This window comes from Esox lucius, chromosome 20 (genome assembly GCF_011004845.1).
Source record: "Esox lucius isolate fEsoLuc1 chromosome 20, fEsoLuc1.pri, whole genome shotgun sequence".
NCBI lineage: Eukaryota > Metazoa > Chordata > Actinopteri > Esociformes > Esocidae > Esox > Esox lucius.
Window position 1 is genome coordinate 227,862 of NC_047588.1, and position 140,810 is coordinate 368,671.

Consider the following 140,810-nt stretch of genomic DNA (forward strand, 5'->3'; position numbering starts at 1 on the left):
GGTAGTGAGGTATTGTTTGTTGTGAACGTGCCATGCCTTTGACTAGTGATTGAGCTAACCTATTTGTCCCTACCTGTTGTGGTTCTCTCCCTTGCCCTTTTCCCATCTGTCTCTGTGTTTAGTAGCTTCCCTTCTGACCTGCCTGCCTGCCCTGTGGAATATTCTGCCAGCCTTCCCGTACCTGTACCGTCGCCTTCTCGTGTTATCCACCGGTTATTGAACTTGCCTGCTTGCCTCTCTCGTAGTGATTCTTGCCTCTGCCCTTTTGTGCCGGGATATTAAACTGACGGTTGCGTTACGCAATTGTAACCTCTGTCCCTTGGTCCGAGTGTTCATGTTTTCCATCTTTTCAATTCAGGAATTTGATCTAAGAACATTTGATTACAGGTTCTAATACTCTAAACATCAAGCTACATGCCACCACTTACTTGTTTTTAAATTAAAAAACATTGGTATTGTAAACAGGTTATTAAGTAAGAAATTTAACCTGCAAGGTGATATTTCTGGTATGGTCCTTGCCTATATTTGGAGGCCCCTGTTAAAGTTGTGATCCCTAATTTTTCTAAATAATAAGTTCTTATTTAAAATGATAGATTTTCCATGTTTTGAAGCTATGGTGTTGCTGTAAACTATTTTAGCTACTAATCTAATGGATCACACTAATAATGCACTTATACTTTCTATTTGTTATAGTTGTTTGCATACTCTTGGAGGAATTGGTAATATATGCACCATTTGTAAAGAAACAATGAGTGAGCAGGCAAAACATGTCTTTTATTTCTTATGGGATTCACATTCTACTGTAGGTCATAACAGAATGGGACAATAATAAAACAAAACATGGCAACAAAGAAAATAATGAACTGACCAATGTTCAAATGTCTGCATACCCTTAGTTCTTAATACTGTGTATTGCCCCCTTTAGCATCGATGACAGCATGCAGTCTTTTGTAATAGGCCCCAAATTCTTGCAGGTGGTAAAGCTGCCTGTTCATCATTATCATGCTGGAAAGTCCAAGAGCATCCAATGCGCAGCTTTTGTGCAGAAGAATGCAAATTGTCTGCCAGTATTTTCTGATAACATGCTGCATTCATCTTGCCATCAATTTCCACAAGATTCTCTGTGTTTTTAGAGCTCACACACCCCCAAAACATCAGTAAGCCACCCCAATGCTTCACAGTGGAGATGGTATTCTGTTCACTATAGGCCTTGTCGATCACTTTCCAAACATAGCGCTTATATTAGAGACCATAAAGCTCCATTTTGGTGTCGTCACTCCAAATTACAGTGTGCCAGAAGCTGTAAGGCGTGTCAAGGTGTTGTCAGGGATATTATAACCGGGCTTTTTTGTGGCACAGTATCTAGCCTGCTCAGTGCATCCACGTGAGAGCTAACAAAATAATTAACTATTTATACACAGACACTGATTGCAATTAAAACATCAGTGTGGGAAATTCTCCTTTAATTGCCATTTTCTCTTGTGTGTGTCACCTTGTGTGTCTGTAACAAGGCCAAACATTCAAGGGTATGTAAACTTTTGATCAGGGCCATTTGGGTGATTTCTGTTATCATTATGATTTACAAAGAAGCCAAACAACTATGTGATAATAAATGGCTTCATATGATCACTATCCTTAAATAAAAAACAGTTTTTTGAAAATATCAGTCATATTTTCCAAATCAATGCCAAATCTTCCCAATTTCTGCCAGGCTATGTAAACTAATGAGCACAACTTTATGTTTCAATGTACATCATTGGTAAAAAGTACACATTTTGATGGAAAAATGTATGATCACAGCTTTAAATCTGAGAAAAATTTCCAGACTATGTATGTCTATCCTGCTGTTAATGACTATAATAGAAGAATGTTATGTACCGCATAGCATAATACCACCTACATAGTGAGTTCATAGCAAGCAAGTTCACAGCTGAGACACCCCTGGGGATTGTTCTGGAAGTCTTGATTGAATCAAACGGATTACAATGCAAGCCTTTTACAGACACATCCAGAGTTTAATACAATGACACATTGTCAATGCTATCCCTAGTATGGGAGGAGGAAGATTGTGGGTCTTTAGACTGTGACAGGATTATGAGCTTGATACACAAAAACTTTCTTGATACACAAATTTGGGGTTGGTCATAAAATATGCATTAGCCAACCAAGAGCCAAACATTTTAGTAATTTAATGTGGACTGTCATCTGAGCTGGAAGATATTGTTCTTTTGCAAAGCTAAAATCATATACTACTGTGTTCAGTAAAAGACAACAACATAAAAATGGCCATGGTACTACTGAATGTTTATTTATTTATTTTTTATTAGACCAAGCAGTGGATCATGTAGTCCTTAGCTATAGGGATATTTATACGTATATAAATATTTGTCATGTACACACCCAAACACACTCGTAAGCACACAATTTTAAATCAGTAAAACTAGTAAACTGTTTAGATTGTCCTACTCTTTGTGGGACATTAATTAGTATGAGAGACGAATACATTGTTGTGGGTGATTCTTTTTCAGAAAAAAACACGCATTTTATTCCCTGACAGCCAAATAATACCTACGCCATTGGTGAGAATCTAGCAAAAAGACAGGATCGGAACACAACTTCTGACTGCTGATTGGTTAACACGTCTGCGTGTCAAACGCGTATGGGTCTGCCTACCAACAGCGTTCTGGAAAAAAAAGAATAACGACATGCGCTCTATCTTCACGAGTATAACCACCCTTTAGTATTTTTATTGATATTTTTTTAAATACTTATTTTTTATTCAGTGTATAAATGTATTATCTAAAGGACTCACTACTCAAGGTTCTGTACTGATACTGCATTTGCCTTCTTCAGGTAGGTTTATTTCTGAAACAGTCTGGTGTTCAGCGCTGCTGCTCACAGTATGGTCGCATAAAAGGTACATACATGCCGATAGACCACTTGAAATGTGCAGTTCAATAGAAGTCTTTGTTTTCGTATACCTGCATCCATAGGGTTGACAAACATTGTTTTCTCGTATTCAATAAAATTGAAGATCTGCCAGAATGCGTTGTGAAAGATTATTCGGCATGCTGCCCAGGCCTACCCATCCCTGATCATGTGGCTAAATTCGAATACATATTTTTACAGAAATACATGATTTTTGTTCATAGGTGGTTATTTCGGATATCCTATTCATTCGCACTTTCCATGCATTTGATTCGTATACTTCCATTACTTTGGCAGAATAAAACGATCAGTCTTGCCGTGGCTAAATAATTGAGGGTACATTAGAACACAGTTCCACAGACTAAAAGCTTCTGATTGGTTTATACTATAATATTTCTTCACATATTACTATTTTAAAGACAGCATGCAACCAATCTAGAAATTGCATGCAACCTATGTAGAAATTGGAGGGAGCGATGGGCTTAATAAGGATGGTATGCAATTCCGGAATCTCGCACGAATCATCCCTCCACAAATTTCTCAGATATCAAAAGTGGCCTCTTCTTGTTTCTTTGTTGGCCTACCTTTGTTCATGCAATTAAGTATAGGAGTTTACAAACTGTTTTGATCCATAAAATAAATACGAATTCTGGATTGATCTAGGGTGGTCTAGCTGTCTAAGCTGCCGCCTCCGCGCACATACCGCTGCATGCTGTGGCATAGGATGTAATTTGCTCTTTTTGAAAAAACTTCCCCCTCTTTCCAGTTATATAAAGTATCAACATGTCTGAATGCAATGTTTTCAACAACAAATATTTACTTTAATAATTGGAGCTAAGATAGACATTAAGTTTACATTTATGATATAATTTTTAACGTTTTTTTTGGTAGTTTATGAAAGTCTGTGTATTAAAGAAATTTATTATTGAGGAATTTCTCAGAAATCATACTATCTTGTAGCTTCAGCCATTAAAAGTTAGAGTTAAATTTGTTTAATGAAAACAGTTTAATACAATATTCCACGGCTACTGATTATTACTCTTAACACTACCAGAGTGGAAGAGAAATTGAGAGGCACCTCCAGATTACTGTGCTTATCTCCCAAACAAATGTCAGCTTTATAGGGAAAATAGTAATTTAGAGTAATTATTTTTAGCTTGAGTTATTATTAGGTTTTCATGATTCACATTTCCATCCTTTGTATGTTTGCTGAACTGAGCTGCAGCATTATGGGAGTCAGTTAAAAAGTGTAATTGACCAGTGGTGGTGGTATCAAATATGTACAAAGTGCACCAGAGGTGAATGCAATGTAGGAACACCACACCTTCCACCAAAACATTTTAAAAGGAATGCAGCAGAAGTCTTCCTGACAGATTTATTTTATATGAATTTCACATTGAAGTTGATCTGTAACACTAGCTCACCAGGTGCCATTTCTTTCCAGTTTCTCTCTAATTACAATTTTCATACCAGGCACAGGGGACTGTTTTTCCTAGTTTTAGAAACCCGCAAGTAGATGCAGATGAGAAGCTTTTTATTTTATATTATTAAGATGTGCATTTACATCATTACACCACTGTTAAATACAACCTAAATTAGACTACACTGCTTTAATTCAAATGCAGAAATGACAATGGTTAAATAAAAACAAAAACAGCAAAAATGTCAAAGTATTGTAATATCATGCAGCAAACATCAACCTAATTCATATGGATTAGGTTCTAAATAAACTCACTGCCAGTCAGAAATTACAGCTCAAGGCCAGATTGATATTATTGACTGACTCTGAGCTCATTCTCTGCCCCCTTCTCCTGCTTCCAGTTCGCCATGGCGACCGTGGTCATGGAGCAGATCGGTCGCCTGTTCATCAATGCTCAACAGTTGCGTCAGATCCCTCAGCTGCTTGAATCAGCTTTCCCCACTTTGCCCTGCACCGTGAAGGCCCACAACGTGCCCTGGGTGTTCCGTGAGCCTCACATCATTGGAGGCTACAGGCAGCCCGACCAAAGCTGGCGCTACTACTTCCTCACTCTATTCCAGAGGCACAATGAGGCCCTCAACGTGTGGACCCACCTGCTGGCCGCCCTCATCATCCTGGTCAAGTGTCAGGAGCTGTCCGAGACAGTGGATTTCCTCCGTGACCCCCATGCCCAGCCCCTGTTCATTGTCCTCCTATCTGCCTTCACCTACCTTTCTTGCAGCGCCCTGGCCCACCTGCTCAATGCCAAATCTGAGCTGTCCCACTACACTTTCTACTTCCTGGACTACGTGGGCGTGGCCATCTACCAATATGGCAGTGCCCTGGCCCACTTCTACTACGCCATTGAGGAAAGCTGGCATGCCCGGGTGCGAGGGATCTTCCTGCCGGCTGCTGCCTTCCTGGCCTGGTTCTCATGCTTTGGCTGCTGCTACGGCAAGTATGCCAGCCCGAGGCTGCCCAAGTTTGCGCACAAGCTGTTCCAGGTTGTGCCTTCAGGTCTGGCCTATTGTTTAGACATCAGTCCTGTGCTCCATCGAATCTACAGCTGCCACCAGCAGGAGGAGGGATGTACTAACCAGGCTGTGGCCTACCACCGCTACCAAGTGCTGTTCTTCCTGGTGAGTGCCTACTTCTTTGCCTGCCCCCACCCAGAGCGCTGGCTTCCGGGGAGATGTGACTTCATTGGCCAAGGCCATCAGATATTTCACGTGTTCCTGGTGCTGTGCACCCTGGTGCAGATAGAAGCAACGCGCATTGACTACATCGAGCGGAGGCCTCTTTACGAGCGTCTCCATGGCGACCTGGCCCACGACGCAGTGGCACTGTTCGTTTTCACTGCGTGCTGCAGCGCACTCACTGCCTTCTATGTGCGTAAATGTGTGCAGGCGCAAATGCGTGTGAAAGACGAGTAGGAGCCGACATGAAGGATATAAGAGGATGAGCGTGGAAGAATTTGATTCTGATTTACACTGGGAAACTATAAGGACCATAGGCTGAAGGATTTTGTAAAAAGATTCCAGTATGCGAGCACAGTGACAAGCGTTTTATTTAAAACATTTTGTTGTTCTTTTATGCCCTGCCAAATTACATTATGAACAGGGAAAATGTACATGGTCTTACAAAGTTGACCTCTTAGTTATAGTCCTGTTATTTCATATATGTCACAGTACAGGTAGTATACATGACTCTCCAAATGTTGTCTTTGCACTTCACAGATGAGATCAGGAAAATGTACCTTTACTGATTTTCCTCTCAATATTCCTTTCTCCACAGTGAGAACACACGTTATGGCCATCTACTGAAGTCTGAATGACTATTTGACTACTTTACTGCGTTATCAACACAAAGCATGAAATCTCAATAGAGGTATGCAGGAAAGAAAGAAAACTACAATAACCAAGCTTTTATTTTTTAAGTACATGTTAGGTTTTAGTGCAACATGACTACCCAAACTGTATTTAGTGCCTGGACACGCCCAGTATTTTAGAATTCTGTGGTTGTTCCATGATGGCAGTGAGCTGCAATCAAATATTTTTTTTGCGTCTGGCGAATAATGTGTGCCCTCCTCTGTTTTATTTATTTATCAATAACTTATTGAATCAATTGAATTTAACTTATTTCATTTATTTATCTTTAACTTATTTCTCTCCATAATTTTCTAAGTGATTTTGGTAGTACATACTGGCAAGTAAGACTAGACAAAAGAAACACAGAGAACACGTATGCAAACCAAACTGATCTTCTATAACCTACTGTATTGAGATAGGTAAATTGGCCATTTTAGTAATATGCGGTTTGATCATGCCAAAGAATGACATTGGCACTCCTATAATATTTGGCGAAAGATAACAATGACATTACGTGTCCTAAGATGTCGCTGTCATTGTGGGGTGATCTTTAACCTAGCTGTTTCAGCATCTGACCAGTTACTGAAATGTTGCCAGATCAAATCCCTGTAAGGTGAAAAATCTGTGGTAGGTATAAGAAATTATGTTACTTATATTCAGTGGAACTTCAGCTTCTGCCTTTTCATACTCCATGATGTTAATACCTTTTTGTGTATTGTTCAGTCTTTTTCATGGACTAAACTTTATTCACAAGTGGGCTGTCTGAGTACTGAAAATATGGTATTTGTATATTTGTAAATGTATGGTTGTGTATGAACAGTACGTGCCTTGAAGCATGTCTCTTTGACTGTGTGTGATTCATATGTGAATGTGTTTTATAGCCTGGCTTTGCACTGCTTAGTTATATTCATTACCTCCCACAAGAACAATGTTCTTCTTAAAAAAGTAAAAAAAAAATATTACAATAATAATCTGAGCCTAAAGTACAGTTGGAAATTTTCCCTAAAGATGCAGTCCATGACTTTTGTGAATAACACTTTTTAACCTCCAATTTTGGCCTGAATGTGTTATATGTTGTTTTTATGTGCATAATATATTGTAGAATCACTACCATATCTCAGTTAGCCATGTTATTGTAAGTTTAATGACAGTGGTTTTGATGACATTTTGGCATACACAATTTTTGTGGTCCCATTTGTGGCTCACTTTTGCAACTAGTGACCAAAAATGTCAATAGTGACATTTATAGTGTGATTTTAAGTCAGCTTTTAAAATCGTCAGCATAGTGTCCTGCATCCGACTGCAGGGTAGTCATACTCATTCCGCTGATGGTGTGGTGTTGAAAAGCCAGTTGCTGACACTCTTCTTTCTTGTCTAAAGATCAAATACCAATAGCCCATGGCAATGAAATTGCCTTGTGAAGGGTGCTGTCTTTCAGATGGGATGTTAAGCTGTGTCCTGACTTTTTGTGGTCACTAATTATTTGTATGTTGACCCTAAATTTCAAATCACGCTGTCTTACCATATCTATTCTCCCTTCTCTCCCTTTGACTAAAAAATTGTTATGTTCTATACTGAATAATATGATAAGTACATCACTGTGAATAAGAGAGTCATTAAATGGCATATTAATTAGAAATCTCACTATTATGGGAAATTTCCACCTGAAATTTTGGCCAAAGATTTTCTCTGAGAAAATTTACTAAATTACTCACAATACAGCAGGGTTTATGTTGAATGCACATTTTTATGATACCCATGAAATTGGTGATAATTTATGCAACAACTAAGAGGTACACTACCGTTCTAAGGTTTGGGGTCACTTAGAAATGTCCATATTTTCTAAAGAAAAGCAATTTTTTGTCCAATGAAATAACATCAAATTGATCTGAAAGGCAGTGTAGACATTGTTAATGGCAAACAATGTTATGCTGATTAAAGAAGCAATAAAACTGGCCTTCTTTAGACTGACTTGCTGAGTATCTGAAACATCAGCAATTGTGGGTTCGATTACAGGCTCAAAATGTCCAGAAATAAAGAACCTTCTTCTAAAACTTGTCTTGTCTGACATTTTCAGCTATAATAGTAATTTACAACATTAACAATGGTTACACTGTATTTCTGATCAATTTCATGTCACTTAAATGGACAAAAAATTATAATTATTTCAAAGTGACCCTAAACATTTGAATCATATTGTATGTTATACAGTATTCAATCCGGACCTGAAGACAATATTCCAAAACGTATTTGAGATGAAATGTTAAATATTGATTTTGTATTTCAACAAATACAGCTCCGGAACAAATTAAGATACCACTGCACATTGCTCTTTCCTTTCCAAAATAGTTGAAAAGGAAAGTTTTGAGTGAGGAACAAAAGTGTTCAATTTGCTGTGGTCTCTAATTCTAACCCTTCTGTTCCTCTCTCAAAACCTTCCTTTTCAACTTTTTTGTAAAGGAAAGAAAAAGGTGCAGTGGTATCTTATTTTTTTCTGGAGCTGTATATCAACCTAGACTGGTTTGTTTCATTATGCCAACTATCTGTCTTGAGTTTTAATTACTTCTGTTTTACAATAGAATTTTATTGATGATGTCACCTCAAATGCATAGCCTATATTTAACAGATGGCAGAATGTGAGTCATGATTTTTTTGTGATATTGTTAATGATACACAAAATATTAAGGCTGTCTTCACTCTGTATTGCGACAGTACAGCTTTACAGTGTGATTGAACTATAAAATCAATGTCCCCGGTATTGGGGTCTGCTTTCATGATAAACAATTCAGCAGTACTGATTGAATAGAATCGTAATGTACTAATCTGTTACCGATTGAACCCTTGTAATAATGACCTACATAGCAGGGATCAAGTGGACAGAGAGATTGTTCATGCCCCTCCTGAGTACTTGGTAAAAACATTTTTGTTTAAAAAAAAAAAGTTTCAAATGACCAGCAATGCCTTTTTCCATCTGGTCTGACACAAATCACCCTGTGGCTGAATCTATTTGCTTAACTCTGCCAGACTGCCATGATATATTGCCAGTGTTAATATTATTAAAAAGTGCAATCGACACTCACCTCCAAAATTATTGACCTGGTCAATAAAGATGAAAATAGGCTGTAAAAAAAAACAAAAACAGGAATTAACATCATGTTGTATAGTGGGGAGAACATGTATTTGATAACCTGCAAAATCAGCAGTGTTTCCCACTTACAAAGCATGTAGAAGCTATAACATCTGCAAGATTTCAGGGCCTCATAGAGAACTATTACAAAAGACTGCCCCCTGTCATTGTTGCTAAAAGGGGCAATACGCAGTATTAAGAACTAAGGGTATGCAGACTTTTGAAAAGAGGTCAGTTGATTTTTTTCTTTGTTGCCATGCTTTGTTTTATGATTGTGCCATTTTGTTATGAACTACAGTTGAATGTGAATCCCATAAGAAATAAGACGTGTTTTGTCTGCTCACTCATGTTTTCAGTATTTGATAAACTGCCGATTTTGCATGTTTTCCCACTTACCAAGCCTGTAGAAGTCTAGGGAGTGTAGGGATCTAAAAAAAAAAATACAGAAAATCACATTGTATGATTTTAAGTAATTCATTTTACTGCATGACATAAGTATTTGATACATTAGAAAAGCAGAACTGAATATTTGGTACATAAACCTTTGTTTGCAATTACAGAGATCTTACGTTTCCTGTAGTTCTTGACCAGGTTTGCACACACTGCAGCAGGGATTTTGGCCCACTTCTCCATACAGACCTTCTCCAGGTCCTTGAGGTTTTGGGGCTGTCGCTGGGCAATACGGACTTTCAGCTCCCTCCAAAGATTTTCTATTGGGTTCAGTTCTGGAGACTGGCTAGGCCACTCCAGGACCTTGAGATGCTTCTTATGGAGCCACTCCTTAGTTGCCCTGGCTGTGTGTTTCGGGTCGTTGTAATGCTGGAAAACCCAGTCACGACCCATCATCAATGCTATTACTGAGGGAAGGAGGATGTTGGCCCAGATAACCCAATATATTGCCCCATCCATCCTCCCCTCAATAAAGTGCAGTCATCCTGTCCCCTTTGCAGAAAAGCATCCCTAAAGAATGATGTTTCCACCTCCATGCTTCACGGTTGGGATGGTGTTCTTGGGGTTGTACTCATCCTTCTTCTTCCTCCAAACACGGCAAGTGGAGTTTAGACCAAAAAGGTCTATTTTTGTCTCATCAGACCTCGTGACCTTCTTCCATTCCTCCTCCAGATGGTCATTGGCAAACTTCAGATTGGCCTGGACATGCGCTGGCTTGAGCAGGGGGACCTTGAGTGCACCGCAGGATTTTAATTAGGTGTTACTAATGATTTTCTTTGAGACTGTGGTCCCAGCTCACTTCAGGTCATTGACCAGGTCCTGGTAGTTCTGGGCTGATCCCTCACCTTCCTCATGAACATTGATGCCCCACGAGGTGAGATCTTGCATGGAGCCCCAGACTGAGGGAGACCGCCATCTTGAACTTCTTCCATTTTCTAATAATTGCACCAACAGTTGTTGCCTCCTCACCAAGCTGCTTGCCTATTGCCCTGTAGCCCATCCCACCCTTGTGCAGGTCGACAATTTTATCCCTGATGTCCTTACACAGCTCATTGGTCTTGGCCATTGTGGAGAGGTTGGAGTCTGTTTGATTGAGTGTGTGGACAGGTGTCTTTTATACAGTTAACGAGTTCAAACAGGTGCAGTTAATCTGGATTTTTGTTTTAGATTCCGTCTCTTACAGTTGAAGTGTACCTTTGATAAAAATTACAGACCTCTACATGCTTTGTAAGTAGGAAAACCTGCAAAATTGCCAGTGTATCAAATACTTGTTCTCCCCACTGTATGTCTTCAGCCTTCTGTGAATTCTAAATACCCTTAGTCCTTAATACTGGGTATTGCCCCCTTTAGCATCAATGACAGCATGCAGTCTTTTGTAATAGTTTTCTATGAGGCCCCAAATTCTTGCAGGTGGTATAGCTGCCCATTCGTCTTGACAAAATGCCTCCAGGTCATGCAAAGTCTTTGGTCATCCATACATTTGAGATCTCCCCAGAGTGGCTCGATGATATTAAGGTCAGGAGACTGTGATGGCCACTCCAGAACCTTCACTTTTTTCTGCTGTATCCACAAGAGGGTCAACTTGGCCTTGTGCTTCGGGTCATTGTCGTGCTGGAAAGTCCCAGAGCATCCTTTGCACAGCTTTTGTGAAGAAGAATACAAATTGCCTGGCAGTATTTTCGGATAACATACTGCATTCATCTTGCCATACATTTTCACAAGATTCCCTGTGCGTTTAGAGCTAACACACCCTCAAAACCTCAGTGAGCCACCACCATGCTTCACAGTGGAGATGGTATTCTGTTCACTATAGGCCTTGTTGACCCCTGTCCAAACTTAGCGCTTATGGTTGTGAGCATAAAGCTCTATTTTGGTCTTGTCACTCCAAATTACAGTGTGCTAGAAGATGTGAGGCGTGTCAAGGTGTCGTCTGGCATATTGTAACCGGGCATTTTTCTGGCACTGGGACAGTAAAGGCTTCTTTCTAGCAACTTAACCATGCAGCTCATTTTTGTTCATGTATCATTGTATTGTGCTCATTGAAACAACCACACTGTCTTTTTCCAGAGCAGCCTGCATGTCTCCTGAGATTACCTGTGGGTTTTTCTTTGTTTCCCGAACAATTCTTCTAGCAGTTTTGGCTGACATCCTTCTTGGTCTACCTGACCTTGGCTTGGTATCAACAGATCCCCGAATTCCACTTCTTAATAAGTGATTGAACATTACTGGCAAGGCTTTGGATATGTTTTTATATCCTTTTCCACTTTTATAAATTTCCATTACGTTGTTACGCAGGTCTTTTGGCAGTACTTTTTATGCTCCCCATGGCTCAATATCTAGCCTGCTCAGTGCATCCACATGAGAGCAAACAAAATCAATGTCTACTGTATATACACACAGACACTAATTGCAATATAAAAAGCCACAGATGTGGGAAATTCAACTTTAATTGCCATTTTCATGTAAACTTTTGATCAGGGCCATCTGGGTGATTTCTGTTATCATTATAATTTAAAAAGGAGCCAAACAACTATGTGATTATAAATGGCTTCATATGATCACTATCCTTAAATAAAATGTTTTGCATGATCAGCCTTATTTAAAAAATCAATGCCAAAATTTCACAATTTCTGCCAGGGTATGCAAACTTATGAGCACAACCGTAACTGTTAACCTTGATACTACTGACACTCAATACCTATTGCCAGGGTGACAGCTTGCCTCACGGTTTGAGCAGATAGCTAGATTGAATCCTAGTACCCTTAAGGTGAAACATTCTGTTCTGTCAGTGAGCAAGACAGTTAACCTAATTGTTGCAATTTGATTGAACCTTGTGTGCAATTGACAACTAAAATAATTTAACCACTGTATTCAGTTCTTCGACGCAGTGTGTAGCTTAATCAAGGCAATTGAGAAGGACCAGAATGTCTTACAGTATGCCTACAAAATAAACACAATGTGTAATAATGACTGTATTCATATTTTGTGGTACTTTAATAAATAGTGTTCACTTAATCTTAGTCTTTGCTGTTTTATCACTGGGTTATTTTCATTGGAAATCATTCTAATAGATTAGTAAATATAATATATTTGGAAATATTAGTCATTTTCACCAAGAATACACAAATAAAACAATTAAGATTTGCAGATTTACTTAATTATACAGATGCAAAGGCAAATCATTGATTTTGCAGCTGCCAGAGGTGTGACTTTAGAATGGAACATATTCAAACATTGTTATAACTAGAAGGACATACAAGCAGAGATCATTTAATGTTCCGTTAAGCATGAAACATTGTAGGTTTAAACATCCAAATGCATTATTTTACCCAGTATAGTGGCAATCCATTTGCAGTAGGCCTATTACGTACAGTAACAGCATTTTTGGGCATAATTTCATGGTTATCATAGAACCCCAAAACATCTTGTCTGAACTGCCTGGAGTTGTTATACAGCCACCACAGTGTTGAAGTAAAACAGTCCACAAGAGTTTGTTTTTGTTCATGCTTGTATTATAAGGAAAGGTGTCCTATGACAACCACTAGAGGACAGCCTTGTCAAGCACATTGTTGTCTTAAACTTGTAACAAAAACACTACAGCTCCGGGAAAAATTAAGAGACAACTGCACCTTTTTCTTTCGAAAAGGAAGGTTTTGAGTGAGGAACAGAAGAGTTAAAATTAAGAGACCACTGCAAATTGAACGCTACTGTTCCTCACTCAAAACTTTCCTTTTCCACTTTTTTAGAAAGGAAAGAAAAAGGTGCAGTGGTCTCTTAAAATTTCTGGAGCTGTAGTTTGTAACAATTCACATATTAGACTACGGTGTTTACAGGGATAATCCATTTACTACCAAGCAAAGGTTGCATTGTGTGCATTGTGAATTCTATTACCTGTCATTGATCACAGGGATATTCAAGTAGAGCTTTTAGTGAATAACATTTTGGTTTCCTCACAGAGTAATTTTGTAGGGTAATTTAAAATAAAAGATAAAACAGTATGCCCATATCACAATACTACAGGGGGCAGGCAAGTTATATATTCATAATTTTATGGCAAAGAGAACAACTTAAATCTTTGATCTCAGCTTTTTCATGATCAGTAACAGTTTCTTATGTTAAGAGGCCTTTGTTGGATCAGAATCCTGTCCTCCATTATTTGGAATTTGTACAGTAAATTGTGTTATGCATTTATAACCATCTGTTAGGAAACTTCACTTTGGGCCTAGGTTTAGCATTGATGGATAGGAGGACGTGCCATGACCTTCAAATACCCCAAGCATTTAAATGCTTTACTTAAACAGGTTGCACCTCATTAAGATTAAATATCTATTTACCAAGCGAGACCTGGCGAAAAATAGTAGCACACAGAAGATTCATATTAATCACAACATAAAAACAAAGAAACCAAATTCCTAATTACACATTATACAATTTTTTAATTTTTTATATATAAGTTATTTTTATATAAGTTATTATACAAGTTATTATTATTAACTTAATTATTATTAAGTTAAAGATAAAAACATTTACAGCCCCCCCATATCATTGTCCACCATAGATTCATAATAGATTTAAAATCATTTAATGTAACTAAATTTTACAGGCAATATTTATAATTAGTCCCCAGGACAATGTAAGAACATGTGTAAAATGGAACCCGGCTAAGCATGGCTTTGTAAATGAAAGTGTACCAATATGTTAGAAGTTATGGAGGTCAGCCCAGTCTTGTTTAAATTGCAAAGTGATGGGCGAGAGCTTTGGAGTTTAGGGGTGGGGGCATCGATCCCAAAATATCAATACTACATGACAATACATCTTGTTTTTGAAGATTGATTCTAATGTCAATAGGATCGATACCAGTTTCTGTTTCTCTTCTATGCTGTACCCATTTCATTAAAGAGTAGAACTGTGAAAGGATATGGGCATGAAAAACTTAACACAACACATAAGTGCTCACTAACTCTGGACAAAGGACAATAGATAGGACGTGATGCCCGTTACAGATGAGCCCCATACATCCTATCCATGTCACTGTCATAAGCCTTATTGAATAGGCCCAAGGAACATAGGTTGAAGCATACCATACAAGGGTATTTTGTAGAATAAACCTTTCTTATTGGAGGATAATGGACTGTGTAATGACCACTGACCACCTCCTATGTGTATTGGCATAAAAGACTGTGTTAACTTTGTAATTATTGGAGAACATGTAAGAACTATAGAAGATCAACATCTTTGAACCAGAATACCTAGTTTTTTAGGCTGTAGAAACCTGTGGTGAGGACACAAGACTTATATTGACACTGAAATATGTGTTCTGAGTCTTAGTCCATAAAAAACCACAGGAGAAGCTAAGTCCTTTTAGGCCACGTTTACAGTGATGAAACTTCCTCATGTTATCTGGAAGTCATTGATAAAAGAGTATCAAGGGACATATGTAAAATATTTGTACAATTGAAGTAAAATAAAATAACAATGTGGTACAAACGGGGACTGCAGCCCTGATGTTGTAATGAAAAGGCTAAATCATTGGCTGATGACATCAAAAAGAGCTTGAAAATAGATGACTGTCGCCAAGAGATAATTTAAAAATATGCCATTGTTCCAGAAGAAGATTTTTTGAGTTTTGTAGATATACAGAAAACATGGGAAGAATTTCTAAGAATGCCTGATGAATTACAAAAAACACAATGGTTGTTGATTGTGTCTTCAGAAATTAAAAAATGGAATGATAAATTCCTCAAAGATGGTCTTGAAATATATTTGATGGAGAAAGAATGCATTCGGGCATCGGCTGAACAAATGTCTGAACTGGAAAAGTTGAAAAAAGGACTTGAAAAGTTGAGAAAGGAACTTTGATGGTAAATTACATGTTTTAACAGCCATTCAAGAAATACCCTGTTTTGTTTTGTGATGTGTGATGTCAGTAGGACCCATAGGCCTTTACGAAGGGTGGTCTTTCCACCAAGTTGGAATGCATGTATGTTGTCTCTATATGCCTCGTCACAGGAAGACTGGTTAGAGGGAAAAATACACAGAGGGTAATAATTTTTTAGAAGTTAAGTAAAACACATGGCTTTCCATATGCACTAAATTTGATTCTAATATATGTTATAATTTGGATTTAGACAAAAGATTGAGATTATAGTCATCATCATCATCTTCCGCTTATCCGTGGCCGGGTCGCGGGGGCAGCAGTCTAAGCAGGGATGCCCAGACTTCCCTCTCCCCAGACACTTCCTCCAGCTCTTCCGGGGGGACACAGAGGCGTTCCCAGGCCAGCCGGGAGACATAGTCCCTCCAGCGTGTCCTAGGTCTTCCCTGGGGTCTCCTCCCAGTGGGACAGGACCGGAACACCTTCCCAGGAAGGCGTTCCGGAGGCATCCGAAACAGATGCCCAAGCCACCCCTCTCGATGTGGAGGAGCAGCGGCTCTACTCTGAGCTCCTCCCGGGTGATTGAGCCTCTCACCCTATCTCTAAGGGATCGCCCAGCCACCCTGCGGAGAAAGCTCATTTCAGCCGCCTGTATCCGGGATCTTGTCCTTTCGGTCATGACCCAAAGCTCATGACCATAGGTGAGAGTAGGAACGTAGATTGACTGGTAAATCGAGAACTTTGCCTTGCGGCTCAGCTCTTTCTTCACCACGACAGACCCATACATCGACCGAATTACTGCAGAAGCTGCACCGATCCGTCTGTCAATCTCCCGTTCCATCCTTCCCGCACTTGTGAACAAGACCCCTAAATACTTAAACTCCTCCACTTGAGGCAGGCACTCTCCACCAACCTGAAGTGGGCAAGCCACCCTTTTCCGACTGAGGACCATGGCCTCGGATTTGGAGGTACTGATTTTCATCCCCACCGCTTCACACTCGGCTGGAAACCATCCCAGTGCATGCTGAAGGTCCTGGTTTGAAGGGGCCAACACGACAACATCATCCGCAAAGAGCAGAGACGAAATTGTGTGGTCCCCAAACCTGACACCCTCCGGCCCCTGGCTGCGCCTAGAAATTCTGTCCATAAAAATTACGAACAGAACCGGCGACAAAGGGCGGCCCTGCCGGAGTCCAACATGCACTGGGAACAAGTCTGACTTACTGCCGGCAATGCGGACCAAGCTCCTGCTTCGGTCATACAGGGACCTGACAGCCCTTAGCAAAGGACCCAGGACCCCATATTCCCGAAGCACTCTCCACAGGATGGACACAGTCGAATGCCTTCACCAAATCCACAAAACACATGTGGATTGGTTGGGCAAACTCCCATGAACCCTCCAACACCCCGTAGAGGGTATAGAGCTGGTCCAGTGTTCCACGGCCCGGACGAAAACCACACTGTTCCTCCTGAATCCGAGGTTCTACTATCGGCCGTATTCTGCTCTCCAGAACCCTGGCATAGACTTTCCCGGGGAGGCTGAGAAGTGTGATCCCCCTATAGTTGGAACACACCCTCCGGTCCCCCTTCTTAAAAAGAGGGACCACCACCCTGGTCTGCCATCCCAGAGGCACTGTCCCCGACCGCCACGCGATGTTGCACAGGCGTGTCAGCCAAGACAGCCCCACAACATCCAGAGACTTGAGGTACTCAGGGCGGATCTCATCCACCCCCGGTGCCTTGCCACCGAGGAGTTTCTTGACCACCTCAGTGACTTCAGCCCGGGTGATGGACGAGTCCACCTCTGACCCATCATCCTCTGCTTCCTCAATGGAAGACGTGACTGCGGGATTGAGGAGATCCTCGAAGTACTCCTTCCACTGCCCGATGACATCCCCAGTTGAGGTCAACAGCTGCCCACCTCTACTGTAAACAGCGTTGGTAGGGCACTGTTTCCCTCTCCTGAGGCGCCGGACGGTTTGCCAGAATCTCTTCGAGGCCAGCCGATAGTCCTTCTCCATGGCCTCACCGAACTCCTCCCAGGCCCGAGTTTTTGCCTCCACAACCACCAGGGCTGCAGTCCGCTTGGCCTGTCGGTACCCGTCAGCTGCCTCAGGAGTCCCACAAGCCAACCAGGCCTGATAGGACTCCTTCTTCAGCTTGACAGCATCCCTTACTTCCGGTGTCCACCACCGGGTTCGGGGATTGTCCTGGTGACCTGCGGCCTAGGGTGTCCTGGTGCCACGTGCACTGATGGACACCCTTATGCTTGAACATGGTGTTCGTTATGGACAAACTGTGACTAGCACAGAAGTCCAATAACTGAACACCACTCGGGTTCAGATCAGGGGGGCCGTTCCTCCCAATCACGCCCCTCCAGGTGTCACTGTCTTTGCCCACGTGGGCGTTGAAGTCCCCCAGTAGAAAGATAGAGTTCCCAGTCAGAGCACTTTCCAGCACCCCTCCCAGAGACTCCAAGAAGGTCGGGTACACTGCACTGCCGTTCGGCCCGTAGGCACAAACAACAGTGAGAGACCTATCCCCGACCCGTAGGCGCAGGGAAACGACCCTCTCGTTCACCGGGGTAAACTCCAACACATGGCGGCAGAGCTGGGGAGCTATAAGCAAACCCACACCAACCCGCCACCTCTCACCATGGGCAACTCCAGAGTGGTCAAGAGTCCATCCTCTCTCATTGAGTGTGGTTCCAGAGCCCAAGCCGTGCGTAGAGGTGATCCCGACTACCTCTAGTCGGAACCTTTCAACCTCACGCACGATCTCAGGCTCCTTCCCCACCAGCGAGGTGACATTCCACATCCCTAGAGCTAGTTTCCGTGTCCAGGGATCGGGTTGTCTAGGCCCCCACCTTCGACTGCCTGTTTCGGAGTGTGTCCATACAAGTAAACATCTTTGTAATGGTGACAGGTAAAAGGCCAGTACAGAAAAGTCACGATATAAAACTATTTTAACCAGTCGTAAGAAGTCAGCTCTTGACATTTCTGGAAACTCTTTAAACTTTGCACATGCAAATTGTATTTTAACACTTGTCTTTTGTCCTCATTCTAATTTCAACAGTTTACACTCAGCAGGCAACCTAAAGTTAAAAAGCATCCATCCATCCATCCATCTTCTTCCGCTTATCCGTGGCCGGGTCGCGGGGGCAGCAGTCTAAGCAGAGATGCCCAGACTTCCCTCTCCCTAGACACTTCCTCTAGCTCCTCCGGGGGGACACCGAGGCGTTCCCAGGCCAGCCGGGAGACATAGTCCCTCCAGTGTGTCCTAGGTCTTCCCCGGGGTCTCCTCCCGGTGGGACAGGCCCGGAAGTTAAAAAGCAGTTTACTAAAAGTGTTATGCTTTTGGACATAAAGTAGTATAGAAATAGTTAATTGAGTGAAATAACCAAGTTATTTTTAAATGTTGTATACTTGGATATAATTTAAATCAAATAATGTGTATCAATTTTAACACACTGAAATATATTTAGTACATTATATGGTTTTAAAATAATTTTTAAAATGCAACAAAAGTTGTTCCATAATAATATGTTTATTGTTTACAAGTGTGTGGCTGTTTATCATGACCATGTGGCTGTTTACCATGAGAAATAAAATAACAAACAAGTAATTGAATAAAAGCCTTTATAAATAGGCTGGTTGAGGATTCAGATTCACAAGAAGTTTGATGTTATATATTGCAAAGTTCAAGAAACAACAATGGCAAGATCCTTGTTTAGATATAATAATGTAAACAAAATCACTCCTGCACCCAGTCTGCGTAACATGCATGCAATAAGAATTTAATTAAATTTCAGTACCAAGATTTCAACAGTTTACACTCAGCAGGCAGCCTAAAGTCGGTACCTAAAAGTTGTTATTACATTCTTATTGCTAGTAATGCAGACTGGGTGCGGGAGTACTTTTGTTTACAGGTGTGCAAAAGTTTGGTTTCTCAGTGGATATAATAATGTGAAAACCCTATGCAGATCCTCTCTATCTTCATTTGACATGACAAACAGCTTTTTACGGGGAAGGCAAATAATATCAGTATTGCAAAGTAATTGCAAATTACTGATATGGTCAGTTGGTTATTCTCACTCTTTTCAGTCTCTATTGATTTCCTCTCTGCTTTTGTCTTAGCTTAGGCCCCCAAAATGTTTTTGCACTTTGTGCACACAGCTGCATTGGCCAGTTTCTCTGTTGGCGATCATCTGCCTTGCAGAGTCCGTCATTTCACTGGACTCAAGTCCGTTGGAGAAAATTACGTTTAAGGTGTTAAATAAATAAAAGAGCGGGAGATGACACGGTTTTCTGATTATGGCTCAAAACTGGAAGGTGACGGACTTGGCACAGACTTTATGTTTCGATGGCCAATCAAATTAATTGAAGTGTGAGGGCGTAGTGATGGAAAACTAAATAACCCAATCTGGCGAAGAAAACCAGGAGTGTGATTTTCAATGACCAGGGAAATTAAGAGGATTGGAGTTCACTACAACCCCGCTTCTTTTTTAAACTCACAAGAACGTTTTACTTCGCAATTTTGTTTTACTGGCAGTTGTAATCAAAGTCTAACATTTCAGTAAAGCGTCGAGAATGCATTCCAGCTATTTTCTATTCAACTCACCAAGCCATGGAAATGGCTACTGAAAACACGACAACAGTTCCAGGTAGTCCAAGTAATTTTGTTACTCCTAGCAAATTAACCAGACTATTGGCTGTATTTCTAACAGCCATGGGCCTGGTCTTCTCGAGCAAGACGAAATCTGTAATTTGAACGTTTAACTACAGTACCTACTATGTTAGATTTATGCGGTTTGTAATTTTATTAGAATTATTAGAACCTTATTTTCATAGCGTGCAGTCGGGACCTATGCAATACTGCTGGCGAGGATGAAAAGTATAGGCCGCATGAAAGGTGAATGTGAATTTTTATTACCAACAAGTGGGTGGTGGCTGCGTGAAAGGGAACATTAATCATGCAAATGTTTTAAACAAGATTAGTCTTGGGTTGTCTGGATTGTGGGCTTTGGGGAGGAAAAATTTGGTGGGAATAACACTACAATAAACACTGTACCTTGTTATATGAATTGGTTAACATTGAGTTTAACTTGATTAATAACTTGTTAATTACCCTTTATCTATAGACATCTATTTGTTAAGCGTAGAAGGGGCATAACAAAAATATTTTCACATTTATTGCTTTACTGCATTGGTTGAATATGTACATCTTCTGCGTTAGATGGCTCCAATACTGTGCTGAAAAATTAATGTTTTGTCTTTCATATCTCAAGTAGAACAGTCGACACAACAGTGGTGTGCTGGGATTAGTGGTTAATCAGATTAGTCTAAAATGTATTGATGAAGAATGTAGCTGGACTGACTTTGAAGGTCAGAAATAGTCTGACTGCAAACTCTAACATTGAATTAAGCATAAAGCATATTACAATTGCTAAAACAACACACATGACTTCTCAGATGCAGCTGCAAGCTGATACTGGACACAAAGAAGCGTTGTTCGTTGGACAACCTGGACAAAGCAGTAAAGAGGCACATCCATCTCCTATCATTACCGGTGTTCCCCAGGGCTCTGTCCTGGGGCCCCTTCTGTTTATCATCTATCTACTTCCTCTTGGTCATATCTTTCATAAATTCAATATCCATTTCCACTGCTATGCAGATGACACCCAGCTATACATGTAAACTAAACCTAACCTAACTCAACCCTCCCACCCACCTCCCTCACTGATTGCTTAACGGAAATCAAATCCTGGTTTTCCTGCAACTTCCTCAAACTTAACAATGACAAAACAGAGGTTGTCCTCTGGCACAAAATCCACTCTGACAAAACATGACAGTTTCTCACTTTCCAATGATAACTCCTCAGTTTCTCCCTCCCCTCAGGTTAAGAGTCTGGGTGTCATCCTCGACAGCACACTTTCATTTCAAGCTCACATTAATAATGTGACTTGGTCTGCATACTTCCATTTACGTAAAACATCAATCATCTTCGTCCGTCTCTCACACCCACTAGTACAGCCATTCTCATACCCTGGTTACATCCTGTATCGAGTACTGTAACTCTCTTCTCTCCGGTCTTCCTCTCTAACTTCAACTGGTTCAGAACTCTGCCGCTCGTATCATCAACAGAACATCTTCTATTAATCACATCACTCCTGTTCTTCAGCAATTGGATCCCTGTAAAGTACCGCATTGATTTTAAGATTCTGCTCCTCACCTTTAAGACCATTCACAACCTTGCTCCTCTGTACCTCACTGACCTCCTTCATATCAACATACCAACCTGTACTTTCAGGTCTTCTATTCACCTCACTGTATCTCCTGCCCGTTTGACCACTATGGGGTTTAGAGCCTTCAGCCACTCTGCCCCTCGCCTCTGGAATTCTCATTCAGCAGACATCCGTTTTCAAAACCCGTCTGAAAACTCGTCTTTTCATACTGGCATATCCAACATGATCATTTCATCTGCTTATAGCATTGTTCTGTTTGTTTTTATCTTTATTATGATTTGTGTCTTGTATGGTGACCTTGAGTGCTTAGAAAGATGCCTAAAAATAAAATGTATTATTATTATCAAACACGGCGCTGCAAGCGACGGGTTTGTTTATAAATGTGTATTAAGAAAAAACATGTTTTGAGAATGTTTGTTTTATATTTAATTGGAAATGATGACAAATGTATCTTCAAAATCAATAAAATAAGGCCACATCTAAAATGGGTGTATATCCCTTTTTATATTAAGGTAAAACAGCAACAAACGTTTTTTATTTGTAAAATAATTGTGCTAACTTGGAATTACTTTTGTAGTTGTATAAAAAATGTGCATAGTATAACTAACTTGATATTTGGAATCTCATTAATAACACTTGCCAACATAAAATATGCACACTAAGTTTTGTTACTAAAATGTCGCTATAACTGTGACAAAATGATTTGTATTTGCAAATCATAGTCTGCAGTCTGAAGCGGTGGGGATGAGAATCAGTACCTCCAAATCCGAGGCCATGGTCCTCAATCGGAAAAGGATGGCTTGCCCACTTCAGGTTGGTGGAGAGTGCCGGCCTCAAGTGGAGGGGTTTAAGTATCTAGGGGTCTTGTTCACGAGTGAGGGAAGGATGGAACGGTGCAGCTTCTGCAGTAATGCAGTCAATGTATCGGTCTGTCGTGGTGAAGAAAGAGCTGAGCCGCAAGGCGAAGCTCTCGATTTACCGGTCAATCTACGTTCTACTCTCACCTATGGTCATGAGCTTTGGGTCACCCTGCTTTCTCCGCAGGGTGGCTGGGCGATCCCTTAGAGATAAGGTGAGAAGCTCGGTCACCCGGGAGGAGCTCAGAGTAGAGCTGCTGCTCCTCCACATCGAGAGGGGTCAGCTGAGGTGGCTTGGGCATCTGTTTCGGATGCCTCCGGAACGCCTTCCTGGGAAGGTGTTCTGGTCCCGTCCCACCGGGAGGAGACCCCAGGGAAGACCTATGACACGCTGGAGGGACTATGTCTCCCGGCTGGCCTGGGAACGCCTCGGTGTCCCCCCGGAAGAGCTGGAGGAAGTGTCTAGGGAGAGGGATGTCTGGGCATCTGTGCTTAGACTGCTGCCCCCGCGACCCGGGCCTGGATAAGCGAAAGATGATGTTTTTTTATGTTTTTAGTCTGCAGTATTATGTTTCACAGAGTTTACAAGCGGATATACCCATGAGGACTCTAATAGTCACGGCATAGCTTTTTCTGACCAATGAACTGAGTGCATGGTGAGTCCGTCATGTTTTTCATGTTTTAACCAAGTTAAAACCAAGTTAAAACATGAGTAGATTCTGGAACACAAGTGTTTTAACTCATAGTGATGTATTGCAGAGGAGGGAAAACAGGTTTCAGCATGGTCAGCTTTTCCTACCCGCTCGTACCTCAAAACAATTGCATTATTGACCCACCATGATCAAATGTACAGATAGCTGTCTGTACTTTTGGACACTTTCATTTTGGTAGCAGTGTAAGGGGATGAATTCTCCACAAGGTATAACTATTGTGGCAAGCCCAGGGGTGTGGGCTTCCACGTCACCAGTTCAATGACACAAGCCGGCACTAGGAGTACAGTTGAACACAGTTGGAAAGTTTATTAAGGATAATTCAGAGCGTAGGCGGGGATTTTGCCTCTACTTCACCGTCCATTGCTTCACGGTCCACAATCCATTCTCATCGTCTTCTATCCCCAGGTAGTCCACAGGTAATCCACAAACAGGTCCTCATCCAAAACAGTTCGGTAGACAGGGGGTTAGTCAGCCAGTCCAGGTCACACCACTTAGTCACAGTTTAGTTCAATATTCTCTTCACTCTACTCTCCACACGCTGTCCCACTCCGTCTTATCTCCACCTCTCCTGTTCTCTGTCCTCTCTCTCCCTTCAAAACCACCTGCTTCCCTTTTTCCCTCCAAAAACGAATCACCCAATTAATCCCAGCCTCTCCGTGTTGGAAGAGGAAGTCCATATAGGGCTCGGGGGTGGAGCCAATGAGCCGCAAGATCCCTTCCTTCAATTACCACTCCCCTCACCTCTCCCTGCAATCTACCACACTATGTACACATCCTCAAAGTTCAGCTCAGGCAAGGATTTCGCAGTTTGTAACGATGTAATAACACAGCAGGTGCTGTATAGGGGTCACAAGTGCCTACTGTAAGTCTTACAGTGTGTTTTCATACCTTTGTTTTTCATGTTTTGTGAGGTTATCTAAACCCGGTCTGTATAAGTAGAAAATTTGACCAGCTTGTGCACCAGCTCCATAAAATGTCCAGTGTTAGCCGCAATGATTGAACAATGTTTTGCCCGCCAGGCTGTCAGAGCAACCACGTGACTGTAAACTATGAATAGACCATAACATTTTTATTTTCAGACCTAGAAATTGGGTTGAGATCTCAGAGATTGCACTAGATTGGTTCAAGTCGAATCTGTCAAATAGAGCATTTGTAGTGTCCATTAACAATGGTCTTCCTCTGTGCCTGTCATATGTCGTATTCCACCAGGTTCCATCTTGGGGGCAATTCTGTTTTCTATGTATATGCTTCCATTAGGTAATATAATTTGTTTCTATGACATTTGTAGTGGTGGGAACGTCATGCAATGGGGTTGCTTCTCAGCAGCACAGACTGGAAGACTGGACAGGATTGTTAAGATGAATTAAGCAAAATACAGAGGTCCTTGAAAAAAAACTAATACATAGCGCACATGACCTCAGCCTACTGCCCAATGCACACATCCTTGAGTGGACTTGAACCCTATTGAAAATGTATCGGGAAACCTGAATATCGCAATTCACTGATGCTCCAATCTGACAGATCTTGAGAGGATCTGCATGAAAGAATTGGAAAACCTGGCCAAATCTAGGTGTACAAAGCTGGTAAAGGCATACCTTATAAGACTCGAAGCTGTGATTGTTGCTAATGCACTTCTACAAAGGACTGAAGAAAAGGGTCCAAATACATGAGATATATATATTTTTTTTTTATCAATGAACTGGCACTAATGTATAGAAAACGGGTTTCACATTGTCGTTATGGGGTATTGTGTATTTTGATGGCACTTTTTTTTTTAATCAATTACAAGTTGTCAATAACATAACAATATCTGGAGAAACCGAAGGTGTCTGAAAACTTTCCGTAGCCACTATTTGAAAATTACTGTTTGCACAAAGTTGTTCCCAATGAGTGCCTGCTAAATTAATTAAATAAAAATGTAAATGATGAAATAAGCATCACCAACATGATTCCATTCAAGTGTGGAGTGTAGGTGTGCACCAATAGTGAATGAAAGAATACGAATGGGGAATCTGAAACCCAAAATAGGTACTGGCCATTAAAGAACTGCAACTTTATTAAGTTTGGATAACAACAGTTTTATCTCACAGAGGTACAAGGATTTACTTGTATTATGCAATTCACAATGTTATGGACCTACTATGGCATGCTTCCGTTCAGGTAAAAACACTGCTTATCTCAAAGGTAATAAGCTGCAATACACAAATCTACTGGAGGTGAGGGAAGAACTCTTTAGACATCCACGACAAATGCAACAATGGATAGCCTAAATAATACTAACGGTAAACAAACTAGAACGAAAACATATTACTGACAATGAACAGAAAATGATATACACTATCTTTGAACAAGTAAAAAAAAAAAATATTACAAAAGAAAATCAGTTTTCCCCCTCAGGTTTTGTTTCCTTGGCCTTTCGTACTTCCTCGAGCTTCTTATCCTACAATGAAAGAAAAAAAATCACATTAAGCAAGCAAGCAAGATAATTTATTTAGCGCAATTCATACATCGAAGCAATTCAATGTGCTTTACAAAGAAACATATATGAAAACAATAACATAAAAACAAATACTCAAATAAAAACATCAAAGCAAATGAATACACCATAATAAGAAAAGAATACAATAAGAAAACATAAAGATTAAAAGTGGGAAGCTATAAGGCTAGACAGTGTTGTTAAGTTTAAGTGCTCAGTCATAGGCACGTGAGAAGAGAAGTGTTTTTAAACAGGATTAAAAAATGATACGTTTGGGGCACGTCTAAGATCTTCTGGTAGTTTATTCCAGTTTTGTACAGCATAAGTGTTAAACGCAGCTTCTCCATGTTTAGTTTGGACTCTGGGCTATACTAGCTGACCTGTGTTCATGGATCTAAGAGCCCTGCTCGGTTTACATTCTGCAAACATATAAGAAACGTATTCGGGTCCTAAACAATTCAGAGATTTATAAACTAAAAGCACCACATTGAAATTCTGTAACTGACTGGAAGCCAAAGCAAAGATTTAAGAACCAGAGTGATGTGCTATGTTCTCTTGGTCCTGGTTAACATTCTAGCAGCAGCATTCTGAATGAGCTGCAGTTGTTTTTACAGTCTTTTTCGGGAGTCCAGTTAAGAGGCCATTACAGTAGTCAACCCTACTAGAGATAAAAGCATGGATGAGCTTCTCTTGGTCTTTTTGGGACACCAAGCCTTTGATTCTGGCTATATTTTTTAGATGATAGAATGCTGTTTTGGTGACCGCTTTTAATATGAGTGTTAAATGTAAGGTCTGAGTCAATCAAAACACCAAGATTACGCAATTGGTCCCTGGTTTTAAGGGCCAGAGAATCCAGCTCTTTACTAATACTTGTTCTTTTATTTTTGTTGCCAAACACAATAATCTCAGTTTTATCTTGGTTTAATTGTAGGCAATTTTGGTTCATCCAGGTATTTACAGTGGGGCAAAAAAGTATTTAGTCAGCCACCAATTGTGCAAGTTCTCCCACTTAAAAAGATGAGAGAGGCCCGAGCCATAGGTACACTTCCAGTTTGAGAGACAAAATGAGAAAAAAAAATCTCATTTTTATGAATTTATTGGTAAATTCCTCTGTAAAATAAGTATTTGGTCACCTACAAACAAGCAAGATTTCTGGCTCTCACAGACCTGTAACTTCTTATTAAAGAGGCTCCTCTGTCCTCCACTCGTTACCTGTATTAATGGCACCTGTTTGAACTTGTTATCAGTATAAAAGACACCTGTCCACAACCTCAACTCTCATCTTTTTAAGTGGGAGAACTAGCACAATTGGTGGCTGACTAAATACTTTTTTGCCCCACTGTATGAGGACATTGTTTTAGGCTTCCTGCACCATGTACTTCATTCTGCTTAACTTAAACCTATTGTCCTTATTAGAGGACAGTTGTCTGCACCACACTTAGATATTATACTTAAAAATGTAAATGCAAACCATATCAAACTCTCATTCCATTGCCCTCCATTGACAACTCCACAACTTTTACTAGTTATACTTCAAAATGACAGATAGTTGCGGTTTCATTGGATAGGCTAACCGCATATATATTTTATCATTGTAAGGAATGACATGGTATTTCAATACTTATTTATATACCCTTTGTTGGCAATGACAGAGGTCAAACGTTTTCTGTAAGTCTTCACAAGGTTTTCACACACTGTTGCTGGTATTTTGGCCCATTCCTCCATGCAGATCTCCTCTAGAGCAGTGATGTTTCGGGGCTGTCGCTGGACAACACAGACTTTCAACTCCCTCCAAAGATTTTCTATGGGGTTGAGATCTGGTGACTGGCTAGGCCACTCCAGGACCTTGAAATGCTTCTTACGAAGCCACTCCTTGTTTGCCCAGGCGGTGTGTTTGGGATCATTGTCATGCTGAAAGACCCAGCCACGTTTCATCTTCAATGCCTTTGCTGATGGAAGGAGGTTTTCACTCAAAATCAAACGATACATGGCCCCATTCATTCTTTCCTTTACACGGATCAGTTGTCCTGGTCCCTTTGCAGAAAAACAGCCCCAAAGCATGATGTTTCCACCCTCATGCTTCACAGTAGGTATGGTGTTCTTTGGATGCAACTCAGCATTCTTTCTCCTCCAATCAGACGAGTTGAGTTTTTGCCAAAAAGTTATATTTTGGTTTCATCTGACCATATGACATTCTTCCAATCCTCTTCTGGACCATCCAAATGCTCTCTAGCAAACCTCAGACGGGCCTGGACATGTACTGGCTAAAGCAGGGGGACACGTCTGGCACTGCAAGATTTGAGTCCCTGGTGGCGTTGTGTGTTACTGATGGTAGCCTTTGTTACTTTGGTCCCAGCTCCCTGGTGCAGGTTCCCAGCCTGGTGCAGGTCTACAATTGTGTTGCTGGTGTTCTTTGACAGCTCTTTGGTCTTGGCCATAGTGGAGTTTGGAGTGTGACTGTTTGAGGTTGTGGACAGGTGTCTTTTATACTGATAACAAGTTCAAACAGGTGCCATTAATACAGGTAATGAGTGAAGTTACAGGTCTGTGAAAGCCAGAAATCTTGCTTGTTCATAGGTGACCAAATACTTATTTTACAGAGGAATAACCAATTAATTCATAAAAAATCCTACAATGTGATTTTCTATATTTCTTTCTCTCATTTTGTCTCTCATAGTTGAAGTGTACCTATGATGAAAATTACAGGCCTCTCTCATCTTTTTAAGTGGGAGAACTTGCACAAGTGGTAGCTGACTAAATACTTTTTTGCCCCACTGTATGTGCTCTATAGAGTGACACAGAGAGTCTATTGAGCTGTTGTCATATGGTTCGAGAGCCATATATTTTATTATCATCGGCATAGCTGTGGTAGTTAATGTTGTTGTTCTGTAGAATTTGGCCCAGAGATAGCATATAGAGATTGAACAGAAGCGGTCCGAGAACTGATCCCTGTGGAACTCTGCATGTAATAGCCAACTTATCAGATTCATGATTACCAATGTTGACAAAGTAACTCCGGCCATCTACATAAGATCTGAACCAATCAAGGACTGTCCCGGGGAGTCCTACCCAATTTTCCAGCCTATCTATAAGAGATCTAATAGAACCAGAACTGTTATTTTATCAGAATCAGCATTAAGCTGATTTCTCAGCAGGCAAGTTGAACAAGGTGCATAACATTTTGATGCAACACATTCTTCCCATTTACAGAAATGTATTACTGAAATGTTTAATTCTCTCTAATTGAAGATTTGAAAAAAATCCTTCAAGACGAAAACGAAAAAGGACAAACCTTCTCCTTAAATTTTTCATTAAGCGCTGCCATTCGTGCCGTGCGGTTCTCTTTGTTGGCTTCCATCTTCTGATTGAGCTTCTCTTCTGCTGTCTTGCTGAAGTTGTTGTTCTCCTCCATAGCTTTCTTTTGAACTTCTTTCTCGTGCTCTCTCTTCTCAGCTAAATGCTTCAGCACCTCTGCCTCATGACTCTAAAAAAATTGGAATATTAAAGTTACATAGTATGTTGGTGGTAACCATAAATTAGAAATAAAAAAAGACATCTAGATTGTAACTTTACAACTGTTTGCTTAACTTAGAGAAAGTGTTCAGAACAGATGTTTATTCTATAAACGACACTGAAATACAAAATGTAATTTACTTCATGATAGGTCAAGTCAACTCCTACTCTGATTTCAGATTTGAAAATCAGAGAATTAGAAGAAGATTCCAAAGGCACTAAGTTTTCATCTAGCTTGTTGGGAAATTGGTCAAAACGGCAGCAGTTTTAAAAGTTTGAAAGATAAGCAATTTTGCAGTTACACAGCAGTTTATTTTTTATTTGTGAATTCATCTTATGACAGCTAGATGGGGGGTTCATAATATGTTTAAAGTCTGGGAGTTATTTATCAACTGGATCATTAAAATGATCCAGAAATCATTACAAATAAATCTCTTAAAAGTGAATGGACGACAAAATGGACAAATAGTTCAAAGCTTCATACTTTTTAATGTATAGAAAAACAGTGAGAAAATAAGTAAGTAAAGCAGATGTGGCTCAATTCTCTTATATATATGTGAACATCTAACTGTACCTTGCGTCTCTCCTCTGCGGCTTCCAGTTTCTTCTGGATCTCTTCAAGAGACATCTCCTTCTTCTCTTTTGGTGGAGGTAGAGGGATTTCCCCCTTGGTGTCAGGGGCCAGGATCACCTCAAATGCTTGACCTGAAGCACGCTTGTCCAACTCCTTGACAAGGATGTCTGAAAATAGAGAGTAGATACATTTTGAAAGAGGGAGGTATTAAACCGATAATATCATTTGGAAAACATTCAACAGCCACTGAAATTCAACCCTACTGTTGTTTGCTCCTTGGGGTTTAAGGCCGGGTGTCTCTGTAAAGCACATTGTGCTGTTGTAAAAAGGGCTTTATAAAATACATTTGATTGATTGATTGAGTTCTGGTTATTATTAAGCTGCTGGATAACCAAAATCCTTACGCACCAGAATGAACGCACTCTCTGGATTTCTACCTCAATTAAGTACCCCAGGAAACCCAAGCCGCGACATGGAAAGGCAACCATATTCGATTACTAACCCCTTAAACCTGGCTGGTGCTGGCCAATTGCCCTGCCGTCCCTGGGACCCCTGGGCTAGTCATTGAACAGGATTCAAGTCACATAATTATGCAGCTAAATGCTTAACGTTTCCTTCTTTCGAATTATGGAAGGGGAGAGGACATTAGGTCTGTAGCTGGATGTGACGAATGGATCTTTACGTAAAGATTTTAACTCAATTTCATATATTGTTTTTCAGTAATAACTATTAGAAACAAATATAAAATTCTAAATTTACAATGCAGCCAATACATCTCTGTTGACATACAGCAGTACAAGCTATCACACAGTCTCAGTGATTGCTAACTTTGGGGATCCCTTCGATCTCCAAAGTTAAATAAGCTTTTAGTTGTTCTCCACCCCATATTTGGAATTTACCAAGATACTTCAAAATGTAAATTAATTGGTGGCTTCTAGGCAGGGGTGCCCAGCAGGCTGATTGTGATCTACAAGTCAGCAGTACACAACGGAGTTGTTTACCGAAAGTATAAGCACATTTGTGTTCCAAAGCTGTAATAATAACAATAAGTATCACAAGTTCCATGCTACTATCTAATGAATGCAATACAGACATTATCGTCTTGTTTAGCCATTATTGACATACAAAGCCAAACCTAACACTGTTTGAGAATTAGGTTAGCAAGTTAAATGATAATGGATTTGTGTGTTGACAGTAACAATTAAAACTTCGAACCCCAGACCTTCTAAAAACAGCAAACAAGGCTTACCTAGCAGGAGTATTATGACTAAGTATTGAATGTCTATGTATAACTTTTTTTTATTTCAGCAGACTTTTCCATGAAATGAGCACAAGTAAAGTATAAAGAATCATAATAGACATTCCTGTCTCACTGGATGCAATAAAAATGCCAGAAGCACAACTATATTTAATAATTACAAACAAAACATATAACTATGTTAGTGTTCTCTTTTTATGATAGTTTATTCGCTATTTGTGATTGTGTTTTGCACATTATGTATTGTGTACTAGATTTGTATATACAGTTTGGTCCGGAAATAATTGGAAACTGAGTTTTGTTATTTTGTCGGTTTACCAACATATATTGAAGATACAGATGAATAATGGGCTTAAAGTGCAGTCTCTCAGCTTTAGTTTGAGGGTATTTAGATCCAAATTGGAGGAAGGGTTTAGGAATTACATCTCTTTTCATATGTAGCCCCCTCTTTTTAAAGGGACCAAAAGTAATTGGACATTTGACTCAAAAGCTGTTTCATGGACAAGTGTGGGCTATTTCACGGAGAGCTCTTCTCTGAGGACAGCTGCAAAGTCTTTGCCAGTCTGTTTCGCAATGTCCTTTAACTCTGAAAGGTAAGTCTGTAAGCTGTTTTGCTAGCTACAGGGGTGTAGACACTGGCTAAGGCGCTAATGTGGTAAACTACGATAGAGAAGATGAATTGGAGGTCTGGGTCTGGCTCGCCAACTTGAGTCCCGTCTACGCATGTGCACTCCCGCATACTGCAGACCAATCCTTGCTCTGACCGAGCTTCAACCAGAGCCAAAAAACTGACAAAAACCGGTGTGGCTTAGTTCTCATTAAGTGCCCGTCAGTTTCCGACCAGGTAAGTTATGTTCATCAGCTGCAAAATCAACTTTTCTACTCTTTTCTCTGCTTATTAGCCACGGCTCACTCTCTTTCTCCGATTTTCCTCTGCTCTCTCGCTCAGGTCTCTGCTGCAGCGTCACTCACGTGCTGCGTCTAGCGTCACTAGTCCCTTAAAGGGGTAGCAACATGAATTTTCTGGCATACTTTTAATCTTAAACATTAAATGATTGTTGTAAAAAAAAAATATTAACTCTGATGAATTAACTTACATTAAATGAATCACTTTTACCTTCCAAATTATTTATGCAGCTTTTAAACTATTTATTCTTACTTATGTCATATTTTAACATGGGTTACATTAATGTACAGCCATAGCATAGTTTTCATTGTCGGTTCTAATGGCATGTTCTATATATTTGCTGATATATGTTTTTTGATCAACTTGTTTGTCATGATATACATTGCCTAAAGAAGATAACCTTTTACACCCACAATCATTTTACTGTCCATTGAATTCAAGATCCTTACTCAGGGGCTATGTATGTTTAATCCATCTGAGACCTATATGTACTAATATATTAAATAATTTTTTTTTTTTTTACATAGTTATTTATTGGTGTCAGTACGCTCCATTATTTGTGTTTCTAGCAGTAACTCTTGCTTCTGAACTGTTGATAGGGTTATGTGGTCCACCCCCCCCCTTTTCTGTTTTGATTTAAGTCACATGTACACAATGTCTGTTTTGTGCACCCTGAAGAAAGCATGTGAGCCACAACGCGTTGGTGCTTTTTATTGCCCTGATATTCTAATATCTTTTTATTTTAATCATAATCAGAGAATGTATTGAAATTACACTGATAAAATATCCTGATAAAATGATTATGCTCTTATTCATAAGACTTGAAAACAAATATTGCATTTTCTACAACTGGATACGTTGTGTACTGCCTCACCTTTATCATTTGGCCTGAAACTGAAGAACTGCCAAACAAGCGAGGAATACAGCTGTGGAAAAAAATTAAGAAACCACTGCACCTTTTTCTTTCCTATCCAAAAAAGTTGAAAAGGAATGTTTTGAGTTCAATTTGCAGTGGTCTCTTAATTTTAACCCTTCTGTTCCTCACTCAAATCCTTCCTTTTCGACTTTTTTGGAAAGAAAAAGGTGCAGTGGCCTATACATTTTTTCCAGAGCAAATCAGTCATTAATGTCAACCCAGTCAATGGTGAATATTGTCACCATGTAGCATCATTTCTGCACCACCTCTTCTTCGCCCTTTTTTCTTTTTCTAATGCATAATTTAACACTCATTCACATCAAAAAAGACACAAAATACAGACAGACAAATACAATACTATGTAAGTGGTGCGTCGTCCCTTGCTTTTATATCTGGGAGATGTGAGGGTAATTCCATATAATCAAACCATTTATTTGGTGACCAGAATTCTGTACAACTATTTGTACTGTAAGGCTCACAGAGACAAATGAATAGTTGTTTTATATACTAGTCCATACACTTGGCGCTATGGAATTGGAATATCAAAAAGATTTTCCCAAATGTTTTGAATACGGTAGGGTGCCACAGTCAGACTTTTTGTAGCAAGATGGAAGAGATACATTTTACAGTTTATGTTAGTCCAGTTTAACCATGCATGATCTTTAATTGATGGGCGACCAGGAGATTCATTGATTTGTAGAGTTTAAAATTTTCTTTCTCCATTTATCTGGTATGGCTGCAATGAGTTGATTATATCTCAGAAGTGAGCATGTTTCACCACATGCTTCTTTGAGTAGCTCATCAGTGATAAGTTTCCCGTCTTTGTTTGTGATGTCTTTAAGAAACAAGATACCCTTCTTGTACCTTTTTTCAATGTTTTTATTTTCAATTAATATATTTGAGTTTAGCCATATAATTGAGTGTAAGATTTGTTCAAGCTGTTCAGGAGGATGGAATTGGAATTGTAACCAGCTTTGTATAGATTTTTCACAAAGGTCGAAGTTTCAAATAATGTACCATTAGTTTAAAATGGCACACTTTAATCTGTAGCATGGCAAAGAGCCCGTCTTTAAACATGGGATGGGTCTGTCTTATTAGTGTACTTGAGAACCAGTTTGAATTCAGATATAGTTTTGTTATAATTGAAGCTTTAAGTGACTGATTAAAAACTCTGATATTTATTAGTTTGACCTCACCAATTTCATATTCATTATATACATATTTTGATCTTATTTAATCTGGCTAACCATTTAAGATAAAATCAAATATTTGAAAACAGACTCCAGGCGTAAGGAGTGTCATGAATAAATGTGTGAACTGGGATAATACGAATTAGTTGACTGAAGTAACCTTGCCATAGATAGTTAGAAGCATTCCTGTCCAAGGTTTTGATATGCGATCGACCTTGGTCATTTTCCTGTCAAAGTTACTAGAAACCAGATTTTCAATATTTTTGGGAATATGTATACCAAGGCGATCCATGTCCCCTTCGGTCCATTTGATTGGAAGTTCACATGGAAGTGTAAAAGGAGCATCCTTTAATGATCCAACGCGTAATATGGTGCACTTTTCATAGTTGGGTTTTAATCCAGATAGATTTGAAAAATGGTCTAGATCTTTAAAGAGCCAGGAAGCGAGGAATATTTAGCATAAAGCAGTATATTAACCCTTATGCACCCCTCTGGCATTTTTGTAAATTTTTCTAATTTTTTGTATTTTATTTGGGGATCATTTTGTCTGTGTTGCAGCTAGGGGCATGATTTGTTGGCAGAACTCTTATTTTTTGTTAATTTTTTTTTTATCCAATGTCTTTAACTCTTTCATGTCTTTCATACTCAGTTTATGAATTTTGCACCCTCTTGACACCTTCATGGACAAAAATGTCCCATTGACTTCCATTAAAAACATTTGTTTTAATCTCACTGCCATTAGAGTATAAAACCAATCTGAATCTGGTTGAATCTGGTAGAAGAGTTTTTGTGTGCACGTGTGTGTCTGCGCACCCGTGTGTCTGCGCACCCGTGTGTCTGCGCGCCCACATGTCCACATGTGAGTGTGTGATGGAATACAGTCAAAATTTCAAATATCACTACTTTTCTTCAAAATGAAATGCTTACATTACAGAATGCATGGTTTTATACTCTAATGGCAGTGAGATAAAAAGTTTTGTTTTTAATGGAAGTCAATGGGACATTTTTGTCCACGGAGGTGTCCAGAGGAATATCTGGCACTACATAAAATATACTAATGCAATCAAATACATTTTGTTGCTAATCTTTGACATATCCAAGACTCTAATCTCCACCAAAGCCCCATGCCTCTATTTATTATATGGAAAATATTATTTTTGTAAAGATTTTTTGTAATAAATAGCTGGCATTTAAAGGGTTAAAATTCTGAAAATGATTGAATGTTTGGTTGTTTTGAGCAGGTTTTAAGTTGTTTAAGAGATTTATGAAAAAAAAAGATGAAATAAATATTAATGTATAAATATTTTATGTCAGTTTTTGTACATTTTTGTCCACGAAGGTGTCCAAAGGGTAGTAAATTTGATTAATGAGGCTACTTAACACCTTTTGAAAGCTATTCTACTTAATAGCTTTTAAAAGTTAATGTATGATTTATTATTTCATTTATAGGAATAAGCAAATCCAAAGTCCAAGATAGCAAAATCATTGTATAATGCAAGAATAGACAAATAAATCCTACACCTGCTTATTTATTAGTTTCAGATATGTGTTACATAAAGAGTATGCTAAATAATATCAGAGTTTAAGATATTTTTACTGTTTGCTGCTTTTTAAGAAGTGAGTTAATGTGAGGTAATAATACATTTCGTTATTCCCACAAATGTACCTCACCATGCGAGCAGCAAATTCGACCCGTCGATGGATTTAAAAACAAATCGATCATGTTTGGAAAGGTTGTTTGCGATGATGTGTAAATCCAGACATTGTCCAGCCCTAGTTCACAATCCCAATTAATTTTTATACATTCACATTCTTAAAAGGTCCTGCTCCTCATTCCAGTTCTGCTCCTTGTTCTACCATTTTTTTTAATCCTAACACTTATCCCAACCTATAGACCAAAAACGTAATGGAGCAGCAGACAAGTTAATTTAGACTTTCATTCTGGGTTAATAAGCAGCCTGCAAATGTGAAATATATTATGACAATAGTGTTATAAAGGCCGGACAACACGCTTACCTCCAGAGGTAGCCATTTTAGCAGAGTACTGAGGGTCGTTATACCTGGGAAAGAAAATACAGACAAAGCCACTGGGTTAAAGATAATGCATGTATTTCAAAACTTCACCCCATGCACTAATCAGTGAAAGCACAAAAACACAAAAATGCTGATTGATACAGGCAAAGACAAATACCAAGTCTGACAGTGGAGACATATGTGCCTACTGAAATGTAATTGAGTGTGAAGTCTGGTGTCTGTAGGATGACTCAGAGACAGATCACTGGTTTTGATGGTAAACTTTAGACATGAAAACTAGTTATGCAGATTTTGCACAAAGGATGAGACATAGATTTTACCCAAATCTAAATGCATCTTTTCAAAATGAAAGCTAGCAAAATGTGAACGTGTATAATTTCAATGGAGATGAAAAGGGCGTGGACATTAAGTCATTCCCATCTTTGTTTATAATAGACAAATACCGGAGCATAAATTAAGTTTAAAGAAAAATATCTACTTCGCCATTGTTACAGTTATATCATGTGTGCAGCGCATTACCCCCAGGACAAATTATTCCACAAAAAAACGAATTATGGGGAGCGCCATAGTGAATACAGATCAAAGAACAACATGTAGGCTACTCAGACAGGTTCGGTCTGAGTTAACGGTCACGAAAATAATGTAATATACAGTCGTTGCAATCAATCAATTCCAAGTTTCATTTGGATGTCAACGCCAAGATTAGCTCCAAAACAAGACAATAACAAAGACAAAGACAAAAAACAAAATACCGATAGCCATCGCCCCATTTTGACTTGGAAAAATTTATTTAATAGAAAACGACAAACACAGATAACAGCTATAGTAGCTTTATAAACAATTAAGACATTGCGAGAGTCACACATAACATTGTTGGAATACCATCGATATTGACATCCAGCTCTACCAACCTGCCGATGAACGAATTACAAAGCTGGTGCTGCGACAACAATGGACTTGGCTGTACTGTCAGGTCCATATGGCAGACAATCACACAATGTCATATAATAATGAAAATAATATTACTTGGCGAAACAAAATCTCTCTTTACATGTAAAGCAGACCTTTTATCCTTATAGTAGTGTAGAAATTCAATGTTAAATCGTCGATAGACGACAAAGAATTTGTGCAACAGCGCACTGCGAGGTAGAGTGCTCACACCCAACCAAGTCTTCTCCATCACCAACACAGACAGAAATATTCGCTGGGCGGAAAAATCTGAGCCAATTTTTTTTTGATGAATATTGAATTGTGTAATAACGATAAACGTTACAGAAAACCTGGAATGTTAATGTATGTACATTTAGTGGTATTTTTATAAATCAGTGAGCTGCACCACTATTAACCTAGCAAATTAGCTAAGGTACCAACGCAACGATTTCCAGCTAGGCTAACGTAAAGAAAACGTTTAATACCAACACCCGGACAGCTAGCTATATTTTACTACTGTAGCTAATTAACGTAATGTAACGTTAACTTCAGCAATAACGTCCCAATAATGTTACTTACCATCATCTTTTAAATGTCGTATCTAAATGAGACTCAGGGTTTAATGGCTGCAATCAATACATTTACTGTAAAATGCATTACATTATTTTTACAAATCTTACGTTACCTTCAAATGCTTACAATGTAACGTTACCCTCCGAGCATCAGATTGCTACCTCTTCTTCACATGGACTGCCAACCACTGCACTGTTCCCCCAACAAACAAAAAAACACAAAGCAGCTGTCAGCTCGTCACATCTTTTTCCCTACTCTTATTGGTCCTAATAGTCCAATGAAAAAATGTCGACGTTCCCAGCTGGAATCAAAACAACAGCACCAGACCGCGGCTTCCATACCATAGAGATGGTTAGATCACTTTAATGAGAGAAAAACCAGCACTAAAGCGGACATCGTTATTCGCCATTTTAAAGTAGTCATCTGTATAGTTCTTACTTCATGTTATCATGTTATCAAATAGTATCAATAAATTAAATCTACAGAAATTTCATTATGGCACGTTTTCACACAATATATCCTCTTTCCATCTATAAGAAGGGATAGGGTAGCTGAATGGTATCACATTAAACAAAAATCACTGTTTATAACCCTGAATCAGTTTGTTTTAACAAAATCCTGAATCTGGGTCATAGCCCTCATTCATTTGCTATTTTGGAACCAGTAAAAGCTGTCATTTCCACTTGGTAACTGGTTCTAACAAATCATGTGGCTTAAACAACCAATAAGGAAGTTGGACATTACAGTGTCATAGTTTCAACTTTCTACTGGCACTTTAAATCAGAACCAAAATATACCTAGGCTGAGTATAAGACTATAACTCATTATAACATTCCTCAAATTGTGATACAGATGAAAATAAATAAATAATAATGACGACCATCAATAACAATCAGATAATTACATGGTTTTGTGGCAAGTTGATGCCACTCAGAGCAACATACCAGAAGCCACACACACAAGGCACAGACAACACAGGACAAGCTTAATCTCCCTGCCTGTCACAAACATTATGATCAGAACTGACCGTTACATTTTGATGCTATATCCAAACAAATAAGGCACAAGGAGTTTGTTATAGTTTGAGGGATAGTTAAATTACTTAGTTCGATGTCAAAAGTATTAATGCAATTAGTGTCAACTAGCTGGAATATTTCTCTCAAGATAAATCCAGTCTACATCTCATACAATTGTAAACAACAATAGCCAAGGACCTGTGATTATTGTAATTATTTACATGAACAACTGCTAGAGTATGGCAAAGTTGCCAGCATGCAGGGAGAATGTTGGTTGTACCTTCTCAGAATAGGAACAAGAGAATCCAAAGTCCAGTATAGCAAAATCATTGTATAATGCCTCACCATGCGAGCAGCACATTTGACCTGTCGATAGATTTAAAAACAAATCGATCGTGTTTGGAAAGGTTGTTTGCAATGATGTGTAAATCCAGACATTGTCCAGCCCTAGTTCACAATCCCAATTAAGTTTTCAGTTTTATACATTCACATTCTTAAAAGGTTCTGTTCCTCATTCCAGTTATGCTCCTTGTTCTACCTTTTTCTTTTTTATCTTAACACTATAGACCAACAACTTAATGGAGCAGCAGACAAGTTAATTTGGGCATTCATTCTGGGTTAATAAGCATCCTGCAAATGTGAAATATATTATGACAATAGTGTTATAAAGGCCAGACAACACACTTACCTCCAGAGGTAGCCATTTTAGCAGAGTGCTGAGGGTTGTTATACCTGGGAAAGAAAATACAGACAGAGCCACTGGGTTAAAGATAATGCACCTATTTCAAAACTTCACCCCATGCACTAATCAGTGAAAGGACAAAAACACAAAAATGCTGATTGATACAGGCAAAGACAAATACCAAGTCTGACAGTGGAGACATATGTGCCTAGTGAAATGTAACTGAGTGTGAAGTCTGGTGTTTGTAGGATGGGCGGTGGAAGGAGTACTTCGAGGATCTCCTCAATCCCGCTGTCACGTCTTCCATTGAGGAAGCAAAGAATGAGGGCTCAGAGGTGGACTCGTCCATCACCCGGGCTGAAGTCACAGAGGTGGTCAAGAAACTCCTCGGTGGCAAGGCACCGGGGGTGGATGAGATCCGCCCTGAGTACCTCAAGTCTCTGGATGTTGTGGGGCTGTCTTGGTTGACACGCCTGTGCAACATCGCGTGGCGGTCGGGGACAGTGCCTCTGGGATGGCAGACCGGGGTGGTGGTCCCTCTTTTTAAGAAGGGGGACCGGAGGGTGTGTTCCAACTATAGGGGGATCACACTTCTCAGCCTCCCCGGGAAAGTCTATGCCAGGGTTCTGGAGAGGAGAATATGGCCGATAGTGGAACCTCGAATTCAGGAGGAACAGTGTGGTTTTCGTCTGGGCCGTGGAACACTGGACCAGCTCTATACCCTCTACGGGGTGTTGGAGGGTTCATGGGAGTTTGCCCAACCAATCCACATGTGTTTTGTGGATTTGGAGAAGGCATTTGACTGTGTCCCTCGCGGCATCTTGTGGAGGGTGCTTCGGGAATATGTGGTCCTGGGTCCTTTGCTAAGGGCTGTCAGGTCCCTGTACAACCGAAGCAGGAGCTTGGTCCGCATTGCCAGCAGTAAGTTAGACTTGTTCCCAGTGCATGTTGGACTCCGGCAGGGCTGCCCTTTGTCGCCGGTTCTGTTCGTAATTTTTATGGACAGAATTTCTAGGCGCAGCCAGGGGCCAGAGGGTGTCAGGTTTGGGGACCACACGATTTCGTCTCTGCTCTTTGCAGATGATGTTGTCGTGTTGGCCCCTTCAAGCCAGGACCTTCAGCATGCACTGGGACGGTTTGCAGCCGAGTGTGAAGCGATGGGGATGAAAATCAGTACCTCCAAATCCGAGGCCATGGTCCTCAGTCGGAAAAGGGTGGCTTGCCCACTTCAGGTTGGTGGAGAGTGCCTGCCTCAAGTGGAGGAGTTTAAGTATCTAGGGGTCTTGTTCACGAGTGAGGGAAGGATGGAACGGGAGATTGACAGACGGATCGGTGCAGCTTCTGCAGTAATGTAGTCGATGTATCGGTCTGTCGTGGTGAAGAAAGAGCTGAGCCGCAAGGCGAAGCTCTCGATTTACCAGTCAATCTACGTTCCTACTCTCACCTATGGTCATGAGCTTTGGATCATGACCGAAAGGACAAGATCCCAGATACAGGCGGCCGAAATTAGCTTTCTCTGCAGGGTGGCTGGGCGATCCCTTAGAGATCGGTCACCCGGGAGGAGCTCAGAGTAGAGCTGCTGCTCCTCCACATCGAGATTAGCATACAAATCATCCCTATTAGCATGGACATTCTCCACATCATCACTATCCAGCCAGATGATCAGTTCATCTACTGGGTCGTCATCAAACTATATAGAAGTTTAAAAAATTAGGAATTACAGAATTTGTTTGTTTTAAATGCAAGAAAAATACAAGAATGTATTTGTACTGAAGGTCTAATACAAAAAAAAAGAATACATAGAAAAAGACGAGGTGCGAAATAAATAGGCTGTCTCTCCCGTGGGTTATAATGGGGCTATCGAGTATATTTCAATGCCAATGCATAGCTCTAGTCTCCTAGATTACTGACATATAATATTTCTAGTAACACTTTCCAAAAAGGGTACATGAATTACCATTAACAAATGCAGTAGTTAACATGATGAACAAAGATATAAACAAACGGTTAATAATGATAACCCCTACTTTATTAATGATTTACTGTCATGGTTGTGGTAGGAGTAGGACACAGGCGCAGAGTCGAGGAAAAGGGTATAATCCATGATTTAATTAAACAAAAGACTCAAACAAAACAACCAGCGGCAGCAACCAATGAGGTGGGGTATTCCATACAAAGGAGAAACAAAAATGAACTACACCAGCATGGCAAAATCAAAGGACTTAAATAGGGTCCCCAATTGGAGGCAATGACCAAAACCTGCCACCAATTGGGGAGACCAAAAGGATTGGAGGTGGCTAGATGAGCCACCTCCTGTCCTGGCTATGCCCCGAGCCCAGCGCAGAGATGGCTAGGGGCATAGCCAGGACGTGACATTTACAAATGCATTAACTGAGTGTAGTGTCATTTGTTCATTTTGAAACAGAACATGAACTCATGTTATTAGTTAATGATTATCGATGTATGATAATTCATCACTTTACAATAGGGGACACCAAATAATTAACTAATGTTGAAGTATCAGTTATTAAGGATGTACAGCTACCAATGGGTCATTAGTTAATAATTGTAAAGGTGGGATATTTCATCACTTCATTTAAAACGACACAAAATAATTAACTAATTGTGAGGTATCCTTTATTAATGCTTTATTCCAGCTCAATGGTTCCTCAGTGGGCTAAAATAGTATGAACTAATGGTTTGGTGTTAGAATACTAGTGACAGCACATCACCCTGCCTTCAAGAATGACAGTGTTAGATTCTGTCCAAGTTTCATCCATAAACAAAATGAAGGCAACCAGAAGTCAGGGGAGAGACATCTTTATTCAGCATGAGTCTATGATGTTGACCTTCCATTTCTCATTTCTATCTCTTCCATATTTACAGAGGCAACACAGTCTTTTATGCCAGGATACATAGGAGGTGACCAGTGGTCATAACCAACCATTACACATTCCAATACCCTCCAATAAGAAAGGTTTATCCTACAACAGACCCTTGTATGGTATGTTCCAACCTATGGTCAATGGACCTATATGGGTTGCCCATATGAGCAACCCATATGACTATTTGAGTCATATGGGCAACTCCTAGCAGGAGGTATGGACAGAATGTATGGACAGGATGTTTGGGGCCCATCTGTAACAGGCAACATTGGTTCTGAGTTAGTCAGCACATCTGTGTTGTGTTAAGTTTCTCATGCCCATTTCCTATCACTCCCCCCTTCAATCATGTATTAATCATTAATCATTACATGTTGATAAAACTAGAAAAATAAAAGTACAATCCAATTCCTAATGTACTGGAAGGGTCCAAACCAATAAAGGGTCCAAAACAATAAAGAAAAATAATAAAAAGGATTATCTGGCCTATGAGGCTTTATTATTCCTTAAATGAAATGAACAGAAGATGCAATGGACACAGCTTGCCCTGACACATAGCGCTGTATGACACTGCAGTCATAGTGACCATCATGATCGATCTTTACCATACACATCACGTCTCAGGCTACTATCAGTCTAACCCATGTCCAACAGAAACAGACCTAACATGACATAATTAATTCCCAATAAACCCTCTAAACAATCAAAGTCCCCCCTTGTCCATATCATGAGTCATGCATCAACATCATACTAACAACCCAACATATCCTGAACGTAACACAACACTCAACTCAAATGAATGTACTAGTGACAGTTACTACCTTTGAAAAGGAATATGGCACTGTTAAACATATCAAGATAGTTGTTGTAATATGACTGTTAAGCAACTTCACGGTGATGCAACCATGTAACCTGTCCAGTCAACTGCCCGTGGTACTCTGACCTGAAGTATGTGGAGTCCTTCAGGACTTGCTGTCGAAGATTCATCTGGAAATGGAATGTGATGCCAAGTGATCTGACCATGGCATCGTTCTGCCATGTGAGTGGTCAGGAGGATTTGGAACAGATTTCACCCGTGTGGTTGTAGAAATCCTTCTTGAACATGTTGCTGGTACTCACACACTCAGTTGTCTGTGTCCAGTCAGTGATGTGATTTATCACCAGAAACGGGGTTGTGATGTCCTGATCTGTTGAAATTATAACTACAAAACAACAATTAGTGTGGTTCAACAGTCCCTCTGACTTTCATCCACTGGGTATTGTTCCATCAACTCCCAACAATGAATACAATAGATCAGACCTGAAAACTTGTGGATCTCAGAAGTTCCATCATCAGAGTGAAGCATACACCCTATTCAGACAAGTTTCCATAAAAGTCTATGTCAAATTTCCTTTTCCATCCAGAACTGGCTTGGTTGATGTTTCATTCAATGTGCCATATGGATAGTACCTTGCAGTGGAATGAGATTCATTTGTCTGATCAGACTTGACATTGCTTAACCAAATCAAAAATGGTAAGATCAAAGCTTACTTCAAACAAACAGTTTCCAAATAAACAATTAAAACAAATCTTAAGAATAGAATATGCAGATTCCAATGCACCATTATAACTATGCAAACAGATTTCATTTCATTTTATGTAGCTCCTTTTAAGTACCAATTTGATTTCCTTTGAGCCCTAAGCTCAACTCTTCTAATCATAATCAGTTATCATATCAAACATCCCCCCTGCTTTCACTTCATTAAGTCAATGGAAAGTGACACCATGAGTGAAAGCAGAATCACGGCGAATACGGCCACATGAGGCGCCATCCTGAACCCGCACTGGCCATCATTTTGGGACGGACATGTAAAATAGAGAACTGGTAATAGGGATGGATCTAGAATCCATTCGATGTGGAGTTGCATACTGTATGTTCATCAAAAACAACACAGTGGACATGTTAAAAACACAAACATTCACTAACACAATCAAAGAAATCAATGTGTGAAGGAATTATAAACCATATAACCCATTGACAGATTTGTCTTACAGAGCTAAACAGCTCTGAAATTCTTTAATTGGCTATCATGCATTTATAATATTCTGAAGGGGATAAGCTGCGCAACTAAATTATAGGAGTGAAAAAACTCCAGCCCATGTTCCAGTGGTGTACCTACTGCAATCACCAGGGCGATTGTACTAGCATATCTACAGGCAATGACCAAACTATGTTGTGACAAACAATGTTTGGATTAACCTTCTATATTTAAGTAAAATTCTCCAAATAGTCATAGTCAGCCAAACACTAAATCACAATTTAGATTTTGACCACGTCTGTGGTTCTATTGACATCAAAATTACTCTATCATCAACAATAGAGGATAACATTTGGTCTCTACCCTCACTGCAGTTGGTTTCAAAATCATACATTTCAGTATTAAAACATAATTAATGTTTGATTATCCCAAAACTGAACATGCTTATGTTGAAGAAATTACCACAGTAGAGACCAGTCTGAACACTCAACTTTAACCCTTAGTAATAGGCCACCCTGATTTAATGGGAGAGGTTGTTTGGGGGTCATCCTAGGGGTCTGCCCCCCTTCCTGGAGCCCTTGGCTTTTCCGACTTATGGTTAGCCATAAATAAAGGCCAAATTGATTATTTAAAATGTACAGTGGGGAGAACAAGTATTTGATACACTGCCAATTTTGCAGGTTTTCCTACTTACAAAGCATGTAGAGGTCTGTAATTTTTATCATAGGTATCATGAGAGTCGTAATCTGAAACAAAAATCCAGAAAATCACATTGGATGATTTTTAAATAATTAATTTGCAATATATTGCATAACATAAGTATTTGATCACCTACCAACCAGTAAGAATTCCGGCTCTCACAGACATGTTAGTTTTTCTTTAAGAAGCCCTCCTGTTCTCCACTCATTACTTGTATTAACGGCACCTGTTTGAACTCGTTACCTGTATAAAAAACACCTGTCCACACACTCAATCAAACAGACTCCAACCTCTCCACAATGGCCAAGACCAGAGAGCTGTGTAAGGACATATGGGATACAATTGTAAACCTGCACAAGGCAGGGATGGGCTACAGGACAATAGGCAAGGAGCTTGGTGAGAAGGCAACAACTGTTGGCACAATTACTAGAAAAGTTCAAGATGACAGTCAATCTCCCTCAGTCTGGGGCTCCGTGCAAGATCTCACCTCATGGGGCATCAATGATCATGAGGAAGGTGAGGGATCAGCCCAGAACAACACAGCAGGACCTGGTCAATGACCTGAAGAGAGCTGGGACCACAGTTTCAAAGAAAACCATTAGTAACACACTACGCCGTCATGGATTAAAATCCTGCAGCGCACGCAAGTTCCCCCTGCTCAAGCCAGCGCATGTCCAGGCCCATCTAAAGTTTGCTAGTGACCATTTGAATGATCCAGAGGAGGAATGGGAGAAGGTCATGTGGTCTGATGAGACAAAAATTTAGCTTTTTGGTCTAAACTCCACTCACCATGTTTGGAGGAAGAAGAAGGATGAGTACAACCCCAAGAACACCATCCCAACCGTGAAGCATAAAGGTGGAAACATCATTCTTTGAGGATGCTTTTCTGCAAAGGGGACAGGACGACTGCACCGTATTGATGGATGGGGCCATGTACAGTGCCTTGTGAAAGTATTCGGCCCCCCTGAACTTTTCGCCCTTTTGCCACATTTCAGGCCTCAAACATAAAGATATAAAACTGTAATTTTTGGTGAAGAATCAACAACAAGTGGAAATCTATGAAGACCCGGCCGTCTTTCTAAACTTTCAGCTCATACAAGGAGAAGACTGATCAGAGATGCAGCCAAGAGGCCCATGATCACTCTGGATGAACTGCAGAGATCTACAGCTGAGGTGGGAGACTCTGTCCATAGGACAACAATCAGTCGTATACTGCACAAATCTGGCCTTTATGGAAGAGTGGCAAGAAGAAAGCCATTTCTTAAAGATATTCATAAAAAGTGTTGTTTAAAGTTTGCCACAAGCCACCTGGGAGACACACCAAACAAGTGGAAGAAGGTGCTCTGGTCAGATGAAACCAAAATCGAACTTTTTGGCAACAATGCAAAACGTTATGTTTGGCGTAGAAGCAACACAGCTCATCACCCTGATAACACCATCCCCACTGTCAAACATGGTGGTGGCAGCATCATGGTTTGGGCCTGCTTTTCTTCAGCAGGGACAGGGAAGATGGTTAAACTTGATGGGAAGATGGATGGAGCCAAATACAGGACCATTCTGGAAGAAAACCTGATGGAGTCTGCAAAAGACCTGAGACTGGGACGGAGATTTGTCTTCCAACAAGACAATGATCCAAAACATAAAGCAAAATCTACAATGGAATGGTTCACAAATAAACATATCCAGGTGTTAGAATGGTCAAGTCAAAGTCCAGACCTGAATCCAATCGAGAATCTGTGGAAAGAACTGAAAACTGCTGTTCACAAACGCTCTCCATCCAACCTCACTGAGCTCGAGCTGTTTTGCAAGTGGGCAGTCTTTTGTAATAGTTCTCTATGAGGCCCTGAAATCTTGCAGATGTTATAGCTGCCCATTCATCTTGGCAAAATCTTGGTCATGCAAAGTCTTTGGTTGTCTTGCAGGAACCGCATGTTTGAGATCTTCCCAGAGTGGCTTGATGATACTAAGGTTAGGAGACTGTGATGGCCACTCCAGAACCTTCTCCTTTTTCTGCTGTAACCACTGTCGTGCTGGAAAGTCCAAGCGCATCCCATGTGCAGCTTTCGTGCAGAAGAATGCAAATTGTCTGATAACATGCTGCATTCATCTTGACATACTTTTTCACAAGATTCCCTTTGCCTTTAGAGCTCACAAACGCCCAAAACATGAGTGACCCACCACTATGCTTCACATTGGGGATGGTATTCTGTTCACTATAGGGCTTTTTGACCCCTCTCCAAACATAGCACTAATGTTTGAGACCATAAAGCTAAATTTTGGTCTCGTCACTCCAAATTACAGTGTGCCAGAGGCTGTGAGGCATGTCAAGGTATTGTCAGGCATATTTTAACCGGGCTTTTTTGTGGCATTGGTGCAGTGAAGGCTTCTTTCTGGCAATTCGACCTGGCAGCAAATTTTTCATCTTTATAAAGTTCTATTACCTTGTTACACGGGTCTTTTGACAGTCCTTTTTCTGCTCCCCATGGCTCAGTATCTAGCCTGCTCAGTGCATCCACGTGAGAGCTAACAAACACATGGACTATTTATACAAAGACACTAATTGCTATTTAAAATGCCACAGGTTTGGAAAATCCACCTTTAATTGGCCAAACATTCAAGGGTATGTAAACTTTTGATCAAGGCAATTTTTTATTTTTTTGCATGATCAGTCGTATTTTCAAAATCACTGCCAAAAGTTCACAATTTCTGCCAGGGTATGCAAACTTAGGAGCACAAATTTAATTCATACTTCCATTCTGCCCAATTGCTTAGAATCTCAGAAAATCACATTAACTGTACATCATCTTTCAATACATTATCAATATATATTTTGGTTATTATCTGTTGTTATTAGTTAGCCTAACAAAAATAACAGTTAGTAATGTCTTTAAATTGCTCCCTAAACTCTGATGATAGATGCTGTTCATATAGAATTTTACAGGCTATGTAAATGTATCCCCTCCTCCACCATCCATCTCCTCATTTGCTCCTCACGTTCTAGAGCATGTGCCATGCATTTGATACCTTCCCCTTCCCCAGCTGCCCCTTTCCACTCTCATTATAATGTGATTGGCTATAATCAATGTGATGACTGTGAATAACGTAATGTAGCAAAATCCCTACTTTTCACTGAAATGTCACTGTTATTTTAAGATGTACCCCAGCATCGTAAGCACAAGAAATTTTTAACATATTGTACACATTGGGTTCATAACATATTGTATGAACTGTAAACCATGTCATCATTATTTTCCCAGGTCGTACCATATTATACAGAATGGATTACATAACTACACAAATTGATGACATGGTACACTTTGCTGTACTGCATTCTTTAGTATGGAATAATGAAAATATTGACCTGTATCTACATTCTAGATTATTTTGGAATTAACAGGCTAAGATCAAAGAAATCATTCATAATAATTAATATATTATTTAATGGAAAGTAATAATCTCTTAGTGGAGATTACTTTAAGAGCTTGTTGTCTTGCACACAACCAAAAAATAGCTACCCAGATCCATCCTTATTGGATTGATTTACATCTAATATACCATCTTCTCAACCAGCATATGGTATATATTACGCCAACACTCCATTTCAGCGTATGTGGCTGTCTTGTAGCCATAGTAATTATGCTTTTTATTTTTAGCTCACCATGTCAGTGTGGAGACTGAGAGAATACAAAATGTACCCTCCCCACCAACAGAGCCTTGACTACAGAGAACATGAGTTGTGTGTATTCGTTTCACTGACAGCATATCAGAATTTGTGTTTCTTGTCATAAATGGATTACCCCTCCCTAGAAACACATTCCTAAGTAACTGTTTCAGTCACATTTATACAGTCTGTGCAGGTGAACAAGAATGAGTTGGTGGTATAGCTAACTGCATTGATGTCATCAATGCTGAGGAACTGTGAGCCGCTTCTAAACTATACACCATATGGCAACGAGACAGACAAAAAAATGACACGTCGAAAAACACACTGTTTTTGCAGCCTCAGAGAAACCTTGTCAATGATTGGTTGGTAAAGGAGATCTTGGAGTTTGGATGTAGTGTGTTTTTCAACTGCTAGGGATGGATTGCACGTTTGAATGTACATTTAAAAGTTCCTAACAGCACAATACATTTTCACATTTGGTTTAGTTGATCCCTATTACACACAAACACCGATCAGCCATAACATTATGCCAGTTATCTTTACACCTCTTACGAAAGTTGCTAATTCCAGGCCAGTTGCGAGAACTACAGTCTTTTGTTACACAATATTTCCAAATCTGGATTTAAAAAGGCAAACAGTTCAAGGTGAAAACTTTTACTTGCAGGTTCGTTCATGGCAGTGCTACCATAGAAAATAAATAGTAGGCCTACTTGTGAATCAATCAATTTCACAGGATAACAAGAAAACCTATAGTAATAACAGCCATAAAATATTGACACAATAGAAATGCAGCAATAGAAATACTTAAAATAAATAAACAATATTAAGTAATGACAAAAAAAAACTTAACACTAATAAAGATAATACATTTTTTAAATCTGTGCAAATATGTACACAAAAGGTCTATTTCTCTCAGATATTGTTCACAAATCCGTCTAAAATGTGCAGTTTCACTGTATTGAGGGGGTCAATTGCAGGCTCCCTCAAAACGTGCGACATCTGTTGCATTGTGCAGTGTGATGGAACTGCACATTTTAGAGTGGCCTTTTATTGGCCTTTCATCAGAATATTGATATGCCACACTTGTGAGTTGGATGGATTATCTCGGCAAAGGAGAAGTGCTCACTATAGGCCTTTTGTGTACATAGAGAAAGTCTTAGATCTTTGAGTTCAGCTCATGATAAATAGGGGCAAAAACAAAAGTGCTGCGTTTATAATTTTGTTCAGTGTATGTAAGTAGTTTGTAGGACATACAGCTCCGGAAAAAATTAAGAGACCACTGCACTTTTTTCTTTCCTTTCCAAAAAAGTTTAAAAGGAAACTTTTGAGTGAGGAATAGAAGCTTTCAATTTGCAGTGGTCCCTTAATTTTTTACCCTTCTGTTCCTTATTCAAAACCTTCCTTTTTGACTTTTTGAAAAGGAAAGAAAAAGGTGAGATACCATACCATACCATACCATCTTCTTCCGCTTATCCGGGGCCGGGTCGCGGGGGCAGCAGTCTAAGCAGGGATGCCCAGACTTCCCTCTCCCCAGACACTTCCTCTAGCTCTTCCGGGGGGACACCGAGGCGTTCCCAGGCCAGCCGGGAGACATAGTCCCTCCAGCGAGTCCTAGGTCTTCCCCGGGGTCTCCTCCCGGTGGGACGGGACCGGAACACCTTCCCAGGAAGGCGTTCCGGAGGCATCCGAAAAAGATGCCCAAGCCACCTCAGCTGACCCCTCTCGATGTGGAGGAGCAGGGGCTCTACTCTGAGCTCCTCCCGGGTGACCGAGCTTCTCACCCTATCTCTAAGGGATCGCCCGGCCACCCTGCGGAGAAAGCTCATTTCGGCCGCCTGTATCCGGGATCTTGTCCTTTCGGTCATGACCCAAAGCTCATGACCATAGGTGAGAGTAGGAACGTAGATTGACTGGTAAATCGAGAGCTTCGCCTTGCGGCTCAGCTCTTTCTTCACCACGACAGACCGATACATCGACTGCATTACTGCAGAAGCTGCACCGATCCGTCTGTCAATCTCCCGTTCCATCCTTCCCTCACTCGTGAACAAGACCCCTAGATACTTAAACTCCTCCACTTGAGGCAGGCACTCTCCACCAACCTGAAGCGGGCAAGCCACCCTTTTCCGACTGAGGACCATGGCCTCGGATTTGGAGGTACTGATTTTCATCCCCACCGCTTCACACTCGGCTGCAAACCGTCCCAGCGCATGCTGAAGGTCCTGGTTAGAAGGGGCCAACACGACAACATCATCTGCAAAAAGCAGAGACGAAATTGTGTGGTCCCCAAACCTGACACCCTCCGGCCCCTGGCTGCGCCTAGAAATTCTGTCCATAAAAATTACGAACAGAACCGGTGACAAAGGGCAGCCCTGCCGGAGTCCAACATGCACTGGGAACAAGTCTGACTTACTGCCGGCAATGCGGACCAAGCTCCTGCTTCGGTTGTACAGGGACCTGACAGCCCTTAGCAAAGGACCCAGGACCCCATATTCCCCAAGCACCCTCCACAAGATGCCGCGAGGGACACAGTCGAATGCCTTCTCCAAATCCACAAAACACATGTGGATTGGTTGGGCAAACTCCCATGAACCCTCCAACACCCCGTAGAGGGTATAGAGCTGGTCCAGTGTTCCACGGAACCTTCCTTTTTGACTTTTTGAAAAGGAAAGAAAAAGGTGAGATGGTCTCTTAAATGTTTCCAGAGCTGTATTCTGTCACTTTGGATGACAGGTAGGTGGGACTTCCAGTTTGGGTGGCTGGAATTCCGATTTGGTAGGTGGGACTTCCTGTGTGCCGTATGCCAGGGTGGGACTTCTGGTGTGACATATGTTCCGGGTTGGTACTTCTGGTATGACGTATGTTCCGCGGTGGGACTTCCTGTGTGACGTATGTTAGAGGTTGTAACTTCTTATATGATGTATGTTCCAGGGTGGTACTTCCTGTGTGACGTATGTCCCAGGGTGGTACTTCCTTTGTGATGTATGTTACGGGTTGTAACTACCTGTATGACACATGCATATCTGGGGGATGAAATATGGTATGGGAGTGTGTGGTATGTAATTTAAGGTGGCTTTGAAGTTTAACAATAGGGCTCCAGGGATCTGGGAATGTTAAATTCACCAGACATTCGGTGTTACGATAAGTCTGATGTTTAACAATTGGGTGCCAGGGTTCAGGAATGTTAAATTCCCAAGGCAAAAGATGTTACGATAAGTAGTTTGTTGTTGAACAATTAGGCTCCAGGGTTCAGGAATATTTAATCCTACAGGCAATCGATGTTATGGCAAGTTCTAAGTGTGTACAACAGATGATCTATAAACATTGGGTGGTACCTTTCTTGTTTTTACGACGCCTTAGGTGGCTGGCATGGTCGATGTGTTTAAACCACACAGACCCCAGGTGTTGGTCATTCAGACTAGCCTGAGTAAACCTGTGTGTACATTATAAAACATGACAGATTCTACACCAATCAACATTGGGTTTGAAACACAGGTGAAGGTTAACAGCTTAACAGCTGCACAGCAATTCGGCAAGATAATTAATTTGGGTGGTGATGACACGATGAAGATGCCACCCCCAAAGAAACCGATTCAGTTTAGCATGGATTCATCAACTACACCATGATATGTTGACACAGGAGTGGAAGTTGGAAGACAGGTGAACTGGTGGATACATTTTCAACCCAGAGATACCAGAAGTCACATTTTATGAATAGTCCGAAGGCAAGGTGTTTCAACAGGGTTTGACTGATCAAATTACCTTTAGTGCTAGTTTATGGAGCACCTTTCAAAAAGTTTTATTTGGAGCCAAAACAGGGCACACAAAATACGGTAGATGTGTTGTTTAAAGTCATCGAAGGACTGCAGAAATATGATTCTGTTAGATTGGAGCTATTTGTGGAAAATGTCAGCAATTAGAGTGTGACTACGACTGCGTACTGTTTGCCAGTAAAAAATTTCTCAGGAATACAACCCACTGGAGTTAGAAGAACCCAAGGCTGAGGACCTGACTATGCTGTCCCGGACCCTGACTCCTCGATACAACCATCTTTCCCACCAAGAAACAACCATTGGCTTGATCGGCTCAAATAGGACCTCTTAATCTATCATACCTGTCAAATGTTGACAAGAGTTACCACAAAATGGACAAACACCTTGCACCACAGGTTTTAAATATCATCAAAGCAACATTGGGTATGATCCTGGAAAACGTTGTTGGGGCTATTCTCTACAAAGCATGCATCGGATGTGAAATGGACCATCCGAGTCAGAGAAGACATTCTTGTCTCAACTCGCTTGATTGACTGCAATCAGCATGGGTGACGGCGAGAGTGCCTGCCTCAAGTGGAGGAGTTTAAGTATCTATGTTAGAGTACGTCTGACCCAGAACGCAGAGAAATCACACAGACCACGTAAGGTAGATTCAAAAATAAAGGTTTTAATGGAGAGCCAGGGTTGTATGAGAAAACAGTGTAGGCAGGTCCGAAGCTGGGGGAGAGCTGACGGTGAAGGCTGGGTGGTGAGGCCAGGAGCTAGTAGGCGCAGCAGAGGAAGCAGCAGGTCTGAGCAGGTAACAGGAGAAAAACACAGGGTAAGTACAAACACAGGGAACAAAGGCAAAAAATGGAGCACACGGATGATAATAGCAAGTAACTAGAACTGAGAGCCAAGTATCACATGGGTAGTAGATAACGAACTGGCGCCGAAGAGGTGATCAGCCCGGGTTTAAATATTGCTGGAGTGAATCATGTGGATGAGGTGCAGCTGCGAAGAATGGCTCTGCAGTGAAGACTGCCACGCCCCTTGCCCTACTGAACACACCCCCAGCACTCCAGGTGGAAAAACAAAACAGGGACCGAACCACCTGACTCAGGGCGGAGGGGAAGCAACCCGTAACAGGACCCCCCCCTCAACGGACACCTCCTGGCGTCCTTCCAGGCCCCGGCTTGCCAGGGTGAGCACGATGGAAGTCCCTCACCAGCTGCAGATCCAAGATAAGACTCCTGGAGATCCAGGAGCGCTCCTCCGGCCCATAGCCCTCCCAGTCGACCAGATACTGGAGCCCCCTACCACGCCGCCAAACGTCCAGAAGGCGGGCACAAGGGACTGGAAGAGACCGGTTTTAGGTGCGAGACATGGAAGGTGGGATGACACCTCATAGCCCGCGGCAACTTCAGCCGCACAGCGGAGGGATTAATAATCGAGTCAATGACGAATGGGCCCAGATACCGGGGTGCAAGCTTGCGTGAGTCAGTCTGCAGGGGAATGTTCCTGGAGGACAGCCACACCTCCTGCCCAGGCTGGTACTGGGGAGCCGGGGTCCTGCGACGGTCCGCCGACCTCTTGTTCTGCTCCGTAGTCCAGAGCAACGCATCCCGGGCGTCGCTCCACACTTGACGACACCGACGTAAGTTCTCCTGGACCGAGGGGACAGCCAATTCCTTTTCTTGCTCAGGGAACAGAGGAGGTTGATACCCCAAAGAAGCCTCGAAAGGGGACAGACCGGTAGCAGAGGTGGTCAGGGAATTGTGGGCGTACTCGATCCAGGGAAGATGTTTAGCCCAGGAGGATGGATGCTGAGCCACCACGCAGCGAAGAGACGCTTCCAGGTCCTGATTTGCTCTTTCGGTCTGGCCGTTAGTTTGCGGGTGGAATCCTGAGGAGAGACTCACAGTAGCCCCAAGAGCAGAACAAAAATCCTTCCAGACTTGAGAAACGAATTGTGGGCCCCTGTCCGAAACAATGTCCACAGGTATTCCATGGGGACGGAATACATGTAAGACTAAGAGGTCCGCTGCCTCACTGGCAGTCGGTAGTTTTGGTAATGCAACATAGTGAGCAGATTTAGAGAACCTGTCCACAATCGTGAGTATTGTATCATTACCTTCGGACACGGGGAGACCAGTGACAAAGTCCAGGGCTATGTGGGACCAAGGACGACTTGGAACCGTCAGAGGTTGTAGCAGACCCGAGGGAGACTGGTGGGATGCTTTCCCTCGGGCACAGGTGGTACAGGCTGCCACGAAAGCTCGGACATCAGCTGCTGCTGATGGCCACCAGAAATGCCTTTTTAACAACGTAAGGGTACGCTGCCTCCCTGGATGGCAGGCGAAACGGGATGAATGGACCCACTGCAACACTTCAGACCGCACGGATACAGGGACATAGAGCTGGCCAGGCGGCCCGTCGGCTGGTCCGGGGTCTGAGTCTTGGGCAGCCTTGACCAGAGACTCAATCTCCCAGCGAACTCTGGCCACTACGCAGGTAGGGGGCAGGATGGACTCCGGTACGCTGGACTCCTCAGAGATGGAGAACTGGCGGGACAAGGCATCAGGTTTAACATTGCGAGAACCAGGACGGTAAGTAAGAGTAAAGTTGAACCTGCTGAAGAAGAGAGACCATCTGGCTTGGCGGGAGTTGAGACTCTTTGCAGACTGAGCAAAGGCCAGGTTCTTGTGGTCGGTCCATACTATAAAAGGCTGCTCCGCCCCCTCCAGCCAATGCCGCCATTCCTCTAGCGCCAGTTTGACGGCCAACAATTCACGGTTACCGACATCATAATGCCTCTCGGCTGGAGACAACTTCCTAGAAAAAAAAGCACAAGGGTGGAGTTTTTGGTCCGTGGGGGAGCGTTGCGACAGCACCGCTCCAACACCTGAGTCCGAGGCATCCACTTCCACAACAAAAGGTAAAGAAGAATCAGGGTGGATGAGCACCGGGGAGGTGGAAAACAGTCCTTTTAGGGTACACATGGCTTGGTCAGCTTCAGGAGACCACACAAACGGAACTTTAGGTGAGTTGAGTTTTGTGAGGGGAGCTACTACCTGACTAAAGCCCTGGACGAATCGCCTGTAGAAATTTGCAAAACCAAGGAAACGTTGTAGATGTTTGCGAGACTGGGGAACGGGCCATTCAGTTACTGCCTTAATCTTGTTGGGGTCTGCCGAAACCTGTCCCTTCTCAATGATGAACCCAAGAAAGGGAACAGACTCACGGTGGAACTCACACTTCTCAGCTTTAACAAAAAGCTTGTTTTCCAACAGACGTTGCAGGACTAGACGGACGTGTGTGACATGTTCAGTGAGTGACTTAGAGAAAACCAGTATATCGTCCAGGTAGACGAAAACAAAACGATTTAACATGTCTCGTAAAACATCATTTACCATAGCTTGGAATACTGCTGGTGCATTCATGAGACCAAAGGGCATTACCAAATACTCAAAGTGTCCAAGTGGTGTGTTGAAAGCTGTTTTCCACTCATCTCCTTGCTGAATCCTGACGAGATGATAGGCATTGCGCAGATCCAGTTTGGAGAAGACCGTGGCACCCTGCAGTGGTTCAAAAGCAGAATTGATCAGTGGCAAAGGGTATTTATTCTTTACAGTGATGTTGTTCAATCCACGGAAATCAATACAGGGGCGTAGCGTCTTGTCCTTTTTCTCCACGAAAAAGAACCCCGCCCCTACAGGTGATGTTGAGGGGCGAACGATGCCTGCAGCCAGGGACTCCCCGATGTATTTCTCCATAGCCTCTCTCTCTGGTCTGGACAGGTTGTAGAGTCGGCTGGCAGGCAAGGGGGCTCCTGGAAATAGTTCAATCGCACAGTCATAGGGTCTATGGGGTGGCAGAGATGTGGCTTTCACCTTGCTAAACACTTCCGCTAGATCCAGATAATCCTTGGGGACAGAGGACAAATCGGGCAGGTTCTCTGATGCAGTCGGGGTTTTCACGTTGGGAGGGATAGCCGAACCGAGACAAGTGGAATGACAAAAACTGCTCCAACTACTGATGGTTTTGTGTTGCCAGTCTATGTGAGGATTGTGTAACTTTAGCCAAGGAAAACCGAGAATGAGAGGAGATGCGGAGGCAGACACAACTTTGAGGGTGATTTCTTCTCTGTGATTGCCGGAGAGAATGAGAGTAACTGGAATGGTTTGGTGGGTAACCGTAGTCAAACACTGATCGTCAATGGTTGTGACTTTGATAGGGGATGGGAGTGATTCGAGGGGAATGTCAGCCTGTTTAGCCAAATTCAAGTCAATGAAATTATCTTCCGCCCCCGAATCGATGAGGGCCGTCAACGGCAGTGATAACATACCTAATTGGAGTGTGGCAGGGAGTGACATACGAGGGGATGTGGGTTCGGTTACAGGGATGGGGCTCACTAGTGTACCCACTCTCACTAACGAGCCTCCTCTTTTGGGCGTACAGGACAGGCAGCAAGGAAATGGGAGGAGTTGCCACAGTACAGGCACTCACCTGCCTGTCGGCGTTGTACGCGTTCGGCTGGGGATAGCCGAGCCCGGCCCAATTGCATGGGTTCCTCTTCGTCCCCTGCAGCGGAGACGGGTGCGGCCGAGGGAACACTGTGTGGGGGTGATGAACCGGGCCTTGGTGCCCTGGAAACCCTAGTAGGAACGGGTGCGTGTCCGCTCTTCTCCCGTCTCCTTTCTCGGATCCTGTTGTCAATCTTAATGGCCAAGGAAACAAGACCGTGCAGGTTGCTAGGTTCATCGCGAAGAGCTAGCTCATCTTGAACTGAGTGATTAAGTCCATGCGTAAACACTCCCCGTAGTGCCTCGTCGTTCCAGTTTGAATCAGCCGCTAATGTCCAAAAGTCAATAGAGTACTCAGCCACGCTCCGTGTACCCTGTCTAAGGTCCAACAATCTCTTGGACGCGTTTCCGACATGGTCTGGGTGGTCGAAAACGGTACGTAAACGTGTGGAAAACTCAGAAAAGGTTAACCCGGAGAGGTGTTGATTGGTACACATAGCTTCTGCCCACACTAGTGCCTTTCCCCTGAGTAACCCCAGTGTGTAGTGTACCTTAGATGCTTCTGAGGCAAAAGACAGCGGCCTTTGTTGGAAGACGAGACCGCATTGAAGCAAAAATCCTCGGCACTTGTTCAATTCCCCAGAGAACGGCTCGGGAGACGTCACCGGGGGTTCCCGGGCATGTGGTGTAGCATCCACGGCTACGGAAGCTGATTGAGAGGGGGGAGAACTAGGAGCACTGGGAAGAAACAGAGTGGCAATTTGAGAAGAAAGCTGAGCAACTTGCTGGCATAATTGTTGGTTGGTCTCCAGTAATTTGTGGATCAACTGGTCGTGTTGTCCTAACAGAGCTCCCTGATTTTTGATGGCTCGAAACATGCCTTCATCGTCTGATAAACGTGAATCCTCTGCAGGGTCCATGGCCAGTTCGTTCTGTTAGAGTACGTCTGACCCAGAACGCAGAGAAATCACACAGACCACGTAAGGTAGATTCAAAAATAAAGGTTTTAATGGAGAGCCAGGGTTGTATGAGAAAACAGTGTAGGCAGGTCCGAAGCTGGGGGAGAGCTGACGGTGAAGGCTGGGTGGTGAGGCCAGGAGCTAGTAGGCGCAGCAGAGGAAGCAGCAGGTCTGAGCAGGTAACAGGAGAAAAACACAGGGTAAGTACAAACACAGGGAACAAAGGCAAAAAATGGAGCACACGGATGATAATAGCAAGTAACTAGAACTGAGAGCCAAGTACCACATGGGTAGTAGATAACGAACTGGCGCCGAAGAGGTGATCAGCCCGGGTTTAAATATTGCTGGAGTGAATCATGTGGATGAGGTGCAGCTGCGAAGAATGGCTCTGCAGTGAAGACTGCCACGCCCCTTGCCCTACTGAACACACCCCCAGCACTCCAGGTGGAAAAACAAAACAGGGACCGAACCACCTGACTCAGGGCGGAGGGGAAGCAACCGGTAACAATCTAGGGGTCTTGTTCACGAGTGAGGGAAGGATGGAACGGTAGATTGACAGACGGATCGGTGCAGCTTCTGCAGTAATGCAGTCGATGTATGGGTCTGTCGTGGTGAAGAAAGAGCTGAGCCGCAAGGCAAAGTTCTCGATTTACCGGTCAATCTACGTTCCTACTCTCACCTATGGTCATGAGCTTTGGGTCATGACCGAAAGGACAAGATCCCGGATACAGGCGGCAGAAATGAGCTTTCTCCGCAGGGTGGCTGGGCGATCCCTTAGAGATAGGGCGAGAAGCTCGGTCACCCGGGAGGAGCTCAGAGTAGAGCCGCTGCTCCTCCACATCGAGAAGGGTCAGCTGAGGTGGCTTGGGCATCTGTTTCGGATGCCTCCGGAACGCCTTCCTGGGAAGGTGTTCCGGTCCTGTCCCACCGGGAGTAGACCCCGGGGAAGAACTAGGACACGCTGGAGGGACTATGTCTCCCGGCTGGCCTGGGAACGCCTCGGTGTCCCCCCGGAAGAGCTGGAGGAAGTGTCTGGGGAGAGGGAAGTCTGGGCATCCCTGCTTAGACTGCTGCCCCCGCGACCCGGCCCCGGATAAGCGGAAGATGATGGTGATTGGGAAGTGTCTTTGATAGAATTCCAATATCTGCATGCGGGGAAGACTTTTACATGTGGTGAAAATACCTTTGAACTACATAATTCAAAACACAACAAAACTTGGAAATATGAACTCACCACCGGTTATTACCCTGACATAGGAAAACTAGTGGCAGAGATAATTTTTTTTATAAAACCACATGGGTGGGGTATAAGGAATTTAAAAAAAGAATGTTTCTAAAAGGCAAGCCCCATTTTAGTTAAAAATGTAGTGCAAAGTTGGAACAGTGAATGGTGGTATGCCCCATTCCCTGCAGATATTCTGGCAGGGTTTAACACCCTACACATCTACACAGATATAATTGATTATCAAAGAGTTGGGGACAGTCATGTCCTGCTGTTAAGAACTGTAGATATTGTAGGGGGAAAAAACTAAGTTGTCACAGTGAAGTACATCAAGCCACACTACGTACCTCTTAGCAAGAGTCAGTTGGATGAGATCTGTATTGAAGTAAAATCTGATCAAAATCAGTTGGTTTCGTTCATTGTGGGGAAGGTACGGGTCTCCTGTCAGAGAGATCTTTAACTCCCACCTCCGGCAGAGCTTCGACTGGATCCCGAGGGAGGCTGGAGAGAGAGACAGAGAGAGAGACTAGGTTTCTAGTATATGTGTAATTGATCAAACATACAGAGTACAAAACCATGCAACTATGAGAAACGGAATATAAAACAAAAATCCAGAAAATCATTGCATGACATAAGTATTTACATATACATTTTTGTTTTTCTTTAAGAAGCCCTCCTGTTTTCCACTCATTACCTGTATTAACTGCACCGGTTTGAACTCGTTACCTGTATAAAAGACACCTGTCCACACACTCAATAAACAGACTCCAACCTCTCCACAATGGCCAAGACCAGAGAGCTGTATAAAGACATCAGGGATAAAATTGTAAACCTGCACAAGGCTGGGATGGGCTATATGATAATAGGCAAGCAGCTTGTTGAGAAGGCAACAACTGTTGGCGCAATTATTCAAAAATGGGAGACGTTCAAGATGACGGTCAATCTCCCTCAGTCTGGGGCTCCATGCAAGATCTCACCTCATGGGGCATCAATGATCATGAGGAAGATGAGGGATCAGCCCAGAACTACATGGCAGGACCTGGTCAATGACCTGAAGAGAGCTGGGACCACAGTCTCAAAGAAAACCATTAGTAACACACTACGCCGTCATGGATTAAAATCCTGTAGCGCACGCAAGGTCCCCCTGCTCATGTCCAGGCCCGTCTGAAGTTTGCCAGTGACCATCTGGATGATCTAGAGGAGGAATGGGAGAAGGTCATGTGGTCTGATGAGACAAAAATTTAGCTTTTTGGTCTAAACTCCACTCACCGTGTTTGGAGGAAGAAGAAGGATGAGTACAACCCCAAGAACACCATCCCAACCGTGAAGCATGGAGGTGGAAACATCATTCTTTGGGGATGCTTTTCTGCAAAGGGGACAGGACGACTGCACCATATTGAGGGGAGGATTGATGGGGCCATGTATCGCAAGATTTTGGCCAACAACCTCCTTCCCTCAGTAAGAGCATTGAAGATGGGTCGTGGCTGTGTCTTCCAGCACAACAACGACCCGAAACACACTGCCGGGACAACTAAGGAGTGGCTCCGTAAGAAGCATCTCAAGGTCCTGGAGTGGTCTAGCCAGTCTCCAGTCCCTGAACCTAATAGAAAATCTTTGGAGGGAGCTCAAAGTCTGTATTGCGCAGCGACAGCCCCGAAACCTGAACGATCTGGAGAAGGTCTGTATGGAGGAATGGGCCAAAATCCCTGCTGCAGTGTGTGCAAACCTGGTCAAGAACTACAGGAAACGTATGATCTCTGTAATTGCAAACAAAGGTTTTTGTACCAAATATTAAGTTCTGCTTTTCTGATGTATCAAATATTTATGTCATGCAATAAAATGCAAATGAATTACTTAAAAATCATACAAGGTGATTTTCTGGATTTTATTTTTAGATTCCGTTTCTCACAGTTGAAGTGTACCTATGATAAAAATTACAGACTTCTACATGCTTTTTAAGTGGGAAAACCTGCAAAATCGGCAGTGTATCAAATACTTGTTCTCCCCACTGTAGTATCAGCATCGCTCTTTGTCAAGAAGATGAGTGTATCACCAGCCCTGAAACTCTGACCCACCCAAGCACTACTCTCAACCAATGCAAAGTACCTGATTGAAAGGGTGTGTAGTTTACCTGCGGGGAGTAGTGTTTGTAACCAGGAAAACCTATTTATAGGACCCCTACCAAAATGTATTGTCGTTGGATTGGTGGACAATGACAGTTGACAAGATATACAAAAATCAATCAATTTAATTTCAAACATTATAATTTGGAGTTTATGGCTATGTATATGGACGGTCAAAAATTTCCTAGAAAAGCATTCCAACCAGATTATACATCGGGGTCAGCAGTGCCTGAATTATACCAGCTGGCCCTAGCTTCAGGAAAACACCTAAAGGACCAGGCCATGGTTATTGACCAGTCTGACTTTTTACACGGCTATGCCCTTTATGCATTCAACTGTGCACCGGATGAGGAATGCGGTCAGCACCTATCCCTGATTAAGTCTGGAAATGCCTGACTTGAGATGAGGTTCAGTCAACCACTACCCCACACAATTAATTTGGTCGTTTATAACATTTCTAATTCCATTAGTGTCCAACCGGAGGCAACTCATTGTTGACTACTATTAGGAAACATTACCCGAACACATGAGAAATGAATACCAGAGAGTTGACTGGCGTGGTGAGCCAATTTTATTCTAGGACTCAGTGGACCTGTCCGGGTAGTTGGTCGAATGGACCCGGTAGATCAATGATGATTGTTAATACGCACCCAACTAATCACCCCGGAGAACATTGGCTGGCTATTTACATCACAGACGACGGTATTGGAAGGTTTTATGACAGTTTTGGAAACTGCCCATATTTGATGTGTTTTCCCAAGTCAATCAAGGCTTTTCTGCAAAACTGTAAGAGTGTGGAATACAGCTCAAAACAAGTCCAGGATGTGATTTCGACCACTTGTGGATTGTGTGTTATTTCTCTATCAAATGAGGTCTGAGTTACAAAGATGTCATGTCTTCCCAAAACTGTTTTTCCCAAACTGTTTTTCCTGCGCACCCCCTTCTATGTCCTACGCCCAATCCCCACTTCAACAAAAAAAAAATGCAACAAAGCTTTGTTTTATCGCCATATAAAGACTCATGTTTATTCATTCATTCATTCATCTTCTTCCGCTTCATCCGGGGCCGGGTCGCGGGGGCAGCAGTCTAAGCACAGATGCCCAGACTTCCCTCTCCCCAGACACTTCCCTCCAGCTCTTCCGGGGAGACACCGAGGCGTTCCCAGGCCAGCCGGGAGACATAGTCCCTCCAGCATGTCCTAGGTCTTCCCCGGGGTCTCCTCCCGGTGGGACGGGACCGGAACACCTTCCCAGGAAGGCGTTCCGGAGGCATCCGAAACAGATGCCCAAGCCACCTCAGCTGACCCCTCTCGATGTGGAGGAGCAGCGGCTCTACTCCAAGCTCCTCCCGGGTGACCGAGCTTCTCACCCTATCTCTAAGGGATCGCCCAGCCACCCTGCGGAGAAAGGCCGCCTGTATCCGGGATCTTGTCCTTTCGGTCATGACCCAAAGCTCATGACCATAGGTGAGAGTAGGAACGTAGATTGACCGGTAAATCCAGAGCTTCTCCTTGAGGCTCAGCTCTTTCTTCACCACGACAGACCGATACATCGACCGCATTACTGCAGAAGCTGCACCGATCCGTCTGTCAATCTCCCGTTCCATCCTTCCCTCACTCGTGAACAAGATCCCTAAATACTTAAACTCCTCCACTTGAGGCAAGCACTCTCCACCAACCTGAAGTGGGCAAGCCACTCTTTTCCGACTGAGGACCATGGCCTCGGATTTGGAGGTACTGATTCTCATCCCCACCGCTTCACACTCGGCTGCAAACCGTCCCAGCGCATGCTGAAGGTCCTGGTTTGAAGGGGCCAACACGACAACATCATCCGCAAAGAGCAGAGACGAAATCTTGTGGTCCCCAAACCTGACACCCTCCGGCCCCTGGCTGCGCCTAGAAATTCTGTCCATAAAAATTATGAACAGAACCGGTGACAAAGGGCAGCCCTCCCGGAGTCCAACATGCACTGGGAACAAATCTGACTCACTGCCGGCAATGCGGACCAAGCTCCTGCTTCGGTCGTATAGGGACCTGACAGCCCTTAGCAAAGGACCCAGGACCCCATATTCCCGAAGCACCCTCCACAGGACGCCACGAGGGACACAGTCGAATGCCTTCTCCAAATCCACAAAACACATGTGGACTGGTTGGGCAAACTCCCATGAACCCTCCAACACCCCGTAGAGGGTATAGAGCTGGTCCAGTGTTCCATGGCCCGGACGAAAACCACACTGTTCCTCCTGAATCCGAGGTTCTACTATCGGCCGTATTCTCCTCTCCAGAACCCTGGCATAGACTTTCCCGGGGAGGCTGAGAAGTGTGATCCCCCTATAGTTGGAACACACCCTCCGGTCCCCCTTCTTAAAAAGAGGGACCACCACCCCGGTCTGCCATCCCAGAGGCACTGTCCCCGACCGCCACGCGATGTTGCACAGGCGTGTCAACCAAGACAGCCCCACAACATCCAGAGACTTGAGGTACTCAGGGCGGATCTCATCCACCCCCGGTGCCTTGCCACCGAGGAGTTTCTTGACCACCTCAGTGACTTCAGCCCGGGTGATGGACGAGTCCACCTTTGACCCATCATCCTCTGCTTCCTCAATGGAAGACATGACTGCGGGATTGAGGAGATCCTCGAAGTACTCCTTCCACTGCCCGACGACATCCCCAGTTGAGGTCAACAGCTGCCCACCTCTACTATAAACAGCGTTGGTAGGGCACTGTTTCCCTCTCCTGAGGCGCCGGACGGTTTGCCAGAATCTCTTCGAGGCCAGCCGATAGTCCTTCTCCATGGCCTCACCGAACTCCTCCCAGGCCCGAGTTTTTGCCTCCACAACCACCCGGGCTGCAGTCCGCTTGGCCTGTCGGTACCATTCAGCCGCCTCAGGAGTCCCACAAGCCAACCAGGCCTGATAGGACTCATTCTTCAGCTTGACGGCATCCCTTACTTCCGGTGTCCACCACCGGGTTCGGGGATTGCCGCCTCGACAGGCACCGGAGACCTTGCGGCCACAGCTCAGAGCGGCCGCTTCGACAATGGCGGTGGAGAACATGGTCCACTCGGACCCATTATCTCCAGCCTCCCTCGGCATCCAGTTGAAGCTCTGCCGGAGGTGGGAGTTAAAGATCTCTCTGACAGGAGACTCGGCCAGACGTTCCCAGCAGACCCTTACAGTACGCTTGGGCCTGCCGAGTCTGTCCAGCTTCCTCCCCCGCCATCGGATCCAACTCACCACCAGGTGGTGATCAGTTGACAGCTCCGCCCCTCTCTTCACCCGAGTGTCCAAGACATACGGCCGCAGGTCAGATGAAACGACAACAAAGTCGATCATCGACCTGCGGCCTAGGGTGTCCTGGTGCCATGTGCACTGATGGACACCCTTATGCTTGAACATGGTGTTCGTTATGGACAAACTGTGACTAGCACAGAAGTCCAATAACTGAACACCGCTCGGGTTCAGATCAGGGGGGCCGTTCCTCCCAATCACACCCCTCCAGGTATGACTGTCGTTGCCCACGTGGGCGTTGAAGTCCCCCAGTAGAGAGATAGAGTTCCCAGTCAGAGCATTTTCCAGCACCCCTCCCAGAGACTCCAAGAAGGTCAGGTACTCTGTACTGCGGTTCGGCCCGTAGGCACAAACAACAGTGAGAGTCCTATCCCCGACCCGTAGGCGCAGGGAAACGACCCTCTCATTCACCGGGGTAAACTCCAACACATGACGGCAGAGCTGGGGAGCTATAAGCAAACCCACACCAGCCCGCCACCTCTCACCATGGGCAACTCCAGAGTGGTGAAGAGTCCATCCTCTCTCAAGGAGTGTGGTTCCAGAGCCCAAGCCGTGCGTAGAGGTGATCCCGACTACCTCTAGTCGGAACCTCTCAACCTCACGCACGATCTCAGGCTCCTTCCCCGCCAGCGAGGTGACGTTCCACGTCCCTAGAGCTAGTTTCCGTGTCCAGGGATCGGGTTGTCTAGGCCCCCGCCTTCGACTGCCGCCCGATCCTCTTTGCACCGACCCCTTATGGTCTCTCCTGTGGGTGGTGAGCCCACGGGAAGGCGGCCCCACGTCGCTCGTTAGGGCTGAGCCTGGCCGGGCCCCATGGGGAAAGGCCCGGCCAGCAGGCACTCGCATACGAGCCCGCATCCAAACCCCTCCACCACGTTAAGGTGGCAGTTCAAGGAGGGGACTCATGTTTAATCATGCTCAAATAACTAGAACACGCATGACAATAACTACATCAACAAAGATTCAATGTAATGCAACAAAGCTACGCACAAGCTTACACTTTTAAGAGGACAAGTGACAGACACAGGCTGGAGAATGTGTTAGTATTCCTAGTAGGCCTATATGTGTACCAATAATATCAAATACTTACCCATATTAATACGACGGGTGGGCTTGCATCTTGGCACAAAGCTCTCCGAAGTTTGGCGCAATGGAAGACAGTTTAAGCCTATTTTCCTTCTCAACAGCATCCAGTCTTTGCCGATGTTTAGTTTTAACTGCTGCCATAGAACTTCACTGCACAACACGCACTGAGGCTTCTGGCAATCTGTATCGCCATTCCAAGTGAAGCCCAGACCCAGATAATTGTCATCATATTTCCTTCTTTTTTTCCCCGTCTGGTGTTCACCCTCATCCCCTCTTTTTTGCCATCTCCTTCCCTCCTCTTCGGTTTCCTACGGCGCAACTTCTGACTCCCGCTAATTTTCTTTCTCTATTTTCTCCGTCCCTGTTGCCTCCAAATCCTCACTCTATCTTGGACCCTCTCCCCTTTCGTGACTAACAACTTTGTCATTAGATGCCCCACTTGACAGTTTCCCTGATTTCTGCCAGTTAACAATATTTATTATACCATTTATACATTTATACATACCAAATTTACAAAAAATTGTTTACTGGTTTCAATCTCCTGGAGCAGACTGGTGTAGTGCAGAGGCCAAGTTTTGTAAACTGTCACTTGCTGCACTGATTACGTCGAACCTCCCCATCTCCCCATCGCGCTTCTCCTCCAGCCCAGTAGTAAGTTCAACACTTAGGATTTGGATACAATTTAGGCAAACGTTCCGTTTCTCTGATCTTTCCATACTCAGTCCTGTCTGTAATAATCATCTTTTCCCGGCTGCTAAAATGGACGATCCTTTCAAACAGTGGGACAGTATGGGCATTTCTACATGTAAAGTTTTTCATAAACAACATTTTTCTCAGCTTCACTGACTTGGTCAATAAATTCAACATCACTAAGTCCAGTTTTTTCAGATATCTTCAGGTTCGTCATTTCATTCGAAACACACATCTCATCATTTCCTCAATTGCCTGAGCACTCTGACCTGGAGGATATACTGCAGACCCCTCTAACCTCTAGAGGCCAAATCTCTAACATATACAATTCAATTATGTCACTCTATAATATATCCATGGATCCTATCAAAGCAAAATGGGAAGAAGAATTATGGACAAATATTAGATGCTGTATGGGACAGGGCTCTAAGCTGGGTGAATGGGACCTTTTCTTGTGCATGTTTGAATCTGATTCAGTTTAAAGTTCTTCACCGTATGCCATATAGTAAGGTTAAGCTGGCCAAAATATACTCTGACATGGATGCCATCTGTGACAGATGTAGAATGGACAGAGCAGATTTACTTCACATGTTTTGGTCATGTTCCATGTTGAGAGAGTTCTGGCCATCAATATTTAAAGTCTTAAATGAAGCCTTTGATTTAGATCTACAACCTAGCCCTACAATTGTCGTGTTTGGGACACAAGGGGGTGATTTTGCAATGTCCAATTTTCCCAATTTTCATTGTGTTGTCACTTTTGCAACCTTAATAGCATGGCAGAGAATACTTATGGAATGGAAGTCATCTACACCACCAAAAGCCACCACATGGCTTTCTGGTATTATGACGTTTCTAAAAATAGAAAAAATCAAATACTTTCTTAGAGGATCAACCAGAACATTTTACAAAATTTGGGGCCATTTACTGGCTTACTTTGAAATACTTACTACATTTCCCTCTTAATAACTGTTGAGAATTGTAAAGCACAATGTTTACACTATTTGCTATCATGAGTAATAGAATAAAGGTGTTTCTTTAATTATTTTTCTTTTTTCCTCCTGTTTTCTTTGTGTTTTTTTTGTTTCTTTCTGTCCTTTTTCCCAAAAGGGTTTATTGTGCGTGGGATGGGGTTAATAGAAAGATGTCCTGTTATAATTGACATTACAATGATTCATTGTACATTGTATCTTCTCTAAAACAATAAAAATATTTACAAAAGAAAAAGAACTTGCGTTCAGCTACCAGTGACGTTAACTAAAGAATTTGAATTCTTACACAGTAACCTAACAACACTTAAAGCATATTATATGTCCAAAAAATCCTTGATCTTCGTTTGTTTCAGGAGTTCATCAAATTGTAGTAAAACAATCTGATAATCCACATGTTGTATTGTCCAATTCAGAGCATACAGCTTATATCTTACACACTTTGAACAAGAGTTGACGAGAGAACCAAGTTGCTAAAATGAATGTTCCTTATAGTTTTCACAGTACTACAGCGTGGGATCCAAATGGTGATTGTCTTGCCTTACACATGTGCAATTCTCTATAGTGCCAGCTACGGACACGGCAGTGTTTAAACACAGTAAAGAACTGTCCCCCATGAAGCATTAAAGTCGAGGCTATAGATGGGTAGTCGAGCCGGTACCATGCAGTGGAAAATGGCCATTAGTTCAGGAAAATATTATGGTAAGCAATGACAAGATGTGTTTACTGTACATGTCTACATAAAGGTCCTTTACATAAGCAATAGTGAAATAGTCAGTCTATTTTATTTATAAACTACCAATGTTGACCAAAATTCTGTACACTAAGATTTAACAATATTAAAATAAATCAAATAATCAGTACAAGAATAAAAGGGGTAAAAAAGCATCTCTGCTGGAAGAAAATGGCAACACAAGGAGATACATTGGACTAAAGCGCACGCCCTCTTTTTGGCGGCTAGCCACCAGCGTAACGCAGTCAGGCCGCTGGTGGAAAGCCGCCTGAGATGCAAATTAGCTTATGCAAATTGAGATCAGGAGAAAAGCAGCAAAAGCTGGTGGCCCGCTGGCTGTACGACATTATAGCCACCGGAGGACTGCCAGCAGCCAAACTCCGGCGGCCCGCCAGCGATTGCTCACTGGGTAGTTGTTTACAATTGATACTTACGGGCAGGTAGAAATGCCGTTCTCCTTAGTTATCGCGTCTTCACCACACCACGTCATTTCATTATATCTATTAAGGGCCAACTCATCCGCTTACATACACATGCAAACATTTATCTTAATATTGCCATTAATCGTTTTAAAACGACAGACAGGTATTTACTAACTCACAAACACAACAGTTCGTTAGCATCATTGCCTGTTAAACAATTCTACCAATTTGTAGACAACATTCCAGAGTTTATGCCTTTATACAATTTGATGAGATGCATTTACAAATGTTTTGTTTACCAGAAAGAACATATCTTATGCTGTCAACGAAACAGCATTGTTCATGCAAATTTATACTCAACCTTCTGGGACATTTGTAACTTTTGCCGTATAATGTTAATGTTGACTTAAAATACCCATTTTGATTCCACGATTTCACAATTTCATCATTGCTCATACATACATGTAACAAAGTCGTCAGTTTATTTTTAACAGTATTATTAACCCAACCGAGATATATTCAACCTAGCCATAATGTCTGCTCGACCAAGGTTTAGGTTGTTGCTGCCCACACAATGTATGTATTAAGTAGTACTATGGTGGATTACAAACCTTGTGTAAAATGAGGGCTGTTTGTCAACCTAAATGTACTACAACCTGAATGTACTTCTTTCCTATTTTTGTTTGACCATTACAATCGGTGGATCTGATCTTAAGACCCATTTGATGCTAAAATAATAAACGGGCAGAAACTCTCCAAATCGTAAGTCCTGACCCCCTCTTAATATCTTACATAAGAAATGTTATACTTGTTAAAAGTAAGACATTGCACAAACCCATGTCACACAAGCATTGTAAAACATGGAATGTCGACAACGGATGGTTAAAACTATCTTTACATACCCATCTGTTTTAGCACGTAACATAATTTGCCTGTGGATTAAACATTCACATACTCTGGCGCCCTATTGTTAAACAACAAACTACTTGTCATAACATCTTTTGCCAGGGGAATCTAACATTCCCAAACACTGGTGCCCTATTGATAAACATTTACCTTGTTGTAACGCTGAATGTCCGTTGAATTTAACATCCACAGAACCCTGGAGCCCTATATTACATCAAAGCCTTCAAGACACTTCAAGACACTCTCTATAGTTGTGATTGCAAGATAGATTTGTGGTGTGAATGAGAGAATTATATTGTTTGGATGACATAAATTGTAGTGTATGTAAGAGAGTATAGTGCTGTGTGTGAGAAAGAATGAGACACAATTTTGTATGTGTGAATGAGCATAATAAACTGTGTGAGACAGTATGATTATGTATGTAAGACTAAATGAGTATGACTGAGTAGGAATGGCAATGTATGGGAAAAGAAAATAGAGGTGTTTTAGACAGAAAATGATAAACTTAATAAGGGACATATGTTCATATTAGAGGGAATTGTACCGTGTGTAAAAGGGTATAATTAAACAGGAAGTTAGTTTGATCAAACAGGAAGACAGTTCAAATCCTCATTCCTTGATTGGTTTACAGTCCTAAAAATAAAGCCTGTACCTTCTCAGAGCACTGCTAGCTAAACTGAAGCTACGTGGTAGCATTCAAATCAAGCAGCAGCACTTTTAAGCACAACGTTATAGTTTTGTGAAAACCGTAGCAAAGTAGACATGATTTTTCCACTTTTTTGTTTTTGGTAATGATGAGAATATCACTATTATTTTCACTAATACAATGAGGTGTGGTCAGAAGGGAAACTGACAGTGTGGAACATGAAAACATAATTTTGGAAAGATTATTCTGTGAGCTTAATGGTAATACAAAGACAATTTCTTTCTTTCTCTCACTTAACCAGCACTAAGAAGGGGGTGACAGTCAAGGAAACTTAGGTGCACTGGAGGCACTCTATGCATGTTTTTATTCCATCATAAATTCACATGAAAACTCAAGATCACTGGAAATGAGACAAAGGCATATGTTTACATCAAGAGTACCACCAACAATCAGAACTGGTCATCCTGGTCGCCTTCAGTACAATATACACTCACCTAAAGGATTATTAGGAACACCTGTTCAATTTCTCATTAATGCAATTATCTAATTACCCAATCACATAGCAGTTGCTTCAATACATTTAGGGGTGTGGTCCTGGTCAAACTCCTGAACTCCAAACTGAATGTCAGAATGGAAAAGAAAGGTGATTTAAGCAATTTTGAGCGTGGCATGGTTGTTGGTGCACAACCATTTCTAGGGTTTACAAAGAATGGAGTAAAAAGGGAAAAACATCCAGTATGTGGCAGTCCTGAGGGCGAAAATGCCTTGTTGATGCTAGAGGTCAGAGGAGAATGGGCTGACTGATTCAAGCTGATAGAAGAGCCACTTTGACTGAAATTACCACTCGTTACAACCGAGGTATGCAGCAAAGCATTTGTGAAGCCACAACACGCACAACCTTGAGGCGGATGGGCTACAACAGCAGAAGACCCCACCGGGTACCACTCATCTCCACTACAAATAGGAAAAAGAGGCTACAATTTGCACTAACTCACCGAAATTGGACAGTTGAAGTCTGGAAGAATGTTACCTGGTCTGATGAGTCTCGATTTCTGTTGAGACATTCAGATGGTAGAGTGGTAGAATTTGGCGTATACAGAATGAGAACATGGATCCATCATGCCTTGTTACCACTGTGCAGGCTGCTGGTGGTGGTGTAATGGTGTGGGGGATGTTTTCTTGGCACACTTTAGGCCCCTTAGTGCCAATTGGGCTTTGTTTAAATGCCACGGCCTACCTGAGCATTGTTTCTGACCATGTCCATCCCTTTATGACCACCATGTACCCATCCTCTGATGGCTACTTCCAGCAGGATAATGCACCATGTCACAAAGCTCGAATCATTTCAAATTGGTTTCTTGAACATGACAATGAGTTCACTGTACTGAAATGGCCCCCACAGTCACCAGATCTCAACCCAATACAGCATCTTTGGGATGTGGTGGAACGGGAGCTTCGTGCCCTGGATGTGCATCCCAAAAATCTCCATCAACTGCAAGATGCTATCCTATCAATATGGGCCAACATTTCTAAAGAATACTTTCAGCTCCTTGTTGAATCAATGCCACGTAGAATTAAGGCAGTTCTGAAGGCGAAAGGGGGTGAAACACAGTATTATTATGGTGTTCCTAATAATCCTTTAGGTGAGTGTATATATCAGCTTGTAACCAACATTACAGTGAGAAGAGATTGAGTGAGATGAGATTGAGTAAGGAAGACCAGGTCCGTAACCTCATGAACAAGATTTTCTAATAATATAATTTTTTCTCCCTTGACAAATGGGTATGCGATAATTATTACAACCACTGTTAAAATCGTGTTAAAAATCAGTGGTTTCGTATAGTGCAGGGGTGTCCAAACTATTCCACGAAGGGCTGTGTGTCTGCAGGTTTTCGCTCTCTCCTTGTACTTGATTGACTAATTAGGTTACTAATTGGTTAGTTTCTACCCTCACCTGGTTGTGTAGGTGTGAACTGGGAACCAATTTATAGGAAAAACCAAAAACTTGCAGACACACGGCCCTCCGTGGAATGGTTTGGACACCCCTGCACTATACGAAACCACAGATTTTTAACACGATGCTGCTGCGACCCGATGGATATGTTTTAACGATTCTGCTGAACTTCGGCTGGAGAGCTTAGGGGCTCGATTTGCAATTGTGAGGAAGAAGTTATTTTTCCCGGTTATTGGTTGCTAAAAACAACTGAACGGTGAGTCGTAAAACTACGCCATAGAAAGAACTGTCAAGATTGCAAAAAGCGTTTGTCAAACAAGTCCTATGACGACCTGACTAGGCCGTGATTTTTATCGCGTGGAATCTATCTGCGGGTGTGGACAGTCCATCTCAATTTGGTGGGGTGTTGACCGGTGTGTTTCAGTGCTGAACTGTATTTCGTGTTGCCATAGTATGATGACACTGCATTTTCCTTTTGAGGATTAGAGTGTGATATTTCGGCGATTATACAGTGACTTGTACAAGTAAAAATATAATGCCGTCCAGTTGTACAAATACAACAAGAGGACTGCAGCCTCTGACGCGCATGATGCGTTCATGTTTATAAAGCAAGGCGCGAATAGGATACCATCAAGAACGAAAAAGGTTCATTAACAACTATGCATGGAGTCGAAAAAGAAAAAGAACGTTTTCCGGCTAAACAAGATGGATTCCGAGGAATTTGTTTATGGACAGATGGAGAGTGTGGTACAGACGAAGAGAGAAGACAAAGGAAAGTTAAGATGGTCGAGAAAGGATATCAGTCGAAAGGCGGGAAAGTATGGGCTGAAATATGTGCCACCAGAAACTGAATTTGAATTATTTATATTTGAATTTGAATTGCTAAACTTGAATAATTGCATTGAAAAACTGAATTTGAATCACATAATTTGAAATTGTATTGTTTAATTTGAATAATTGCATTGAAAAACTGAATCTGAATTTTATAATTTGAAATTGAATTATTCGTTTGGATCCGAAGTCCAATAAAATGTGATCCTCACTGAAAATTAAACTCTCTATATATCTTCACATTCACTTCTCACAATTCAGATTCAGTTCTCAAATTCAATTTCAAGTTACTGAGACAGACATCCGGGTAGTTGGAGGATGAAGGAAGAGCAATCGAGCGCAGATCGATAGATAGCGTTCATTGGCGCATAGGACTCCTCTTGGGCAAATCAGCACATACGTTTTGGAGCATAGTACATGAAACAAGGAAGAAGCTCTTGCTTTGCCAGTGGCCGGCCTTGACCCAGAACGCCCAGACTGGTGTGACCACCATGGATTCGGCTGGGACAAATACGGTAATTACAATTTAACATATCTACGATCTTTTGTTTAACTGTCGTTAATTATATATCTGTTTTGTAGAAACAGGGGAAATTAAATTTCTCTCGACGTTGCAAACACAGTAGCTAATATCCCGGGTTTTTATGGTGGCCTACTAGCTCTGGTAACAACATATTTGCCTGGTGTTTATTATTTCTAAACGTTTGCCTCTTCTTTCGGTGAAAATGTTGTTGCAAACGTAACTAGTGCTAGCCGCCGCCAAGTAGACTGGTCATGTCTTCAGCGTGATTGTTTAACTACTCCTTGTGATTGTCATTGACACCGTCAGGGTATTGCTTACTGAGAGGGAGGGAGAGTAGTAAGCGTGTCTGGTCGCTGTGTTTGGCAGGTGCTAGCATAATGTAAGGCCATAAACTTCAGGGCAATTACACCATAGCACTAGCCCTATTCTTTTTACTTGAATGCATAGCTAATTCCGGTTGACTTGAACACTAAAATAGCACATTTACTCTTCGAAAGAAAGCTGGCTGTTCTCCGTATTTGCAGGGAAAGTAAAAAGGGATGTTTTTTAAAACTAGCAATCCAGTAGTGCTTTCATTATTTTGTTGTGAGCATTATCTAGCTAGCGCTACAGTAAATATGGGCTAGTAGCTAGAAAACCGTGCTTGCCACTATATAATAACATCATATTTTGTCAACTTAGTGTAAAAACAGTCATGTTTATATTAAATGTAATAGTGCATATGGTATTGTGGTCTATATAGTGCCTGTTGTATTAATATTTTGTTTTATATTGATATAGCTAGCCATTTACTTGAATAACTTTTTGCAATACATTTTCATTGGAATATGGAAAACATCCCACTTTGTAATTTTTTATTTGGTAATATTTCAGTTTCCATGTAGATTTCATTATCATTGTGAGTACTTCTGTACCTCTGTGCTGGTAAAGGTAAACCAAATATTCAACATGATTGTTTGCTTTCTGTCTCTGAAAAGGTGAACATCCAGAGGCGGGTGACACAGTAGGCTATCCAGGTCACCTGTCCCCCAGGACGTTTCTCCAGTGGCTCACAGGACAGGGCCACATTCCTGTCTTACCAGAAGAGAAACTTCAGTCTTTGTGCAGTTCAACCACACCTGTGACATCCTGTATGGTTCACATACAGTTTGCTACCCAACAGTCGCTGCATGTTGTAATACAATCCACCTACCTGTTAAGCATATGCAAACTTCTACTGAGTTCAAACAAGTGATGACAGAGGCCTTCCATCTAGGGCAGGCATTTCATCAGGTTTAAGTGAAATGTTTCAGTTTCAAATATGCATATACAGGGCTGGTCATAAAATTAGAATATCATCAAAAAGTTGATTTATTTCAGTAATTCCATTCAAAATGTGGAACTTGTATAATGTATACATTCATTCCACACAGACTTATATTTCAAGTGTTTATTCATTCAAAAAGTGAACCTTGTATAATGTATACATTCCACACAGACTGATATATTTCATATATTTCTTTTAATTTTGATGATTATAACCGACAACTAATGAAAATCACAAATTCAGTATCTCAGAAAATTAGAATATTGTGAAAAGGTTCAATATTGAAGACACCTGGTGCCACACTCTAATCAGCTAATTAACTCAAAACACCTGCAAAGACCTTTAAATGGTCTCTCTGTGTAGTCTACAGAACTAGACTATCATGGGGAAGACTGCTGACTTGACAGCGGTCCAAAAGATGACCATTGACACCTTGCACAAGGAGGGCAAGACACAAAAGTTCATTGCTAAAGAGGCTGGCTGTTCACAGAGCTGTGTCCAAGCACATTAATAGAGGCAAAGGGAAGGAAAAGATGTGGTAGAAAAGTGTATAAGCAATAGGGATAATCGCACCCTGGAGAGGATTGTGAAACAAAACCCATTCAAAAATGTGGGGGAGATGCACAAAGAGTTGACTGCAGCTGGAGTCAGTGCTTCAAGAACCACCACGCAAACATATGCAAGACATGGGTTTCTGCTGTCGCATTCCCTGCGTCAAGCCACTCTTGAACAAGACACAGCGTCAGAAGCGTCTCGCCTGGGAGAGGACTGGACTGCTGCTGAGTAGTCCAAAGTTATGTTCTCTGATTAAAGTAAATTTTGCATTTCCTTTGGAAATCAAGGTCCCAGAGTCTGGTAGAAGAGAGGAAAGGCACAGAATCCACGTTGCTTGAAGTCCAGTGTAAAATGTCCACAGTCAGTGATGGTTTGGGGTGCTATGTCATCTGCTGGTGTTGGTCCACTGTGTTTTCTGAGGTCCAAGGTCAACGCAGCCTTCTACCAGGAGGTTTTAGAGCACTTCATGCTTCCTGCTGCTGACCAACTTTATGGAGATGCAGATTTCATTTTCCAACAGGACTTGGCACCTACACACAGTGCCAAAGCTACCAGTACCTGGTTTAAGGACTATGGTATCCCTGTTCTTAATTGGCCAGCAAACTCGCCTGACCTTAACCCTATAGAAAATCTATTGGGTATTGTGAAGAGGAAGATGTGATACGCCAGACCCAACAATGCAGAAGAGCTGAAGGCCACTATCAGAGCAACCTGGGCTCTCATAACACCTGAGCAGTGCCACAGACGGATCGACTCCAAGCCATGCCGCATTGCTGCAGTAATTCAGGCAAAAGGAGCCCCAACTAAGTATTGAGTGCTGTACATGCTCATACTTTTCATGTTCATACTCTTATGTCTTAATTAATATTCTAATTTTCTGAGATACTGAATTTGTGATTTTCATTAGTTGTCGGTTATAATCATCAAAATTAAAAGAAATACATGAAATATATCAGTCTGTGTGGAATGAATGTATACATTATACAAGGTTCACTTTTTGAATGGAATTACTGGGAAAAAAAACTTTTTGATGATATTCTAATTTTATGACCAGCACCTGTACATTCAGACTCAAATAGTAATAGATAAGATATTTGTGCAGTCTTTTATTTCATTTTTTGTCAAATCCAGTTCGTATATGTTAACCCAATTCACTGTTCATGGGTGTATTAAATGACCCAGTGTGCATGGCTAATTGATTTGATATTTTAGATCATAAATCATTGTTAGCCACATTGAATGTTACACCACAAAAAGCATTTCCATATGTGCATCGCACCATTACAATGTTTGTCAGAGAAGATGTCCTTCAATATGTTCTTTCCCACTTCCCTGTGGTTGTGTCAGCGAGACAGAAGTCCGATTTAAAACATTTGGTGGACTAAAAGGTGCCTGGATACATGGGGTCCTAGACTGGACTTAAGCAATCATGAATTATTAAAAGCCTTTAGTCCTCTGATTGGCACAGGCATGACTGTCAATGATGGTGAAGTAGGTACAAGGCATGTGCGATTGTGGTCAAATAAATATATTTTCCAAAACTATTTGAATGAGAAAGGGGATCAATGGCAAGGCGTAGAGTTCTCGGTCTTCAATGGACATTCCATTTCTGGCACGGTAACACCTGTGTTGGAAGAGTTATGAGAGAGCCCTGAGCTCTCCCAATCAAAATCCTCAATTTGGATTCCCTAAAACCAACAGAAGATAGTATTAATGAATTGTTAACATACATCATCTAGTAATGCAACCCATTTCATCAGCTGTAGCTATTCTTTTCGGATATCACTGACATACTATGTATTAGATGACATCATTTCATACATTAATAGTAGGATATTATTATTAATATTTATTGTGGGACTAATAATATTCCAAATAGGAGATGTGAGCTACAGAGAGGTAGCTGGTAACATAATCTAGAAGTGGTAAAGGTTGAAAGTAGTAGGTTTTCATTGCAAAGAAATGTAATTGCTTTATCATAAACAGATTCAATCATCACTGATTGCTATGGATTTCATGTCAAGTTGATATGAAATGTGATGGAGGCGATGGATGAGGAACCACCAAAATTAAGGAATAGTAGCAAACCAATTATATTTGTTATGTGACTACAAGCCAACTAGTTATGAATGTTACAATATTGCCAGATAGGTTTCCTATACCATGTTAACAGTAAAAAATAATTTGTAACTGGTTGGATCATGCCCATAATCACTATAACGTTAAGTTTCACCTTGCTCAACTTTGTGCAGATCACAGCATAAGTTGGTCAAAAATGTATCTCCAAAAGAACAGCTGGGTTGTTTTAAGTCACAGGTGGGACTGGCAAGTTAGCTAGCACGATGCCTTCTATTTCTAGATCTTCTTACTAAGTTAACCGGTACTTATCTGAGCTAACGACATGATCACTGTCACTAGATATAAAGAAATCATTGACTTTCACTCGGTGCTATTCACTGACAGTAAAACTTTTTTTTGAAAAAAATGTTATTGTACGCACTGCTGTTTGTAGACTAGCTCCAGCGCTCCTTGCTGCGTTGCTAAAATAATAGCTGAAACAATGCTATCGTGCTAGTCATAAATATAGAACAATGGTGCTAGCTAGTCGTCTAATGTAATTGTAAACATGATTTGTGTATGCTCGCGGACTAAACGAAACGTTTCTACAAAACAGCTATAACATTAACGACAGTTAAACAAAAGATCGTAGATATGTTAAATTGTAATTACCGTATTTGTCCCAGCCGAATCCATGGTGGTCACACCAGTCTGGGCGTTCTGGGTCAAGGCCGGCCACTGGCAAAGCAAGAGCTTCTTCCTTGTTTCATGTACTATGCTCCAAAACGTATGTGCTGATTTGCCCAAGAGGAGTCCTATGCGCCAATGAACGCTATCTATCGATCTGCGCTCGATTGCTCTTCCTTCATCCTCCAACTACCCGGATGTCTGTCTCAGTAACTTGAAATTGAATTTGAGAACTGAATCTGAATTGTGAGAAGTGAATGTGAAGATATATAGAGAGTTTAATTTTCAGTGAGGATCACATTTTATTGGACTTCGGATCCAAACGAATAATTCAATTTCAAATTATAAAATTCAGATTCAGTTTTTCAATGCAATTATTCAAATTAAACAATACAATTTCAAATTATGTGATTCAAATTCAGTTTTTCAATGCAATTATTCAAGTTTAGCAATTCAAATTCAAATATAAATAATTCAAATTCAGTTTCTGGTGGCACATATTTCAGCCCATAGGAAAGGAGACAATCGAAACAGATGAAGATTCATTCTGTTTGACCACCTGGCTGACCGACAGTAGTCTCAAGATGGAGTCTGTCTTATGGGATCCTGGAATCATGGACTATACTAGGAACTGACGTGAGCTTAAATGTTTATTTCCTAAAATGTATCGTACCTAACCATTAGATGAAGCTGGAACTTATGAAGGAAACCTGATCACCTTCCTCTGTAATAGCCAAGCTTATTTAATTGAATATTACATGTAGTTTGAGAAGCACTTGAATGTTATATAGCATGTTTTAATAGGCATTCGAAATAGCCTGTTTTGTTCTTTCATGCTTGAACATTCAAGAAATAATCTGTTTTGTTGTGCTTTGTCATGTGTACTTATGTAATTTTGAGTCAAACGTATTTATTGCATTGATGATAATGTTTAAAACCGTAAGGCCTCAAGGGGGGTCTCACGACAATGTAGGTAGGCCTTAACCAAGGCCCACCACATGGTACCTGAATGTTTCGTGCTGAGCTGTTCGCTAGCACAAGTGGGTACATCTGAAACCTAGTGATGAATTAGGATTTGGTACAACGATTTTCTAATCTGGTAAAATAGTCTCATGGTTGTCTTACAAAAGGTTAAAATAGTGTTTTCTTTCTCCTTATATATTGTATAAGTGGTAGAATGAAGAATCCACATGGTGATAGACTTGAACGTTAAGGAGACACGCTGTGTCCCATGAGGACTGCATTTTAATCCAATATAGTCTTAAAAAATGGGTTATACAGCTAAAGCGAGTTTACTCCCCACAATAAAAATTAGATGTATTTTAAATGCTGAATTGAGTTTGGTTACATAATATAGTTTCTCTTATTTATAGTTACCAATGATAACTGGGATAATACTTGTGTTTTAAAACCAACGCCTGATACTCATTAATGGAGTTTAAATTAAAAAATTGTAAATTGACTAATGAACAAATAGGGTATTGATGTAACAGTGTTTAAAGCCTACATTGAGTTTCCTTTGGATTACTTATTGTACCTTGATTTTAGTTATCCTATAAATATGATAGGATATGTAATATATCTGTTTTCTGTCTTCATTGCCATTCTTAAGAGTTTTCTTAATTTCCACCCTAATGTTGAGATGTTGTGTAGATAATGATAAGCACCTTTTTACAAACTGCAAAAATATTAGATGGGTTGGACACTAAATCAAAATCTTCAGTTAATGAAGGATGTCAGCTAAATTGATAGGATAGTCTGAGAACCATAAACAAACATTTGTCTTTTTTAATGGCTCACCATAAATGGGTGGAGCTCAGAGCTCCAGGAAGGGGGGCAGATCCACTGGGATGGCCTCTACCAACCTTTCCCATTAAATCAAAGTAGCCTATTACAAAAGGTTAAATATGAGTTTTCAGTCTGGTCTCATCTGTGGTCATTTTATCAACACAAGCATTTTCAATTTTGGGATGTTCAAACATTAAGTGAAAGCTAAATATATTTTCCTCTCAGTAGCTTTAATGTTGAAATTTATGATTTTGAAACAAACTGAAGTGAGAGTGGAGACCTAAAGACATCCTCCATTTTTGCTGATAGAACAATCATTAGAACCACAGACCAGGTCAAAGAAAAAGCATAAAGTTGTGATTTAGGGTTTGGCTGACCGCCACTATTTGGAATAAAATTAATCTAAGTTTGTGAATTCCCTAAAATTTAGGAGGTTGATCAAGACACTTTGTGTTTTTCATGAAGTAGTTTGCCATTGCCTGTAAAAATGCAAAATGTATGCTGTAGCTATGCTAAATGCAATTGCCCTGCTGGTTGCAACAGGTAAACCACTCCACATGGGCTGGGGTTTTTCACTCCTACAATTTAGTTGTGCAGTTTATACACAGGGGTGCCAAGAAACTACAGGATATTCTAAATGCATGATAGCCAATTTCACAGACCTGTGTGAAGGTACTGTGGTAAAGTCAAATTTGAGAATAGGTTATATGGTTTATAATTCCTTCGCACAAGCGACCGTGTTGCACATTGATGTTTTTGATGGTGTTAGTGAATGTTCATGTTTTTTTTTTACTTGTTCACTTTGTTTTGATGAATATACAGGATGCAACTCCTTATTGAATGGATTATAGATCCATCCCTACTACCAATTCTCTATTTTTCATGTCCGTCCTGAAAAGGTGGCCAGTGCGGATTCAGGATGGCGCAACCTGTGGCCGTATTTGTCATTTTTCTGCATTCACTCATGGTGTCATTTTCCATTGACTTAATGAAGTGAAGGCAGGGGGGTTGTATGATATGATAATTGATTATGATTGGAAAGAGTTGAGTTTGGGGCTTGAGGCAAATCAAATTGGTATTTATAAGGAGCTACGTATAACATTTTAGTTGTTCCTGTTTGCATAGTTATAACAGAGCATTGGCATCTGTTATGTTTTACACTTTCCATTTACAGGATGTTTTTAATTGGTTTATTTGGAGATTATTTTGTTCGGTGTAAGGTCTAAAATTTTAATGGTTGAATAGAATAGATCTAACCATTTCTGACAATCTTTTTCCACTGCTAGCTGCAGTGGAAATTAATATAGCACAAAGGGTCAAACAACAACCAAGCCAGTTCTGGATGGATAAGGAACTTTGACATAGACTTTTATGGAAACTTGTCTGAATAGGGTGACACTTCACTCTGAAGATGGAACTTCTGAGATCCATAGGTTTTCAGGACTGATCTATTGTCGTCATTGTTGGGAGTTGATGGAACAATACCCAGTGGATGAATGTCCAATGGACGGTTGAACCACACTAATTGTTGTTTTGCAGTTATACTTTCAACAGATCAGGAAAACACAACCCCATTTTTTGATGATACATCACATCACTGACTGGATACAGAAAACTGAGTGTGTGAGTACCAGCAACCTGTTCCAGAAGGATTTCTACAGGTTGAATCTGTTCCAAATTTTCCTGACCACTCACATAGCAGAACGATGCCAGGGTCAGATCACTCCATAGATGAATCGTCGACAGCGAGATGAGAGTACTACACATACTACAGGTCCATTATACACCTACACTGACTTGTTAGGACAACCAGGCAATTTGCTGTGTCCACATCACACTGACTGCAATAACTGATATTGGAACTTTCATCACTGATGCAAGACAAAGAATACTGAAGACAAGAACTGAAGGACACTTGATTGAAAACAAACTTCTTTCCTTACAATCTAAGATTTTCCTAAATGAACTGATATGGTGATTTCATATGTATGAAGGTTTGTCTCTCGTAAGACAGGTGGGAAACTCTGTACGATGACAATCCCAATATTGGACTTCGTTTTTTGTGATGATGCTTAATGATCTACATTATGATGGCTATCATGGTATGTTTGGACAGTGAATTGTTCCCTATTATAGGTGGTCCCTGTCAAACGTACATCTTTTCCCTATTTTAAAGGTAGAATCTTTCACAGGTACAACAGGATATGCATAAGTCTTTTGTATGATATTGTCCCATGGATCATGATACAGACAAAGGGGTGTTTGATTGTTTAATGGAGTTTGGGGGAATGTTTCATCATGATGTCATGTTGAGTCAGATTTTCTGCTGAACACCATTAACACTGATCATAACCTGTTGATGTCAATATGTTTCTTGACATTTATGATCTGAGGTGGAGACGGGATTGATGACTGTCATACATTGAGTTATGTGTCGGAGTGTGGTGTGTCCATTGTCTTGTTTACATTCATTTTCATTTGAGGAAAAATAAGACCTGATTGGTCAGATACTCCTTTTGTTGTTTCGTCTTAGTCATTTGTAACATAAGTGTATGGGCCTTTTCTTTTAATTAGGAATTGAATTGTACTTGTAATGTTTTATCAAACATGTAATGTTTTTCTTTAAATGTTTGATAGGGGGGAGTGTGGAATCTGAGCATTAACAATTACAATGTGAATGCACGTTTCATTTTAGCTAATGAGAACAACAGAAACCTCTCTGTTTAGATTATCTCTCTGTAGGTTGCGCTCTACTAACCCCAGGAATGTTACATTGACCATTTGGCATGGGGGTTACTGTCTTGGAAACCTGATCTTTGCTAGGTAGACACACCATTCAATGTATATATCAGCTTGTAACCAACATTACAGTGAGAAGACATTGAGTGATATGAGATTGAGGTTGTGTAAGGAAGACCAGGTCCGTAACCTCATGAACAAGACTTTCTAATGCTGCAATAAATAATATAATTTCTCTCTCCCTTGACAAACGGTTATGCAATAATTATTACAACCACTATACGAAACGGCTGATTTCTAACACCTACCTCCTCAAAAATAATCTATATGAGCCTCTTCAGTCTGAATTCCGGCCAATCCATAGCACAGAAACTGCACTCCTCAAAGTTGTCAATGACCTTCTCCTTTCTGCTGATGCCAGTTCCCTCAACATCCTGATTCTCCTCGACCTGAGTGCTGCCTTTGACACCGTTAACCACCAGATTCTGCTCACCAGGTTCGAGGGTCTGGGTGTTGAGGGAACTGCACTCTCCTGGCTGAATTCCTATCTCACTAACCAAACCCATTTCATCTCTCTCAAAGGTCTAAACTCCGACTCAGCCACAGTCACTCAAGGTGTCCCCCAGGGCTCAGTACTTGGTCTCCTACTCTTTATCATCTACATCCTACCCCTTGGTCAAATCCTCCGTCACTTCAACCTTAATTTCTCCTCCTATGTTGATGATACACTGAACAAAATTATAAACGCAACACTTTTGTTTTTGCCCCCATTTATAATGAGCTGAACCCAAAGATCTAAGACTTTCTCTATGTACACAAAATGCCTATTTCTCTCAAATATTGTTCACAAATCTGTCTAAATCTGTCTTAGTGAGCACTTCTCCTTTGCCGAGATAATCCATCCACCTCACAGGTGTGGCATATCAAGATGCTGATTAGACAGCATGATTATTTCACAGGTGTGCCTTAGGCTGGCCACAATAAAAGACCACTCTAAAATGTGACAAAACATAACTCATACTCACTGGAACCAAACCCACCCTGACAAAAACTGTCACTTTCAATCTCAGCAACAATGACACTGTTGTTTCCCCATGCATGTAACCTTGGCGTCATTCGGGACTCTACACTCTCCTTTGATCAGCACGTCATACAGACTGTAAAATCTTCATTATTCCATCTTCGCAACATCGCCTAACTCAGACCTTCACTCTCCTGTCCTGCTGCTGAAATCCTAATACATGCATTCATAACCTCCCATCTTGACTACTGCAACTCCCTACTCACTGGCATAAAATCTACATCCCTCCATATGTTTCAAATGGTTCAAAGTTCTGCGGCCAGACTACTCACCTACACCAAGTCCCGGCAGCATATCACCCCTATCCTCTATGAGTTACACTGGCTTCCTATCTCCCAACGCATCAACCACAACAGGGGTCTTCAACCGGTGGTCCGCGGCCCACCAGCATTGCATGTGGTCCGTGACATGCATTCCAGCCTACGTAATTTCACTATTAAAATCACTTTCTTTCCATAATTTCTTTTTCCAAACATTTGCTGAATATTTGCGCATTGGTGTGAATACTAAATGTAATGAAAATATCTAAAATAATATAGAGGAGTTGAAATTCAAACTGACACAGGATAGGCTAGCTTTGCACCTATCAGGTCTATCCTATGGTTTGCTAACGCTGTGTTTTGCATCCCCAATGTCATATACGTACACATTAATCTCGCGTGCGAAATAGACCAGCATCTCGGAGTTAAGGAAAAACATTATTGAGGTTTGATTGAAAAGACGCTTAATATTGGTGAATTTAAATTTGGAATGGAGTGGAGCTGTCCAGCATGGATCGCTTTTTAGTGAGGAAAGTGATAGATGTCAGGACAGATGGACAGGCTTCTGCTGCATGCTCTTCCCAGATAGCAAAAAATATCTGCACAGCTTCTTTTTGCCGCCGGCCCTAAGCTGTCGGCTATAGGTGCCTCCTGCTGGCGGGGATGAAACATTTGCCGCAGAATACGTCACTCCCATTTCTTGCGAGATGCCGACTGCTTCATTTTCTCTGGCGGTTGCCTCGGTCTAATTGACCGCTGTCGTCCGGCGGCAAGACGCTTTTAAATACAAGGCTACTCTCAAAATCGACCGGCCATGTTGGTTTGGACACACATTCGCATCAGTTCGTCGCTCAATCGCGAGTTACAGCCTGCAGCTTGCTAGCTAGCAAAGTCATCGACTACAATCGTTTAAGTAAGTACTTATATTATGTTTACATTGTTTTTAGTTTATATATTTAAAATGTGTAGTCATCTTTGTTCTTGCCTAACTAGCTAAAGTAGCCTTGTTTACGCAATGTTGCTAGTACATGTAGAATTTTTACGAACTATAATAGGTAGCAAAAGCTTTACATCTAGAAAGACTAAGTTTAACTTTTAGTGTTTTCTTACCAAAATAACGATGTATATATGTTGTTTAAATTATTTTTTTTGCCTAAACAAGTATGCTGCTAGTCCAGTAGCTAGAGCAGCTAGTAAGTGTTAGCTAGCACATGCGGTTTTGCCTTTGTTACAGTACACACTGTGGCTAGCAAGTTTTGTGCTATGTTGCTACTGTACTGGATTTAAGGCGATTATGATTTCTAATTCTCTGAACTGCTGTACTTTTTATGTTTGAGGAAAATTCTGTGTTCACTTGAATCACAACACTCAGTGAATACATTTTATTTTTAACAATTTCACTGTGCCACATTTGGCTGATGATGTTTCCCCCCCACAGCATAGCTACTGTATATTCCTAACGTTAACAATCCGGTTTTGTTTACGTTTAATGGGCAGATACCTTGGCCAGAGCATTACTGGTTATCTTCACCCAAGAGACCTACTATTGATCAATTGTTTTGGCTTTAAAGGTAAATGCATTGTTAGTCACAATGTCTAGTTACTGGGCCAAAAGGAAAATAATATTAAAAAGAGTTGAGAGGGACAAACAGGACATTCACTTGAATCACTACATGCTACAGAAGTTGCATCGATTCCAGTAAACCAGGAAAATGTTGAGCCATCTGTAGACTTCAGAGCTGGTATGTAAAATGGATTGCTGTGATGCTTAATTTATGATCCTGTAACTAAACTATGCACTTTGTTAGATTTTCTAATTTCTGCTCTTTCTTTCTCAGAACCAGGTTTCTCCCCAGTAATCCAGACTCCACTTCACAGAGCCAAGAGTTTGAGTACAAGTAAGTGATGTTATTTGTGATGTTTTTTGTCTTGGAAACTATTGCTTCTATTTAAGATTAGGAACCCTTTTATCCATAATCTGTTTTTCATTAGGGCACTTGACTTTCTGGATAAAAGGTGTCGATGTGTGTTGTACATATCATTAGCTTTGCATAGTTCAATTATTGTTTCATTACTGAATATGCAATATCTGCAGTGAAATTAAAGCTGTTCTGTTTGTTCCCCCAGCTCGTCAAGTACTAAGCTTTACACCACCAGCAGCAAATTTACCCTGGCAGCATATGGGTGAAAACGCTGGAGGTATGTAGTACGTTGCGCTAAACTAAGTTTTACATTTAAGTCCAATTCATTAATTGTATGCAATTACTTCAAACATATTTTTACGTCAATGATTATCAATAGGAGAAAGTCATCGTTTTGTTATTGGCCCTTGGACGCCCCTGGCATCTCGTGTACAGCACAAAGTTTTCAGCTATGAAGGTATATTCTAGGCCTATGTCTTATTGTCCAGTGTTTTAACAGTATTGAAAATATTGCCTTTAGTAGTTGTTTTTTAATTTTTTTTATGTAGATTTCCAGAGACTCCAGAATGAAAATCAAGCCCTGAGGGAATGCAATGCACAAGCAGGTGAGAATGTGCGCTCTCTCTTAAATGTAACTTTTTTGTGTGTAATGTAGGTTCAGAATTACCATATGCCTTTGATTTTGTAGCTTCGGATGACAGTGGCTCACTTCAGGAGCAGGTGAAGCAAGTAGGGACAATGTTGAAGACGTTTGCTCTCACTGGGCAATCAGGTACAACTTGCAAACAACACCTGTGGTTGTTAGTTTAATACCTGTACATGTAGTAGACCTAGATATACATTTCGTAGTTTAGTATTTGAGGGACCAGGACTGACTACTTTATTCTTTTATCCTGGGTGCGTTACCTGTTAGTTTTTCTGTAGGTGCGTTACCTGAAAGGAGCATCTGGCCGTGAAGGCAGAAAAAGGCGCCGCACAGCTGAGAAGGACCCACAGCCGACCCCTTAAACCTAGGCTGACTACTGACACCCCAGCATCACTGAACTGGAACACTTTCTTTATCCTGCAGTCAGTAACATCAAGAAGCCAGAAGTGCCAGAGTACACTCACCAAATCCACCCTGTTTTTTTTTTGTATTTTAACTTTAGTGTTGGGTTATTTCATTCCGTCTTAACGATTCTATTATCGTTTGTAAATCCTATTTCATACCTGTTACTTGATATGGCACATTAACTAGTACCAAAATTCTACTTTCATTTCATCAGTGTGCTTAACTGTTATTCTATTAATAATAGCTTGGAAATACTATTTCAAACCTCTGATACTTGATATTGCACATTACCTGGTACCAAATATTCTACTTACTCTGTTTTTAACATCAGCATTTTTCATTCCATCACAGTGCTTAACTGTTATTCTATTGTTAAATATAGCTTGTAAATCCTCGTGCCACAGGTCAGCATTGTAGTTATAATGGTTTGTTCTACTACTGTTTTTACCTCCGTATTTTTATATAAATATGTCAAGTTTTATTTATCACAGATACAAGAGACACAGATCTTATTGCAGCACGGTGTAAATCTTGTGCTCCAGGTCAGCAATGCCATTATAATGGTCTATTCTAGAGCTTTACTCTAAATTATTACCACTTTTCCTATTGTTAGAAATGGCTTGAAAATTTGATGTTATACCTCGATTTATTTGGTATCCTGCACATTCTTTGGTACCAAATATCCTCATTACTTGTTATGTTTACTGGTAATTTCATCCCAGAGCTGACCTCTTTATATTATTAACAATTATTGTGTTTGTGTTATAATTTGCTTGTATGGCTGTTTTTTTTTAACCAAAATTTAATTGGAAACCTGCATGTTCTGTAGTGTGTATTTATATGTATATTTTTTTCTGCCTGTTATTTATTTCAGTGATCTGACACATCTTGTTTGAATGACAGTTACTGTACTTTGAAATGTGGAATTAAAACACCAAATGGAAATTTGTCTGGTTTGATCAATCATTATTCTCGATAAACTGCATGCTATTAATATTAAATATATATATAAAAGCGGCAGATCGCTCGAAAATAGCGTTTGCCGCGGAATGTCCGCCTTTTGTATAACGGCGGTGGAACGGCGGTTGGCCCACGGGCCGGCCGCAGAACACAGGAGGTAGGAAGGTGGCTGCCGCTTTTAAAAAGCGGCTGCTGCTGGCGGTGTGCCGGCAAACGTGTTTGCAATTAAGACATTCTGACGCTTCTACTGTCTCTGGAGGACCACCTCCGGTCCGCCGACTCATTACTATCTGGGTTCAGACAAAGCTACAACTTCGGACGAAACAGGGAAATGTAGTGGGAAACGAAAAAGAAAATACAGTGAAGATTATGTTGAATATGGATTTACAGTAACGACTGACAAAACAGGAGAGGAGGTACCACTGTGTTTCGTATGTTCAACGTTGCTTTCAAATGAAACCATGAAACCGTCAAACTTTCTCGTCATATGGAGACACATGACAGCTTCTTGAAGGCCAAGCCTATTGAGTATATGCAACAGATGTGTGATTTCAAAGGACAGCAGACGCTCATAAGAAAGAGTGCAAAAGTCAGTGAAAATGCACTGAAAGCCTCATATCTGGTGGCTCTCAGAGTTGCACAATGCAGAAAGCCTCATACAATTGCAGAGCAGCTGATTTTGCCAGCAGCTATAGATGTGTAAAACCATGATGAAAGAAGAATGTGCTAATAAATTAAAAACTATTCCTTTGTCAGATAGCACAGTCGGACTGAGGAAACAGCAAATGATGTGAAAGAGCAGCTGATAGAGAAACTTTGATCAGTTCAAGGATTTTCCATTCAGTTATACGAGACGACAGATATAACAAATGACACGCAACTTTTGGCATTTGTGCGATACGAGGATAATAGTTCAATGTGCAAGGAATTTCTCTTTTGGAAACCACTGCCAGGGTGAACTACAGGTGCCGAGATCTTTTCAGCCCTTGATTACCTTTTCAAAGAACACAATATTTCGTGGCAGAAGTGTGAGGCGCTATGTAGCGTGTAGCGATGGAGCCAGAGCAATGAGTGGCAGCCAGACTGGATTGATTGGGCACGTAAAGAAAGTAGCACCGGCGATAATTTGGACACACTGCATGACTCATAGAGAAGCTCTGGCCGCCAAAGATCTCAGTGTTGAGTTCAGCGATTTGTTTGATGCTGTTGTTAAAAGCATTAAATACACGCCTGTTTGCATCCCTATGTCAAGGCTTACCGATGTTTTGCAGAGCTTAACAAGTTGAACACTTCAATGCAAGGGAGAGATTCAAACGTCCTGCTGCTCTACGAAAAACTAGAGGCATTTGTTAAATTTTTTTCAAGATGGATAGAAAGAGTGGAGATTGGTAACTTGGCTATGTTCCCTTCAGTTGAGGAAAATTCTGACAGCACTGACATTAAAGACATTGTGTGTGAGCATTTGAGGAAGCTTGTGCTTCAATTCCGAAAGTACTTCAATGATTCTAATGAGTGGCGCTGTGACAGCAAATGGATCCTGCTCCCATTTAGTGATGATGCAGCAGCAATCAATCAATCAATCAATCAAATTTTATTTGTAAAGCGCCTTACAACAGCCAAAAGGTGCACAAGGCGCTTTCCATTAAAAGCTTCAGTAGACAACAGAATATAAAAAATATTAAAACATATAAAAATATAAGATAAATGAAGAAAAATGTATATGTACATATATATACACATACACCCGCATACGCATATACACACACATACACATACATACACATAAAATATATAAAATGAGCAGACGAGTCAGAGATTACGTGTTAAAAGCCTGTCTGAACAGATGTGTTTTCAACTGCGCTTTAAAAACACTGAACACGGTAATGTTACGCAGGGATAGTGGTAAAGCGTTCCACAGAGTTGGGCCCTGAACTGCAAATGATCGGCCTCCAAACTTTTTGTATTTGAATTTGGGAATGACCAGAGAGGTGTGTTCAGAGGAGCGGAGAGCTCTAGCAGGTTGGTAGACCGTTACTAATTCGGTGAGGTAGGCCGGGGCCAGTCCATTGATGGCCTTGAATACAAACAGCAGGACCTTGTACTCCACCCTAAACCGCACCGGAAGCCAATGGAGCGAGCAGAGGACTGGGGTGATGTGTGAGCGTTTGGAGATGTTTGAGAGGAGACGTGCAGCTGCATTTTGTACCAGTTGAAGTCGATTTAGGAATGATTTATTAAGTCCAGTGTAGAGGGCATTACAGTAGTCAATCCTCGAGCTGATGAAGGCATGAATGGCTTTTTCAAGGTCAGCTTGGGACAAGAATGTTTTGACCTTACTAAGAAGCCTTAGCTGGTAAAAGCTCGCCTTAACAGCAGGGTCAAGCTTAACTACTGTAGAAGAGGATCAGCTCATAGAGATGTCCACAGACTCTGTCAGGAGGCATATGTATGATACACAACCCCTTGTGGATAAGTTGCCAGACAGAATTTCCAGAGCTTACAGTAAAAGCAGTGATGTGTCTTTTACCCTTTCCAACTACATACCTCTGTGAGAGCAGTTTTTCCACACTGGCATATCTAAAGAACAAGTACAGGGCAAGGCTGGTACCAGAGAATGATATGAGGTTGTCGCTATGTACCACTATATCACCACGAATAGACAGACTGTGTGGAAGTAACCACGCCTAGAAATCCCACTAGTAAGGAGTACCCCCCCACCCACACACACACACAAACACACTCACACACAATAGTGGGCCGCCGATTACTTGTTAGTCAGAATGGTGGTCCCTGGCACAGAACCAGTTGAAAACCCCTGAACTACAAGATCCTCCTATTGACATGTAAAGCCCTAAAAATATCACCCCTGCCTACCTCTCCGAACTTCTTCCATATCAACCAACACACACACGCCGTTCCAATACTGCAGGCCACCTCATAATCCCCAAGTCAAATCTCAAAGGCTTTGGTGACAGGGCATTTTCAAGGGTTGCTCCTAGGTTCTGGAATTCTCTCCCCTAAATCATCCGTGACTCAGTCTATTCCCATCTTCCAACAAAGCCTCAAGACTCATCTGTTCAAAATCGCCTACCCATAGCCATGCCAAATCCCATTCTCTCAATCTTCTTTGTTTTCTCATAGTATTTTAATTTGTTTCTGTTTGTTTTCTGTTCCATGTCACTTTTGTGCAGTGTCTTTGGGTCCCTGAAAACGCCATATAAATTTAATCTATTATTATTATTTTTAAATCACCTGAAAAGTATTCAATCCAAAGAGCATTCAAGTTCATATGGTTTGGAGTTGGAAAATAGAAATAAAAATATGAGCAGAATATTCACTGGCCTAATGATTGTGCATGTAGTGTACGTTTCGGTCTACATTTAAAATCAATACATATTGATAATTTAATTACTGATGACAAAGTGCTGAAATGTTTGTTTTCAACTTACAAATAGGTGTCCAATGATTGATAAATAAATAATTGATTGCTAAATGATTGTACCCTAATTGAAGTAGCTGTTTAATAGGATCATGATTTTGCATATCATTGCATGAATGACTGCCTGGCACATTTATTTATTATTATATTTATGATTAACAATCAAATGATTAAATACTTAGAAACTAGTTGATATGAATAAACATGCCATCAGTTGTATTCTTATGAATTACTTGTTATCATTGAGTCAGTGCTGCTGCTGCAAAGTAGGCCCTTCATTACCAAATACCAAGTAACTAAATTAGGATACAATTATGAGTCATTAGCAAAATCCCAGGATTTTCACTCTTATTCAGGAGGGTCACATTGACCTGTCTGTAATCTTGGGAGGGTCATGACCCATCCCCCCTAATTCTAGGCCCCTGACTACAGTATACCCACTTCTCCGGGCACCATTACACCACTGGCAGCGCCATGTTACAGCTACAGTGGGAAGAAAATGTATTTGATACACTGACGATTTTGCAGGTTTACCTATATACAAAGCATGTAGAGGTCTGTAATTTTTATCATAGGTACACTTCAAATGTGAGAGACGGAATCTAAAACAAAAATCCAGAAATGTTAATAATATATTTGCATTTTATTGCATGACGTAATTATATTTGATCACCTACCAACCAGTATGAATTCCGGCTCTCACAGACCTGTTAGTTTTTCTTTAGGAAGCCCTCCTGTTCTGCACTCATTACCTGTATTAACTGCACCTGTTTGAACTCGTTACCTGTATAAAAGACACCTGTCCACACACTCAAACAGACTCCAACCTCTCCACAATGGCCAAGACCAGAGAGCTGTATAAGGACATCAGGGATAAAGTTGTAGACCAGCACAAGGCTGGGATGGGCTACAGGACAATAGGCAAGCAGCTTGGTGAGAAGGCAACAACTGTTGGCGCAATTATTCGAAAATGGAAGAAGTTCAAGATGACGGTCAATCTCCCTCAGTCTGGGGCTCCATGCAAGATCTCACCTTGTGGGGCATCAATGATCATGAGGAAGGTGAGGGATCAGCCCATAACTACAAGGCCGGCCTGGTCAATGACCTGAAGAGAGCTGGGACCACAGAAAACAATTAGTAACACACTACGCTGTCATGGATTAAAATCCTGCAGCGCACGCAAGGTCCCCCTGCTCAAGCCAGCGCATGTCCAGGCCCGTCTGAAGTTTGCCAATGACCATCTGGATGATCCAGAGGAGGAATGGGAGAAGATCATGTGGTCTAATGAGACAAAAATTGAGCTTTTTGGTCTAAACTCCACTCGCCGTGTTTGGAGGAAGAAGAAGGATGAGCACAACCCCAAGAACACCATCCCAACCATCATTCTTTGGGGATGTTTTTCTGCAAAGGGGACAGGACGACTGCACCGTATTGAGGGGAGGATGGATGGGGCCATGTATTGCAAGATCTTGGCCAACAACATCCTGGCCTAGCCAGTCTCCAGACCTGAACCCAATAGAAAATCTTTGGAGGGAGCTGAAAGTCCGTATTGCCCAGCAACAGCCCCGAAACCTGAAGGATCTGGAGAAGGTCTGTATGGAGGAGTGGGCCAAAATCCCTGCTGCAGTGTGTGCAAACCTGGTCAAGAACTACAGGAAACGTATGATCTCTGTAATTGCAAACAAAGGTTTCTGTACCAAATATAAAGTTCTGCTTTTCTGATGTATCAAATACTTATGTCATGCAATAAAATGCTAATTAATTACTTAAAAATCAAAATAACATTTTATTTTCGGGATTTTGGTTTTAGATTCCGTCACTCACAGTTGAAGAGTACCTATGATAAAAATTACAGACTTGTAATTACAGACTCCATGCTTTGTAAGTGGGAAAACCTGCAAAATTGGCAGTGAATCAAATATATGTTCTCCCCACTATATCTAAAATATAGTTGCCTAATCTTCTAAACAATTTCTGTCTGAGTTGTTTGGTGCAACTCTTCCTGGCTATGTTCTTTGGTGCATTTGACAAATAAACCTTGAAACTTAAAAAATATTTAACAACAGGTAGACCTATCGCCTATCATTGTTTTAAGGAAAATGCTTTTGATAGTAGATAACAAAATCACATTTTATATGGGTTGGCCATTATTCTCGTAGATAGACCTATATTATCGTAGAAAATTAAACTAGCGCTTCATCTGTCACTAATCTGGTTATGCACACCCACTTTTGTGCATGATGATCACACACACAACAAATGTGGTGTGGAATTGTTGTATTGGTTCAAATAATGTTTAATGTTTTTAAAACATCAAATAAAAAAATCAAACATGCAACATGTCTTTTATTTCGCGCAGCTATTTTTTTTCAAATAAAGCAATCCAAGAAATAATCATAATTTTTTCTAAAGTATCTCTAAGCTGATTACAATATTTTAATTGGTAACGTAACGGATTACAGTTAAAATTGTTTTGTAACTCCACAGAAAAAGTGGAACTGGTAGCTGTCCAGCTAGAGAGAATGGAACAAATTGCCCATGTGCCACAAGTCCCCGGGGTTTGTGGCATGGTGTTTGAGGGGCTGCAAAATAGGTCTGCTGCTTCACTTCTCTCACAAGGGTCTCTGCTAACACTCTCAGCTGCTCCTTGCTCTCCAATTAGGTCTGCAGCCATCAAAGCAGTCACAACTGTGTGGGTTGTGATGGCAATTTCTAAAATCCAAATAATTCTATGAAAATGGTAGGTAAGACAGGAGAAATCAATTGCGCAATAAACGGTTTTAATGAAACTTGCAAGGAGAAAGTATACAGGTTACAAAGTAACGGTGGATAGTTTCTAAATAAAAACATCATTTCGACAGTATTTATTACATAGGAAGGAGGGGTGTGGTAAGATGCTGCCATCTGTTTCATGTCAATCAAACACCTTTCCCTTTGTTCTATCACACACGTCAAATGCTATCTTCCCCCACCTTATCCTTCCTGCCATAATGTCTACTGTAGTGTTTACCCAAAGGGGCCAACTGACCTTACTGCCCCCTGTTGTATCTTCTCCTATCTTGTCCTAAAACCCATTGATCTGCATCTGGACAGACAATAGATGCCCCCTATGCAAATACCAGGTCCCACACATTCCTGTACCTATCTTAACAGTGGGACTCACTCCTTTATACAGTCAGAATACATTGTATAAGAAATTTCCACAACAGGGTATTACCTGTTGGAGAAACAGGAGTACAGAAAACCTGTCAGGCCTTACATTTGATTTCCCTGGCCAGTGATCCCTTGCTGACTTCAGCAAGTCATACCTGACGGTTGCTGTGCATACTTCGGGAACTCCTCTTTCAGTGAGCTCTTCAACTGCCATTTAAGAAATTTGTCACAAAGTGTTGACTTTGCTGATTTGTCAAGCACTGATTGAAGAAGTCCGCTAAACAGCTCGTATGCATATTCCTGTAGGCTCATTACCCCTCAGCTTACAGTCAAAATACTTAGGGGGAGGGTACCAAATCACTCCTGTAATGCAGCCCAAAACAAAGTGAATTTATCGGTCTTTATGTAGCAAGGCTTCTCTTTTTTTCTCTTGTTGATGAAATCCCATGATAAAGTCAATATGCTGCAGTTTTGTTAGTCTTTTGTTGCCTTCAGAATGGCTTCTCTTTATGCCTGCCTCTCCCCAAACCTAACTCCATAACTGTTAAATCATTACTAATGTGAAACATCACTGAACCACAGATACAGTGTTTCTTTATTCAATAGGCCAGACAACAAAATGTAATAACTGCATTAAACTGGGTTAGAAATACATTACTTCTTTGGCATTTTGTCATCATTCATGTCATCAGATTGAAGTAATTTGTCATAATATGAGTGTGCTGTTAAACTGTTGCTTTCACAGCATTGCACAGAATGACCAGGACTAGTACAGTATACACTACATATAAAACAATTATTTAACAAGATCCACTGTTGGTTTTAAAACCAAATGCCTGTGGAGGATTTTGCCTTTCTTTAAAACCCACTTAAATATTTGTGAGGTCTTCCCGTCACTCCCGGTCCGACTCCTCCCCGCCACGCTCCGCACCTGCCACCGGTTCACTTCCCACTCCAGATCCCAATCACCTGAATATTGAACACCTGTGCCCTGTTAACCCCTCTATTTAGCCCGTGCTCTACCTCCCCTCCAGTGTGAGGTATTGTTACCAGTGGACCTGCCAAGCAATCTATCGCGCGCTCTCATTACGTTGTTGATTCCCAGCCTGTTGTGTTCTCTACCCTCTTGTCCCGTCCTCTCTCCTCGTTTACAGTATCCTGCGTCTTGACCCGTTTGTCGGCCCCGTCGTGTCTCTCCCTGCCTACCCTACCTGTGTAGTTACCTGTTCGGACTGCCTTCCCGGAATACCGACCTCCCTGCCTGTCCTTGGATATCCTTACCGTCTCTCCCAGCCTGTACTGTAGCCTCCGCTGATTGATCACCCGGCTTCCTGACCTGCTGGCCTGCTTCTCGGTTTCACGTCTCTGCTCCTCCCTGCCTGTGCCTTCGCCCTCAAGGACTGATCTTCTGGTTTCCGACTCTCTGCCTGGCTTTATCGTTTGTGTGCTAGCCTACTCCCTTGTGCGACGAAAAATAAATCTACCATTGCACTCTTGCAATTGGACCCACACAACTCTGGTCCTGGTGTTCATTACAATATTCAAATCATACAAACAAATTCCCATAGACTGAAATACAAAAAAAATGAAATACAAATATGTATATATATAATCCTACAATGTTTTTATAAGTAAAGCTTTATTTAGTGGGACTTCCCAAATAGAAAAAAAGAAAAAGATCATTTCACCTGTAATAATAATATCTAATCAAAATGTGCCTCTCTTTATTATTCTCTTTTTATGCTCCATGTTATGCATTTGGTACTGATTGATTCCACAGTGTTTTGACCTTTGTAGCATTCACATAAATTCTCAATAATCATCAGATAAATCCGTACTCTCTCATAGAGTATGATAAATTGGCTGCCTGCACCTTAACAAGAGACAGTTTGAATGTGGAGTCCTTCCTCTGCCTGTGTCTATGTTCTAAGCCACTTCCCAGAAACCAGGGATTCTTTCCAGCCTTTTCCATCCCACTACGAAGTCTCACCCCCCTCTGTGTTCTCTGTTGGGGTGGACAGGGGGTCCTCTGTGTTGTGGGACTGTAGCCCAGCTGGTCCATCTATGGGGAGGTAGAGAAAAGAAGTATGGGGGGTATTAAGTTTATACTCCATTGTGTGCACGTATGCATACATGCATCTAGAAGTGCGGCTGTACTGTATTTGTTACACAATTATATGTGAATTGCTAAACCCTAATTTGTCGCTTTGACCACAAATACAATTTTGATTTGTACAGTGAGATTTTTTTTTATCCCCTGCTGATTTTGTATGTTTGACCACTGACAAAGAAATTATCAGTCTATAATTTTAATGGTAGATTTATTTGAACAGTGAGAGACAGAATAACAACAACAAAATCCAGAACAATGCATGTCAAAAATGTAAACGTTAAATGCATTTTAATGAGTGAAATAAGTATTTGATCCTCTCTCAATCAGAAAGATTATTGGCTCCCAGGTGTCTTTTATACAGGTAATGAGCTGAGATTAGGAGCACACTCTTAAAGGGAGTAAAAGACACCTGTCCACAGAACAATCAATCAATCAGATTCCAAACTTTCCACCATGGCCAAGACCAAAGAGCTGTCCAAGGAAGTCAGGGACAAGATTGTAGACCTACACAAGGCTGGAATGGGATACCAGACCATCACCAAGCAGCTTGGTAAGAAGGTGACAACAGTTTGTGCGATTATTCGCAAATGGAAGAAATACAAAAGAACTGTCAATCTCTCTCGGTCTGGGGCTCTCACCTCGTGGAGTTGCAGTGATCATTAGAACGGTGAGGAACCAGCCCATAACTACACGGGAGGATCTTGTCAATGATCTTAAAGCAGCTGGGACCATAGTCACCAAGAAAAAAATTGGTAACACACACCAACGTGAAGTACTGGATATGACCCCAAGAACACCATCCCCACTATCAAACATGGTGGTGGAAACATTATGCTTCTGGGGTGTTTTTCTGCTAAGGGGACAGGACAACTTCACCGCATCAAAGGGAAGATGGACGGGGCCATGTACCGTCAAATCTTGGGAAGACACTCCTTTCCTCAACCAGGGCATTGAAAATGGGTCGTGGATGGGTATTCCAGCATGACAATGACCCGAAACACACCGCCAAGGCAACAAAGGAGTGGCTCAAAAAGAATCACATTAAGGTCTTGGAGTGGCCTAGCCAGTCTCCAGACTTTAATCCCATAGAAAATCTGTGGAGGGAGCTGAAGGTTTGAGTTGCCAAACGTCAGCCTCGAAACCTTGATGACTTGGAGAAGATCTGCAAAGAGGAGTGGGACAAAATCTCTCCTGAGATGTGTGCAAACCTGGTGGCCAACTACAAGAAACGTCTGAACTCTGTGATTGCCAACAAGGGTTTTGCCACCAAGTACTAAGTCATGTTTTGCAGAGGGCTCGAATACATTTCACTCATTAAAATGCCAATAAATATAAAATTTTTACATGCGTTTTTCTGGATTTAATTGTTGTTGTTCTGTCTCTCACTGTTCCAATAAACCTACCATTAAAATTATAGACTGATAATTTTTTTGTCAGCAAGGGATAAAATATTTTTTCCCTCACTGTATGTATTTACCACTGGAAAGATTATAGTTTTACCTTTCAACTGATACCCTTTTTATTTATGTACTGCAAATAGTGACTGAGTTACATCCAGTTAATACAATGGTATAACCAAACTGGGTTTTTAAGAAAAAAGTATTCAGAATTTGCAGTGCATTTTCAGTATTTATTCAAAAGAGGAAAAACTGTCTTTAGAGATTAACAAACACAATACCATGAAATAAATGGTAAAAACATGTTGGAAATGCTGGTGAACACACCCATATAAACAGCATATATTATGTGTCATTATCTGAAGGGTCATTATCTGAAGTGATTTCCTGGTAGTTAAGGTGGGATCAGGAAAGCCACCATTTTCATAAAACAACCAATGTACACATATACAGAAGCAAGTCACCTGTCAAGTTCAGTTCAGCTAGTTTAAGAGAGAGATCTGCTGGATCTCCGACAGGTGAGCCCAGGATATCAGGCAAGGCATTCCTGCGACCAGAGCGCTCCGAAGACGCAAAATCTAGTACTGGCACCTCTGTCATATTAATGTCCCTCACTAACCTAGGGGAAAAGGGACAAAGAGGAGAAAACCTATGTAGATAACCTTCACAGACTTTAAACTAGTTATGTTTGCAGGTAAAACAAACTATCTTCCAAGCTAGCAAGCATGTTTATTCATATAGCACAATTCATACATAGAAGCAATTCAATGTGCTTTACAAACTAAAAAACTATATAAAATATACAACAACATAATCAAACATAAAATAAGAAAATTGAAATAGAGTAAAAACGAAGCTATAAAAGCTGTAAGGATAAACAGTGTGGTTACGTTTAAGCGCTCAGTCATTTACAGGTTTTATTAAAAGGTCTAAAAACCTCCCATCAATAGGTCTGAAAATCTCCCATATTGCCATTTTGTACAATAATAACTACAAATAATTTTTAAAGCAATTATACTTTGGATGACAAGTACTCATTAAAAAAACACAGATAAATCAAAGATGTAGAAAAACGATTGGATCCTGTATTTCCCTCTTTTTGTTGATAAAATGCAACAGTCACTGTACATAACATCACTAATGACCCTGTCCAAGCTTCTATATACAGTCTTAGTGCTGGGCGATATGGCCCCAAAAATATTTTTTGTCGATAGGATATTAATGATGATATATACCCTAAGCCTAAGGTGTACTCACTTGTTGCCAGAGGTTTAGACAGTGTGTTGGCTGTGTGTTGAGTTATTTTGAGGGGACAGCAAATTTACACTGTTATACAAGCTGTACACTCACTACTTTACACTGTAGCAAAGTGGAATTTCTTCAGTGTTGTACTCAAATATTTACAAAAATGTGAGCGGTGTACTCACTTTTGTGAGATGCTGTATATGTTTTCATTATAATCATAAAATATACTTTTCATACTGTTTAAGCTTCAGGTTAAAGGGATAATTCCTCATATTTTCTCAAAGTTCATTTACCAAGAGATATTCCAGAAGGCACATAGCAATTTTTTCAAACAATCCATTATTCAGCTCTGTCCCACTCTGTAATTAGCGTTATTATCATTGTCCAAATTCAAGAATGGAAACGGTTCATACCGCTAGTGGAGAGGTGCATTGCAAGCGGAAAACCCGGCAGGATTGGCTTCTGTTCTTCAGCAGTGATGTCAGAGGTGAGCGTGGCCTTTAACCTCAACAAGCTATGTGTAGATCGTTTGCTTCGTCTAGCTGGCCCATTTTTGTTGGTGGACATCAGAATAATATTTGTAATTATGGAAAATGCCATGGTCATAAGAAAGGTACAAGGGACATTGAAGAGGAGACTTGAGGTTTCATATCTGTAAGGTCTGTTAGTAGTAAATGTAAGGTATATTGTGTCAGATGGTGATTTATGATGTGCGGGGCTTCCAGATTGATTTGACAGGTGGGCGGGACATCCGTTTTGCAGGGTGGGACTTCCGCTGTGACATATGGACTTCCTGTATCGCGTGTGTTAGGGCGGAACTTCTGGAATAACGTATGCAAGTAGGGTGACTTTGTAATTTATGATTACATTGATGTTTCCATGTTTGATGTTTAACAACAACTGGTGAGCACCCCGGATGATTAACAAATGGGTCTTAGGATTCCCAAATATTAAATTCCCAAGCACTAAATAAGTGTTATATCAACAGCAAAATGTTTGGTGTTTAATAGGGATGAGTATCTCCATAACTGAGGCCGATGAGATAGGCATCTCGATGCATAGCCAACGATGCGATACATTAAAGATACATATAAGCAGCTACCGATGCGATGCAATTCACTATTATTACGATGCGGTGCGATTCGATTTCGATTCAACATGATGCAATTCAGTGTAATAGGATGCAATGGAGAAAAATGATGCTATGCAATTCAATATGTAGATATTTAACTTTTATTTATTTTGTTCAGACATAGCCTACAGCAAATCTTAAAGTAGGCTATCTTAAGTGCCATCTGACTATATATGGCTCTTTCACAAACAAAATATTAGTTTTTGACAAAACCAAAAGATTAAATAAAAACAGACATTATTTTCCTGTCTTGTCTCTAGTTACTTTTAACAGCTCACCCATTTAACAGGTGAAACAAATTAAGGATGCTGCTCATATATAAACAATGAAGAAAACTTCTGTAACTTGCCAGCAGGCTAATGGGATTTCGGCAGGTAGGCTAACTCAGTGAGCAGAAAGCAGGTGCTGTTTTAACATCAACAATAAAAATAAAAACCTTTCACAAAAGGGTAAACAAAAATGTATATATATATATATAAGAAAAACCATTATTGTCAGTCAAAGGCTGCTGTAAACAAGATTAGCTTAAATGTCCTACTTTAAGGTTTTTCTTCAGAAAAATCAGTTGATCTACATGATCAGGATGAAGCAAACTGTGCTGTGCAGTAACTATGTCTCCAGCAGTGCTAAACACTCTTTCAGAGGGTACACTTGTAGCTGGGATGGAAAGGTATCTCTTTGCCAATGCTGAAAGCAGAGGAAGATCCACTTGTTTTTTCCACCACTGCAGCAAGTCACCACTCAGACCTAAAGAATCCCTCTCTCTGTACTTAAAATGTCCTCCTTAGCTCTCTCCCTTGTGTTCTTTGTCATCTGTGGTCTCTGAGTGTGGAAATTGCCAAACATCTGGTCCAAGGCTGTTTTCTTCTTGGGAGGAACATCATCTAGGAGCAGAAGAGAAGAGGGGATTTTCAGAAACATTATTTCAGTCAATATTATACTACAAAAAAATGTGACATACAATACTAGACCATAACACATGAATCTTCAAATCAACATAAAGTATATAACTTTTGCAACAGTTCCTAAACTTGTTGCAAAAGTTATGAGAACATAGCAAACCTGTCTCTTCCTTTCTGTGGGGGCTCCGGTTACCACCTGTTTCAGCTGTCTGGTCCTCATTCATTGTGTTACCTGCCTGACAATAATTATTACAATCCAGAGACTGTTAGATTTCCTTAAACTAGACATATTTTAAGACACAAATAAATAAAAGTAACAAATGGGTATGAGAGAGAGAGAGATAATATATTGAGTATATTCTTACCTTTTCATCCATCTTCACCACCTCTCCTATTAGCTTTGTGAATATTATGTCCTTGGTGTCCTCGTCATCCAGGAAAGCCAGGTCTTTGAAGCGTGGATCAAGGGCTGAGGCATAGTGGAGGAGGTCTTGGAGGTATGTGTAGCGACCGTCAAACTCCTTGCTCCTTCATCTGAGAAATTACTGGTTGATCACTATCATCAGGCTGGAAATGTCTCTTTAATTTGGCCTGAATTGCGGAGATCATTGAGATGGTGTTTTTTTTTCCTCACTGAGGAGCGTGGTTGCCACTTTCAGGGGAGACATCAATTTGATGACATCTTGCATTATTGACATGTCTTCCTCTGTCAGGCTGGCCATGCATTCACTTCTCTTTATCTGCTTTGACAGCAGTGTGTTCAACACAGCAGGCTGTTTCTCCCAAAAATGCTCCAACATGTCAAGCGGACTGTTCCATCTTGTGGAAACATCATGGATAAGCTTGTGGTTTGGCAGGTGTAACTGGGCCTGCATTTCACGCAGAACTTCAGTTGCTTTTGGGCTTCTGTGAAAAAACACCTTCCTCACTTTCGCCAAAAGCTCAGATATCCTGTCCAGTTTGAGGGATTTTTGCGAGGCCAGATTAAGTGTCTGCGCGATGCATCGCACATGGGGGTCCATCTCTGCACCAACTCCGGCCAGCATCATGTTTTTTGCATTAGCTGTGACCAACGCTGTGTCCTTGATGTTGATGTTCCACTCGCGGCAAACGTTCTGCAGTAAAACTGCTAGATTATTCCCTGTGTGAGCCTCATTGAACACTCTAGTCTGAAGAACGTGGTTTTGCAAAACCCACTCATCGTCAATATAGTGTGCTGTGACAGTTACGTATGAGTCCGTGGCACAAGACGTCCAATCATCAACCGTAATTGCAAGTCGTTGGGCATTGCTTAATAACTCAGCTATCTCTCGTTTAAAGGCTCCAAGACGTGGAAGAGGTACTGGAATCCCTCATTCTCTGTAAAGCTGTAAGGCTGAATGTCTTTACAAATAAAAAAGGCGATCGCGTCGGTTATTGCTTTGGAACGAGCAGAGCTAACAGCCAGCGGGGAGGGGAAAAAAAGTTGTAATAATTTGCTCACCCGACGTCCTGCTAGCGGTACCACAGCGGCTAGTACTAGGAACCGCTGATTCCAAGGGGGAGGGAGTCTCTGCTGCACTCACACTGTGTCGGCGCTTCAAGTTTGTTGTTAAATTAGTCGTACTGCCTGTATATTTTATAGCAGCGTGACATATTTTACAAATTGCATGCGTTATGTCAAGATTTCCATCTCGCTTATAAAACCCAAAGTGTTTCCAAACACTGGATTTAAAATGACTTGGTGGAAGAAAGAGTCCCGACTCCGAATCTGCCATGTTAATCTGTTCTAGGAAAGTCTCAGGAGGACACCTCTCGGTCTCCGTAGTGCTGTGATACGTCATATTCACGTAGCAGCTGCAGCTGCTGCAGTGGTGATGAGAGAATGCGCTTTAGCAACAGTTCAGAAATCATTCTAAAAGTCTCATAATAAAATATTGGTTGCTTTATAATTAATATAATAATAGCGCATCTACTAATAATTATATATGAATAGTTTTTTACCAATGCAGATATGTTAGGAACGATGCATCGCAATACAAATGCCAACTGTATACGATGCATGCTTATTTAAATCGATGCATCGCATCGTAAACTTTTATGACGGTGCACCGATGCGAATCGGTGAATCTTACCATCCCTAGTGTTTAACAAACGGGGGTTCAGCAATTCTTTAAAGACCCCGGCATTTTATGTTGTGTGCTACAACAGATGCCCTACAACCGGTGGGGTGTTAACCTTTCATGTTTTATGAGATGGTTGCCGTGGTCTGTGTATTTAAACCACGCAGAACCCTGTGATGGTCATTCAGTATTAACTGAGCAGCGATCAGCATTTTGGGTGAAACACCATTGAAAGCTAACACAGTCCTCAACACAGCATAATAAAAGACAGACCGCCTATGACTATCAAGTAGTCGGAAGAATTTACGAAACACGTCTAAAGATTACAACCAAGCGGAGATTGAAGAGCCCAAGGCTGAGGACTGGCTGTGTGACACCTGGGTTGACAACGCTGAAGCCTTCTACGTAACCCCGGACACCGACAGCTCGATTCCACCAGCATACCCAACAAGAAGCTACAATTGGCTTGACCGGTTTGGTGATCAGCTAGGACCTCTTAATCTGTCATACCTTTAAAATGCTAATAAGAGTTATCACAAAATGGACAAACGCCTTGCACCAAAAGATTTAAAGATCATCAAAGCAACATTGATATGATTCTGGAAAACGCTGTTTGTGGCAATTCTCCAAAAAGCATGCATCAGGTCAAAGTTTGGTTTTTCAGCAAGAGTTAATGGTTTTGATATAGTGCTTCATTTTGACCTGTAAATTGGATGTTTGGTGAATTGGGTGAGACGTTATGGATTTGTGTTTACTGTTTTGAGAATACGAGGCATAGGTTCAAGAAATGTGTTTAAGCAATTGAGAAAAACTGTAAATCATCAATAATTAAAAGGTTGTTTTTCTAAATCAGTAGCAGATTGTCATCACACAGCGATGTTGGTAGACCTTCTATAAAAGTAATCTCCCTCACCTTCAACATTACGCCATACAGCGGTTGCCAACATGAATAAACCCAGACGATATTCTGAATTTCTTTGGAGAAAACAACGTCAGCATTATCTAACAACATCTTCACAAAATGTGTTTTACCCGGGTTACTGGGGCCACAAATGACTCAGCTGAATGGGTGTTGAACCGCTGTCCATTCTAGAATGAGATTTAGTACCGAAAGGCCTTGTGCTGTAATCGAGGAGCAGTACACACTTGTTGTACACAACTCTCAAAACGCTTAGACACAAATAATTTTTTCAATGTGAATGTTCTCTAGCAATTCTGTCTGCATTAGCAAGGACGTAATCATCATCACCACCACCACCACCACCCTTGCCCTCGCCCCGTACAAAGTTATCAACCAGTCGTGTTAGCTTCTCCAAATTAACAAATGTTAATTAATAGACCACTACCTCACCATCACAGCACACTACATAGAAGAGGGCAACATGCAGCAAAAAGTGCTAAAAACAAAGGCTGTGTACAAAGCGCAGACCGGTTGTGTTGTTGAAGAGGAAATTAGTGATGTTCTGTCAGAGTTTGGCATATCTGATATGATTGTAGCAGTCACTGTAGATAATGCTGCAAACATAGATGTGGCTATTAAGCGCCTGCGATTTGTGAAACTGCAATGTTTCGCCCACACACTTAATTTAGCAGCACAAAATCTATACTCCCTAAATTCAGTGAGTCAGTGGGTGGCCAAGGTCCGAACCATTGTTGTGTGGATGAAGAGGTGCTCAATGGCCAAGGTGGTTCTTGAAGAGAAGCAACAACTTCTACGTAAGACACACAAAGTTCACTTTATTTAACTGTTGTGCATTGACACATAATTACTTTATATGTCTGATCTATCTTATTATTTATTATATATTATTATTTATGAGCTCTGCAGAGTAGTACTTGTTATGGAAATGTTGAATTAAGGTATATTTGAGAAATGTCTGTCTTTCCATTTGGCTGGTATGTAAATATTCACTTTGATTGTGACACACGTCTGTATAATATCAGAGGATTAAAGGGTATTTGGGCCATGTCCTCCTGCCTAGACAAAGAAGGGTGTCAGTCTTTTGTTCCTCAGGAATGTGGTCCTTGGGAGGAAGTAAGATCAATTGGATCTTTAGATAAACACAACAGTAAACATTATGGCAGGAAGGATAAGGTGGGGGAGGACAGCATTTGACTTGTGTGATAAAACAAAGGGAATGAGTTTTATTGACAGGACAGATGGCAGCATCTTACCACACCCCTTTTTCTATGTAATAAATACGGATTGTGCATGTTTTGAGTCAGAGACTCTTCAGATGATTATGTCTGTAAGCGTTTGACGCGTCTGTCTTATTTGCAAATAAATGATTAATTAACTGTTTAATTGTGCCAAGAGAATTTCTGTACTTCCTTCTAAAAGAGTTCTGATCGATAGAATTACCATCACATACTACAGTATTTGAATCCAATTTTACAAAAGTATTGTTTGTCTCCTAGGATGAAAAGCATCTGTTATATGACTTAAAATTTATGTTCTTGTCTTTGTCAGAGCTGCCCCGACACTCACTCATACTTGATGTGAGAACACAGTTGAACTCTCTTTTCCCTAATGCTGGAGAGAATCACAGAACAGTACCCTGCCATTCAAGCAGCCAGCTTGGATCAATGGCTGAGAAAAAACATGGATAGGAACAGGTAGAGATGGATAGACAAGTATAGACAAAAAATACCAGTACACACAAAATACGAATTCAAAGAACAGTATTAGAGTGAATGTGAATGTGCTAATGTAGGGAGTGCATATGTTAGGTGTTTTGTTAAGAAAAAAAGAGAATATTTCTAACTCCAATCTATGTGTTCTTAATTCTTTTACATACAGACTTGCTCGGCTATCTGAGGAGGATTTTAGGAAAGCTGAAGACTTCATCAACCTGATGAAGGTGCTCTACACATCAACACTCTGCGTGTCCTCCGAAAAGAGTCCCACATGTGGACAGATTCTGCCTATCCTCAAAAAGCTTGAGGCACACCTGGCTGTTAAAGAGGGAGATACAGTCTTTGTGTCAAACCTTAAAAAACAGGTTTGGGCAAACCTATCCAAGCGCTACCAGGTAAATGACTGAGGCAGGGCACCTGGAAAGAAATTGTTCTAGAATAGAAATATCTTGTGGCTTGTTAAAACATTTAAACATGTGTTTTGCAGAATGATGAGATCAGGAACTTTCTCCAAGTGGCCACTGTGCTGAATCCACACTTTAAACATAAATTGGATGATGACACCATCTGGGACCAGATCCAGAGAAATCTGATTGAAAAGGTGAAATGTCATTCATGCACAACTGTCCTTTTCAGCTATTAAAATCTAAGATCTAAATGCTAATTATGTTCTTTGTAGTCAACAGAGGAAGACGGTGGAGCTGATGGGGACACCACGCAGTCTGAGAATGAGGATGAGAAGGAGAGTGTAAGTGTACGATAGCTGATATTATATAGGTTTTCCATTTAAATAATGATCATGCCTTTAATGGAGGTTTTCCCTTTTTTTTGTGATAATACTGATTAACCTTTTGTTTAGTTTTTTAGCAACAGCCTCCCTGCAAACTTCCCAGGAAGACTCCACTGGAGGAGCTGTTCAATGAGGAAGAGGCATAGAACATGTCACAGCAGCGCTCCATGTCCATCAAGAAACGAGTGGAGAGAGAGCTGCAGATATACCAGGACGTTCCACCGGTCCTTATGTCTGAGGACCCTGCTGCATGGTGGTGGAACCAACAAAAGACTTATCCTTTGCTGTCAAATCTCGCTTTCTCCTATTTATGCATTCAAGCTTCTTCTACACCCAGCGAACATGTTTTCTCCACAGCAGGAGATACTATCTGTCCAGAACGCTCACGCATCCTGCCTGAGAAGGCAGATATGATCATTTTCCTAAACAAGAACTGTTTCTGATTTTATACTGTACCTGCTGCTAATCTGGACTGGGTTTTACAAGTTGTTTCTTATTGTTTATTTGCTATTCTGCACCAGGTTAGCCCATCAGTGGGAGCACGGTAACATGTTTAAGTACCTGCAGCATCATACATTCATTCATCATTCTTTCATTCATCATCTTCCGCTTATCCCGGGCCGGGTCGCGGGGGCAGCAGTCTAAGCAGGGATGCCCAGACTTCCCTCTCCCCAGACACTGCCTCCAACTCTTCCGGGGGGACACCGAGGCGTTCCCAGGCCAGCCGGGAGACATAGTCCCTCCAGCGTGTCCTAGGTCTTCCCCGGGGTCTCCTCCCGGTGGGACGGGACCGGAACACCTTCCCAGGAAGGCGTTCCGGAGGCATCCGAAACAGATGCCCAAGCCACCTCAGCTGACCCCTCTCGATGTGGAGGAGCAGCGGCTCTACTCTGAGTTCCTCCCGGGTGACCAAGCTTCTCACCCTATCTCTAAGGGATCGCCCAGCCACCCTGCGGAGAAAGCTCATTTTGGCCGCCTGTATCCGGGATCTTGTCCTTTCGGTCATGACCCAAAGCCATAGGTGAGAGTAGGAACGTAGATTGACTGGTAAATCGAGAGCTTCGCCTTGCGGCTCAGCTCTTTCTTCACCACGACAGACCGATACATCGACCGCATTACTGCAGAAGCTGCACCGATCCGTCTGTCAATCTCCCGTTCCATCCTTCCCTCACTCGTGAACACTCATACACTCATGTGTAAATGTGCTATCAAGAGGTTTTCAAAAATAAAGCTCTCTTGAGGAAAGTGTACCCCTGTGAAAATATATTCATAATTTATAATATTTATATTCAAGTTCATAGATTTGATATTTATATTGTAGTTGAAAACAGCCCTGTGAGAAATTCAGAGTAAATTTCATAAAAAGTAAAAAGTTCATAAAATTTTAATTGATGGAGAAGGTCAGACTATTTCCTTCAGAAGGACCGTTGGTTAGCTAGCTCATTTAAAATATCCTAAACTTTTTGGACCCTGCCTCTTAAAATAATCGAAATCGAGAATCGATAGGAACCGGAATCGAAAAACAAGGAATCGTAATCTTTCAATCAATTCAAACAAAACTCAACCCTAATCGTCAACCACACATGGCGGGAAGCCGCTAGCTTCCTGTTTGTGCTTCAGGAATGTTCTCATGTAATCTGCAAAAACATTATCTGATGTCCTGGTGAAATCCCAGACTGATATTTTCTTAATGCTATAACCTTTCTCAACAGCCTTAACCAGCTCAATAGAAACCCAGGTACCAGTTAAAGATCTTTCTGAATCAGTATGTGAACAATCAGTTACCTGGTTTTCAGACTCTGCACACAGACATCGTTATACTGAATAGTTTCCCCTACTCGAGCCATAAACCTCAAATGAATTGCATTGGTACGACTGCCAAAAAGAGCATCCCGAGGGTCAAAGCGCTCTGGTGCATGAAAGGTCTGCGGATGTGTTTTTAAGCTGATTCCACTCACACTCCCATATGTATTGAACACGTACGTTGTGTTGTTCTTTTAAAGCCTCAAGCTTTGCAAGCCATTGTTGGTGCATCAACCCATACTGAATCTTTGTCATCAGATTGATGCTTGCTGAACAATGACACTTAGGGTGACCGTGCCAGAAACTGCCTAGAAATTCATAGACTGTGCTCACCCCATCGCGTTCAGCATATCCATCAACATAGTAGGCACCGATTTTCACTTCACCCCTGTTCAGGGTGTGCTGTATTGATATATTCTCATCAGAGGCCACATATTCAAGCCATTGAATTGAGCTGTTTAAGAATGTCTTCTGACAACGTTTGTACTTGTCTGAGGGGACCAATGCAATGCTGTCCCTGGTGAGGAATTTGTTACAAAATACTTTCCTGCAAGCAATCTTAATTGACCGGAATGGGTCAACACCACCACACTCCAGGAACTCGAGTCTGTAGCGCATACAACCCTCTCTCAAGATGACCACATCATTCACGCAGTAAGCCTTTATTTCATCCTGCATGACAGAGAGGTCTGTGGAAACAGTTGCGTACCATTGCATTATATTTCGGTTGCCTAAACTTTTGGTAAAAAGCAGCAACACAACCATCTCCGGCTGAACACTACGTCTTGTTATCAAAGCTTTTTGCACACACAAAATTAGCAGTGTGTACACCATTCACCGGAATGGCAATTGTCTCAAAATCATAAAATATATTAGTGCTCACTGGGGTCCTCGGGCTAAGACGGTTTTATGAAACACTGATGATTAATTTCAACCGCCAGATCCATGTTACAATTGGGACACATGTTAGCCATGCACTTGTGCACTTTATAGTTGGTAATACTAACATTGTAATGAGTTCCGCAATCGACACAGTATTTCTTCTGGTCACACCTGCTAACCCAACCATCCACACTTTTGTGGTGATTCAAGCTTTTATGCTGTCTATAACAAAAGTCAGAATAACATATCCGCTTACAGTCCAGGCACTGCTTTGTGTTATGGGGTTGGGTATGACAATCTTCATGAAAACAGACACTTCATGAAAACAGCAATGTTTATAGCCATGATCACCACGGGTGTTGAAACCTGTGTAACACCAATCACAAACATATGACACACCCAGAAAACCCTTCAGATTCATGATACCATAGAAATGGTTATCGTGTAAGTACCTAAAGACGGTTGTCCTAGGGTGGGTGTCCTCGCTTTTTGAAAACTTGGTAAAGTGATCATCCTGTGTTCGATGAAAGACAACAATTTTACACCCTGTCATTTCAACCAGTCGCATTTCAACCTGTCATTTCAAACCGAACAATTTCTGTGAATGCCACACAATCGTCTAACGCTAAACCAGCGCCAGTATGTAACCCACGACCACTAACCAGGGCCTTAGAATGTGTACTGTGGGTTCAACATACTCATCAAACAAATGGGCAAACATATAGAATCATTATTCACAGCAACATATAAATGCCTTCTTTTTTTTACTGATAATCTGCTCTATCAACAATGATTATGCTTTACGTCGCGGGGCACCACCTCAATTTGTACCAACAGCTCTAGTGATTCATCAATCATAATCTCAGCATTACTCTGCATAACACTTTCAAGTAAATTACCAAACGTGCGTTCATTATATTCGTCTGCTCTTATGGTCACATGTACGGGGTCTATCAGAGATTCACCAATCAACTCAATCTGCAGACGATCACCAGGCCCGTGTACAGTCTGAAGCTCTAATAATCAAAGTATCCAAGCTTGACATAATGATTGCATAGAATGTGCCAAAATCACCAACTTCACCAGTATTTTGTAAATGTATCAACTGTTGTAATTCAACGTTGTCAAACGCATTATGTTGTATGACTCTAACATTGCCATCATTGCAATGAGTTTGCATCAGAGAGCTCGGAGGAGAGTCAACTAGATTGTGTGAAAAATGGGGGCTACTAATCTCGGTTAACAAGCATTGCATCTGAGGATTATTGTGTGCATTGTTGTGTAACAAAGTAATGGTTGGTTCATTTGTATTCTGGGGTGTGGTCTGTTGATTATGTGTAGATGTTGGTTGTTCCATGTTGTTATCTGTTGTTAGAATTATCTTTCGCCATTTCTCTAGCTTAACGTGTAAATAATGATACACTTACAAGTAAAAATATTTTAACTCAAACATACATTTACATACAGCACAGTTTTGATGAGTTGAACGTAAAATACGTATTACCTTCACCTTGCAAGCATGAAAGAAAACAATGAAACAAAAATCCCCTGACGCTGTGCAGCTACAAGGTGGGGTGTCCGTAACTGAAGCCATTATGGTGATGTACTTTGTATCATCACCAGGGGTCCTCAATCTGTTGGTTGGTAAATAGAGCACAATCAAAAAAAAAAAACTATCAAAATTTATTTATAAAGCGCTTTTTACAACAGCAGTTGTCACAAAGTGCTTTACAGAGACACCCGGCCTTAAACCCCAAGGAGCAAACAACAGTAGTGTTGAATTTCAGTGGCTAGGAAAAACTCCCTAAGAAGGTCGAATTTTAGGAAGAAACCTAGAGAGGACCCAGGCTCAGAGGGGTGACCAGTCCTCTTCTGGCTGTGCCGGGTGAGATATTAAGAGTCCAATTGGAATAATAAATGAATTTCTCTTGGCTAAATCCAGAGTATATTTGATTTTAGACTAGGTCAGAAGTATGACCAGGTGGACAAGGACAGGAACAGCAACGGTCCCCCCAAACCAGGTAATCCGCAGGTGTGGACCAGGACCTCATCTCCTTCTAAAATTTTAAATTGGAGGAAACTGAGAAAAGTTAGTAGTACATCCCTCATGTCCCCCAGCACAATAATATAGCAGCGTAACACCTTGGAAACTGAGACGGGGGGGTCCGGTGACACTGTGGCCCTACCCGGGGGAGGCCCCGGACAGGGCCCAACAGGCAGGAAATCAATCCAACCACATTGCCAGGCATCAACCAAAGGGACACCCACCAACCGCAACCCCCCTGAATGAGGGCCGAGTATTGCTAGTAGCGTACAGCCCAACTGCACAAGTGCGCAATAGAGAGTCAACAACAAGCCAGTGACTCTTCCCCCGAAGGGCATTGGAGGGAGGGCATCCCAGTGGTGACGAGAGCCCACCTGGCAAGACAGCAAGGGTGGACAGTATCAAGCCTACTGGTCACCTTCACGCCCCCGGGCCAGGCTACACCTAATTATAAACCGTGCTGTAGAGATGAGTTTTTAGTAGACACTTGAAAGTTTGCACTGAGTTTGCATTTCTAACCTTAATTGGCAGATCATTCCACAGGAGTGGAGCTCTATGAGAAAAGGCCCTGCCGCCAATTGTTTGTTTAGAAATTCTAGGTACAATTAAAAGGCCTGCGTCTTGCGATCTAAGGTTACGTGTAGGTATATATGGCTGGATCATTTCAGCAAGGTAAGTAGGAGCAAGTCCATGTATTGATTTATAGGTTAAGAGTAAAACCTTAAAATCAGCCCTAACCCTAACAGGCAGCCAATGTAAGGATGCCAGGACAGGAGTAATGTGTTCAAATTTTTTTGTTCTAGTTAGGATTCTAGCAGCTGTGTGCAGCACTAATTGAAGTTTATTTATTAATTTGTCTGGATAACCAGAGATAAGAGCATTGCAGTAATCTAATCTAGAAGTAACGAAAGCATGGATTAATTTTTTCTGCATCAGTTTTTGATAGGAAGTTTCTAATTTTTGCGATGTTTCGAAGATGAAAATAAGCAACTCTTGAGACATATTTTATATGTTCTTCAAAGGAGAGGTCAGGGTCAAGGGTAACACCAAGGACCTCGACGACCATGCAGCCGTCGAGGTTCACAGTGAGATCTGCTAACAACGCTCTTTGTTTTTTGGGTCCTAAAAGGAGCATTTCTGTTTTATTTGAGTTTAAGAGCAAGAAATTCTCTGTCATCCACTTCCTAATATCTGAAACGCATGCTTCCAAAATAGCTAATTTAGGGGCTTCTCCATGCTTCATTGAAATATATAACTGTGTGTCATCAGCATAACAGTGAAAGTTAATATTGTGATTTCGGATTACATCGCCCAGAGGGAGCATGTATAGTGAGAAAAGTAATGGGCCCAGAACCGAGCCTTGAGGAACTCCAAAGCATACCTTTGACTTTTCAGAGGATATGCCATCCACACTAACGAACTGATATCTTTCAGATAAATAAGATTTAAACCAGGCTAGAACATGTCCACGTAGCCCAATATTGGTTTCCAGTCTCTCTAAGAGAAGGGAGTGATCAATAGTGTCAAAAGCAGCACTAAGATCAAGAAGCAACAGGACGGATGCAGAACCTTTGTCTGAGGCCATTAGAAGGTCATTTGTTACCTTCACGAGTGCAGTCTCAGTACTATGATGGGATCTAAAACCAGACTGGAATATTTCATAAATGTTTTTTGTCTTTAGGAAGGCATTCAGTTGTTGGGAAACACATTTTTCTAAGATTTTTGAGAGGAATGGGAGGTTCGATATTGGCCTATAATTGTTTAATATGTCGGGATCTAGATTAGATTTTTTTAGAAGAGGCTTAATTTCCGCAATTTTTAGTGAGTTTGGTACGCATCCGGAGGAAAGGGAGCAATTTATTATGTTCAGCATTGGCTGACCTAGCACAGGAAATAACTCCTTAAGTAATTTTGTAGGAATCGGGTCTAGCTGAGAGTTTGTGGGTTTAGAACTCATTACAAATTTTGTAAATGTGTCGAGCGATACGGTATCAAAAAACTCAAGTGTCCCCATTGACACCTGATCAGGGAGGCTCCGGAAATTTTCCGGACAACCGAGATTTTTAGGACCATAACTATTTAGGGATTCAGTTATTTGTTTTCTAATGGTGACGATCTTTTCATCAAAGTAGTTCATGTATTCATTACAACTAAAGTGAAGACCCACTTCACATGCTAAGCTTTGCTTTTTTGTTAACTTTGCAACTGTATCAAAGAGAAATTTTGGATTGTTTTTGTTCGCCTCAATCAGGTTGGAGAAATAAGCTGATCGAGCAGACGTGAGTGATTTTCGGTATTGTACTGTACTGTCTATCCAGGCTAGTCTAAATACTTCCAACTTGGTGGAGCGCCACTTTCGCTCCAATTTTCTGGAGGCTTGCTTAAGTGCTCTAGTATTGTCGGTGTACCAAGGAGCAAGTTTCTTGTTGCGTATTTCTTTAGTTTTTAGTGGTGCAACTATGTCTAATGTATTTCGCAGTATTGAGTTTAGATCCTCGATTTGATCGTTTACAGATTTATTTACTCTGACATTTAAGAGCGAACTAGTAAGAATATCAAGGAATTTATTTGTAACCCGAGAATTTATAGTACGGCTTTTGAAACTCATTGTTTGGGGGGCAAGTGAATTTCTTGTTTTAACGGTAAATGTAATAAGACAGTGATCCGATAATCCAGGATTTTGGGGGTAAATTATTAGATCTACAATATCTATTTCTCGTGACAGGACTAAATCTAAGTTATGATTGTGGCAATGTGTTGGACCTGAGACATGTTGGATGAAACCCATTGAGTCGATTATGGCTTGAAAGGCTTTTTGAAGAGGATCATGGGGGTTTTCCATATGGATATTGAAATCGCCAAAAATTAGAATACTATCTGCCGTGACTACAAGGTTAGACAAGAATTCTGGAAACTCATTGAGTTCATGAGTAAAACTTCGAAAGAATGAAACTCTGTGATATGTTTGAGAGTAAGTTTATATTTACTGTCATAAATATTAGCGACACCCCCTCCTTTTCGGGATGCACGAGGGATATGATCACTAGTATAGCCAGGAGGAGATGCCTCATTTAAGGCAGTGAATTCTTTAGGCTTTAGCCACGTTTCACATAAACCAATAGCATCTAGTTTATGATCAGAGATTAATTCATTTACCGCAACTGCCTTTGGAGCAAGAGATCTAATATTTAGGAGTCCCATTTTGAGATGCGAAGTGATACAATTATTTTTATTTTTGACCGAGGTGGAGGAAGGCTTTATCTTAATAAGGTTGTTTTTGTTAGCACTACCTTGTTTAACTTTTCTCAGCCTGGAACGAGTCACAGTGGCAATAGGTAAAGCTGTACTAACTACTCTGGCTATGCTATTGACAGACTCCACTATGCTAGCAGGCTGGCTAACAGCCTGCAGCCTGACCTGCACCCTATCTCATGTTAAAGCTATAGGAGTGAGACTCCTGTCAATGTTCCTAGACAAAAGAAGAGCACCACTCCAGCTAGGATGGAGTCCGTCGCTCCTCAGCAGATCAGGCCTGGCCCTATTTCTGGGAGAGTCCCAAAAAGAAGGCCAGTTATCTACAAACTCTACCTCCTGCGACGGGCAGAACTCCGTTTTCAGCCAGCGATTGAGTTGCGCAAGTCTGCTGTAGAGCTCGTCACCACCCCTAGCTGGGAGGGGGCCAGAGACAATTACTCGATGCCGACACATCTTTCTAGCTAATTTACACGCTGATGCTATGTTCTGCTTCGTAACCTCTGACTGTTTCATCCTAACATCGTTGGTGCCAACGTGGATAACAATATCTCTGTACTCTCTATACTTGCCAGTTTTAGACTTCGCTAGCACCAACCCCAGATTTGCGGCTACGTCGGTGGCTCTGCCCCCCGGTAAACAATGTACGATCGCCGGCTGATTCTTTAGTCTAATACTGCGTGTGATGGAATCGCCAATGACTAAAGTTTTCAGTTTTTCAAGTCCACCGGTAGAACACAAAAGGTTCAGCTGTATATATATTGTCGTAATTGTTAATAACATTTTAGTACAAGACTAAAAATGTCTGTAAATAATTAGACTTACACAAAAAGTATCTGCTCAGGTTGTGTAAGATCACAACCGCCCAGTCCAACTGACACTGATGATGGTCACTTGGTCTGAAATAAATACAAAGAGGGTTATGTGTACATTTTTCTAACCAATGTATTCTCACTGATTAAAGGACTGAGTCCCCTTGTTCAAATTAGAAAAGGAATGTGGGAGTGGGGGATCTGGTATTTGCCTAGGGGGCATCATTGACTGGTATCGCCAGATTATAGGGTTACTCTTTAGTCTGCGCATGTGTATAACTCATCAGGGCATCTATTGTCTGTCTGGATGCTTTAAGAGCTCTTTATAGTTCAAGAGGTTACCCATGTGGGGGAGGACAGCTTGCTCCCTTTAGGTAAAACCTATGTGACACAAGACAGATGGCCAGCAATTTACCATACCCCTTTTTCCTCTATAAATACAAACAGTTCATGTATTAAGTTAGAGACTCCTCTGAAGATTATTTTGTAAGCATTTGACACGTCTCTCTATTTGGAAATAAATGTAATTATGCCAAGAGAATTTTGTCTCTGTACGTCCTCCTTTAAGAGTTCTGATCGATGAAATTGCCATCACAGTTTAACAAGCGTATACCGTTAAATAAAGCTGATTAACAATAATGCCAAAAGTCTACTTACCAAGATTTGAAGGCCCAAAAATGTGTTTACCAAACATGGCTGGGTTTAATTCTGCTCAACCTAAACCAGAGATTTAAACAAACAATAAGAAAGACAGAAAAGCGCATGGATTGCTCAATTGTAAAATGTATTTTCTGGTTTACATTTTAGGATTTTGCCTGCTAGTTTACATTGTTGTATGTCATCAGGTTCCGCCCCCAGAGGGGCTTGAGCTCCTAGTGGTTTACCCTGTACTGAAAACTCATTATGCAAGATGCAACAGCTAATCAGGGCATGCCTACCCCTATATAGGACCCGTGAGCCCATAGAACACCCTCCCTTTTTATTCAGCCTTGCTGAATTATTACTGATTATGCTCTTCAGCCTGAGAATTTTTGTCATCGGCATTTTTCAGCCTGACGTCTCCACCATGAAGATGTTTTTTGCTGCTGCCTGCTGTTGCGCGGACTTTGTGCCAGAACAGGAGTCACACAGGTCGTGTGTTTCCTGCCTGGGACCGGCCCAAGCTCGCGAGGGTCTTACCGACCCCCCAGCTTGTTCCTCCTGCACTGCTTTTTTCCTTCTCTACATATGTGGAGGAAATAGACATTTCTGCCATGCTCAGTGGCTACATCTGTGGTCGGACAGTCTCCCTGCGCGATTCTGATGGCACACCCTTCCTCAACACACCATTGTCCCAGAAAGGGTTTATTTGGCGACGCTGTCCACACTGCTATCGCCTCTTTTAAGAAGACAGATGAGGGAAGGAAGGAGCTCTCTCGTCACCTCCCTCTGGCTGGCCGTGCTTCTTCTTCAGCTTCATGACCTCCTTCCTCTACACATTGCTCGGGTTCCACTGCTAAAAGACGACAGCGCCGCCAAGCTTCTGCTGCCGCCTCAACCGCTGCCCCGGCTCCTCCTCCGGCTGCCGTGGCTCCTGCTCCTCCTGCCTTTCGGCGCAGACAGCCCGGCCCCAAACTCAACACTCTGTGGCGATCTGAGAAGTCCAGACTGTCTGGACAAGGCATGGAGCGGGCAGTGGATGGCGCCATTGCCCTCACAGTCTGATGGCTTTAATAAAAAAGGCTGAATGGTGCTTTGGAGTAAGTTGTGCTTTTGTACAGGCTCAGGCGGAGTCTGTTAAGCCACTTGTACCTTTTGCATGCCCTAGTTTGCCTCCATTGGTGGCTATTAGAAACTCTCTCTCTGTCTCTATGCCTGCCCCTTTGGATATGAGCAGTGGCGCAAGTGAGCGGCTCCTCCCTCAATCTCGCCCTGTAGCCTGCAGGTTTTCTAACAATTATACTTGTACACGCTCTATTCCCTTTCATTGTTGTGGTAAGAGCTTTGTTAGTGATGTACAGGGGTAGTGAGTTTTGGGTATAACTACTCTATCCGCTCAACCCACCATCTCCCATAGACTTAAGCACCAGCTAGCGGGTTCAGATACGTCTCTCACTCCGCTCTTTCCTGCCATTGGCGGGCTACAGAGCGTTCTGAAATTTCACAGGAGGTTATAGACATAACTGCCTTCTCAATCCACTCGCTATGACAGGCTCTCAATCCACTCGCTATGACTGGCTCAAACACCAAGTAACGTCGTCGGCTCTTGCCCTTGTCTCGCTACCTGTTCTCACTGAGTCCGTGGTCTATGCGGTGGCGCTTGGCATCCCCATGGCAACGCATCCCCACCTAGGGTGCAATGTCTGTGTATGCACATGCCGGGTTCCTCTCTCCCTGAGAGTGCTGTCCCTGTTTTACAGTGGGATGGCCTAATGGTTAGTTCTGTGGACCCGAGTTTGCCTCCTGGCCCAGCTCCTCTTTTTTCTCATCCCTTTCTCTGTCTGCCCTCCTTGGGCCGTGTCTCCATCTCTCCAGTCGAGCTCGGCAGTAGGGGCAGAGAGGGAAATCAACCTTTTCCTAACCCACACCCCCCAACTACAAGCTCTTCCTCTCTCCGAGCTTTATTGGGAGTGGTGTCATCACTGTACTATGTCAGCCTGACTCGATCGAACGATCAGACTGGGTTATCTAATTCAGTTTTGCTCGGCTCCCCTCCCTTCTTGGGAATAACGGAGACGGTAATGTCATCGCCCAACAGAGCGTCTGCTCTCCTGTCGGAGATAACAGAACTGTTGAGCAAAGGAGCGATCTCCGAGCTCCCAGAGGATCTCAGACAGGATGGTTTTTACTCCCGTTACTTCCTGGTTCCCCAGAAGACGGGAAGAGTGAGACTAATCTCGGATGTTCCGTATGCTCACCACTACACGCCTGTTGGAAGCATTCCTACAAGGAGATTTCTGTGCATTCGCAGGCACAGGAAATTTTTCCAATTTACCTTTCAGGGCAGGGTCTATGAACATACGAGGAATCCATTCGGTTACGCTCTAGCTACGCGCACCTTCTCCAAATGCTTGGAGATGGCACTGGAGCCTCTCCGCAGGAAAGGCATCAGGATTTTTGCCTATCTAGATGATCTCCTGATTTTAGCTCTGTCCCTGGAGCTGGCCAGAATACACACTTTCCGAGTGGTGTCTCTTTTCACGCGATTAGGGCTTGCTGTGAATTGGGAAAAGAGGGCTAATAGACCAGCCCAGCAGTTTTCTTACCTGAGTCTGGTAATGGACATGCGCACAATGAGAGCGCGCATTTTCAGACCCTCGGGACCTCGATTTGCTCTCTACCCTCAACCTGTGCCGCCTGCCCTGCGTCTACTGCAAATGCACAGCCTGCAGGCCTGGTTCACACACGCGCCATTGGAACCGGACCTTATCTCTGCCATTACACCTAAGGGGGGACCTGGAATATTGGAGAGACCCCATGGTGCTATCTCAGGGCGCACCCCTGAGCATGGTGTCAGAGTGCCTTCAGGTTTTCACAGATACTTCTCTTCACGGATGGGGTAGTGTGTGTCAGGGTCAGGATGTCGGAGTTGTGTGGCCTGCTAGAACTGGACACAGTCCTGCTGGTGGAACTGGACATGGTCCTACTGGTGCTGAAGCACTTCTCAGACCTGGTCAGGAGCTGCAAGGGGAGATCAGGTCTCCTGCTCTCCACCGGTCGGCAACTCGTCTTTGGCAATGGGTGCATGCCAACCTTTGCTCCTTATCAGCAACCCACATTCCAGGCCATCTGAATGTGGGAGCGGACCTGATGTCTTGGGGAGGCCTTCGTCACGACGAGTAGCGTCTCCACCTGGACATTGTCTCCCTCCTCTGGCAGAGGTTTAGGGAAGCCCAACTGGACCTGTTTGCATCCAGACAGAACACTGCTCACTGCCGTCTGTGGTACTCCCTGTCTCAGACAGATCGTCCCCCACTGGGATCAAAGCGGAAGGGCTTCTGGTCATTCTGGTGGCACACGATTAAGGCTATCTGGTTCCTGGAAATTATCCAGTTGCTGGTGGACCGCCTGTGGGAGGTTCCTTTCAGACAGGAAACACTGTCTCAAGCGGAGTGCTCGATTCTACACCCTCCGTTGCTATCAGGGACCCTCATGGTCTAACCCCTGAATGGGAGAGGCTTTTGAATAGGGACCTATCCGCTGCGGTGGTCCGCACCATCCAGGGTGCTAGGGCAGCATCTACGTCCAAAATGTATTCTACTCAGTGGAATATGTTTGCGACGTGTTGTGCACAGAGGTCTTCTGACCCTTCATGTTGCCCTGTGGAGGAGATTGTTGCCCTGTGGAGGAGATCTCTTTGATATGAATAGGTCGCCCTCGACTATCCGTGGATAAGCGTCGGCTATCTCTGCGTGCCATGAGGGTTTTGCTGGGTACACTGTTTTCAGCCAGCCTCCTCTCCGCTTTTTCCTTTTGGGTAAGCGCCATCTGTGCCCGGTGGCCAGATTGGGCGCTCCGCAGTTGGACCTTGCTAAGGCCCTTGCAGCAATGTTCTCTTAAGCTGCTCTCCCTTAAGACTGCCTTGCTCCTCGCATTATGGTCTGCTAAGCGAATGCGCAATCTCTGTGCGCTCTCTGTGTGCCCAGGCTGTCTGGCTATCAGAGTGGACTTAAGCACTACGCTGAGACCTAAACCGCACGTCACGACGAGTGGTGTCTCCAGCTGGACATCGTGCGTGTGTGAGGAGGAGAGGCTCCACCGTCTATGCACTCTCGCTCTGTACGTGGAGCGCACCAGGTCTATCAGACTGAGTCCCCAGCTGTTTTTCAGTTATTCAGATTCCCGGATGGGTCGTCCGCTTTCTAAGCACCGTCTCTCCCACTGGCTTTGTGTCTGCATGACTTTGGCCTACGAGACGTCTGGCTCTGTCGTTCCGGAGGGTCTCTATGCACACTCCACGTGTGGTGTCGCAGCCTCTTCTGCCCTTTTTCACAGGATCAGGGTAGATGACATATACGTTGCGGCATCGTGGTCGTCGCCTTTGGCGTTTGTCCATTTCTATTTACTGGACGTCTCCCCCACGTCTTTTGTTCATTCGGTTCTCGGCACAGCTGCTCCAGACCTCTTGATTTTGCCTGGATTCTAGCACTGCTTGAGACGCTACAGAGTTCTGTGGCCTGCTTGGCTCAGGGGTATTGTCGCAACCTGCCAACAACTTGGCTAGGGTTTACCTCCTCCCTGGGGCTTCCCTCATTTTGTATTTTTTGTATGTCTTTTTCTGTATTATCATGCCCCTCATCTCATGATGTGTGGTGTGAGTTATATGTTGTGCTTTGTGTTTTCGCTTGAGCTCAACATTCCTTCTTTTTGTGTTCATAGGCCTGCCCTTGGGGAGGATTTTCATAATTAAAGCATTCGATCATCCGTTCTCTGACTTCGTCAGCAATCAGGGATGTTTGGTCTTGGGGATTTAGGGGACGGTTTCTTAACTGAACCGTGCGAGTCATGCTGGTTGGGTCTGGCAGGGAGTACATCCTTGGCTCGCTCGCTAAGGCCGCTCTAGGAGGCGGACCTCCATGACATAAAAGTTAGTTACTGGGAATGTAACTCCGGTTATATGAGCGGAGCCCCCTAGACCTGTTGCCCTGCATTCCCCCGGGTTATGGTGAATAACTCGGGAGGGTGTCCTCTGGGCTCACAGGTCCTATATAGGGGCAGACGTGCCCTGATTGGCTGTTGTATCTTGCATAATGAGTTTTCAGTACGGGTGCTGACGCGGCAAGGGTAAACCACTAGGATCTGAAGACCCTCTAGCATGTAGAAATCTGTAATTTTTATCATAGGTACTCTTCAACTATGAGTGATGGAATCTAAAACAAAAATCCAAAAAATCACATATGATTTTTAAGTAATTAATTTGCATTTTATTGCATGACATAAGTATTTGATACATCAGAAAAGCAGAACTTAATATTTGGTACAGAAACCTTTGTTTGCAATTACAGAGATCATACGTTTCCTGTAGTTCTTGACCAGGGTTGCACACACTGCAGCAGGGATTTTGGCCCACTCCTCCATACAGACATCCTCCAGATCCTTCAGGTTCCTGGGGCTTTCGCTGGGCAATACAGACTTTCAGCTCCCTCCAAAGATTTTCTATTGGGTTCATGTCTGGAGACTGGCTAGGCCACTCCAGGACCTCGAGATGCTTCTTACGGAACCACTCCTTAGTTGCCCTGGCTGTGTGTTTTGGGCCACAACCCATCTTCAATGCACTTACTGAGGGAAGGAGGTTGTTGGCCTATATCTCGCGATACATGGCCCCATCCATCCTGCCCTCAATACGGTGCAGTCGTCCTGTACCCTTTGCAGAAATGCATCCCCAAAGAATGATGTTTCCACCTCTATGCTTCACGGTTGGGATGGTGTTTTTGGGGTTGTACTCATCCTTCTTCTTCCTTCAAACACGGCGAGTGGAGTTTAAACCAAAAAGTTCTATTTTTGTCTCATCAGACCACATGACCTTCTCCTATTCCTCCTCTGGATCATCCAGATGGTCATTGGCAAACTTCAGACGGACCTGGACATGCGCTGGCTTGAGCAAGGGGATGGTTTTCTTTGAGACTGTGGTCCCAGCACTCTTCAGGTCATTGACCAGGTCCTGCCATGTAGTTCTGGGCTGATCCCTCACCTTCCTCATGAACATTGATGCCCCACGAGGTGAGATCTTGCATGGAGCCCCAGACTGAGGGAGACATCTTGAACTTCTTCCATTTTCTAATAATTGCACCAACAGTTGTTGCCTTCTCACCAAGCTGCATGCCTATTGCCCTGTAGCCCATCCCAGCCTTGTGCAGGTCTACAATATTATCCCTGATGTCCTTACACACAATCTTAATGCATTATGTACGCAGGCATAAACCAAAAGATACCACACTTGCATAGGCAGACGTCATACGTACATAGGATAGCTTACGAAGTACTCAATCTCAATTTGGGTGGCTCTTTGTTTATACTGGTGAATGAGGCAGTGCTCTAGACCCTGTTTTGTTCCCTTGAGTCAACCTGGGTCAAGGTTTTATAGGCAGACCAGGGACAATTTCCTCAAATGTCTATGAAATTACACATTGCATTACATTATATTTGGATAAGGTAACATTCAAAAGATTATTGCATATATGTAAGATTCATCAAGTAATTTTTCATCTCATCTCATCTTCATCCGCTTATCCGGTATCACATTTGCCAGCTCTGACTGGGGGATCCCGAGGCGTTCCCAGGCCAGTGTCGAAATATAATCTCTCCATCTAGTCCTGGGCCTACCCCGAGGTCTCCTCCCAGCTGGATGTGCCTGGAACACCTCCCTAGGAAGACATCCTGGGGGCATCCTTACCAGATGCCCGAACCACCTCAACTGGCTCCTTTCGATGCAAAGGAGCAGGAGCTCTACTCCGAGTTCCTCACGGATGGTCAAGCTTCTCACCCTATCCCTAAAGGAGAAGCCAGCCACCCTTCTGAGAAAACCCATTTCAGCCACTTGTACTCTTAATCTAGTTCTTTCGGTCATGACCCAGCCTTCATGACCATAGGAGATGGCCCCGGCTCAGCTCTCTTTTCGTCACAACGGTGCGGTAAAGCGAATGCAATACCGCCCCTACTGCTCCCATTCTCCGGCCAATCTCCCGCTCCATTGTCCCCTCACTCGCGAACAAGACCCCAGGACTCCTTTACTTGGGGTAACACCTCATTCCCTACCCGGAGGAGGCACTCCATCGGTTCCCTGCTGAGAACCATGGCCTCAGATATAGAGGTGCTAATCCTCATCCCAACCACTTCGCACTCGGTTGCGAACCGGTCCAGTGAGTGCTGAAGGTCACAGACCGATGATGCCATCAGGACCACATCATCTGCAAAAAGCAGCGATGAGATCCTCAGCCCACCAAACTGCAACCCCTCCCCACCCCGACTACGCCTCGATATCCTGTCCATAAAAGTTACAAACAGGATTGGCGACAAAGCGCAGCCCTGGCGGAGACCAACACCCACCTGGAACGAGTCCGACTTACTACCGAGAACCCAAACACAGCTCTCACTTTGGATGTACAGGGATTGGATAGCCCTCAGAAGGGATTTCCTCACCCCATACTCCTGCAGCACCTCCCACAGTATCTCCTGGGGGACTCGGCTGGCCTTTTATTGTGGCCAGCCTAAGGCACACCTGTGCAATAATCATGCTGTCTAATCAGCATCTTGATATGCCACACCTGTGAGGTGGATGGATTATCTCGGCAAAGGAGAAGTGCTCACTAACACAGATTTAGACAGATTTCTGAACAATATTTGAGAGAAATAGGCCTTTTGTGTACATAGAGAAAGTCTTAGATCTTTGAGTTCAGCTCATGATAAATGGAGGCAAAAAACAAAGGTGTTTATAATTTTGACCAGTGCAGTTAAATCATTGAAATGACATTTTAAGAAAAATGAGGCAGTTGCTTCGTGGATATGGATTTTCCATAAACTCTGAAAATGAATCACTCAGGTAGTGGTTATACAATGGATATAAAAAGTCTACACACCCCTGTGAAAATGCCAGGTTTTTGTGAAAAATGAGACAAACATTAATCTTTTCAGGACTTTTTCCACCTTTAATGTGACATACAATGTGAACAATTAAATTGAAAAACTAACTGAAATCTTCAAGGGGGAAAATGAAAAATAAAAACCTGGTTGCATAAATGTGCACACCCTCTTATAACTAAGGTGTGGCTGTGTTTAGAATTAACCAATCACATTCAAACCCATGTTAAATAGAAGTCATTACACACACTGTCATCTTTTAAAGTGACTCTGATTAATCACAAATAAAATTCAGCTGTTCTAGTAGGATTTCTCAGAGCAAAAGCCATGGTGCACAGAGAGCTTCAAAAGCATCAGAGGGATCTCATAGTTGAAAGATATCAGTCAGGAGAAGGGTACAAAAGGAGTTCCAAAGCATTAGATATACCATGGAACACATTGAAGACAGTCATCATCAAGTGGAGAAAATATTGCACAACAGAGACATTACCAAGAACTTGACGTCCCTTCAAAATTGATGAAAAGACGAGAAGAAAACTGTGTGTATGCTACATGTGACAACAATCTCCCGTTTTCGTCATATGAATGGGCTATGGGGTAGGATGGCAAGACTGAAGCCTTTTCTTACAAATTAAAACATCCAAGCCCAGCTGAAGTTTGCAAAAACAAACATCAAGTCCCCTAAAAGTACATGGGAAAATGTGTTATGGTCTGATGAAACCAAGGTTGAACTTTTTGGCCATAATTCCAAAAGGTATGTTTGGCGCAAAAACAACACTGCACATCACCCAAAGAACAACATACCCACAGTGAAGCATGGTGGTGGCAGCATCATGCTTTGGGGCTGTTTTTCTTCAGCTGGAACCGGGACCTTAGTCAAGGTGGGGGAAATTATGAACAGTTCCAAATACCAGGCAATATTGGCACAAAACCTTTAGGCATCCGTTAGAAAGTGGAGGATGAAGAGGAATTTCAACTTTCAGCATGACAACGACCCAAACCACAGATCCAAAGCCACAAAAGCATGGCTTCACCAGAAGAAGATTAAGGTTTTGGAATGGCCCAGCCAGAACCCAGACCTGAATCCAATTGAACATCTGTGGGGTGATCTGAAGAGGGCTGTGCACAGGAGATGTCCTCGTAATCTGACAGATTTGGAACAGGGCAAATATTGCCACGTCAAGATGTGCCATGCTAATAGACTCCTACCCAAAAAGACTGAGTGCTGTAATAAAATCAAAAGGTGCTTCAACAAAGTATTTATTTAAGAGTGTGCACACTTATGCAACCAGGTTATTGTGAATTTTTTATTTTTTATTTGTCCCCCTCAATGATTTGTTTTTCAATTGAATTGTTCACATTATACAGTATGGAGAACAAGTATTTGATACACTGCTGATTTTGCAGGTTTTCCTACTTACAAAGCATGTAGAGGTCTGTAATTTTTTATCATAGGTACACTTCAACTGTGAGAGACAGAATCTAAAACAAAAATCCAGAAATGTAAATAATATATTTGCATTTTATTCATTATTTGATCACCTACCAACCAGTAAGAATAAAAAAAAAATCCAAAAAATCACATTGTATGATTTTTAAGTAATTAATTTGCATTTTATTGCATGACATAAGTATTTGATACATCAGAAAAGCAGAACCTAATATTTGGTACAGAAACCTTTATTTGCAATTACAGAGATCATACGTTTCCTGTAGTTCTTGACCAGGTTTGCACACATAATCTGGACTATTTGTTATCAATATTACAAATGGTCCAGATTATGCTATCAATTTAGCTTTTAGGCAATAGGGTGGCCCAAATCCATTACGACTGACAATGCCATTCACTAGAGGTGTTTTAGGCTCAATTGTAAAAACGATATGACAAAAAATAATTTCAACCGTGTTACATACAGTTGTGCTCAATACTTTGCATTCCCTTGGAAAATTGGGAATAAATGTACCATTTGTAAAGAAAACATAAGTGAGCAGGCAAAACAAGTATTTTATTTCTTATAGGATTCACATTCAACTGTAGGTCGTAACAGAATGGCACAAGCATAAAACAAACCAAGAAAAACAATTAACTGATCCCTGTTCAAAAGTCTGCATACACTTTTGTATCCCCCATCATTCTGGTACAGTTTGATCTTAGTTTCATCTGACCAAAGAATGCTGTTCCAGAACTGGGCTGGATTTTTTAGATGCTTTTTTGGCTAATCTGGCCTTTCTATTCTTGAAGCTTATGAATGGTTTGCACCTTGTGGTGACCCCACTTTATTTGTTCCCGTGAAATCTTCTCTATATGTTAGACTTGGATAATGATATGTCTACATCCTGGAGAGTGTTCTTCACTTGGGTGGATGTTTTGAAGGGGTTTTTCTTTACCATGGAAAGGATCCTATGATCATCTGCCACCGTTGTCTTCCATGGACGTCAAGGCCTTTTTGTGTTGCACAGCATACCACTGCATTCTTTTTTTTGGGTGAATTCTGTTATCATTATGATTTAAAAAGGAACCAAACAACTGTGATAATAAATGGCTTCATATGATCATTATCCTTAATTAAAATTGTTATTTTTGCATAATTGGTAATATTTTCTAAAACAATGCAAAAATGTTACAATATCTGCCAGGTTATGCAAACTTATGAGCTCAACTGTACACATCCAGAAGACATGGACCTGATCATGAACTACATTTTGGTCTTGAAATAAGACCAAAATGTAGTTTTGTTATTTTGTCTGTTTACCAAAAATATATTCAAGTTACAGTTACAGTTACAAATTGGATGCAGCCCCCTCTTTTTCAAGGGACCAAAAGTAATTACACAATTGACTAAAAAGCTGTTTCATGGACAGTTGTGGGCTATTCCTTTGTTATTTCTTAATCAATTAAGCAGGTAAAATGTCTGGAGTTGAGTACAGGTGTGGCATTCGCATTTGGAAGCTGTTGGGTGAACCCACAAAATACGGTCAAAGGAGCTCTCGATGCAAGTGAAACAGGCCATCCTTAGGCGGCAAAAAAAAACACTCCAACAGAGAGATAGCATTAAAAGTGGCCAAATCAACAGTTTGTTACATTCTGAGTAAAAAGAATGCAGTGGTATGCTGTGCAACACAAAAAGGCCTTGACGTCCATGGAAGACAACGGTGGCAGATGATCATAGGATCCTTTCCATGGTAAAGAAAAACCCCTTCAAAACAGGATGTAGACATATCATTATCCAAGTCTAACATATAGAGAAGATTTCACGGGAACAAATAAAGTGGGGTCACCACAAGGTGCAAACCATTCATAAGCTTCAAGAATAGAAAGGCCAGATTAGCCAAAAAAGCATCTAAAAAAATCTAGCCCAGTTCTGGAACAGCATTCTTTGGTCAGATGAAACTAAGATCAAACTGTGCCAGAATGATGGGGGAAAATAAGTATGGAGAAGGCTTGGAATGGCTCATTATCCGAAGCATACCACATCATCTGCAAAATACGGTGGAGGCAGTGTGATGATATGGGCATGCATGGCATCCAATGGTAATGGGTCACTAGTGTTTATTGATGATGTGACAGAAGGCAGAAGCAGCCGTATTAATTTTGAAGTGTATAGGGATATATTGTCTGCTCAGATTCTGACATATTCCAACCAAGTTGATTGGACGGCGTTTCACTTTACACATGGACAATGACCCAAAACATACTGCGAAAGCAACCCAGGAGTTTTTTAAGGCAAAGAAGTAGAATATTCTGCAATAGGCAAGTCAATCACCGGATCTCAGCCCAATTGAGCATGAATTTCACTTGCTGAAGACAAAACTTGAAAGACCCACAAACAAATAATTGAAGACAGCTGCAGCAAAAGCCTGGCAAATCATCATAAAGGAGGAAAACCAGTGTTTAGTGATGTCAATACGTTCCAGACTTCAACCAGTCATTGCCTGCAAAGGACTCTTGAAAGTATTAAAAATGAAAATTGTATTTATGATTGTGTTCACTTACATTTGAGCCCTTGAAATAAGGGACTGTGTATGAAAATGGTTGCAATTCCTAAACGATTCATACAATATTTTAGCATATATATCTATCCCTTGAACTAAAGATTAATTTTCTGTACTTCAATTGCATCTTGGTTGTTTCATTTAAAATCTATTGTGGTGGCGTACAGAGACAAAATTATGAAAATCGGATATACAAATATTTCCAGACCTAACTGTATGTGGTTACACACAGAGGTCTGTATCCAGTCTGATGCCTTCTGGGTAAAAAAAAATGTTTTCCTGTGCTGATTCCTCCCAGGGCTCTGAGCTAAACACAAGGTGCGATATGCAAAGGGCTAGTTGCTCAGCACCATGGACAGTCACCAACTCCAGCACAGAAGACAAGCTTATGCAGTTCAGTACCATTGACAAAAGCATTGGCTACAGCAGTGGACAGCAGCACCCAAAACTGTGGAAAGCTGGCTAGCATTCAGCACCAGGACACCTGGACACTTTCCCTGCTCTGTCACCCCAACATACTTGTACTTGGCCCCTCAGGCCATTCACACTGTATTTTGTTCCCCCCAGACTCCTCACAGGAACTAGTCCCTCTACAAGGAAAACCACTGTCCCAAGGGACCATACCCCAACATTGGCTGAAATGCTGCACCATTCAAAACGAACATGGGATTACTGACTGTTACTCCAAAAATTCCCATGCAACCAAAATGTTCAACCAAATTCACATCTCGAAAGTGCACATTGTGTATTATGCTACTTTTTTATATATAAACAGTACCTTGAAGCCAACGTGTAACAATTGTCTCTGTACTAATATTTACGATTTCTTTGTGTAGAATTTTAAATACAAGTTTTTTCCCGAGTGTTTTCTCGAGAAATAACATGAGAAGACAATGATACAATATTATTCAAATGTAATAATGCAGATATATGTTTTATATGAAGCGTGTAGCCTTTGAATCCGTATAGTATGCACAATATTGTTGCATATGGACGCTGCGACGTTTTCTTCATAAAATAAAATAATCTGAGCCGGACTACTTACACACTTTCACCCCGGGAAAACGCCAAACAGCTCAACAAATAAAAATTCCAATTCAATCTTCATCCTGAATTTTTTTTTTTCTGAATCAAAAGTGTCATCATTTAGTGACATCTGGGAATAATTTCGTTAGCCTGGCTGCTATAGACTACGTATTAAAGTTCTCGTAAACGAAGAACGATATAGTCTATTCTATCGACATGTCGGATGCGATCTTTATTTTCATGGTTACTAATCGATAGATTCTAGAAAATGATTACTTAATCAGCTTGGCCCTGTTCTAAGTGAGTTCTAAGCGCAGAACGGGAACTTGAATAAATACATTGAATAGTGTATAATTCGTACTAAATTGAGTAAAATGTAAAGATAGGCCATTTTTATGTTGTTTTCTAATAATGCAAATAACAATTTATTTTAAAATATTTTAAAGTACAAATTTCAAGAATAAAATGTACTAGCTGTTTTGTTAATTATATTACAATGTAAAAAATTGACATTGTAAGGTGGAACATGGCATTCGAGAATTACTCACTAGAGTATAAAGAATCCATGTAGAGCAGCGTTTCTCAACCCCGCTCCTAGACTCCCCCCTGCCCTGCATGCATCTCTTCCTGTCCTAACATAGCTCATGAAGGACTTGATAATGAGCGGATCATTTGAATCAGGTGTCAAAGAGCAAGGAGAAACATAAAACATGCAGGGCAGAGGGATGCCCAGGAGCAGGGTTGAGAAACACTGATATAGAGTCAATTCGTGTGTGAAAATAGAGGGTGTAGCCAGCAGCACTTTCATCGCCACCCACTCCATTGGCTCCAGTGCAAGTCTCTATACCTAAATTTGGCTTATGCAAATTGTCTAATAACAAAAAAATGGACATGGGTAGGTGGAACATGGCATTCGAGAATAAGGTATAAGGAATCCATATTCTGGACATTTTCCCTGAATTACAGATAACAGATCTCAATCTGTAGGTCAACCTTTTATTGTCAACTGCTGGTAGACCCATGAAGTGAAAAGGGTTTATATGGTTTCTCATTACTGTCCTGTCTGCACCAGGAACATTAAGTACTTAAGTACAGTATATCTGGAGTGCTGGGCCAAAAATTTTGTCTAATTAGAAATGATCCACATTTACCGTGTGTACACTCACCTAAAGGATTATGAGGAACACCATATGAATACTATGTTTGACCCCCTTTCGCCTTCAGAACTGCCTTAATTCTACATGGCATTGATTCAACAAGGTGCTGACTCTCCACCGGCCAATCCTGAGTGTCTCACTGCTCTATAATGTGTGTGTGTGTTCTTTGTAATAGAATTAGTGTTAGGTTTAGAGTTAGGTTAGGTCAGATTGTTTGCGTGAGTGGAAGGAGGTATTTGTGTTTGTGCTTGTGTATGTGTAAACCTTGTCCTTATCTCAGACCTCTATGGAGTTGGGTTAGGAAGATACCCTGGGGTTAACATATACCTATAGGTATCCCACTGTTATACAAACTAGGTTAGAAGCCTGTGGCTGTCCAGTGAGTTTAGTTGTGTGCTAGGGTAGTTTATACATATATAATTTATACATATATACACTCACCTAATTCTATGTGGCATTGATTCAACAAGGAGCTGAAAGCATTCTTTAGAAATGTTGGCCCATATTGATAGGATAGCATCTTGCAGTTGATGGAGATTTGTGGGATTCACATCCAGGGCACAAATCTCCCATTCCACCACATCCCAAAGATGCTCTATTGGGTTGAGATCTGGTGACTGTGGGGGCCATTTCAGTACAGTGAACTCACTGTCATGTTCAAGAAACCAATTTGAAATGATTCGAGCTTTGTGACATGGTGCATTATCCTGCTGGAAGTAGCCATCAGAGGATGGGTACATGGTGGTCATAAAGGGATGGACATGTTCAGAAACAATGCTCAGGTAGGCCGTGGCATTTAAACGATGCCCAATTGGCACTAAGGGTCCTAATGTGTGCCAAGAAAACATCCCCCACACCATTACACCACCACCAGCAGCCTGCACAGTGGTAACAAGGCATGATGGATCCATGTTCTCATTCTGTTTACGCCAAATTCTGACTCTACCATCTGAATGTCTCAACAGAAATCAAGACTCATCAGACCAGGCAACATTCTTCCAGTCTTCAACTGTCCAATTCTGGTGAGCGCGTGCAAATTGTAGCCTCTTTTTCCTATTTGTAGTGGAGATGAGTGGTACCCGGTGGGGTCTTCTGCTGTTGTAGCCCATCCGCCTCAAGGTTGTGTGTGTTGTGGCTTCACAAATGCTTTGCTGCATACCTCGGTTGTAACAAGTGGTTATTTCAGTCAAAGTTGCTCTTCTATCAGCTTGAATCAGTCGGCCCATTCTCCTCTGACCTCTAGCATCAACAAGGCATTTTCGCCCACAGGACTGCCGCATACTGGATGTTTTTCCCTTTTCACATCATTCTTTGTAAACCCTAGAAATGGTTGTGTGTGAAAATCCCAGTAACTGAGCAGATTGTGAAATACTCAGACCGGCCCGTCTGGCACCAACAATCATGCCACGCTCAAAATTGCTTAAATAACCTTTCTTTCCCATTCTGACATTCAGTTTGGAGTTCAGGAGATTGTCCTAAATGCATTGAAGCAACTGCCATGTGATTGGTTGATTAGATAATTGCATTAATGAGAAATTGAACAGGTGTTCCTAATAATCCTTTAGGTGAGTGTATATAAAGAGGCCCTTTTGTGTTTGGTAGTGAAACACTAAATATTGATGTAAAGGTTGAGTCATTGTAGGAATTATTGGATTGACAGCTTTCACAACTACTTGTATGTTTAACATTATCAACAGACTTTTTCCCTTGCATATCACCACAAGTTAGAAGTGGGCAGATGAAAGTGGATAATTTTGTCTATTTGGAGATAAAGATGCAAATACTTGTATTTCCTGTAAAACACGATTCAATTTTGCAGGAAGGAAAGTTCTCCCTCGATGCAGTACTGACATCTGCATTCAATTAACAAGGTAATCTATTCTGTGAGTATACTTTGTGAGGGAAAGTGGGTCTATACTTATGAAAGTATCTTTAACAACCTGAAAATGAGGCACATATTTTAGTGTGGAATTCAGCCAACAGTTTTGGGGAACTTCCATATGGTTGATATCATGGTACCTTGGGAATGTTACAAAGGTGTGGTATCAAGGAGAGCTTCACTGAACCCTACTGTCATACACTTTAATTTATTAAGAGAAAACATTTCGGTATCGATATTAGGTGGCATTTCAAATGGCCTTCTTAGATGTTTTGGTACTTTGTCTTTTATTTCAACTATCTTCAGGCTTGGGGTAAATGTCTTGTCTTTTCTTCTTTTTTGATTTAATTTCTGCCAGACTGTGTAAGCGGAACTGGCCTAGAAAAGTGAAAGTATCTTTCTGAGTCTGTCCATCCCTGACTGACTAAGTTAAATAGCGTAGTGGTTAGAGACATGGGCTATGGAACAACAGGTCTCACATTCGACTCCTGTAACAGTCAAAATCAGCTTTATTTGCCAGGTATGTGTACACATACGAGGAATTTGACTCTGGATTATACAGGCTCACGATATGCTTACTCATAAAAAACTTAAACAAAGGACACTCATCAAGGGTCACCAAATGCAATATACAGAACACATAATAAACTAATCAACAACATAGATTAAGCCTGAGGGTCAGGACAGACACAAACTTTGCTGGCTATAACTTTATGTAGCGCTGATAGCATAATATCCTGCTGCTAGAAGAATGGCCATCACTAGTTCACTGTTATAGTGCGACTATTTCTGGTGTATTTTCAATTCATGTTTCAGGATTTCTTCAGGGTAGACAAATACTTCTCTGGCTACACGATTCTCTCGTATTTTCACTTTATGAAAAAGTCAGTTATTATCACCTATATTGATGGCTAATCAGCTGTTAAATTGGCCAGTGGCAAAAGCCATACAGGTCATAGATGCAATTTATGGTGGAGGAAAACGTAATAAGAAACGTTACTCAGTTTAACACAATGGTTAATGGTGTCTAACAAAATATTCAAACTTGGTGTGATGTTAAAATATCATGTCATGAGGCTCTACTAACACCCAGAAAATGTATAGCTCTGTGGTGTAGTAGTTAACGACACAACCTTTCATGTGGGTGACCCGGGCTTGAATCTTGAGAAGGTAATGCTTTTTATTGTGGGCCGTCTGAACTAGGCTTGCCTGGTTTCTTGTTTTTACGTATTTTTACAAAGCAGATTTGTTGAAGTTGCCTTTCTCTTTCACTATTTTCCAGCATCTTAAATACTGCTCCGTAGTATCCCCATTAAAAACTTTCATTGCAGCTTGTTGCAGTACTATGGACCTATAAATATTCATGATGTTGCTGCGCCACTCCCAGCTGAGACTGTGCCCTCATTTGCCTTGATAACCCTGTGGCGACTGCGCCATCTGCTGCCTCTTCTCCCTGTTGTGGGCAGGCTTCAGCGTTCTACGTCACTGGCCTTCTGACACCACCGCCCTGTTCATCATACCATCCTGCACTCCTGTCACATTAATTGCACACACATGATTCTCATCTAGTCATTAGTCCTGTCATATACATTATCTCACAAAAGTAAGTACATCCCTCACATTTTTGCAAATATTTGGTTATATCTTTTCATGTGACAACAATGAAGGAATGACACTTTACTACAATGTAAAGAAGTGAGTGTACAGCTTGTATAACTGTGTAAATTTGCTGTCCCCTCAAAATAACACAACACACAGCCATTAATGTCTAATCTGCTGGCAACAAAAGTGAGTACACCCCTAAGTGAAAAATAAAGAGACCACTGCAAAATTATCAGTTTCTCTGGTTTTACTATTCATAGGTATGTGTTTGAGTAAAATGTTTTTTTTTTTATTATTCTATAAGCTACTTACAACATTACACCCAAATTCCAAATAAAAATATCATTTAGAATATTTATTTGTAGAAAACAACAACTGGTTAAAATAACCAAAAAATATGCTTTGTTTTCAGACCTCAAATAATGCAAAGAAACATTCATATAAATTTCAAATTCCAGAGGTTTTCTATGGGGTTCAGGACTTGAAATTGGGCTGGCCATGACAGGGTCTTGATTTGGTGGTCCTCCATCCACACCTTGATTGACCTGGCTGTGTGGCATGGAGCATTGTCCTGCTGTAAAAAACAATTATCAGAGTTGGGGAACATTGTCAGAGCAAAAGGAAGCAGATGTTTTTCCAGGATAACCTTGTACTTGGCTTGATTCATGCGTCTTTCACAAAAACAAATCTGCCTTTGCTGAAGCATCCCCAGATCATCACAGATCCTCCACTCCTCCATACAGACCTTCTCCAGATCCTTCAGGTTTCCGGGCTGTCGCTGGGCAATACGGACTTTGAGCTCCCTCCAAAGATTTTCTATTGGGTTCAGGTCTGGAGACTGGCTAGGCCACTCCAGGACTTTCAGATGCTTCTTACGGAGCCATTCCTTAGTTGCCGTGGCTGTGTGTTTCATGTCGTTGTCATGCTGGAAGACCCAGTGTGATGGCAATTTCTAAAATCCAAAAAGTCGTACGAAAATGGTAGGTAAGACAGGAGAAATCAATTGCGCAATAAACGGTTTTAATGAAACTTGCAAGGAGAAAGTATACAGGTTACAAAGTAACGGTGGATAGTTTCTAAATGAAAACAGGCAATCGACAGTATTTAAAGACAGGAGAGGGGTGTGACAAATCCTGGACATTCCAGATCAATCAGGACACATTCCCTTTGTTCTATAACACACGTCAAATGCTATCTTCCCCCACCTTATCCCTCCTGCCAGAATGTTTACTGTAGCGTTTACCCAAAGGTTCACACCAAGGACAGCTCTCCTTCCCGCCATAAATACCTTCTTCAACTTAAAGAGTTCTTACAGTATCTGGACAGACAATAGATGCCCTGGTGAGTTCAAACAGATAAGGAGATAAAGAGTAACCCTTTCATCAGCTGACACCAGTCAATGATGCCCCTTAAGCAAATGCCAGAACCCTCACATTCATCTATCTATCTAAACAGAGGGACTTAGTCCTTTAATCAGTAAAAAATACACTGTATTAAGAAATTTCCACAACACCAGCCACGACCCATCTTCAATGCTCTTACTGAGGGAAGGAGGTTGTTGGCCAAGATCTTGCGATACATGGCCCCATCCATCCTCCCCTCAATACGGTGCAGTCGTCCTGTCCCCTTTGCAGAAAAGCATCCCCAAAGAATGATGTTTCCTCCTCCATGCTTCACGGTTGGGATGGTGTTCTTGGGGTTGTACTCATCCTTCTTCTTCCTCCAAACACGGCGAGTGGAGCTTTTTATTCATTTCTATAATCTTATTTCTGTATTCTTTTATTTCTGTATTTATTTATTTCCGTATTGTTTTATTTCCGTATTTATTTATTTCCTTGTCCTTAAGCTACATAATTAGGGGGCAGAACTAATAGTCAGATGTAGTAATCCAGCCCAGAGTAGCAGATAGAATCAGACTGTGAAGACGGTGAGTACTGTTTTAGATCTTTGATTTATCCCCATGTTGCCAATCACTATTCATCGTTTGTGCATAGGTGACATGAATAAGGTAATCGAAAAACATAATTTTCTCAAAGTAAATAGGTTACGAGGATGGCACATCTTTGTGGGTCTGCCCCAGGAGTCCTTCCATTGAAATTGGTTCATATCAGTGTCATTGCATAGGACCAGACTCATAATTTAATAGACCATATTTTCCCCCAAATTCCACTCGGTTTGGACCTATGCACTGGCGTTGAAATTAACTCGTTATCCCCATCAGATACCCCGGGAAAGACCCACACCATTTTTGTAGCATATTCACTTTCCAAAAACCCCTTGGTTTTTCTACAGGCTAACTGGCATACATTTGCACTGATCAAAGTAGTTTCCACTCTCAAATATCAACCATCCATCACACAAATTTGGGGACAGTCTTATTCTAAAGGGGAGACCTAAACAAATGTTCCATTGGTGTGATTTGGATGTTCCAACAAATAAATGAACCAATTTCATTGCAAGCACTACTGGGACAGACTCGCAAAGATGCGCCAATCTCATAGCCTTTTCACTATGCGAAAATGACATTGTGTTTTCACAAAAACTTTTTGATACCTTATTCATGTCACCTATGTACAAATGACACATGTGCTTAAACAATGAATAGTGATTGGCAACATCGGGACGCACCAAGGATCCAAAACAGCACTCACCGTCTTCACAGTCTGATTCAATATGCTGCTCTGTGCTTCATTACTATGTCTGACAGTTAGTCCCACCCCCTCATTAGCTTAAGGACAAGGAAATACAGAAATAAGTTAATACAGAAATAAAATAATATGGAAATAAATAAATACAGAAATAAAAGAATACAGAAATAAGATTATAGAAATGAATGAAAAAAAAATTTAAATACAGAAATGAATGACTAAGGATATAAATAAATAAGGAAGCGTGGATAGAGTAATTAAATGCAAAGAAATCAAGGGGCCCTGTGTATTTGCAATTGTTGCTGGAGTTTTACTCCGCCCACCACATTGTCCACAATGTAACTCAATGCATATGAAATATATATTGACTCATACAGAAAAAACTATTCTATACGCCGCAGTGAATGCATTGTAGAAAATGTTCAGGAGAGTGGATAGAGTAATTATATACAAAAAAAATCAAGGGGCACTGTGTATTTGCAATTGTTGCTGGGGTTTTACTCCGCCCATACCATTGGCCACAATGTAACTCAATGCATATGAAATATATAATGACTCATACAGAAAAAAATATTCTATACGCCACAATGAATGTATTGTAGGAAATGTTCAGGAGAGTGGATAGAGTAATTATATGCAAAAAAATCTATGGGCACTGTGCATTTGCAATTGTTGCTGGTGTTTTACTCCGCCCATCTCATTGTCCACAATGTAACTCAATGGATATGAAATATATAATGACTCATACAGAAAAAACTATTCTATACACCACAATGAATGTTTTGTAGGAAATGTTCAGGAGAGTGGATAGAGTAATTATATGCAAAAAAATCAATGAGCACTGTGCATTTGCAATTGTTGCTGGTGTTTTACTCCGCCCATCTCATTGTCCACAATGTAACTCAATGCATATGAAATATATATTGCCCTATTAAAAAAAAAAATATCTATACGCCGCAGTGAATGTACTGTAGAAAATGTTCAGGAGACTCTATACAATGATTATATGCAAAAATGTCAAGGGGCACTGTGTATTTGCAATTTTTGCTGGCATTTTACTCCACCCATACCATTGGCCACATTTCAAATTGCTGAATAGTCTTCAATTTAGATCCATTATTCCTTTTGTTAATATAGGTGATTATCACCACTTGGTGATTACCTAACAATTCAGCCAACAACCTAATGTAGTTGTCAATGACATATATTAACTGGTCATTAGCCTGTTGTAGCACTTTTAGAGATGTAGGTGGGTCCAAAAGACCATTCAAAGTATTATACCTTTTAGATTAGCAAAATATTTTTACAACATCAAACCAAAAATAATTTCAAGTCACATCATAACCAATTTCAAAATATTACATACTAGAATAAGTTCAACTTCATCAACTCTATTAGAAGGATTTATTTTATCACAACTACATTCCAGCCATAGCTTAATTTGAGAAACAAATATGTATTTGTCATTATATTGAAAGATACATGTTTTAATTGAGACGTATGAAAATATTTGATACCTTGCTGATTTTGTACAAAACACGCCTGTCCACAGAAGCAATCAATTAATCAGATTCCAAACTCTCCACCATGGCCAAGACCAAAGAGCTGTCCATGGATGTCAGGGACAAAATTGTAGACCTACACAAGGCTGGAATGGTCTGTGACAACAGTTGGTGCAATTATTTGCAAATGGAAGAAACACAAAAGAACTTTCAATCTCCCTCGGTCTGGGGCTCCATGCAAGATCTCACCTTGTGGAGTTGCAATGATCATGAGAACGGTGAAGAGTCAGCCCAGAACTACACAAGAGGATCTTGTCAATGATCAATCAATCAATCAAATTGATTTATAAAGCCCTTTTTACAACAGCAGTTGTCACAAAGTGCTTTACAGAGACACCCGGCCTTAAACCCCAAGGAGCAAACAACAGTAGTGTTGGATTTCAGTGGCTAGAAAAAACTCCCTAAGAAGGCCTGATTTTAGGAAGAAACCTAGAGAGGACCCAGGCTCAGAGGGGTGACCAGTCCTCTTCTGGCTGTGCCAGGTGAGATATTGAGTTTGCATTTCTAACTTTAATTGGCAGATCATTCCACAGTAGTGGAGCTCTATGAGAAAAGGCCCTGCCGCGAGCTGTTTGTTTAGAAATTTGTTTGTTTAGAAGTACAATTAAAAAGCCTGCATCTTGCAATCGTAGGTTACGTGTAGGTATGTATGGCTGGATCATTTCAGCAAGGTAAGTAACCCTAACCCTAACAGGCAACGAGTGTAAGGATGCTAGGACAGGAGTAATGTGTTCAAATTTTTTTGTTCTAGTTAGGATTCTAGCAGCCATGTGCAGCACTAATTGAAGTTTATTTATTAGTTTGTCTGGATAACCAGAGAGAAGAGCATTGCAGTAATCTAGTCCAGAAGTAACAAAAGCATGGATACATTTTTCTGCATCAGTTTTTGATAGAAAGTTTCTAATTTTTGCAAGTTTTGAACATGAAAATGAGCAACTCTTGAGACATATTTTATATGTTCTTCAAAGGAGAGGTCAGGGTCAAGGGTAACGCCAAGGTTTTTTACAGTTTTTTGGGATACGACCATGCAGCCGTCGAGGTTCACAGTGAGATCTGCTGACAACGCTATTTGTTTCTTGGGTCCTAAAACGAGCATTTCTGTTTTCCTTGAGTTTAAGAGCAAGAAATTCTCTGTCATCCACTTCCTAATATCTAAAATGCATGCTTCCGAAGTAGCTAATTTTGGGGCTTCTCCATGCTTCATTGAAATATATAACTGTGTGTCATCAGCGTAACAGTGAAAGTTTATTGTGATTTCGGATTACATCGCCCAGAGGGAGCATATATAGTGAGAACAATAATGGGCCCAGAAACGAGCCTTGAGGAACACCAAAGCATACCTTTGACTTGTCAGAGGATATGCAATCCACACTAACAAACTGATATCTTTCAGATAAATATGATTTAAACCAGGCTAGAACATGTTCACGTAGCCCAATATGGGTTTCCAGTCTCTCAAAGAGAAGGGAGTGATCAACAGTGTCAAAAGCAGCACTAAGATCAAGAAGCAACAGGACGGATGCTGGAAACTTTTGTCTGAGGCCATTAGAAGGTCATTTGTTACCTTCACAAGTTCAGTCTCAGTACTATGATGGGATCTGAAACCGGACTGGAGTATTTTATAAATGTTATTTGTCTTTAGGAAGGCATTCAGTTGTTGCGAAACACATTTTTCTTTGATTTTTGAGAGGAACAGGAGGTTTGATATTGGCCTGTAATTGTTTAATATGTCGGGATCCAGATTAGATTTTTTTTAGAAGAGGCTTAACTTCCGCTATTATTTATGAGTTTGGTACACATCCGGAGGAAAGGGAGCAATTTATTATGTTCAGCATTGGCTGACCTAGCAAAGGAAATAGCTCCTTAAGTAATTTTGTTGGAATCGGGTCTAGCTGAGAGTTTGTGGGTTTAGAACTCATTACAAATTTAGTAAATGTGTTGAGCGATACGGTATCAAAAAATTCAAGTGTCCCCATTGACACCTGGTCAGGGAGGTTCAGGACATTTTTAGGACAACTGAGATTTTGAGGACCATAACTATTTAAGGAGGAGTCAGTTATTTGTTTTCTAAAGGTGATGATCTTTTCATCAAAGTAGTTCATTGTATTCATTACAACTAAAGTGAAGACCCACTTCACTTGCTATGCTTTGCTTTTTTGTTAACTTTGCAACTGTTTCAAAGAGAAATTTTGGATTGTTTTTGTTCACCTCAATCAGGTTGGAGAAATAAGCTGATGGAGCAGACGTGAGTGATTTTCGGTATTGTAGTGTACTGTCTATCCAGGCTAGTCTAAATACTTTCAACTTGGTGGAGCGCCACTTTCGCTCCAATTTCCTGGAGGCTAGTATATCCTAGTATTGTCTGTGTACCAGGGAGCAAGTTTCTTGTTGCGTATTTCTTTAGTTTTTAGTGGTGCAACTGTGTCTAATGTATTTTGCAGTGTTGAGTTTAGATCCTCGATTTGATCGTTTACAGATTTATTTACTCTGTCGTTAATGAGCGAACTTGTAAGAATTTCAAGGAATTTATTTGTAGTCCGAGAATTTATAGTACAGCTTTTGAAACTCATTGTTTGCGGAACAAGTGGATTTCTTGTTTTAATGGTAAATGTAATAAGACAGTGATCCGATAATCCAGGATTTTGGGGGGAAATTATTAGATCTACAATATCTATTTCCCGTGACAGGATTAGATCTAAGGTGTGATTGTGGCAATGTGTTGGACCTGAGACATGTTGGATAAGACCCATTGAGTCAATTATGGTGTCAAAGGCTTTTT

The 140,810-nt window shown here is 41.6% G+C and overlaps 3 protein-coding genes and 3 long non-coding RNA genes across 10 annotated transcripts; 2 read left to right on the plus strand and 4 right to left on the minus strand.

Moving 5' to 3' along the window:
* The first annotated feature begins 2,718 nt into the window (after window positions 1-2,718).
* paqr7b (progestin and adipoQ receptor family member VII, b) lies at window positions 2,719-105,920 on the plus strand. Of its 3 annotated transcripts, none has more exons than XM_020044599.2 (3): window positions 2,719-2,853; window positions 4,750-5,526; window positions 105,859-105,920. In XM_020044599.2, exons 2-3 carry the CDS (start codon window positions 4,756-4,758, stop codon window positions 105,889-105,891), a joined length of 804 nt encoding a protein of 267 aa, XP_019900158.1. In that variant the 5' UTR covers window positions 2,719-2,853; window positions 4,750-4,755; the 3' UTR covers window positions 105,892-105,920. The 3 variants fall into 3 exon arrangements, with proteins under 3 accessions (XP_019900158.1, XP_019900159.1, XP_010866014.1); XM_020044600.2 differs by lacking the exon at window positions 105,859-105,920 and adding an exon at window positions 6,182-8,117; XM_010867712.3 differs by lacking the exon at window positions 105,859-105,920 and having other exon boundaries at window positions 4,750-8,117.
* On the minus strand, window positions 25,546-39,631 carry stmn1b (stathmin 1b). Of its 3 annotated transcripts, none has more exons than XM_010867710.3 (5): window positions 38,019-38,109; window positions 36,372-36,415; window positions 30,085-30,251; window positions 29,290-29,481; window positions 25,546-25,961 (listed from the first exon to the last, which is right to left on the minus strand). In XM_010867710.3, exons 2-5 carry the CDS (start codon window positions 36,385-36,387, stop codon window positions 25,902-25,904), a joined length of 435 nt encoding a protein of 144 aa, XP_010866012.1. In that variant the 5' UTR covers window positions 36,388-36,415; window positions 38,019-38,109; the 3' UTR covers window positions 25,546-25,901.
* LOC117593477 lies at window positions 53,272-57,757 on the minus strand. The gene is made up of 2 exons (XR_004574891.1): window positions 57,681-57,757; window positions 53,272-53,415 (listed from the first exon to the last, which is right to left on the minus strand). It is a non-coding gene; the product is annotated as an uncharacterized LOC117593477 (long non-coding RNA).
* On the minus strand, window positions 58,116-58,481 carry LOC114829762. The gene is made up of 2 exons (XR_003777602.2): window positions 58,372-58,481; window positions 58,116-58,259 (listed from the first exon to the last, which is right to left on the minus strand). It is a non-coding gene; the product is annotated as an uncharacterized LOC114829762 (long non-coding RNA).
* Window positions 76,451-78,129, minus strand: LOC117593476. The gene is made up of 2 exons (XR_004574890.1): window positions 78,090-78,129; window positions 76,451-77,047 (listed from the first exon to the last, which is right to left on the minus strand). It is a non-coding gene; the product is annotated as an uncharacterized LOC117593476 (long non-coding RNA).
* Window positions 105,906-107,428, plus strand: LOC109615386. The gene is made up of 5 exons (XM_020044601.3): window positions 105,906-106,004; window positions 106,189-106,420; window positions 106,513-106,626; window positions 106,705-106,773; window positions 106,885-107,428. The coding sequence occupies exons 1-5, from the start codon at window positions 105,919-105,921 to the stop codon at window positions 107,227-107,229; spliced, it is 846 nt and encodes a 281-aa protein (XP_019900160.2). The 5' UTR covers window positions 105,906-105,918; the 3' UTR covers window positions 107,230-107,428.
* Window positions 107,429-140,810: the final 33,382 nt, after the last annotated feature.

Bases quoted from the DNA above. Each gene is read 5' to 3' on its own strand.
- stmn1b (XM_010867711.2), bottom strand. The intron at 29,482-30,084 runs GTACAGTTAGAT...CAATTTTTTTAG, and splicing joins CCGCAGAGGAGAGACGCAAG to AGTCATGAGGCAGAGGTGCT. The intron at 25,962-29,289 runs GTTTGTCCTTTT...CTTTCATTGTAG, and splicing joins ATGAAAAATTTAAGGAGAAG to GATAAGAAGCTCGAGGAAGT.
- paqr7b (XM_010867712.3), top strand. From the start codon at position 4,756: ATGGCGACCGTGGTCATGGAGCAGATCGGTCGCCTGTTCATCAATGCT.
- LOC109615386 (XM_020044601.3), top strand. From the start codon at position 105,919: ATGCTGGAGAGAATCACAGAACAGTACCCTGCCATTCAAGCAGCCAGC. The intron at 106,005-106,188 runs GTAGAGATGGAT...TTTTACATACAG, and splicing joins AAAAACATGGATAGGAACAG to ACTTGCTCGGCTATCTGAGG. The intron at 106,774-106,884 runs GTAAGTGTACGA...CCTTTTGTTTAG, and splicing joins ATGAGGATGAGAAGGAGAGT to TTTTTTAGCAACAGCCTCCC.